Source organism: Aotus nancymaae, unplaced genomic scaffold (genome assembly GCF_030222135.1).
Source record: "Aotus nancymaae isolate 86718 unplaced genomic scaffold, 86718_ANA_hifiasm-v0.15.2.pri h1tg000029l, whole genome shotgun sequence".
NCBI lineage: Eukaryota > Metazoa > Chordata > Mammalia > Primates > Aotidae > Aotus > Aotus nancymaae.
Window position 1 is genome coordinate 41,206,824 of NW_026988442.1, and position 135,737 is coordinate 41,342,560.

The following is a 135,737-nucleotide window of genomic DNA, read 5'->3' on the forward strand; positions in this document are numbered from 1 at the left end:
TTGCTGGCTGGAGGGTCAGGGCTACAACTCTGCCCAATAAGCAGTCTGGTGCAGGGGACACAAATGTCAGACCCAGCAGGGCCCAGCTCTTGGAGAAGTGCCATGTGCCACCCTGATGGCCTCTGGGCACCCCACTGTCCACGTGTCAGCATGGAGGTGTCCATCTGGGGCATTGGCCTGGGACACCAGGGACCTGCCACAGCTTGCCAGGCACATCTGAGCACAAGGTCAGGAGGTTAAAACAGGACAAGAGAAACGCCTAGAGGCCTCCTCACAAGGCGACCTGCTCTTTGGGGAAAATTTCTCCCCAGCAGAAATGGGGATTTACAGGGTTATTCAAGTCCTTGTCATTTCCCTGACGGAAAACAAAGCGAAGAGGGTGATGAGTTCTGACGAGCTTCCCATTGTGCTGGGCAACCCTGAATTCACAGGGTGCAGGGGAAGGGGTGCAGTGGGACCCAGAGGAGAGTTCAGTCCGTCCGCAGGAAGTCCTGACGGTCAGTTTTCTCTGATGGCCACATCTGGACTTGCCTGAGTGTAAAGTGGGCACAAAAGACAAGGACCCTACTGTGGCCGAGAACGTGACTGTGGCTCCTGCTGCTGGCCCGGCAGCATGGGAGCTGGGTCTCCCTTGGGACCCCTCAAATGATGGTTCCTCACCGTTTTCTACAGACTAATGGAAGATTTCTGCGAGGCAAAAGCCACGTTTGCCGTCTCTGGGTACAAAGTTCACTTTACAGCCGGCCCTTCACTGGGTGGGCTTTGGGAGCAAGGCTGCCGTGGCCAGATGTTTTGGAGAGCAATGGCGGCTCTGCAGAGGGCGATGGTGCGCAGCCGGGCGTTCCTGCCACCCACGCCTCGAAGGCCCTCAGTCCCCATTGTGCCTGTGCCCACCTGCTCCTCCAGTGCCGTTCATCCCACTGGGCAGCGTGGACATGGCAGTCGAGAAAAGATGCCAGCAGAGCGCACTTATTTTATCATATTTAATAACTGTCAGTGCCAGTCTGTGTTAACACAGTCGTCAGATTTTTTGGAGGACTGTGTATATGTCTGTGAAAACGTCAGCCTCCAAGTTCTGGATGCAGATACTGAGCATGGGCGGTATGTGACATTTGTTTTACATTGCGCAGTTTTTCACCGTCTCAGCCATTCTGGCCATTTTGAAAAGGGCCACAGATCGGCTATGAATGAGTCCTCATGCCCAGTTACCAGAGGTTGACTGTGTGTTCTTGAGGACTGGCCAAGCAAATGGCTTGTTTCCAAAAACTGCCCTGTGGAGAGGGGACTGGGGGACACTTGTGACACTTCTCCCAGGTTCTCCAAGCAGCAGGAGGCTCTGATGGACCCCCTCTCCCCTGGCAGCTACTGCTATAGAAGCAGTGAAGTACCCAGTGTGTGGGGGTCAGAGCGTGGGGTCACCACCCCCTGCAGGTTCCGGCTGCCTGCCTCTGCCCTAAGTGGCCCCAGCACCTGGGTGCTTTTCAGGAGGGTGAGCTGGGCAGACGTAGTTGTCCCAGTGGTCGCTGTGACTGGGGCAGAGGGACAGACGGTCCTTGAGACGTCCATGCTCCCGGAATGCTCCAGGTGTGTGGCTGTGGGGTCCACCATCACTGCCTGAGCCTGGAGTTCCAGGAGGCTCAGCCCACTCTGCCTGGTCTGCCCCACAGAGCATCAGCACCATGACAGATGCAGAGAGCAGCTGTCACCAGACAGCCAGGCCTGCTGCCCCATTGACGCTGACTTCCTAACCTGCAGAACTGTAAGAAAGTGAGTTTCTGTCCTTTCTAAACTGCCTGGTCAGGGGAGGTGTCACGGCAGCACAGACAGACCGATGGTGGGCTGTGACAAATGGCGGACTCCGGGTGCTGACCCGGCGTCGGTGCAGGCCACGGAGCACCCGGGGGAACCAGAACTCTGCGTTCCGCTTGGTTGTGACTTGTCTGTTTTTCAAATGTAAAAAAAAAAAAAAAAAAAAAAAAAACGAAAGGCGCGGTGGCTCACGCATGTAATCCCAGCTCTTTGGGAGGTCGAGATGGGTGGATCACTCGAGCTCAGGAGTTCGAGACTAGCCTGGCCAACATGGTGAAACCCCGTCTGTACTAAAAATACAAAAATTAGCCAGGCGTGGTGGCGGGTGCCTGTTATCCCAGCTACTTAAGAGGCTGAGCCAGGTGAACTGCTTGAACCTGCTTGAACCTGGGAGGAGGAGGCTGCAGTGAGCTGAGATCGAGCCACTGCACTCCAGCCTGGGGGACAGAGCGAGACTCTGTCTCAAGAAAAAAAAAGTTAAAAAAAACCCTACCCCTGCCGAACACTTTTCCCAAGTAGCCGTGCCATTGACGTTCCCACCCTGGCGTGACAGCTTCCATCATTTGCTTTCAGCCTGGCAGGTGTATGTAATTTGCATTTCTCTCGTGAATAATGGTGTCAAGCAGCTTGCCACCATGCCTTTGCCACCTGTGATCTCTTTGGTGAAATGTCCAGAGGTGTCTTCCGCCCACGTGGAGGTGCAGCCTGGCTCTGCTGCCCAGCCTTTCACCCGAGGAGCCTGCGGCAGCGTTGACAACGTTGGGTGGTGCTTTCTTCACAGTTCGGGGCTTTTTTTGAGACAGGGTCTTGCTCTTTCACGCAGGCTGGAGTGCAGTGGTGCCATCACAGCCCACTGCAGCCTTGACCTGCACCTCAGCTGCCCAAGTAGCTGAGACTACAGGCATGCAACGCCATGCCTGGCCTTGTTTTAATTTGTATTTTTGTAAAGACGGGGTCTTACTGTATTGGTTAAGCTGGTCTTGAACTCCTGGGCTTCAAGGGATCCTCTCACTTTGGCCTCCCAAAATGTTGGGATTACAGGTGTGAGTCACTGTGCATGGCTGGGGTTTGGGTTTTTTTTGCTAAACAGGATGAATAGAAATCTCCTTTAGAGGATCTGTTCTTTTTTTTTTTTTTTTTTTTTTTTTTGAGACGGAGTTTCGCTCTTGCTACCCAGGCTGGAGTGCAATGGCGCGATCTCAGCTCACCGCAACCTCCGCCTCCTGGGTTCAGGCAATTCTCCTGCTTCAGCCTCCTGAGTAGCTGGGATTACAGGCATGCGCCACCATGCCCAGCTAATTTTTTGTATTTTAATAGAGACGGGGTTTCACCATGTTGACCAGGATGGTCTCGATCTCTTGACCTCGTGATCCACCCACCTCAGCCTCCCAAAGTGCTGGGATTACAGGCTTGAGCCACCGCGCCCGGCCAGAGGATCTCCTCTTAATCCAGATCCGTTAGCCGAATGCACGTGTCCCGGTGAGGCTGCTCTTCCAGACGCTGTGGGCATTTTGCAGGCATCCCACCAACTGCCCTCAGCGACCAATGAGAGGATAGCCATGCTGCGCTGGTCCCACAGCCCCCTGCACCTTGTGTGTGCTTCCTGGGCGCTGGGTGCTCCGGCTGCCACACCCCACACTCGCGCAGAGCCCGGGCACCGGCGGCGGGACGCCCCGCTGGCTGCGGCTTTTTTTTTCTCTGCAGGCGTGCTCACAGGAATGTGGGAATTTCACTTGAAGCCTTGAAGCGTAGGTAGAGTTCTGTTTTTTGAGCTGTCGCCGGCCACAGGGCCCCCAGGAAGGGGAAATACTGAGTCCAGGGTCCTCTTGGCCACTGCCTTGGCTTCTGCACACATGGCCCCGTGGCTGCTTCACTGTCTGTGATGTAAACAAGCGACATTGCCTGCGCCGAGGAGGAAGAGCGATCCCGGACGGCGCCTCTTGGACGACTGTGCCAGGAAAGCTGGATTAAGTTTTCTCATTTCCGCCTTTTCCCTGTTTTACACGCAGGCACGAGGACGGGGCTACAGTACCAGTGACACATGTCACTGGCACCTGTCGCCAGTGGGTCACGGAGCTTTGTGTTAGCCCTCTCAACCCCTTTAGACTCTGGAACCCTCTAGATTCTTAAAATTATACAGGACCCCAAAGAGCTTTTGTTTACATGAGCTTTATTGACATTTACCACAATAGAAATTAAGAGGACATTTAAAATTATTTACATAAAAATACTTAACATAATTTTAAAATGAAAAATAGCTACATTTTCCAAAGCAAAAACCCTGAATCTTTAGATCAACTAAGTGTTTCCAGTGGAAGCATCATGATAGTGAAAATGGCAACTGAACAGGACAAGCCGTGCCCCGGGACAGTGGAGGCCTGCGCGGTAGGCTCCCTTCAGAATGGGAGGGCTGGGGCTGCCAGCGTCCATGCCAACACATCTCCAGCAAGGGTGAGTGAAGGCACACAGCTGAGGACCTCAGACAGCAGGTAAGCACACAACTGTGCACACGCTCGGAGGGTGAGCCACCAAGCACAGGGTGGCACCGGCGAGCGGCCGAGCGGAGTGGAGCCTCCGAAGGAAAGAAGGAAGCAAGCGGTGGGCAGGCAACAACCTGAGGACGCTGGCACGGTCTCAGCTGCAAACATCTAGTCCCGCTTACCTGGGGCGCCGAGGCCACTGCACCTCAGGGTCCTCGAGAAGCGCCTGACCTCTCTATTTTTATTTTTAATACTTTTTTTTTTTTTTTTTTGAGACGGAGTCTCGCTCTTGTTACCCAGGCTGGAGTGCAATGGCGCGATCTCGGCTCACCGCAACCTCCGCCTCCTGGGTTCAGGCAATTCTCCTGCCTCAGCCTCCTGAGTAGCTGGGATTACAGGCACGCGCCACCATGCCCAGCTAATTTTTTGTATTAGTAGAGACGGGGTTTCACCATGTTGACCAGGATGGTCTCGATCTCTTGACCTCGTGATCCACCCGCCTCGGCCTCCCAAAGTGCTGGGATTACAGGCTTGAGCCACCGCGCCCGGCCTATTTTTAATACTTTTTATTTTTAGAGATGGGGTCTCGCTCTGTCTCCCAGGCTGGAGTGCAGTGGCGCAATCTCCACTCACAGGAACTTCCAATTCCCGGGGTTCAGGCCATTCTTATGCCTCAGCCCTCTGAGTAGCTGGGATTACAAGTATGTGCCACCACACCTGGCTAAATTTGGTATTTTTAGTAGAGCTGGTGTTTCACCATGTTGCCCAGGCTGGCTTGAACTCCTGGCCTCAAGTATCTGCTCGCCTCGGCCTCCCAAAGTGCTGGGATTACTGGCGTGAGCCACCGCTCTGGGCCCCTCTAAGCGCCCCCGCCTGGCGTCGCTGTAGACAAATCCCACAGAACGGGTCCCTCTGCAGCAGCCTGCTGGGGCTCCACAAGCTTCTCTGTCGCCTTCGCTTTAGTTTGTGTAAAAGTGACTCAGTTACTCGACACTGGCGGACGACTGCCGCCTTTCTACCCCGTGGCCTTTACCATCCAGGCGTCCAGAGGGTGAGCGGAGGGCAGCCAGGTGGTGACTCCTGACCCCTGCCCTCCCGGACTCACCCCTCTCCTCTCGGACCCTCTCCCCTCCGTGACCCCTCCCCTCCAGCACCTCTCCCCTCCCAGACCCACCCCTCTGAGACCCTTCCCCTTCAAGACCCCACCCCTCCCTGACCCCCTCCCGGACCCCTCCCCTCCCGGGCCCCTCCCCTCCCGGACCTCACCCCTCCCTGACCCCCTCCCGGACCCCTCCTCTCCCGGGCCCCTGCGGTACTACACATTTGCAGCTGAGACCGTGTCACGGTAGTCACTCCTGCCTTCCCCTCCCGGACCCCTGCTCTCCCGGACGCGTGGACTCCAGCTCCTGCCCGGGGTCCCGAAGCGTTGAATCCACGGTCACTTCTGTGCGTAGCCCTGGTCCCGCTGCCCAGAGCCGGACCGTACTCCTCGGCCTCCGCCTATCTCCTGGCTCCGCCCCACGAGTCCTCGGCCCGCCCGGGCTGGCGACGCCGAGGGGTAGGCTCGGCCCCACCGGAGCTGGTCCCCAGCGCCCTGCTGAAATCCGCCTGCGGTCCCTGGCGCGGCCTCTAGGAGCCGCCGCCGCTCCCCTATGACACAGCAACAATAGGGGCCGCTCTGGCCCACGCGCCCCGCGGCCCGTGCTTCCGCCGGAAAAGAGCCGCCGGCGCGGGGGCGGACCGGGGAGGAGCGAGCGCGATGGACGGCCGCGCTCGCCAATCGGTGGCAGCTTAGGGCGGGCCGCGCGGCCGACGGGGTCCAATCGGCGGCGAGAGCGGCAGGCGGGGCGGGCCAAACGCGGGTTTCCGGCGGGGCCCGGCAGGCGCCGAGGAGGAAGAGCGATCCCGGACGGCACCTTTTGGACGACTGTGGGTGCGGGCCAGGTGCGGGGGCCGGCGGGCCGGGGACGGCTAGGGGCAACCGGAGGCGAGGGCAGGGGCTGCTGGACCGGGAGTGGGGCGGGGGCAGCCAGGACGAGAAGGGGGCTGGCGCCGGCGCGGCGGGCGGGGCCTGCGGGGGCCGGGCCGGGCTGGGCGGGGGCTCTGGGGTCTCGGGCGCCTCCCGGGCTCCGCCTGCGGCCCTGAGCGTGGAGTTCGGCGGGGGCTCGGGCGAGTCTGCCCCGCGGAGGGGGTCGCCGGGGCGGCGCGTCGAGGCTGGTGCTCAGCGGAGACGGCGTCACGCCTAGGGCCGGCCTCACTGGTCTCGGCCGCGCCGACTGCGGGCGGGAGGGAAACGCGGAAAGCAGCCCGCCGTGGGCTCCAGCGTTTGGGGCTCTGGCCGGCCCGAAGCGTGTCCGTGTGCCCTGGGCCCGCGAGGCCTTCTGCAGCCCTGGACGCAGGCCCCCCGTTTCCAAACACCCCGGGTGGTGGGGGCTTGCCGGACTGCCGGCCACAGTAACCGCCGCGCCTCGGCGCCGTCTCCGCGCTTTCAGGATGGCGACCTCAGGCGCGCTCTTCCCAAGCCTGGTGCCAGGCTCTCGGGGCGCCTCCAGCAAGTACCTGGTGGAGTTTCGGGCGGGAAAGATGTCCCTGAAGGGGACCACCGTGACCCCGGACAAGCGGAAAGGGCTGGTGTACATCCAGCAGACGGACGACTCGCTCATTCACTTCTGCTGGAAGGACAGGACGTCCGGGAACGTGGAAGACGTGAGTGTCCCCGAGCGGCAGCAGCGGGACAGGCGACTTCTCGGGAGTTCGCGGTGGAGGCTTGGCGGCATCTGGGGACCGCTCGTGGGGCCGTCATCGGCTGCCCTGCTGATGGGTCGTCCTGGTCTTTGCGGTGACAGGGGCGTCTCGGCCCCCGTGTATCCTGAACCTTCCATGTGGGGTGTCTGGGTCGGAGGCCTCGGTCCTGGAGAGCTTGGAGCTCTGCGCAGCCGCTTCACGCAGTCGTCTTTGTTCTTCACACTCTAAATTGTTCTTTGTTACATTTGAGAGCCGCTCAGAACTGACCTTTTAATTCTCTGGGAATGTTGTTCCCCACGCGTCGCCACCTGAAAGGCCCTCCCCCGCTCGCCTTTCATGGGGTGTCTCCCAGCGTGGCTTCTCTGCTGTGTGGAGACCCTGCTAGTGAGGGAGCTGACAGCTTAGCTGCCCCCTTGTGCACCCCGCCCCGTTAGACCCGGGCCCCGCGTGCTCTGCCGTCTGCGCCGCTGACTCTCCTCCTCGGCTTTGCAGGACTTGATCATCTTCCCTGACGACTGTGAGTTCAAGCGGGTGCCGCAGTGCCCCAGCGGGAGGGTCTACGTGCTCAAGTTCAAGGCAGGGTCCAAACGGCTTTTCTTCTGGATGCAGGTATGGGGCAGAGTTGGTTTGCGTTTAGCTCTTCTTGCTGTCTGCGATTCCGTTAGTAGCTTGCTTGCCGTGTGGTGCAACTGGGTTTAACACAAGCGGGCGCCGGCCAGGCAGCCTGAGATGCTCCTAGGGCTGCGGCGCGTGTTACCGGGGCCGAGGTACTCTCCCAGAGTGCAGAGGCCCGAGGCTGGGCTCCGCACACCCGACTGCGGTGTGGAATTTCCAGGCAGGCAGGCATGCTGCCTCTTGTTCAAACGATGCCCGGTGCCTCTGTCCCTTGCCAGAGGGAGGGTTCACTGAGGCAAGTAGAGACAGGGTCAGACAGCATAGAGCCGCGAGCACCCAGAGCTGGGGAGCAGGGCGCCAGGAACCCAGGGACTCCCTGCCCTCATGGCATGTGCATGCACACACCCAGAGCAGAGGCAGGGGGTTCTGTGTGGCTTCCCTGCTGTGGCTTCCAGAAACGCATCCTCCCCATGCCCCTTCCCTTGCAGTGTGTCCTGGAGGCCGTGGGTGTGCCTGGGCTTTCTCCGACCCCCAGCTGCAGAGCGCCCTTCATGTCCAGGCCCCCGCTCATTCTGCCACCTGTCAGTGGCCGTTGGGCTTGTTGTCATTGTTTGTGCGGTTACAGGCAGCGCACAAAGCGTTGCCCGCGACTCAGTGTTTTCCGTCCGAGAGTGTGATCTGTAGGTTGAAACAGGCAGCCGGCCTGTGTGGTCAGAAGGCCTGTGTGTTTGCAGTGCGGAGAGAATGCGGGGCTCTGCCAGAGGTGGGGCTGCCATCCCCCACCCGCAGCACTTTCGAGAGCAAGGTGGACCCTGTGACAGGCCTCTGTGGGGAGCTGGTCTGTTGCCGACGCTCTGCAGGCGGCGTGCAGGTGACCCGGGAGAACGAGCAGGCCTAGCTGAGTGCGCGTTAAACTTTATTTGCAGGCACAGATGGGGCCAGTTTGCCACCTGCTGGTGTAGAACGTGTTTTTCCAGTTTTGCCAAAAAACTGTCCAGCTGTTACTACCCACTCCCTTTTTTTCTTGATGACTTTCTTGCCTTTCCCCGCTTTGCCATGAGGGCAGGGAGTCCCTGTGTCCCTGGTGCCCTGCAGCCTTCAGAGCTGGTGCTCAGGGATGGCATGGCGCTCTGCTCCCCAGCTCTGGGTGCTCACGGGGCGATGCTGTCTGACCTTGCTCCACGCGTGTGGCTGCACACACGCGTGCGCTGGTCCGTGAGGGCCTGCCGTGGCCCTGGGCCGTGGCGTGCTGAGCCAGCCGGTTTGCTGCCTTCCACCAGTTGAAGGAAGGAGGTGCTGTGTAAGGAGCCACACCCCAGAGGACGACAGGGCTTGGCTTGGCGGCAGCTAAGTGCCTTTGGGGCTCTAGACTCCCCATGTGAAATGGGCAGAGGGGACAGGGCGCGGAGCATTGTGCTCGGGAGGCACCACTGCTGTCCCCTCAGCTCCTGGGCCGGGTTGTCTCCTCAGTGCTGTGTGGCCCAGCACACGTGCCTCCGCCTCTCAGGTCCATCACCTGAAAGCCAGGTCAGAGGATGGCTGTGGCGGCCCTCAGAGCTGGCGCCGGCCCCTGCCCCTGCCCTCACACGCCCTGTCTGCAGGAACCCAAGACAGACCAGGACGAGGAGCACTGCCGGAAAGTCAACGAGTACCTAAACAACCCCCCGATGCCCGGGGCACTGGGGGCCAGCGGGAGCGGTGGCCACGAGCTCTCTGCGCTAGGCGGTAACTGTCACGTGTGTCACATGAGCTCAGGGTTTCCTGGGAGGCCAGAGTCTACTGTGGGTGACTGCCCCTCCACACAGGTTGTTTAGAAGTGGAAATAGAAGATGCTAAGTTAGAGGCCCCATTTGTGAACAGGGATGAGGCTCCCTGGGGCAGTCCCCACTCCCACCTCCATGGGGTAAGGTGGGGCTGAGTCCTGCCCATTGCCCCATTTCAAGAGTTCAAGGGCAGCTGAGTGGGGGCTGGGCAGCGCCGTGGGGCCGGCGCGGGTCTGGCCGGGGCAGACCTGCCTGAGCCGAGGTGTTTTCCAGGTGAGGGCGGCCTGCAGAGCCTGCTGGGGAACATGAGCCACAGCCAGCTCATGCAGCTCATCGGACCAGCCGGCCTCGGAGGACTGGGTAACGTGTGCCACCCCGGCTCTCGGGCAGCTTGCGCTGGGAGTGCCGCGAGGCCCGGCTGTGTTTCCCTTAAGCTTCTGCTGGCTCTGTGTGGTGTCAGGAGCCTGTGTCCCCAAGTTGGTTCCCCTTTGGGAAGGTGCTCGCTGGCCTGTGGCTGGAGCTGGGTAGGCATGGGCTTCTGGGCCCCTGGTGAGGACCCCAGCTGGGTACTTTGGAGCATGGCTGGCTAAGCAGCGGGGCTGGAGGACGGGAGCGAGCTGGGGTTCCTGCCCAGGGTCCCCTGGCCCCACATGGCTGCCTGCCCACTGCTGTTGATGAGTGCGAAGCAGTGTGCTTGGCCCTTCAGAAATACTTCCCTTTGGGTAGGACCTGGACTGAGTTTGCTTTGAATCTGAGCACATGAATGGTGTAAACGGGATGGAACAGAAGTCACCTCGCCTCCAGCACACAGCCCCAAATGTCCACCCTGCTGCCCCCCAGGACCGTGGTTCCCCGCTGCCCTGCTTGTTCCTGGCTTTGGTGTTGGAAATTCCTGCTCCTCTGGCCTGGGGAGGGCCAGGCTCTTCCTGGTGAGCTGGAGGATGTCCTGACCTCGCGTTCCCTTGCCCCTCGCAGGTGGGCTGGGGGCCCTGACAGGACCTGGCCTGGCCAGCTTGCTGGGGAGCGGCGGGCCTCCAGGGAGCAGTTCCTCCTCCAGGTGAGCCTCTGCACGCCAGCCCCGCCACACAGGCAGCGCCGTGTTAAGGGAGGGGAAGTAGGGGATCCTGGTCTGGTGCCCCAGACTCTGCTAGTAGGTCCTGCCGTATGGGGTGCATCTGCTCGAGCCCTGCCCTCTCTCCACAGCTCCCGGAGCCAGTCAGCAGCGGTCACCCCGTCATCTACCACCTCTTCCACCCGTGCCACCCCGGCCCCTTCTGCTCCAGCAGCTGCATCAGCAACCAGCCCGAGCCCCGCGCCCAGTTCCGGTAACGGAGCCAGCACAGCAGCCAGCCCGACCCAACCCATCCAGCTGAGCGACCTCCAGAGCATCCTGGCTACCATGAATGTGCCGGCCGGGCCGGCAGGCAGCCAGCAAGGTAAGTGTGCCGTCCCCTGAACTGGGGGCCGCGGGGCCTGCTGCCCCTCACGCACGCTCACCTTCCGAGGTGTCTGCCCAGTGTGCACCTGGGGTGCTCGGGCCATGGGCTGAGCCCCCGCTTGCACACCTTCCACATGGGCACTTAGGCGGGCATCGAGCTAATGGCTCTCTGTCTGTGCCCCAGTGGACCTGGCCAGTGTGCTGACGCCGGAGATCATGGCTCCCATCCTCGCCAACTCGGACGTCCAGGAGCGTCTGCTTCCCTACTTGCCATCTGGGGAGTCACTGCCGCAGACCGCAGATGAGATTCAGAACACCCTGACCTCGCCCCAGTTCCAGCAGGTAGAGGCCGGGCCCAGGAAGTGGGCAGGAGGGAGGAGGAGGTCCTGACCCGCCTTCACCATGGCTGGTGCCTCTTGTGCCTGGCCCACAGAGCTGGCAGCTGAGCGACGCCGCTGTGGGGCACAGCCCAGGGGGACGCTCAGCCCTGTGCCTGGCTCTTCCTTGCAGGCCCTGGGCATGTTCAGTGCGGCCCTGGCCTCAGGGCAGCTGGGCCCCCTCATGTGCCAGTTCGGTCTGCCTGCAGAGGCCGTGGAGGCCGCCAACAAGGGCGGTAAGTGGCTGCACCTCCGGGCCAGAGCCAGAGGGCAGGGTCCGTTCCTCTCTGTCCCCCTGGATTTGCACAAGTGCGGCCGAGGGGGCACAGGTCACAGCCGCTCTGCCCTTGATGATGCCATTGCGTCAATCCCGCTCTCGCGCAAGGGTCAGACGCCACCTTGTCTAATGCGTTCCAGATGTGGAAGCGTTTGCCAAAGCCATGCAGAACAGCGCCAAGCCCGAGCAGAAGGAGGGCGACGCGAAGGACAAGAAGGACGAAGAGGAGGACATGAGCCTGGACTGACCCTCGTGCCGTCCGCCGAGGGACCGCCCGGCCCGTGACGTCGCAGCACTCGCAGCACATGGCACACCCTCGCCTGGCCCACCCACTCGTAATAAAGTCTTTTCTTTTACCTGCCAACGCTCGCTTTCTTTGCCCAAAGGGAGTTTTGGCTGAACAGGTGCTAGTGTGAGGAGCTGCTGTGGGATCCAGAGAAAGTCCTTTGAGTTTGGTGCCTGTGTCTAGGCCGGTTCCATACCTGTCTTGAGACTTTTTCTCCATGTTTTAAGTCAACACTCAGTTACACAGAAATTGCTTTTTAATTTTTAAGGAGGAACCAGTGATTGATTGATTGATTTACATACAAATCAAGTCTCCGACAGTTAAAAATGGGTGGAAGGGCCATAAAAAGTATAAAAACATTTTGCATATTTTATTTTTTCATTTAAAAAGTTGTTGTTATAACTTAAACCATCTCCAGAAACAAGTTCTGTCACCGGTAGAGCCTAGAGTCCCAATAAACAAACACTGAGGAGAGGAGCTTGAGGGCGGCGGAAGCCACCTGCACAGGGCCTGGCTGGGGTCCGAGGTGGGCTGTACCCTAGGTGGCCGGGCAGCCACCGGCCCCCACTGCCCCATGGACCTCTGCAGAGCCAGTCACGGTGACGGGGGACTGGTTCACCACCAGCCGCCTCATGCAGCCACGGTAGGCGGGGGGCCAGGGCCACGCAGCCATGGGCTCTGGAGGCAGGAAGAGGGAAGGAGGCTGGTTGGAGAGCAGCCGGAGTCCACGGGCCCTTCCAAGGCATCAGTTACCCACCCAGCCTCTGCCTAATTCTGCATCAGGAGGATGGGATGGGGGTGGGTCCCGAGGGGCAGCCCCCCCCTGCCCAGGCCAAGGCTGCACTCACCGGGCAGGCCCCCGAGGTACAGAGGGACTGTGGCACTGGCCACAGCCACCAGCAAGGGGCCCTCGGTGTGGTTGCTCCATGCATCCACCTCCAGCCGGAGCATGTTCCCGTCTTTCATCACTGTGGGGGTAGGGGGACTCCTAAAGCCAGGCAGCTCCCAGCACAGCCTCTCCAGCCCCGAAAGAAGCCGCCCCACCCAGAGTCTCGCCTGGCTCCCAAGCTGTAGAAGGGTTGGGGGTGGCAGGGTGCCCCGGCCACAGGAGGGGCCTCACCTGCCAGCCGGTGCCACTGGCCATCACACAGCACTGAAGGGCGGGTCACCGATGTGAAGAACTCCCCTGCTCCATCGTCCGCCCGCAGCAGGACCTGGCAGGGTGGCAGGGGAGGGTCAGGTGCTGCTCCTAAGGTCACCAGAACAAGGAAGCAAACTCCGCCCTGGCGCTGCCACCCCTGCCAGACCTACCTGCTTCTCAGTCACCTCCAGCTGCAAGTAGGGGGGTGCCTGGGCCTGGCCCAGGTGCAAGATCAGGCTGGCGACGGCCAGGGGCCGCACCTCCAGCTCCAGGCTCATGTCAGGCAGTGTAGCTGCTGGGAGGGGTTGTGATGGATGAGGAACGGGGAGTCCCCTGCCCTACCCTGCTGGGGCCCAGGACGGCAGCACCCACAGACCTAGTGTGACAACTCCCCCGCTGCCCAGGAAGAACAGGCCCTCCTCCAGAGGGCCCGAGATGCAGGGTGTGACCCCTGCCAGCCGTGTGGGGGCCCCCAGGGGCCTCCTGTGCAGCCTCAGTCTCTTCACGCAGCCGCTGAACCCGACAGTCACCTATAGGGAGCAGATGGGGCTGGGATCAGGGCACAAAACGGGTGAACGCTGGGTGGAGGGTGGGGAGTGGGGGCTCGGGTGAGATGGTTCTCACCGGGAGTTTGGAGCTGTGGCTGCTGGCCGGAAGGCCCCCCACAAAGAGGGTGTGGGACTGGGAGTGCTCCACCCCCTGGTGCCGCCGATTTGGCCCCTCCTGGCTCCAGGCCCGGGTCCCGTCCACCAGCAGCAGGATCCGGTTCTTCTCCCAACGCACAGAGACCTGGGGGTGGGAGGTGGGGTGGGAAGCGGGGTGGGGCGGGGGGCGGGGCAGGGCTGTGTTGCGGGGCAGGGTCAGGCTGTCCCTGTTCCTCGCCCTTACTGTGTGCCAGTGGCCAAGTCGGGAGAGCTGGCGGCTCTGGACGCGGAGCCGGGGTCCAAGGCCTTCCATCTGAGCGACGAAGTGTCCATTACTCAGGAAAAGCGCCAGAGAGGGGCTACCAGTCTTCACGGGGGCCGCGAAGAGCAGGAGGCCTCGGGGTCTTCGTGGGAGGACGTGCAGTGAGAGGCTGGGCCTAGAAGCCGGGGTGGGTGTCAGCCTGCGCGGCCCCCCTCAGCCCACCCCAGCCAGGCCTGGCCTTACCAGTTCCTGTGTGGGGCCAGGATGCCCACAAACTCCAGGTGACTGGACAGGGAACCCCCAAACTGGTAGGTGTCTCGGGTGGTCCTGAGGTAGGGGGGCAGCATGCAGGCAAGGTCCTGGGAGGGCTGACGGCTTCGGCGGGAGGCCTGGGGGTACGGATGGTGAATGCAGGGGCTGCCCGCATGGGGGCCACCCTTCCAGCCACCCAGCTCTGCCTGCTCACTGCTGGGGCACCCACCTTCCGTCCGCTGGCCTGCAGTCCTCTAGGCCCAAGGCGTGGGGTCTGGACTGGCAGGGCAGGGGCACAGCCTGTGCTCACATTGACGCTGCCCACGTTCTGCTGCAGGTCAAACGCGCGCTGCGGCCCCAGGAGCCTGGGCATGGTGGGCGGGCGGGCGGGCAGTCAGCAGCTGGAGAAGGCCAGCTGGGACCGCGCCCCCCGCCAAAACGCCTGCCAGGCTCACCGCCGCACGAAGACATTGCTGATGCAGCCACTGAAGTTGTGAAAGGTGCCAGACTCAGGCAGGCCTCCCAGGAGGAGCCTCGGGGCCCTCTCAGGCTGCGGCTGGAGCTCAGGGGGCTGCCCCCGGTGGGGCTTCATCTGCTGGAGCTGGTCATCAACATAAAGCCAGACCCTGGGGGGCGGGAGGCCAGAGGCTTGGTTTTTCACCTCGATGCCCACCCCCACCTCAGAGGGAGACAGAGGCAAGTACAGGCAGGCATCTGTCCCAGTGAGGGGCCAGCGGCTGGGCTCACCCTGTGGCGTTGCTGTAGAAGGCGACGTAGTGGGGAGCACCATCGGCGAAGCCCCCCTGAGTTTTCACCTCAGTCCTCAGGAGCCGTAGGGTCACATGGCCCTGCTGCAGGGATACCTGGCATGGCCCATCCTGGGGACAGCAGCCAGGTCAGCCAGCCGGCAAGCCTGGGGGCCCAGACTTACTCCAGCCACTCCAGTCCCGACTGCCCCCACGGCCGCCACAGGGTGGGGAGCGAGCAGGGTCAGTGCTGCACGGGTGCGAGGTCTCACCAATGATGCCCGGTAGTAGAGTAGGGCACTGTCCTGGGTGCTGTGGAAGCCGAAGCCGGAGTAGACGTCACCAGTGAGGGGTGCCACATTCGGGAGCGTCAGCGGAAGGAAACCGTGGCCGTGGAAAGTCATGGCGCGCCCCACCTGCAGGGAGGCAGTCCCTGAGTGCCTGCGGGCACCGTGCATGTCCGCAGATGCCACCCGGCCCAGGGAGGGCTGCTCACCAGCAGGTCAGCGGTGCAGCCAGCGCTCACGCCCGTCGTGTTCAGCCGCTTGAGGTCCACGTACTTGCCCAGGGCCTTGATACCTTTGATGCAGCCTCGGACTGAGCCTCCGGTGGGGAAGAGCTGCCGCAGGCTGCGAGAATGTAGGGATGCGAGGATGCGGGGACGCGGGGACGTGGGTCAGGGTGCCACCTCCCAGCCCAGCCTGCCACCCCGACAGCCTGGCCTCAGTGCCCCAGCCCTCAAGTGCTCACCTTGGGGGCAGCTGGTCGGGCGGTGCGCCCCCCAGGTAGTAGGCATCGGCCTGCTCCAGGGCACTGTCCTGCTCCACGCTGAACACTGTGGCCCGCTCCACGCGCACTAGCACACGCTTGCGGCTGCCCCCCAGCAGGAACACCTGGATCTGCAGGACCGGTGGTGGCTCCAGGGCCAGCTGTGTCCCTATGGCCTGCCCCATCCCCGTCATCCCACCTCCTCTCCCTGCCGCCCTGGTCCCCATCCTGGTCCTACCGCCTTGCTGGCCGCGGTTAGGGGAGGTGGGGTTTGCAGTGGGACAGCTTCCTTCAGGCCAGCGCCGAAGTCGTAAAGCAGCACAAGGCTGCCTTCTCGCACGGCCAGGCATAGGAACTGGCTCTGCAGAGAGGAGCCGGGGTCAGTGTGGGGCGGGGTCAGCGTGGGGCAGGGTCAGCGCAGGAGGGGTCGGTGTGGGGCGGGGTCAGCAAGGGAGGGGTCGGTGTGGGGCGGGGTCAGTGTGGGGTGGTCAGCACGGGCCGGGGTCAGCATGGGGGCGGGGTCAGAGCAGGAGGGGTCGATGTGGGGTGGGGTCAGCACGGGCAGGGTAAGTGTGGGGCGGGTAAGTGTGGGGCAGGGTCGGCGTGGGGCAGGGTCGGCACGGAAGGTGTCGGTGTGGGGCGGGGTCAGCATGGGGCGGGGTCAGCGTGGGGCGGGGGTCAGTGTGGGGTGGTCAGCGCGGGCCGGGGTCAGCATGGGGGCGGGGTCAGAGTGGGAGGGGTCGGTGTGGGGCGGGGTCAGCATGGGAGGGGTCGGTGTGGGGCGGGGTCAGCACGGGGCGGGGTCAGTGTGGGGCGGGGTCAGCGTGGGGCAGGGTCAGGGTGGGTGGCATCAGCGCAAAGTGTGCCACGTGGGGGGTGTGCTGGGTGTACCTGCTGCTTCAGGAAGAAGAGGACCCCGCTGTAGGACACGAGCCTCAGCTCTTGCTCGAAGCGCTTGGTGGTGCTCATCTGACTGTCGAAGGTGATGCGGGCAAAGCCGGTACCATCCAGGTAGGAGCCGTCTGTGAGCCACGGGTCCCCAGTGGACTTGGAGCTGCAGGTCAGAGGTTCTGGGGTCAGCAGAGGGTGGGGTGGGCGGAGGCAGGGAGGGCAGGCCACACGCACCGGGCACAAGGCCTGTCCACAGCCGTGTCCAGCTGGAAGGTCCTCTCAAAGTTGTAGAGGCTGACCACCTCCTCGTTCAGTGTGTCCATCTCGATGCAGCCCTGGTAGCCGGGGAAGTGGAGCAGTGGCGGGGGCTGTGGGCACAGGGCTGGGTCAGGGCATCTGGCCCGAGGCTCCTCCCCTCCAGGATGGACCAAACGGACTTCAGACTACAGCAGGACGGACCAAGGTGGAACCCATGACTCTTCGGGACACAAGAGACTCGGGGCTGCGGAGCGCTGCCCTGGCCAGGCGGGCTCACCGTGAAGTTACTGGGGTACCCCCCAACGTAGAAGACGAAGTCGTCTGGCTGCAGGCTGAGCAGCCCCTCTGCCCCGGGGGCCACCGTGTCACCCTTGGTTTCCTGGATCATCTGTCTCTCCACTGTGACGGACATGTGGCCAAACTGAAGAGTCCTGAGGGCAGAGGCAAGGGTGGTGAGTGGGCAGGGAGCCTTGCAGTTGGAGGCACCCGGCCTCCCTCCTGGGCCTCCCACCTGTCCAAGCTGACAGCTGCGAACTGTTCCCCAACGTCCTCATCGATGCTCAGGACTGCAGCGCCCGTGTCGCCGAGCCGGTACACCCAGTGCACCTTCTTGTCACGCAGAGACACGCCCATGTAGTCCCCAGTGGCCTGCAGCAGTGACAGACACACAGTAGGGACAGGGGCCAGGCATTTCCAAACAGAGGCTGAGCTTGGACCCCATCTACCCAGCCAGCTCGGTACCTGACGGCTGCCCATGTACATCACAAAGTGATCCCCGGCACCCTGCCCAGGCGCAGGCTCCGGGTCCTGCAGGTAGAACTTGAGGGCGGTGTAGGCAGCAAGGTCGGCGAGATCCCGTGGGGTGCGCAGCTGCACCCATGAGCGTCCGTTGAACTTCATGGGGACCTTGACCTGTGGGGCACGGTCCCTCAGCATCCACCACCACACTCCCCAATGTCCACCTCCCCCTTGGACTCTCATCCACCTTGCTGGCGGCACCCCGGGCCTGCGCGATGAGCCCTCGCACGCGGCTGATGCTGGCAGACAGGGCCAGGCTGGCGTTGTGGGCCCTGCGGTTCTCCAGGACGCTCAGCTTGGCCAGCAGCTGGGGCAGCGTCTTCTCCAGGGTGGACACTGCAGAGAGGAAGGGACAGCCCTGGGACCTTTGCCCCTAACCCTGCCTGCCTCCATCAGGGGCACCTCGAGGGCCATGGGCGCACCTGAGCGGCCTGCGTCGAGCACTGCCTGGCCCAGGTCCTGGCCCTGCAGGCCCTCGTACTGGCCCTGCCACCGTTCCACGCTCTCCTGCATGGCCTGCAGCTGGGACTGCACGCGGGCGGCCATGTCCTGGGCTTCAGCGGCCACTGCCTTGGCATGTGCGATCTTCTTGCTTGTGTCGTCTGTGGTGGGCAGAAGGCAGGCTCAGCAGGGGCCGGCAGGGACCATTCTGGCTTCATGTCCCCAAGTCCTTCCGTTGGGCCAGCAACAGGGATACACCCCGCCATGGGTCTTGTGAGACCCTCACACCCTGCAGCTCAGTGCCGTCCAAACCTATCCTAAACGCCCCACCAGACGCCCGTCCATGCCAGGACAGGCACCCAGCCTCTCAGGTGACAGTCGGTCCCTGGACATTGCCCTGTGTCACCTCCCACCACCTGGCCCCCACCATCTCTCCTGGGCTTGCTGGGGACAGTCAGTAGCCACAGGGGTCCCTCAGAAACCGGGTGAGATCACATCATCCTCTGCTCCAAGCCTCTCAGGATGGGAGGCCTGGTCCTCACTGCCCGAGGTCTTGCCAGCTCCTTGGTTCTAGCCATGCTGACCGCTGTGCCCTCCTGCGTGCTCCTCCTGCAGGGTGCGCCCCAATGCCCGCCCCCCCAGGCCAGTGGCAAGGCGCTCCAGCTCCTGGAAGTTGAGTGGACTTAGCAGACACTCATCTTGCTCACAGCCACCTGACCCACAGCCCTCCCAGCTCCACCTCCACTTCTGCCCAAAGCACGTCCAAGCCAGCCGGGCTCCGCGACAGCCCGGCCTGTCATGTGCAGTCTGCAGCCCTGGCTAGTATCCTGTGTCTGGCCTCGGCCACCCACTGTGGGGGTCTCTTTGGCAGCACAGTGAGCGCTCGAGGTCCACCAGCTGTGAGGGCCGGGCTGAGGCTCAGTGTACCTGTGTCCATGGCGAGCATGGCCTGCACCTCCTGGATGTGCGCCTCCAGCTGGTCCTTCCTGGCCCGGACGTCTCGGAGCTGGGTCCCAGCGCCACGGAGGGTGGCCCACACTGCAGGGAGGCAGCTTCAGCTCCCAGGAGCCCCCACCCCCCGGTACACAAGTGCAGCCCACCTCCACGCTTCTCATCCCAGGAAGACCAACACACAGACAGATAGACAGGGACACTCAGACGGGGTCCCCTGGCCCGTGGGGAGGTGTTCAGTGAGCACAGCCTCTGTTCCCTGAAGGTCGCTGGTCCCACCACAGGCATGGCTGTTCCCATTTTACAGATGAAACAATAGAGGCTCCGAAGAGCCGTCCCCCTGGTTCTAGCGGTTCACACCTTTTTCATTGTGCAGCTTGGCATACGTGTGGCCCTTAGGTCAGCAGGGCAGAGACCACGTATCCTCTTGCCCCTGGTGCCTCAGTGGCAGCCGGTGCCTCGCAGGAGGCTGTCCCTCCCTGGGCTGCCCTGCAGGTCTCCCAGGGGCTGACACACAGCAGCAGGGAATACAAAGGGATGCGGTCTCCGAGACTCCTCCACGCAGAACCACGCCGCGGCAACCCGCAAACCCTACATGTGCATGTGCCTGGGGGCTGAGGGTCCCCATCAGAGCCCAGCACTCACCAAGACCCAGCCTCCGCTGCTCCTGGAGCATGGCCTCCTCCAGTGCACTGCTGTTGGCCAGCAGCTGCCGGGCTCGGCCCACCAGGCCCTGCCGCACCACCGTCTGTGGACGCAAGGACACGCCGTGGCTCAGACACACAGGCTAGGGGGCTGGCGCTCTTGCTGGAGCTGCGGGAAAGGTAGGGCCTCACCGCCCACGTGTGGTCTGCCTGCTGCAGGGCCTGGCCAGCGGCGTCCTCGGCAGCCTGCACGGCCTGCAGGATACGGCTGTAGGCGCTGGAGGCCTCGATGGCCCTCTGGGTGAGGCGGTCCTGGTTGATATCCAGGATACTGCTGCAGCGGAAGGCAGGGTGGAAGGAGCAGGTAAGTTCAAGCAGCCAGACACCCTCGGCCTGGCTCCCCGGCCTCCTGCACTCATGGGCAGCTGTGCCAGCCACACTGGCACCTGCCTGCCTGCCAAGTCCTGCCTCCAGGCCTTTGCCCGTGCCTGTTGCCTGCTGGATGCGCTGTTCCTGCCTGCTCCTGTTATTCTAGGCCCCAGCTTGCCATGGAGCTGAGGAAGGCCTGCCTTGAGGACTACAGCCTCAGCCCCTAGGAGCCCTCCTGGACCAGCTGGCCCTCCCCAGGCCCCAGCTGTATCCCCAGGCTGGGCCCAGGGCCCCTCCTCTCCTGGCCACGCACCTGGACAGGCTGAGCGCCAGCTGGTCCAGCTGCTGTGCATGGGCCTCGGCGGCCTCCACCAAATGCAGCTTGCTGCCCGCCGGGGAGAAGGTCTGCATCCTCTGCAGCAGCGGGGTCCGAGCCCCATCCAGGCTGGCAGCGAGGCGCTCCAGCTCCTGAAAGCGGAGTGGGCTTAGCAGACCCTCATCCTGCTCACAGTCCCCTAATCCATGACCAAGGCCGGCACCTGCACACAAAGCTGCCCACAGGCCTGGGAGGGAGCTGAGGGATGGGGTGGTGACGGGGATGGGGGCTGCACTCACCTCCTTGGCCTGGTCCAGACTGTGCAGCAATCTGAACACGCTGGCCAGGGTGTCCCTAGCTGCATTCAGAGTGGCCCTCAGGGTGGCATTGTCCTGGGACAGCTCCTGCTTCCTTTGCTGAAGGCAATGCAGGGGAGTTGGGGACAATGAGGGGTGATGGGGTGGCCAGTGGGGCAGGGAAGGGGGATAAAAAAAGGGTGAATATGGGGGGGGTAGGAGGAGGGAAGATGGAAGATGGAAGAGGAGGGGGAGGAGAAAGGATAAGGGGGGCAGGAGGAGAGGGGGGGAGGGAGGAGGGGGCAGGAAGAGAGGGAGGAGGGGGAAGAGAGGAGAGGAGAAGAGGGGGAGGAGAGGAGGGGGGAGGAGGGGGAGGAGAGGAGAGGAGAGGAGGAGGGGGAGGAGAGGAGAGGGGAGGAGAGGGGAGGGGAGGAGGGGGGAGGAGAGGGGGGGAGAAGAGGAGGGAAGAGGAGAGGAGGGGGAGGAGAGGAGAGGGGAGGAGGGGGGAGGAGAGGAGAAGGAAGGAGGGGGGAGGGGAGGGGGGAAGGGAGGAGGGGAGGCAGGAAGAGGAGCAACAACAGGTCCGCGGTCCTCACCAGGGCTTCCTCCAGGCGCTCCTGGTTGCGACTGTTGAGCTCCTGGGCCTCCCGTGTGGCGTCCACTGCCCGGTTCAAGGCTTCTCTCAGGTCCATGAGGCCAGCCTCGTGCTGGGCCATCCAGTCCCGAGTGCGTGTGGCCAGCGCCTGGTTCTCCTCCCAGAGGCTGCGCAGCTGCTCCTGCACTCGGGCCAGCACTGGTCGGGGTGAGGGTGGTCACTCCAGCAGCCAGGGCCCTTTGTGACCCCTGGTCTGTGTGTGGTGCCCACCAGCTTCATTTGCCCAGTGAAGCCCACCTGGTGCCACTCCACGCCGACCTCCCCTTCGGAGCTCCTCTCCCCGCCCACCTGCCAGGACCAACACCACTCACATCTCTGCGCTGCAGCCAACTCAGCCTCAGCTGCTGACCTCGGGGCCCCCAGGTCCCGGGCCTGCATCTCCTGGAGCAGCCGCTCCACCTCAGCCAGCGTCCGGCGCAGGTGCTCACCTGACGGAGCCGAGGCATTGTCCAGCTCCAGGTGGCCCATCTGGGACGTGAGCTCTGTGGGGCGGGGCTTCGTCAGAGCCTGGGCTGGCTGTAGCAGTGCACCTCTGCCTACTGACTTCCAGGCCCAAGACCCCAGTCCCACCATGCTACACAGGCCGTCGGCCCGGAACCTGAGTGCACCTGGGAGGCCCCCAGGGCCCTGCCCAGCCCCCACCTCCTGCGGTGCCCAGTCTGCTCAGCCAGCTCCCGAGGCCTTCTCATGCTGGTCCTGCCCCTCTCTGCCTGCCCACCCTGCTCCCTGTCCTGCTCTCTGCTGAAATGGCCCTCCTGGAAGACCCTCGGGCTGGGCCAGCAGGTCCTGTTAGGTCGGCCTGGGGAGCCACGTCTGTCCTCAACCCTACATCTCAGTTTGCACTATGGGGTGAGTGTGAACACCTAACAGGCATGTTTCCTGGGGAGGCTGGCGAGGGGTCAGGTGTCTCCTGGGCCACCTGTCTGGCCACAGAGCTATGCTGCCCACCTCCCAGTCCTGTTCTGCTCCAGAGGCGCCATCTCCCACCTAAGCACACAGACCTTGCCTGTTTCTCCAGGCCAAGCTTGGCCAGGACTCCCACCCCTGCCCCAGGTGGCCCTCCTGGCTCTGAGCCCCGCCGGGCTGGCCCCTACCGCTCAGGGTGCTGTCCACAGCCCGGATGGTCGCCAGAAGCATCTTCGCCCGACCCAGTGTGGCCTCGGTGCCAGCCAGCAACCGGCCCGCCTGGTCTCGGGTCCCTGCAGCCTGTGGAGGCAGAGCCCACTAGCCCGAGCTGCTGGTGGGTGAGGGTCGGGGTGGCAAGGGAGGGCCTGGGGTCTGGGACACGCTGAGGGTCCCAGGGAAGAGGCAACAGGGACCTCGTGTCTATTTAACTATCTGATGACTCGCTGTTTATCGCTTGTTACTTAACTAAAATAATTGGTTATTATTTGCCATTTGTTAATTACTGTCAATTTAATAATAGTTACTCATTAAGACATTTGAAGCTGGGGACAGTGGCTCACACCTGTAATCCCAGCACTCTGGGAGGCCGAGGCGGGTGGATCACCTGAGTTTGGGAGATTGAGACCAGCCTGACCAACATGGAGAAATCCTGTTTCTACTAAAAACACAAAACTAGCCGGGCGTAGTGGCGGGCACCACACCTATAACCCCAGCTACGCAAGAGGCTGAGGCAGGAGAATCACTTGAACCCAGGAAGTGGAGGTTGCAGTGAGCTGACATCACACCATTGCACTCCAGCCTGGGCGACAAGAGAGAAACTCCATCTCAAAAAAAAAAGACATTTGAGATTATATGCCATAAACAACTGCATTAGGTAAACAGTAATTCACTGACATGGCCAACCCCTACGACTCTCGAGCTCCTGTCCCCTGCACGGACACCTGTGCGAGGCCTGAGGTAAATGTGCTGAACAAGGACTGAAACGCTGGCGGGGAACCCAGGTGAAAGCCGCCCAGGCCCTGGGGATCTCGGGGCTCCTGCCTGGCCGCCCAGTCGCTGTGCGTCCTGCCTGAGGCTCTCGCTCTGCTGCTCCAGCACCTCCAGCCGCTGTGCCGTCTCATGGCGGGGGCCCAAGGGGCTCCGGAGCTGGCTCTGCAGGGAGTGGAAGGTGAGGGCCTGCGCTGGCCCCGGGTTGGGGAAGGAAGGCCGGGACGCTCGGTACCTGCAGGTTGGCGATGGAAGCGTTCAGCCTGTGCAGACGGGCCCAGGCGGCGGAGCTGGCGTTGATGCCATGCAGCTGCTGGCGGATGGCGGGGAGGAGGGCGCCAGCCTGCTCCAGGTCATCCAGGAGCAGGACCACACAGTGGTCACACACTGCAGGCAGTGTGGAGTCACAGGTCAGTGTCATGGGGTCAGGGCAGGGGAGGATGACCAGCTGGGGTCCCGGGGTAATGAGGTCAGCTTAGGGACACAGGACCCATGGGGAGGTCCTGGGGTTCTGGCAGAGTCATGGGGTCAGGTAGAAGTGAGATGAGGGTGAAGGGCACGGAGTCAGCCAGGGAGACAATGAGGCCAGCACAAGGGGCTGGGGCTGGCACCAGGGTCACGGGGGAAGCCAGAGGAATGGCACCAGGGTGGGGTCATGAGGTCAGCATGGGGCTGGCACAGGAGACTGAGCTAGGATGAAGAGGACAAGGTTAGTGGAGGTCAAAAGCCAGCATGGGGCTCCCAGGACCAACTGAAAGGTCATTACAGGGGTCAGGTCAGCAAAGAACTGAGTGGATACCAGTAATCCAGCACAAGGAAGGGGTGAATATACAGTGGGGCGGGGATGAGGCCATGAAGCCAGTGGAGGGGGCGCGCCTAGCGGAGGAGGTGGGGCCAGCGGGTGAGGTGAAGAGGGGTGGGGCCAGTGGAGGAGGTGGGGCCAGCGGAGGAGGTGGGGCCAGTGGAGGAGGTGGGGCCAGCGGGTGAGGTGAGGAGGGGTGGGGCCAGTGGAGGAGGTGGGGCCAGCGGGTGAGGTGAAGAGGGGTGGGGCCAGTGGAGGAGGTGGGGCCAGTGGAGGAGGTGGGGCCAGCGGGTGAGGTGAAGAGGGGTGGGGCCAGTGGAGGCAGCTGGCCCAGTGAAGATGGTGGGGCCAGCAGAGGTGATGGGGCCAGCAGATCGGGTGGGGTCAGGGCGCACAGGAAGGCTAGGGACAGTAGAGGGATGCAGCCAGCAATGGAGCCACAGCGCTCCTTAGCATGGATGGAGTCGGACAGGCATGGGTCTCCACAGGGAAATGGAGGGCAGCTGGGAACACTCTGGGAGGTCGAAGTTAACACAGGTCACCAGGCAGTGTGGGGCTCAGATCCCACTCCGCCCAGGTTGGGAAAGTGGGGTGTCATGGACGCACCTTCACAGTGGATGCCGTGGCCCGCAGGCCCGCCCGGAACGGGCACCTGGTGCTGCTGGCTGCAGATGTCGCAGCGCTCCCCGCTGAGCCCCGGGGGGCAGGTGCAGCGGCCTGTGTGAGGGTCACAGCGGCCCCCAGGGCACTGGCAGCCTGAGGTGGGAGGCGTGGGTGAGTGTGGCTGGCCTGGGACCTTGGGGCATCCCCTACTCAGAAGCCCCCACCCGCCCTCCTGTGACCCGCCGGCACTTACGCCTGCAGCCCTGCTCGGGGAGCCCCCAGTAGCCAGGGGCACACTCGCGGCACTGGGGTCCCCTGGTCCCTGGTTGGCAGTGGCACTGTCCACTCTGGGGGTGGCACTCGGAGCCCTCAGCGGCTGGTCCACAAGCACACGGGCGGCAGCCCCCACAGCCATCGAAGCCGAAATGTCCTTCCTGTGGCACAGGTTGTGGTCACTGCCCTGCCCAGCCCTCAAGATTGTCCCAGACCAACCTGGAGGCCAGGGGTCCTCACCATCTGGCCCCACCCACAGAGGCTCTGCCCATCAAGCCCCGCCCCTCAGCTCCACCTATCACCCTCTCCCCAGGCCCCGCCTCTAGTCCCGAGGCCCCACCCACCCAGCCCTGCTTCGCGCACAGCCCTACCTGACAGCGGTCACAGCGCTGCCCAGTCACGCCCACCTTGCACAGGCAGCGCCCGCTGTGGGGGTCACAGGCCTCTGTCCCACATGGGGCGCAGTCGCAGCCTGCAGAAGAGGTCCATGACTGCAGCCCTGGGCCCTCTCACCCCCCAGGTCCCCCCAGGCACCCCCTCCAAGCCCTCATTTCACTGCCTCCTGCTCTGTCTGCTCCAGGCTGCCCAGACCACCCAGCTACCCACTCCTATCCCAGACTGGCCCACTCCCCAGCTGCCTCCGCCAGGCCCGAGGGACCTGTGGACTCCCCACAACGGCCTGCCCTGATCTGATAGCCGATGTGCGCTGCAGTGGCGGGGTCTAACCAGGGGGCCTGATTGTCGGGGGAGAGGGAAATGTGATCGTGAAGTGGGGGGCCTGATCATGGGCCAGGAGGGCCTGATCATAGGGGAAAGGGCCTGGTCATGGGTGGGGGAGGGACTGCGATACTGCTATGGGGAGGGTCTAATTGTGGTAGGCAGAAAGGGTGTGATGGAGAAAGACCTGATTGTGAAGCGGCCCGATTGCTCGGGTGGGAGGGCCTGATCATGGTCAGGGACAAAGGGTTGACCATGAGCCCAGAGAGCCAGCTCCACCTTGTCCTGGCTGGGCACCAGCACTGGGCACGCAGCCTACTTCTGGGGTACACCCAGCAGGCCTCCCTCCTCCCTGCGCAGCCCTCCCAGGGCGCGGCTCTCCTTGCTCAATGCCTACGGGTGCAGTTGCCGGGCAGCAGGGCGTTGCCGTAGAAGCCGGGGGCGCAGAGCTCACAGCGGGGCCCGGTGGTGTGGCGCAGGCAGCCACGGCAGGCGCCTGTCAGGGGGTCGCAGTCGCTGAAGAGCAAGTTGGGGTCACCATTGCCACTGCAGTCGCAAGGCTGGCAGGAGCTGCCCAGCACCAGCGGGTTCCCGAAGAAGCCGGGCGCACACCTGGGGGGGTGGGGAGGGGCCGTCAGTAGCCTGTGGCCCCCACCCTGTCGTATTCTGGGGTCAACACTCAGGTCCTGCCTGGCTGCCCCGGCCCCGGCTCACCGCTCACAGGAGGCGCCTGCGTAACCGGGTTTGCAGAGGCACTGGGTGCGGCCGCCTCGCAGGACGCAGCCCTCGGCGAAGCTGCAAAGACCAGCAGTGTCAGTCACTATGACCCTGGTGGCGCCCGGGCCTGGGCAAGCGCACTGTGCTCAGGCTGGGCCACACGCCAGGGATCGGGGGTCCAGGCCTCTGGCGAGGGCAGTGGGGGGAGGGTGGGGCGTCAGGGCTTCGCCCCTCAAGGATGCTGGCTTACTTGTTGGAAGGCACTGAGAGGGGGCAGGGGCAGCTGACACAGGGGGCACTGGGGTCCTCCCCACTGCTCACGAAGCCAGCTTGGCAGTGTTCGCAGTGGGGCCCTTCGGTGTTGTGCTGGCAGCCCTGGGGCAGAGTGGACAGTTGGTGCCATGGTGGATGCCCACATCCTGCCACCGAGTCTGCAGCTCCCACCACCCTGCCTGAGACTCCGTACCCAAGGCCAGACAGTGCCCTCCCTACCTGGGCGGTGCCCTTCCCCACACCTCAGCTGACCTAGAAGTGCAGCTCCCGGGTCTTCCCTGGCACACCCAACTGTGCCTTTAGTGAATGCTGCCCCCTGGCCCCGCTGGCCCCCACTCACCACACAGATGCCAGAGCCAGGAAGGCAGCGGTCTGAGTGTCCGTGGCACTGACACGGGACACATCGGCCCAGGAAGAGACCTTTGACGTCCCGATAGAAGCCGGGGGCACATTCCTGGGGGAGTACGGGGGGGCGGAGGTGGCAGCAGTGATTGAAGAGGAGGGCCCCACCCTTCGTGCTCACAGGTCAAAGCCTCAGGGATCCTCAGGCACGAGGCACTGGGAGCCCCGGGCCCACAGAGTATGGTCACCTCTGGTCAGAGGCTGGTCAGGAACTCCTGGCCCTGGCTGCTGTGTGAGGACACAACTCTCAAAGCCACATGGATGTCCTGGCTTGGGAATGAACCAGGCCTTGGGGCTGGGACCACCCCCCTTCCAATGGGCCGAGACCTTCTCTTTCCACTTTTAGCAGCTCTTTCTAGGAGATGTCCAACCACAAACCTCCCCATATGGAAGGAGCAAAGTTACAGCAGACAGATTAGCAGCTGGACAGGCGCACAGTGGGCGAGGCAATGAGTGAATGACAGGCAGATGTCAGCATGATCGGTGGGGGATGTCTGGGTGACCCAGTGAGCAGGAGCTGGGATGGGTGGGAAGTGGGTATGGAGGATATGTGCATGGAGGGCCAGGCAGAGGGGCAGACGGACAGGCAGCAGGGGACGGGCAGACCCATGAGTCAGCCAGCAGCGTTCGCAGGGCAGGGGAAGGAAGAGAGGTGAGTAGGGTGACAGGAGGTGGAGGCAGCAAGGAAGTGGACACCAGCACGCTGGAGGGAAGGGCACGTGCAGGTGAGCCGCCTCACAGCCTGGTGTTGTCCCGACCTCACCTGGCATGAGTCTCCCCGGTAGCTGGCGGGGCACAGGCACAGCTCCACATTGCTGGCCAAGGCCCCCTGGCCTCCTGGGCTGGCTACCTCCAGTGCCACCCTGCCCAGGGAGATGGCTGAGGAGGTCTGCGAGAAGAGGGCACGAATCTGCAGCTGCTCCAGGCTGGCCAGCACCATCATGAGCTCCTCACGGGACACAGTGTTGTGAGTCTCCGTGTGCCGGAAGTTCCCCTACAGGTCCAAGATGGCACCTCAGTGGAGCCACACCCAATGGGACAGAACAGGGAGCCTACAACAGACCCCCCGAACCCCGTACGGGATGGAGGGGCCCAAAGACCACAGGGAAGGGGGAGGTACGCACAGGTAGAAAAACCAGTTTCCCATGTGGCCAGCCAGCACCTAGATCCCTGCCTCACACCACACACCAAACCAACTCCAGACACCTTAAGAACTGAAATACACAAAGAGAACAGCCAAGCTTCTAGAAGAAAATATAGGTGTGTACTTCCTGATCAAGAAGAGACAAATACTTTCTTAAACAAGATGCAAAAACGCTTGTTGCCAAGGAAAAAAAGGATAAATTCAAGCCCTACCTGACAGTGGTCCAGACCTCTGACAACTGTAAGACCATTCATCAAAGACAGCTCAGGCTGGTCATGGTGGCTCACACCTGTAATCCCAGTGCTTTGGGAGGCTGAGGCGGGAGGATCACCTGAAGTCAGAAGTTCGAGACCAGCCTGGCCAACACAGCTGAAACCCCAACTCTACTAAAAATACAAAACTAGCTGGGCATGGTGGTGGGTGCCTGGAGTCCCAGCTACTCAGGAGGCTGAGGCAGGAGAATCGATTGAACTTGGGAGGCAGAGGCTGCAGTGAGCCGAGATTGCACCACTGCGTTCCATCCAGCCTGAGCAAGAGAGCAAGACTCTGTCTCAAAAAAACCAGCTTAAAGGAAAACCAGATGAGCTGTGAACTGGGAGAAGACAGTTGCTACTCTGAAGTGTGACAGAGGACAGGCACCAAGAATAACAAATGGATGGAGAAAGATCCACAAGTCAAAGAGAAATGGGCGAAAGACGCTAACAGGCAGCACATGGAGGAGGAAGCCAAGGGCCCCTGCACAGCCGCTCACCCCTCAGTGATCAGGGACTCACAAAGCAGCTGGGAAGACAACATGGAACCCCCAGGATGACCAGAGCGGAAGATGTCTGACAATGGGTGTGTGGACTCCCTAGCCCCTGCCCCGCTTCTGCTCCTGAGCTGATTTCCACCATGGAGAATGGACACAGCAGCACTGGGGACCCTTCAGCCTTCCTGGCTGTGCTGAGGTCCAGGAGGGACCTGGGTGCCCAAGCCAGCTCCCCTCACCTCCACCAGCTGCAGGTGCCCGCGGTGAGCGTGGCCAGGCATGGGGTACGCCGGCTCCAGGAACGCAATGCTCATCTGGTTGCCCTGGGGAGGGACATGGGCCAGGTGAGGGTGGGCACAGGCCTGGGCCACACCCACACGTCCGCCCTGCCACATCAGCTCAGTGCCCTGACCTGCAGCACCACGTCTGGCCTGCTCTCCATGGGGACAAAGACATCTCCCCGCTGCCTCTCTGAGTGCAGTTCATAACGGAGGGTCCCTCCGTAGGATGACACCTGGAGGCAGACAGATGGAGGTGACCTGGCCAGACCCTGGCCACAGGCTCAAGCCCAGCAGCATTGGTCTGCGCCCCCGCCAGGACAGGGCCCTGAGCTGGGCCCGGATACCCGTGCTCAGGGCCCCTCACGGAACTCTCCTCCCTGGACAGAGCCCCACTTTCAGCTCCCAGTCCCCCCAGGTGTCCTGGCCATCCTCACGGTGCCTCCCCCAGACCTGATGCCCTGCTTACCTGGTCCCCCAGGTAGGAGGGCGGGGCCTGCCAGTACAGCTCGGGGAAAATCTCGGGCACCTGCCGCAGGTCTGCGTGGAGCACCTCCGTCCCCGGCCGCCGCTCGTGGGGCACCAGCTGCCTGTCAGTGCTCAGCAGCACCCAGCCGTCCATGTCCACGAACTGTGGGCACACACACACGTCACAGGGACCCATCTTGTGTCCAGTCCCACGTGCGCCCTCCCTGGAAGGCACCGCCCCCCACCCCCAACAGGCCCACCTCCTGGCGGGTGTAGGCTGAGCTCCGGCAGCGCTCCGTGGCCCCAAAGCAGAAGCAGCGGGTGCAGCCTTTGGGGTTGGCAGCATCCAGGGAGAAGGTCCCAAGGCTGCACCGGTCACACCTGGGGCCCTGCACGTTCTCCTAGGGATGAGAGGACGGCGAGGGTAGCCGGCAGGTGCCAGGTGCCTGACTCCAGGTTCCCAGCACCCACTTGCCCGTGGGGATGACTCTCCCAAAAGCTTCCAGGAAGCCCGAGCTGCCCAGAAAGGCGCTGTTTCAGCTGAGGAGGCTGGAGGGAGAGGCCAGATCCGGGCCCAGCCCTCGCTCACCTTACAGTAGCACTGGCCAGTGACAGGGTCGCACACACCGGGCGCAGTGCCTGAGTCGTGGCAGTCACAGGGGCGGCAGTTGGGGTAGCCGTGAAAGCCCGGAGAGCAGGTATCACAGCGGCGCCCGCTCACATTGGGTCTGCACCTGCGGCGGGGGCGGAAGCTGAGCCCTCCACCCCAGGTCACTCAGGCCGAAGTGAGATCTTGTAGGCACCCCCCACCCAGGCAGCATCCTCCCAGAAGTGGAGGAGAGGGCTTTGCTGCATCCACGGAGCACGAATCAGGGCAGAGCAGGTACCAGGACCCGCTGTCAAGAGGAAATGTTGACCCTTAGGCCACCGGGGCCGCAGTGACCCGCTCTGGGCCCTCACTTGCACTGCCCGCTGTCCGTGTCACAGGTAGGGTCTGTGAGCTCCTGGACGCCGGGTGCTGAGCAGTTACACTCCTCACACCCGACCAGGGGGTGGCAGCCGAAGGTCTGGGGCTGGCACAGCAGGCAGTCGGGAGGGATGGTGCGTGGCGGACAGATGCACTGGCCCGTGAGCTCGTCGCAGAGGCGGGCGCCGCAGTCACAGGCTGTGGGCGGGCACAGGGATTGCTGACCCTTCTTCCCTGTCCTGCCCCTCTCAGAGGCCCCAAATGTAGCCCTAGGTGATGTGGCAGTGTGGTGAGGGGTAGACAAGAACATGGACCCCTGCCCCAGGCGCTGGGCCTTGGACGGCTCTTGACGTGGGGCAGCTGCTCAGAATCAACGTCGCCATCGGGGACGAGGACCACCTCCTGGTCCCTGAAGCTTGTCCTGGACCCAGGTCCGTGGATGGGGCGGCAGCGCTGCCCTGCCAGCTCCATTCTCCTGACCTCTGTGCCCTGCTTTCTGGTTGCCCTGTCTGCCTTGGGCTCTAGCACCCTCTCCCCACCACTGGGCACCCCGGGACTGGGGTACTCACGCCTGCAGCGGGGGAAGCCCCAGTAGCCGGTGGCGCAGCGGGAGCAGTCACGGCCAATGACGTGGGCACGGCAGGGACACTGGCCCCCGAAGGGCTCACAGGTGGGACCCGTGGCACCCACTTCGTGGCAGCCACACGGACGGGCTCCGTTGTTATAGAAGAGGGAAAGGGAGGCAGCAGCGTTTCGGCAGAACAGGGTTGAGCTGCTGGGGCTGCATGGAGAAGCAGGTGGTGAGACCAGCTCCCGGCCCGCCCCACCCCAGACCCCACCTTGCCAGAGCCGGCCTACCTGACGTGGTAGCCCTGGGCTGCGCAGTGGCTGATGAAGTCATAGGACTTGTCCAGGGGCTCCTCCCGGAGGTAGCCAGAGCTGTAGGCGTTCTCAGGGACCACGAGCACATAATCCTAGGGGTGAGGCCTGGTCACCCTCCCGCGGGGAAAGAGCCTGCAGTGGGGAGGCCCCCAGAGGCTGGCCAGGCAGCTCAGGGTCCTGGTGACAGCAGCACAGCCCAGTCCTGGGCCCTGGCCGCTGGGGGAGGCCACTCCCTAGCCAAACAGCTGAGGTGGCAGCAGCGTGGATGAGGCCTCCTGGCGCCTCCACATCTCTGTCTACTGGCCACGCCTTCCTGCTCCCTCTCTCATAGTCCAGGCCCCACCTCCTCCAGGAAGGCCACCCTGACCAGCAGGGTGCAGGGTACAGGGCCCAGGGCCCCTCTGGAGCCTCACAAGGTGGATGGGAGGTCCCCAGAGGCAGGAGCTGCTTTGCTGGGCACAAGTCTGGGCTTTAGCAGGTCCAGGAAAGGACAGACCTAGCCCAAGTGGTGTGACTGGTATAAGGACAGCTGGTCCCTGAGCAAGACACCAGCTTGGACTCACCAGCCAGAGCCACCGGCCCTCAGGCACACGCACAGTCACAGTGAGCTCGCTGTGGGTCACGTCCAGCAGGAGCTGGCCCTCACACACCACCAGGGTGCGGCAGCCGTAGCCATGTGGGCAAAAGCTGGCATTGGCGTGGCCTGGGTGGGGGACAAAGGCAGGGTCAGGCCCCAGCCCCAACACCCTAGAGACTCCCAGAGGGAGGAAGAAGGCAGTGCCGGGGCAGTCAAGGATTGCCCGCTGGCCGATGGCCACAGGCATGGGGCGTGCCCACAGGGCCTGCCAGTCCAGCCCCTCACGTCGCGGGGGCTGGCCACATATGACAGGGCAGATGTCACGTGGGGCACCTAGAGGTCGACTCTAGGTACGGGACCCCAGGCTTGGCCAAGCCAGGAACCAGAACACGCTCAGGGTCACACATGCTGCCAGCCGGCATCCTGGGGCAACCTCTCAATTTGCCGAGTGCCATGGAGCCCACGGGGCTTCCCAGAGCATGAAGCAGACGTGGGACCCAGGCTGGCAGACCCAGGCTTTTCTGGGAAGGGGGTGGGCAGGCAGGCAGGTGGGTTGGGGCTGCGGCCTGCAAGGGCAGCTGGTTTGAGAACTGACAGCAGGACGGTCACACTGCCCGTCACTCATAGCAGGCAGCACAGGCCACGCTGTGGCGCAGGCATTCCAGCCTCATTGTGTGTGGCAGCCCCTCCAGCCCCCACCCCAGAACTCACCCTGCCACACGCGACCGGCGTTGATGAGGACTTCCACGGGGAAGGTGGGGTGGGCCGGCTGGTAGCCGTGCAGCAGGAAGGCGTAGCGGCCCAGGCTGGGCACATGGGTGGTGAAGACCACAGTGGCCTGTAGGGATAGGCTCCAGTGAGCAGGCTGAGCTGTGAGCCCCTGCTGTCCCCTGGACCGCCTGCCCTGGGTTGGGGCCCAGAGTCCTGCCCCGACGGTCCCATCCCTCAAGAGGGCGTGGCCCTCACCTGGGGCTCACGAAGCAGGGTGGGCTCTGCATCGGGGTCCACGGCGGTGGGGGGCCGAGGCTGGGGTCCGGTTGGGGATGTGGCTGGCGTGAGGTCCTGTGCGTGGGTCAGCGGGAGGCCGGGTGGCAGCGGGAGCACCTGGCAGTCCCTGAGGATGATGGGCTGGGGCGGCTTTGGGAAGCGTGAGGGCAGACAGGCAGTGCTGGTAGGAGCACCGTGAGTGAGTGAGAGCTGGCCCCGTGGCCAGGCCCTCGGCCACTCAGCCCATCCCAGCCCCACTACCTGCTGGGGCCGAAGGCACCATGGCTGCTGATACAGTGCACCCGGGGCTCCACAAACTCAGGGCTGAACTCCTCCATGGGCACCAGAGTGATCCTGTGCTGTAGGCAGAGGGACGACATGCTGCAACGCTGGGGGATGGGGAGGAAGGGGAGGAAGGGGAGGACGGGGAGGATGGGGAGGAAGGGGAGGACGGGGAGGACGAGGAGGACGAGGAGGATGAGGAGGAAGGGGAGGACAGAAAGGATGGGGAGGACGAGTAGGAAGGGGAGGACGGGGAGGACGGGGAGGACGGGGAGGACGAGGAGGAAGGGGAGGAAGGGGAAGACGAGGAGGATGGGGAGGATGGGGAGGACAAGGAGGAAGGGGAGGATGGGGAGGACAAGGAGGAAGGGGAGGAGGAGGAGGAGGAAGGGGAGGACAGGGAAGAAAGGGGAGGACGGGGAGGAAAGGGGAAGATGGGGAGGACAAGGAGGAAGGGGAGGATGGGGAGGACAAGGAGGAAGGGGAGGAGGAGGAGGAGGAAGGGGAGGACAGGGAGGAAAGGGGAGGACGGGGAGGAAAGGGGAAGATGGGGAGGACAAGGAGGATGGGGAGGATGGGGAGGAAAGGGGAAGATGAAGAGGATGGAGAGGAAAGGGAGGACGGAGAGGAAAGGGGAGGACGGGGAGGAAAGGGGAGGATGTGGAGGATGGGGAGGACGAGGAGGAAGGGGAGGACGGGGAGGACAGGGCGGAGGAGGAGGAAGGGGAGGATGGGGAGGAAAGGGGAGGATGGGGAGGACGAGGAGGACAGGGAGGATGGGAAGGAAACGGGAGGAAAGGGGAAGATGGGGAGGATGGGGAGGATGGAGAGGAAAGGGAGGATGAGGAGGATGGGGAGGAAAGGGGAGGATGGGGAGGATGAGGAGGATGGAGAGGAAAGAGAGGATGGGGAGGAAAGGGGAGGATGGGGAGGAAAGGGGAGGATGGGGAGGATGGGGAGGATGGGGAGGAAGAGGAGGACAGGGAAGGACAGGGAAGGACAGGGAAGACGGGGAGGAAGGGGAGGACAGGGAGGAAAGGGGGGGATAGGGAGGAAAGGGGAGGATGGGGAGGACAGGGAGGAAAGGGGAGGATGGGGAGGATGGGGAGGACGAGGAGGACGGGGAGGAAAGAGAGGACGGAGAGGAAAGGGAGGATGGGGAGGAAAGGGGAGGATGGGGAGGAAAGGGAAGGACGGGGAAGACAGGGAAGACGGGGAGGAAGGGGAGGACAGGGAGGAAAGGGGAGGATGGGGAGGACAGGGAGGAAAGGGGAGGATGAGGAGGACGAGGAGGACAGGGAGGAAAGGGGAGGATGGAGAGGACAGGGAGGAAAGGGGAGGATGGGGAGGGAAGGGGAGGATGGGGAAGACGAGGAGGACGGGGATGGAAGGGAAGGACAGGGAGGATGGGGAGGACGGGGAGGAAAGGGGAGGACGAGGAGGACAGGGAGGACGGGGAGGATGGGGAGGACGGGGAGGATGGGGAGGACGGGGAGGATGGGGAGGACAGAGAGGAAGGGGAGGACGGAGAGGACGGGGAGGGAAGGGGAGGACGAGGAGGGAAGGGGAGGAAGAGGAGGGAAGGGGAGGATGGGGAAGGAAGGGGAGGATGAGGAGGACAGGGAGGACGAGGAGAACGGGGAGGATGGAGAGGAAGGGGAGGATGGGGAGGACGGGGAGGGAAGGGGAGGATGAGGAGGACGGGGAGGGAAGGGGAGGATGGGGAGGGAAGGGGAGGACGGGGAGGGAAGGGGAGGATGGGGAGGACAGGGAGGAAAGGGGAGAATGGGGAAGACGGGGAGGAAAGGGGAGGATGAGGAGGATGAGGAGGATGGGGAGGATGGGGAGGAAAGGGAAGGACGGGGAGGATGAGAGGAAGGGGAGGATGGGGAGGACAGGGAGGAAAGGGGAGGATGGGGAGGACGAGGAGGACAGGGAGGAAAGGGGAGGATGGGGAAGACGGGGAAGACGGGGAGGGAAGGGGAGGACAGGGAAGGATGGGGAGGACGGGGAGGAAGGGGAGGACAGGGAAGGACGGGAAGGATGGGGAGGATGAGAGGAAGGGGAGGATGGGGAGGACAGGGAGGAAAGGGGAGGATGGGGAGGACAAGGAGGACAGGGAGGAAAGGGGAGGATGGGGAAGATGGGGAGGACGGGGAGGGAAGGGAAGGATGGGGAGGACGGAAAGGACGGGGAGGACGGGGATACAGCAGTACAGTGGGGAGTGGTCACCCAGCTCAGACCCACGAGGGGGCAGACCAGGTGTCCGACCCAGCCCTGCTCTGTGCAGGCAGCCCCCTGCCCCTGCTCCGGCTGTACAAACCCCAGCCCTGGACCAGTGTGGGCCGGTTCCTGGGCCTGTGCAGCTCCTCCTGTGACCCTCTTCCTCCCCCTCCCCCATCCCGCCTGCCACTGTCCCCCCACCCTCATCTCGAGAGCTGCTTGGTGCCAGCAGGTGGGACAGGCCCAGCTCTCCCAGGACCCGGCACAGGCAGGCACCCAGCAGGCACAGGCCGTGAATGAGCCCTCCCTCCCTCTCCTGTGTGGCCAAGCCAGGCTGGCTTCTTGGAACACAGCAACCCATCCGCAGACACAACGGTGGGAGACTCGGCTGCACAGAACACAATGTGTGGCACTTATAGAAAGTTCCAGACCAGGCACAGTGGCTCCCCAGTCTGTAATCACAGCACTTTGGCAGGCCCAAGCGGCTGGATCACCTGAGGTCAGGAGCTCGAGACCAGCCTGGCCAACATGGTGAAACCCCATCTCTACTAAAAATACAAAACTTAGGCTCACGCCTGTAATCCCAGCACTTTGGGAGGCTGAGGCGGGTGGATCACAAGGTCAAGAGATTGAGACCACCCTGGTCAACATGGTGAAACCCCGTCTCTACTAAAAATACAAAAAAAATTAGCTGGGCATGGTGGTGCGTGCCTGTAATCCCAGCTACTCAGGAGGCTGAGGCAGGAGAATTGCCTGAACCCAGGAGGTGGAGGTTGCGGTGAGCCGAGATAGCGCCATTGCACTCCAGCCTGGGTAACAAGAGCGAAACTCCGTCTTAAAAAAAAAAAAAAATACAAAACTTAGCCAGGCATGGTGGCAGACGCCTATAGCCCCAGGTTCTTGGGAGGCTGAGGCAGGAGAATCACTTGAACCCAGGAGGCAAAGGTTGCAGTGAGCTGAGATCTCGCCACTGCACTCCAGCCTGGGCCACAGAGCGAGACTCCATTTCAAAAACAAACAAAAAAGAAAAAGAAAAAAGATCCAGAACAGAAAACCAGCCAACACTGTCTGTGCCAGAAGGCAGCTGCCCTGGGACCTGGGGGTGTCTGGGGCGGGGCTGGGCTTCAGGAGCTGTGACTGTAGCTTCTTTCCCGAGCACACAGAACGGCTCAAGGGAACGGCAAAAGGGACTGAATCCAGAGTGCTCACAGGAGGAGCTCCAGAAGAAACACGCTGGGCCATAGGTGTAGCCACCATGGGACCTGGGACCCCAGCTGTCCTCTCCCATCCCATGATGTTTCAAATCTTCCAAAAGAAGCTGACCCTTCGGGGTGGGGGCCTGAGGGGTCCTTACCAGGAGGAAGCGCGCCTGCTCGGCTGTGAGCCGCACACTGGCCTCAGAGTCCAGGTGGAAGACAGCCAGGTGGTCCTGGGAATCCCGGGCAGTGCCCCGGCACAGAGTGCTGTCGGGGGGGGGGCGGTGGTGAGCAGGTGGGGCAGCCCCAGGCGCGCCCTCACTCCAGCCCCTCCGGCTCCCACTCACCTGTACAGGCAGGGGTGCAGGGTAAGCAGGCCCTGCTGGGGGCCCTGCTGGGGGGTGTGCACGGCCACGCCCACCTCCTGGTGGGCGTCCTCGTTGGCGTACTCCACCACCAGGGCATAGCGGCCCGGCTGCGGCACTGCCACCTGAAGCTGGACATCCGCCTGCAGGGAAGGCAGGGCGACGGGAAGCCCACCACCCCTTGCCCTTCCCGCCTCCCTCCCCTCCCACTCCAGCAACTCCCTGACCCCAGGGCATGCCCTGCCCGGATGAGTACCCGCCTGCTGCCGGACAGCTCCAGGCACATGGTGGGGGCTGGGCTGTCTGTGGAGGCCACAGCCGACCCCATGTACAGTTAGGCACCAAGGTCACACGCGTGGGAGGTGGGAGGCGGGGTGCCCCTCATGGGTACTGGGCTCCGTTGCCTGAGGCAGCACCCTGCTCCTGTAACCTGCCAGCGCTACAAGACCCTCAGCCCCCGGGGCCAAGGTCCCACAGCACCCACTGCCCTGCAGGGTCCCAGGACACGCACGTCACTGCCTGTGCAGGTGACCATCGGTGGGTGCGACGGGCTGAGCTGCTCTGTGGGGCAGGGCCGGGGCAGGCTGTTGTCCTGGCGACACAGGGCCTCCAGACTGGCGGCCGAGGGGAAGCCATCCAGGGGGAGGTGTGTGTAGAGGAGGCAGCTGGGGGGACAGAGGCTGTGGTCAGCCCCAGGTCCGCTCAAGTCCCCAGAGCCAGCCTAGGTGGGAGAAAGCTAGGCACAGCGGGGGTCCAGGCAGCCCTGCCCCTGTCCCGCCGCCTGCATGGCCCTCACTTGTCCCCAGACTGCTGGGCAGAGGGCCGGTACGTGCAGGCCTCAGTCACCCTCAGCTGCAGGAGCGCTGCCTCGTAGTATGCGCTGGGCAGCAGAACCACGTAGTCCTGCAGGGTGGAGGTGGAGGTGGTGCTGAGTGGACAGATCCCACCTCCCAACCCTGCCCCCCAACCCCCGACCCTGCCCCCAGACCCCCGACCCTGCCCCCAGACCCCCGACCCTGCCCCCACACCCCCCGACCCTGCCCCCACCCCCCCGACCCTGCCCCCAGCCCCCCGACCCTGCCCCCACACCCCCGACCCTGCCCCCACACCCCCCGACCCTACCCCCACACCCCCCGACCCTGCCCCCCACACCCCCCGACCCTGCCCCCCACACCCCCCGACCCTGCCCCCCACACCCCCGACCCTGCCCCCACACCCATGACCCTGCCCCCAGCCCCCCATCCTGCCCCCATGTCCCCCGACCCTGCCCCCACGTCCCCCGACCCTGCCCCCAGCCCCCCGACCCTGCCCCCACACCCCCGACCCTGCCCCCACACCCTCGACCCTGCCCCCAGACCCCCGATCCTGCCCCCACGTCCCCTGACCCTGCCCCCACATCCCCTGACCCTGCCCCCAGCCTCCCAACCCTGCCCCCACACCCCCCGACCCTGCCCCCACAACCCCGACCCTGCCCCCACACCCCCTGACCCTGCCCCCAGCCTGCACTCCGGCCCTTGCCTCACCAGGAGCACCCCTTCAGCCTCCACAATCAGGGCCCAGGTGCCAGGGTTCAGCACAAAGGGGTCTCCAAAGCCCCTCTGGGGCACAGTGATGAAGGCAGGTTCCGTGCTGGGTGGGAAGGCCACGGGCTGGCTCTGCACTGTGCCTGGGGAGGTGGGGTGTGAGACTCCCGAGCCCAGCCCTTTGGGACACCCCCAGGCTGCACACCCTACAGGGTGGGGGATGGGTCGGTCCTACCACCCACATGACCCAGAGGAGGGTGGAGGGGTTTGGGGGTGGGCGGGGCAGGGGTTCAGCCCAGGGACCCCACTCACAGTTGGCGCAGGTGGCCGACCTGCCCTCCTCTTGCACAGAGACCCGCCCACTCACGCTCGTGGGCCCCCGGTTGACATATCGGAAGACGAGCCAGAAAACGTCAGGAGAGGTCAGGTTCAGCCTGGCCACGATCCGGGGCTGCGTGCCCAAGAAGCGTCAGGTCACTCTCCCTGGCCACTGCAGGCCTGAGGCCTGGGCCCTGGAGGCGCCTGCCCACCCCTCCCTGCCAGCCACACCTGGCTTCACCTCCATGCTGAGCCCGGGAGGGGCACACAGCACCCACCTGGACGGGCGCCATCTGTGCGTAGCCCCTCCAGCTGAAGTTCTCGAACTCGAGGGGGTTGAAGGCAAAGCGCACGGCGTGGCCCTCGGGTGTGGCGGCCTCCTCCAGCTCCAGGCGCAGGTGGTGCAGGTCCGGGAGGTAATGGTCCCTTGCAGGCCTGGCCACGGCAGGGGCTGGTCAGGTGCAGCCCGGCCATCCCGCCTGGCCCTGCACAGAGACCCCGGATCCCCAGGGAGGGTGAGGCCTGATGTGAGCCCATAGCGAGAGAGTCCTGGAGGACAAGCTGCCTGCCCTGCTCCCCTCCATCCAGTGGGAAAGGGGACTCACTTGCTGCAGGTGGGGCCCTGGGTGTTGGGGCGGCACAGGCAGGCGCCTGTCCTCGGTTCACAGCTCGGGCCCAGCGCACCGCCAATGTCACACCGGCAGCCTGCGGGGAAGGCGGGAGGTCAGAGGCTGCCTGGTCCCCACCCAGCCTCGGGGGCCCTGCTCACAGGGGCCCTCACAGCCAGGCTGAGATGCCTGCCTGAGGCTCTGGACAGTGGAGTCAGGGCTCGGGTGAGGGCGCTGGGACTTAGTGCCGCCGCCCAGGGGCAGGACGGGGACAGGGAATTGTGCGTCTGGTGGGACCGCGCCTCCTGTCCCGCACCCGGCACGGGCTGGCCAGGCACCGAGGGGCGGCTGGCCAGGCACCGAGGGGCAGCCGTCCAGCACCCGGGCCTCATGCTGCCCAGGCTGCATTTGCCCCTCCAGGCCTCGGTTCCCCAGCGTGAAGTGAGGGGAGGCAGGGCGGAGGTCTGGGCAGAGCGAGTGGACACTCACTGCGGCAGCCGAAGTAGTCAGCCTGATCCAGTCCGAAGAAGCCGTCCTTGCAGGCCGAGCAGGCCTGGCCGCACACGTGGGGCTTGCAGAAGCACTGGCCGCTGCCCTGGGAGCCGAGGGAGAAGATGAGGTGGGGCAGGGGAGGGGCCGGACCCGCTTGCCCCCAAATCCCCCACAACTCAGTCCCCAGACTCACTGGCTGGCACTCAGCAACTCCACCCAGCGTGCCCCTGGGGTCGCAGCTGCAGCCTGGGGAAGGCAGAGTGGGACTCAGATGCTTGACGGGTCAGGAGAGCCCGGCTCCAACGCCCCCGAGGAGCCCCTGCACCCCAACACTTCCTCCAGGGCACACTCACAGACTCCAGCCCCCCGGGAACCCCACACCCCAACACTCCCTCCAGAGCACACTCAGTGTCCAGGCCCCCCCCAGGAACCCCACACCCCAACACTTCCTCCAGAGCACACTCACAGACTCTAGCCCCCCAGGAACCCCACACCCCAGCACCACTCCCAGAGCACACTCAGAGACTCCACCCCCTGAGGAACCCCTGTGCCTCACCACTCCCTCCAGGGCACACTCACGGGTGCAGCCTTTGGGGTTGCTGGGGCTCAGTCCCCAGAACCCAGGTTTGCAGCGGTCACAGCTTGGCCCCTCCACATGAGCCCGGCACATACAGGGAGCCTGTGCCTGAAAGAGGACAAGACTGCCGGTCAGAGTAGACCCCTGCTCTCCCACCCATAAACCTGAGGCATGGAGCCCTGACAAGGGGTAGTGAGGGCAGCTAAGGCCCCTCACCTGCCCCCACCCTGCTCATAGCAGTCACCCGCAGTGAGGACCAGCCCAAGGAGCAGACGGACCCTGGGGTTGTCATGGCAACTGAGCAGCAGGCGTGAAGCCCTAGTCTCACCAGGCTTGGGACTCTGAGCTGGGCCTGGGTCCCTGCCTATCTCCCACCCACAGGCAGACCTGGGCTCACCTCAGGAAGGGCAGGATCCACCGGGGCCAGACCGGCAGGGTGGCAAGAGCCAGCTGTGGAAAGACGAGTGAGCCTCGGTCATTCCCCAGTGACCAACCCTGAAGGCCAAGGGCATCCCAGGCCAGAACCCACGGCCCCACAGGAGCTGAGGGGCAGCACAGGCGCCTCCCATCCACGTGGACGTGGAAACACACTTCTCCGCTTCCTCCAGAGCAAAGCACGTGCCACACCACCACACAGCACCTGCTCTGGACACGTATGCAAACGGCCCTGCACGGGATACCCGTGGACACCGCACACATAGCGGGTGACACGTGAACAAGCATGTGGACACACACGAGCATTCACCCACTACACATGCACCAACACATGCACGTGCCCATGAAGGAACACAAACACACGCGCCAACACTTAGGAGACGCACGACACACGCTCATGAAACACACAACAAACGCAGCCACGCTAACGAAATGCACGACACACCCACTCACAAAACACCACACCCACCCACGCTCACAAAACACAACAAATGCAGCCACACTCATGAAATGCGCGACACACACACCCACGCTCACAAAACACACAACAAATGCAGCCACGCTCACGAAACGCACGACACACACACCCACGCTGACGAAACACGACACACCCACACTCACAAAAACACCACACACACACTTACAGAACATGTAATGCACACCCACACTCACAAAAACACATGACACGCGCACCCACGCTATGGAATGTGATCCACACGTGCACCCACGAAACAGGACAGACACAGATGCACACACAGACACGGGCAGCACACAGACACACCTGCGCAGCGCAAGGATGATGTACGAACACAGAGCATGTGGACGCAGTCGCAGTACACACAGCACATGGCTGCACATGAAGGGTCACGGGAAGGCAGCGTGTGAACAGCACGCAGACCCGCAGACACAAACGTGAACAGGGTCACGGGAAGGCAGCGTGTGAACAGCACGCAGACCCGCAGACACACACGTGAACAGCGTCACGGGAAGGCAGCGTGTGAACAGCACGCAGACCCGCAGACACACACGTGAACAGGGTCACAGGAAGGCAGCGTGTGAACAGCACGCAGACCCGCAGACACACACATGAACAGGGTCACGGGAAGGCAACGTGTGAACAGCACGCAGACCCGCAAACAACACACACATGAACAGGGTCACGGGAAGGCAGCGTGTGAACAGCACGCAGACCCGCAAACAACACACACGTGAACAGGGTCATGGGAAGGCAGCGTGTGAACAGCACGCAGACCCACAGACACACACGTGAACAGGGTCACGGGAGGACAGCATGTGAACAGCACGCAGACCCGCAAACAACACACATGTGAACAGGGTCACGGGAAGGCAGCGTGTGAATAGCACGCAGACCCACAAACAACACACACTTGAACAGGGTCACGAGAAGGCAGTGTGTGAACAGCACGCAGACCTGCAGACACACACACGTGAACAGGGTCACGGGAGGACAGCGTGTGAACAGCACGCAGACCCACAAACAACACACGTGAACAGGGTCACGGGAAGGCAGCGTGTGAATAGCACACAGACCCACAAACAACACACATGTGAACAGGGTCACGGGAAGGCAACGTGTGAACAGCACGCAGACCCGCAGACACACACGTGAACAGGGTCACGGGAAGGCAGTGTGTGAACAGCACGCAGACCCACAGACACACACGTGAACAGGGTCACGGGAGGACAGCGTGTGAACAGCACACAGACCCGCAAACACACACGTGAACAGGGTCACGGGAAGGCAGTGTGTGAACAGCACGCAGACCCACAGACAACACACACGAACAGGGTCATGGGAAGGCAGTGTGTGAACAGCACGCAGACCCGCAGACACACACGTGAACAGGGTCACGGGAAGGCAGCGTGTGAATAGCACGCAGACCCACAAACAACACACACGTGAACAGGGTCATGGGAAGGCAGTGTGTGAACAGCACGCAGACCCACAGACACACACGTGAACAGGGTCACGGGAAGGCAGCGTGTGAACAGCACGTAGACCCACAGACACACACGTGAACAGGGTCACGGGAAGGCAGCGTGTGAACAGCACGCAGACCCACAAACAACACACACGTGAACAGGGTCACAGGAAGGCAGCGTGTGAACAGCACGCAGACCCGCAGACAGGTGTGACACCTGGTGCACACAGCCACCTGCTCACTCACCTTCGCAGTAGGGGAAGTTGTAAGCGCCGGTCACACACGCGTCACACCGCAGCCCTGTCACACGGGGCCGGCAGCTGCACTGCCCACTCCGGGGGTCACAGACCGCGTGCAGGGAGCCTTCGGTGGAGCAGTGGCAAGCTGTGAACAAGGATAGGGTGTGGGCACATGGTGGGGACTGTCCCCGTCACCCCCGCTTCCTCCCTGGGCACTCACGGACACAGCTGGGGAAGCCGTGGAAGCCGGGGCTGCATTCCTGGCAAGCGGTGCCCATGTAGCCGGGGCGGCAGTGGCACACACCACCTACCCCACAGAGCTGGTCTAGGGCTCCCCGGGGGTCGCAGGTGCAGGCTGTGGGGGGACAATGGGGTCAGGCCCTGGTGCCATGTGGGTGGCTGGGCCCTTTCCTGCCCTGGTCCTCTGCCCACCTTGGCAGTTGGGGAAACCATGGTAGCCAGGGTGGCAGCGGTCACAGTGAGGTCCAGCAAACCCAGGCCGGCATGAGCAGCGGCCGGTCTCGTCACAGCCCTCAGGCAGGGTTCCCGTGGGGCTGCAGCTGCACACTGCAAAGAGGGCGTCACGGCAGGCCAGGCCTGCAGGCCTCCCCACCCATGCCCACATGGAGAGGTGCCACTCACACTGGCAGAGAGGGAAGTGGAAGTAGCCGGGGGCACAGCGATCACACATGGCCCCCTCGAAGCCTGCCCGGCACCTGCACCGGCCTGTGTCGGGGTCACAGCGGTCATCGGCCACTCCGGGGCTGGAACACTGGCAGGCTGCAGGGAAGGGCGGCCAACATGCTTGGTCAGAGGGTCAGAGGCACCAGGCCCCTGGTGTCTGCCTTGAGCGCAGGTTGGGGTGAGCAGGGACCAGGGACTCACGCTGGCAGCCTGGCCCATGGAACCCTGGTGCACAGAGCTCACAATGGGTGCCTTGGAAGTTGGGTTTGCACACGCAGCGTCCCACGCGCGGGTCCTTCCGGCAGGCGTTGCCCTGGGTCCCTGCCGCACTGCAGTCGCAGTCTGGAGGGTGGGGACAGGCAGGGGAGTCTCAGATGCCCTGCAGGCCCCAGCCTGCTGCTTCTGGCAAAGCTTCCCTCTCCACAAACTCATTTTCTTACACTTTTACAGGACACTAACTAGAAACTAAAAGAATAAAAATCCCAACAAGGGAGAGGTGGCCTTTTGGGAAAATGGTGGCGTGCAACCAAGCCAGGCCGACTATGGAAAGCTTCATCAGTTATCTGTAATGTGGATTTCAAGTTAGCTGCAAGCGTCAACACAAAGAGAAAATGCACGAACAAAATCCTAACAAGCTGCAAGGCAAATTCTAGTTTCTCTAGAAACCGTGTCAGTAACTGGGAAGAAGACAGAGAATCCATCCAATGTCTTCACTCACGTCTGAAAGGAGGGCCGTGAACACGCTTCAGCTTATGTGACTGATAGAAAAATAAAGGTTCAATACCTGTCAAAAGTAAGAGGGGCCAGGCAAGGTGGCTCACGCCTGTAATCCCAGCACTTGGGGAGGCCGAGGTTGGCAGATCACCTGAGGTCAGGAGTTCAAGACCAGCCTGGCCAACATGGTAAAACCCCCTCTGTACTAAAAATACAAAAATTAGCTGGGTGTGGTGGCATGTGCCTGTAATCCCAGATACTTGGGAGGCTGAGGCAAGATAATCACTTGAACCTGGGGAGGCAGAGGTTGCAGTGAGCTGAGATCATGCCACTGATGCCAGCCTGGGCAACAGAGCAAGACTCTGTGTCAAAATAAATAAATTAAAAAATAAAAGTGGTCACATTCTAGATTAGAAACAAAGAAAATCTCAAATTCCTAAGACAAAAAGCAGAAACTGTCAGTGGGCCAGTCTAACCATGATGCAGCAAATCCAGAACCGAATGGCCACAGAAAGGACAGGAGGGAAACTTCAGCACCTCACAGTGACAGGCCATAGAAAACCCAAAATGATAGACTATTTTTTAAAAAAAACAGCAATGAGAACACCCCACATCTCAAACTATGAGACACCTAGCCAAAGCTATACTCTGAGGAAAATTCATAGCTTTAAACTTGAGTTTCCCAGCCTCAGCACTGCTGACATTCTGGGCTGGATAACTCTTTGTTGTGTTTCCAGAAGTGGCCCTGTGTTGTAGGATGTTAGCATCCCTAGCCTCTACCCACTGGACGAGTTACATCCATCCATCAGCACAACCAAAAATGTCTCCAGACATCACCAAATGCTTCCTGTAGATCAAAATCACCACTGGCTGAGAACCACTGCTTTAAGTCTTTTTGTTGAGAATGAAGACAGACTGAAAATAGTAACTCAAGAAGCTATAAAAAAGTATTAAATCAAAGAAAGTGGATTAAAGAAGCTGAATATTAGAAAGAAAAATCTCTCCTCCCAACTAAATAAAGAAAAACCTCAGCAGGCTTTATCAATAGAACATTACCTGTACTTTGAAAAGACCAATAAACTCAACGAACCTCTGTTTAGTCTGATCGACCAAAAAAAAAAAAGGAAAGAAAATTAAAAAATAGGCAAGAACAGAAACAAACAGAAATTTTAACTTTACAGCAGGCCACTGTGCATAACTTTGTCAATACATTTGAAAATCCAAACAAAATACACAATTTGCTAATACAAATAATCAAACCTGACTTAAGATAAGGTAGAAATCTGGCTGGGCTCAGTGGCTCACGCCTGTAATCCAGCACTCTGGGAGGCTGAGGCAGGTGGATCACTTGTGGTCAGGAGTTCAAGACCACCCTGGCCAACATGGTGAAACCCCGACTCTACTAAAAATACAAAAAATTAGCCAAGCATGGTGGCATGTGTCTGTAACTCCAGCTACTCGGGAGGCTGAGGCAGGAGAGTTGCTTGAACCAGGGAGGCAAATGTTGCAGTGAGCTGAGATCCCACCACTGCACCCCAGCCTGGGTGACAGAGTGAAACTCCATCTCAAAAAAAAAAAAAAAAAAATGAGGTAGAAGACGGAATACAATAGCCACAGAAGAAATTAAAACCTTAATCTAAGATCTCTGTTTAAAAACGGGTATTGGGACCAGAGGGTTTCATAAGTTTGACCAGACTTTTAACATGTAGATAATTTCTGTGATTTTTTTTTTTTTTTTTTTTTTTTTTTAATTTTTGAGATAGAGTCTTGCTCTGTCACCAGGCTGGAGCGCAGTGGCCAATCTCGGCTCACTGCAACATCTGCCTCCTGGGTTCAAGTGATTCTCCTGCCTTAGCCTCCCGAGTAGCTGGGACTACAGGTGCCCACCACCACACCCCGCTAATTTTTTGTATTTTTAGTAGAGACAGGGTTTCACCACATTAGCCAGGATGGTCTTAATCTCCTGACCTCATGATCCACCCACCTCGGCCTCCCAAAGTGCTGGGTTTATAGGCGTGAGCCACTGTGCCTGGCCAATTTCTGTGATTTTTAAACTGATTGGGAGCATAAAAAAAGTATGGATCGGCCGGGTGTGGGGGCTCACGCCTGTAATCCCAGCACTTTGGGAGGCCGAGGTGGGTGGATCACAAGGTCAAGAGATCAAGACCGTACTGGTCAACATGGTGAAACCCCGTCTCTACTAAAAATACAAAAATTAGCTGGGCATGGTGGCGCGCGCCTGTAATCCCAGTGACTCGGGAGGCTGAGGCAGGAGAATTGCTTGAACCGAGGAGGCAGAGGTTGCGGTGAGCCGAGATCACGCCATTGCACTCCAGCCTGGGCAATAAGAGAGAAACTCCGTCTCAAAAAAAAAAAAAAGTATGGATCATTTCCCAAGTATTTTACAAAACCAAACCAATCTCACTTGTGAATTCAGACAAAATAAAATATTTGTGTTCAACACTGTGCCTCCGTTACAAACGACATTAATATAATTCGTGGTAATGAACACATTGAAAGCAAATAGCACAGCCATCGGCAGTTACTGAGTGCTCACCATGGGCCGGGAGAAATCAGCAAACTATAGTCTATGGACTCCTCGCTTATTTTTATAAATAAAGTTTTATTGGAACACCGCCAACCCCACTCATGAAGCTACAGCTGGCAATGGTAGTGCTGAGTTTCCCCACGGGGACCACACAGCCCTGAGTCTACCACATTTACCGTCTGGACCTTTTCAGACGGTTTGCTGACCCCTGGTTTACATTATTGATGAAAAACTAAACATTTCCACGTAAAAAAGAAACCACCACAGAACCAGCAGACAAGCAAATTCCTGGGTGAGGGAGCAGCATCAAATCCAACCCAGGCAGAGCTTCAGTAGAACAACACGGGCAGATTCACTAAAAATTTAAAAACTGAGGACGCAGAAAAAACGCCCTCTAAAAATAAGGGGCAAATGAGCCATCAGGAGAAAAACACACAGCTTGTAAGAAATAAGTGGGGGCCGAGGTGGTCGGATCACTTGAGGTCAGAAGTTTGAGACCAGTCTGACCAACATGGTGAAACCCCGTCTCCACTGAAAATTCAAACATTGGTTGGGCGTGGTGGTGGGTGCCTGTGATCCCAGCTACTCAGGAGGCTGAGGCAGGAGAATTGCTTGAACCCGGCAGGCAGAGGTTGCAGTGAGCCGAGATCACGCCACTGCACTCCAGCCTGGGCGACAGAGCAAGACTCCATTCCCCCCACCTCCTGAAGAAAGAAAAGAAATAGGTGATACAGAACATACAGGAAGAACCCATACCAATGAGTAAGTACAAAGCCAAACACCAGCAGAAAAGCAAAGACCACGGGTGGGCGATGTGTCTACAAAAGCAATCCAAAGTCAAGATTCAAGCTTACAGAGCAGTCGAGGAACTGCGGCTAAAAGCACGCAGTATTAAATCCAATCTAAGACCCCGCTCCCCGGGAAAGACACCTTGCTTTCCTGTCCTTCCCGAAAGGGAAAACCCCACCAACTAGACGGTGACATTCCAGAAATGCTAAAAAGCAAGGGGACGCGGGTCTGACTTGAGAATACTTTTTGCCAATCAAGCTGACTACACTAGACTTTGCTACGTGGTAAAGGCAGGGATTTGGGCATGCTGCACTGTGGTTGTGACTGACTGTGTGCCGCTAGAACATATATATGCATTTTTTTTTTTTGAAATGGAGTCTTGTACTGCTGCCTGGGCTGGAGTGCAGTGGCGTGATCTCGGCTCACCGCAACCTCTGCCTCCCGGGTTTAAGTGAGTCTCCCGCCTCAGCCTCCTGTGTCGCTGAGATTACAGGTGCCCACCACCACGCCCAGCTAATTTTTGTATTTTTAGTAGAGATGGGGCTTCACCACGTTGGCCAGGCTGGTCTCAAACTCCTGACCTTGTGATCCACCCACCTTGGCCTCCCAAAGTGCTGGGATTACAGGCGTGAGCCACCGCACCTGGCCCTTTCCTTTCCTTTAGAGACAGGGTCTTGCTCTGTTGCCCAGGCTGAAGTACAGTGGTACAATCATGGCTCACTACAGCCTCCAACTCCAGGACTCATGCAATCCTCCTACCTCAGTCTCCCGAGTAGCTAGGACTACAGGAACATACCATCATGCCCAGACAATTTTAAAGCTTTTTTTGTAATATATATAAGATGTGGGGTTTCACTATGTTGCCCAGGCTGGTCTTGGAACTTTTGGCCTCCAAAAATGCTGGAATTTTAGGTGTGAGCCACGGCACCCGGCCTGGTAAGACTTTTAAGCGAGCAATCTGGCAAACTAGGGCCAAAAATGGCCCCAAACACACACGTCTAGTGACCTAGAACCTTCTAGGGAAGGGCCCGCAGAAACAAGACTTCCTACAGTTTTAGCTGTAAGGACGTTTATCACAGCATCATTTACAAAACAGCAAAGGAAAAAACCGAAACTTCCACCCACGGGGGCTGCAGTCCCTATGACACGGACACCAGACAAGGTGCTTACAGGATCGTGGCTGGGACGTACTCACAGGACGGTGCAGAGCGCACACTGATGCCTGGAAACGGAGGTGCTTGCGTACACAGTGCATTCAGGCATTGTGCAGAGGTGGTGAAATTCTGGCTTTTTTTTTTTTGAGATGGAGTCTCGCTCTGTTGCTCAGGTGGGAGTGCAGTGGCATGATCTCAACTCACTGCAAGCTCGGCCTTCCGTGTTCGAGCAATTCTCCAGTCTCAGCCGCCTGAATAGCTGGGACTACAGGCACCCACCACCACATCCAGCTAATTTTTGTATTTTCAGTAGACATGGGGTTTCACCACGGTGGCCAGGCTGGTCTTGAACTCCTGACCTCGGGTGATCTATCCCACCTTGGCCTCCCAAAGTGCTGGGATTACAGGCATGAGCCACTGCGCCCAACCACCTTTTTTTTTTTTTTTTTTTGAGATGAGGCCTCACTCTGTTGCCCAGGCCGGAGTGCTGTGCTGTGATCACGGCTCGCTGCAGCCTCAACCTCCCAGGCTCAAGCAACCCTTCCACCTTAGCGTCCGGAGTAGCTTGAACGACAGGCGTGCACCACATGCCTGGCTAACATCTGTGTTTTCTGTAGAGATGGGCTCACCATGCTGCCCAGTGTGAATATGTATAATTTGCATAAAAAGAAATAAACCAAACATGAAGTGACCCAAATGAGAACCCTCCCTTCCTCCAGGAACTTCTTGTGTAGCTGTCCCATGGGCCCGGAGCAGGCCAGGGACCTGGGGCCTCAAGGACACTTACTCACAATCTGGCCGGCTGGCAGCACCTGCTCCCCGGTGTCATTGGAGGACGAGGGCACCGCTGAGGGGAAGGGACATGCATGTCGGCCAGCTCTGCTCAGAACCCCAGCACAGCCCACCCTGCCACCCTGAGTCTCTCAGTGCAATCAGAGATGCAGGCAAGACAACAGGGGCCCCCCAGGAACACCCCCCACACCCCGCAAGGGCTCCTGGAGTCCCGCAGACAGCGATGTCTATTCGGATGCCCCAGCAGGTGCTCACGGTAGCAGCTAGGGAAGCCGGTAAAGCCCTTGGCACACGAGTCACACCGCTCCCCAGAGAATTGGGGCCGGCAGTAGCAGCGGCCTGTCAGGTCCTCACAGGTGCCGTCCGTGAAGTCAGACTCACAGCTGCAGCCTGGGCAGGTGCAGGAGCCGGGTCAGCCTGCAGCTACCAGGTCCCAAGGGGTGGGCTCCAAGATGGGGTAGACTCTGCCTTCCCAGCCAGGGCCAGAGGACGAAGGCTACAGCCAGGCCACCTGGGGGACGTGAGGCCTGGGCACCCACCCTGTGGCCTGGGAGGCTTCTTCCTGAGCTGGCCTGGAAGCTCAGGACACCCCCTCCAAAGCAGCCCCAAAGGCCCTGGGACACCTCTTTCTGGGCAGAACCTGAGACCCAGGACGCCCGCCCAGCCAAGCCCACTCACGGCGGCAGACGTGGGGCGAGTCGAGAGGGTGGTCGGGGGAGCGGTAGAAACCGGGCTGGCAGCGCTCGCAGTTGATGCCAGTGGTGTGGTGCTGGGGGTGCAGGGGCTGATGAGTCCAGGGAGGTCCCTTCCCCACGCGGGGCCAGCCCATCCGCAGCCCTGGAGCCCAGCCCACCTGGCAGTCGATACAGACACCCCCACCCTGATAGGTGCCATCCATGCTCTGGCTGGCGCGGCGTCGGTCCACCTCAGGGTCGTAGTAACAGTCGGTGGCATGGCCATGGCAGTTACAGGCTGGAGAAGAGGGAGCACAGCTGTCGGCACGCCCTGCACGGGCACTCCCGTGGGTCAGGGTGCGGGCAGCACACGTGTGTGGGAGGCGGCACTCACACTGGCACTCGTTGGCACTGCTGGAGGTCGCAGGCTTCCACGGCTGCTGGTTGAAGCCAGGGCAGCAGCGGTCACACGTGCCCCCGCAGGTGTTGTGCTGGCAGGTGCACTGCAGCCTGTGGGGCACACAGGAGAGGGCTCAGGTCCAGCCGGAGGAAGGTGCCCAGTGCTCAGTCCCTTCCCCGAAGGGGCCTATGATCCCCTCGATGGCTTTGCCTGCCATGGCCCTGGCCCCGGCCCCGGCCCCACGCTGCTCTGCTACCCAGCTGTCGGGCAGCGAGCCCTCACCCAGACCCAGCATCCAGACCCAGCCTCAGGGAGCGGACACAGGGCAAGATGAGGTGCGGGACGGGGTCTCACGGTGGCAGGAACCACGCAGGGCCTTTGTGGAGGCAGGACTGGGGAGCAGGTGTGTGTTGGCTGGGCAGGGCTCCTGAGGAGTCAGCAGAGTCCCCCTTGCCAGCAGGTCAGCCTGGAGCCCTGGGTTCTCCAGGATCGAGCCATGCCCTTCCCACTACAGCCAGGACCATGCACAAGCCCAGGACCTCCCTGAGCCAAAAGGGAAAGGGGTCCATTTGTACCCCACCCAGGCTCAGATTTCGCTTAGCGGGCAGGACCTCTATGCAACCTGATCACCTCCCTAGGAGCAAGTGGCCAAGGACTGCTTCCTTCTTCCAGATGGGGTGGCTACTAGGTCAGAGGGCTGGAATCTTGCCTGCCATCCCATGGGCAGGGCGACAGCTGGTGGGAGACGAGGCCTGAGGTTGGGGGCACCTACTGCTCAGAATTAGCCAGGACACTCAGGCCAAGCCCCTTCCTCTCCAGCACACAGCACAGCCAGGCCGAGGCGGGAATCCTGGCCCTGGTCCAGGCTCTGCCTGAGGCTGTAGGGCCATGCGTTTCCAGAGGAGGACCCCAGGAGTCAGTCCGTGAGGACTAGACCCAGAGCCTCAGCTGCCCAGCTCTAGGCCTGCCCTCCATGGGGCCCACAGGACATCAGGAATCAATACTGCTTTCCCTCAGAATCCAGAAACATCTGGAAGAGCCATACCCTCAATGGGAGAGGAACTGGGAAATAAGCCGCCCGTCAGCACAGGTGATCAACAAAGAAGCCGCTCCATCTTCACCCCAGCTCCAAGCACCTCTAAGCAAGGGCCTGAAGCTGGTGTCCCATTTTTCAAAAATCCACATGGTCAAGAAATTGACAGGAAAAGTGGTGCCAGGCTGGCGATACCCTGGGCTGTTTAGCAGAAGCTCTCCCGAAACCATCCCAATTCCAGGGCGCCCCAGAAGCACAGAGACAAAACACTGCTAGACCTAGCAGAGGAAAAGGCAGCGGGCCAGCAGGTGCAACAGACTGCAGGAAGAGCCCCAAGGCCCTGGTGTCACGGAGGAATCTGGGAGAAGCCGTGTGAGAATGTTAAAAATGATCCTAAATCTAAACCTAAAAAACCTAACGCCATGGAAAACAGGCAGATGTGAAAAGAACCAGTCAGAACTTCTAGAAATGAAAAGTGAAACTATAAAATAAGACTCAACAGAGGCCGGGCGCGGTGGCTCATGCCTGTAATCCCAGCACTTTGGGAGGCCGAGGTGGGTGGATCACGAGGTCAAGAGATCGAGACCATCCCGGTCAACATGGTGAAACCCCGTCTCTACTAAAAATACAAAAATTAGCTGGGCGTGGTGGTGCGTGCCTGTAATCCCAGCTACTCGGGAGGCTGAGGCAGGAGAATTGCTTGAACCCAGGAGGCGGAGATTGCGGTGAGCCGAGATCGCGCCATTGCACTCCAGCCTGGGTAACAAGAGCGAAACTCCGTCTCAAAAAAAAAAAAAAAAAAAAGACTCAACGGATAGGCTGAACAGCAGACCAGGCGCCGCAGAAGAGAAGTTTAGCGAAGGGGAAGGGGAGCTAAAGAAGCTATCCAGAGGACAGCTCAGAATCGAAATGATGAGAAGGAAACCAGGTGTTCCTAACAGGGACTCAAGGGGGGAAGAGGCAGGAGAGGGGGCCAACAGTCAGAGACTTGTGATGGTGGGGGTGACAGTGGGGGTGACGGTGATGGTGGGCGTGATGAAGGTGATGGGGGTGATAGTGACGGTGGGGTGATGGTGGGGGTGACGATGGTGATGGTGGGGTGACAGTGGGCGTGATGGTGACGGTGGGGTGATGGTGATGGTGGGGGTGATGATGGGGTGACAGTGGGAGTGATGATGGTGATGGTGGGGGTGACAATGGTGACGGTGGGGTGAAGATGGTGACCATGAAGGTGACGATGGTGACGGTGACAACGGTGACGGTGGGGGTGATGGTGACAGTGGGGGTGATGATGGTGATGGTGGTGATGGTGGGGGTGACAATGGTGACGGTGGGGGTGAAGATGGTGACCATGAAGGTGACGATGGTGACGGTGGGGGTGACGACGGTGATGGTGGGGGTGACAACGGTGACAGTGGGGGTGATGGTGACAGTGGGGGTGATGATGGTGATGGTGGGGGTGACGGTGGTGACGGTGGGGGTGAAGATGGTGATGGTGGGGGTGACAACGGTGACGGTGGGCGTGAAGGTGATGGGGGTGATGATAGTGACGGTGGGGGTGATGGGGTGATGGTAGGGGTGACGGTGGTGACGGTGGGGGTGAAGATGGTGACGGTGGGGGGTGAAGATGGTGACCATGAAGGTGACGATGGTGACGGTGGGGGTGACGACGGTGATGGTGGGGGTGACAACGGTGACGGTGGGGGTGATGGTGATGGTGGGCGTGAAGGTGATGGGGGTGATAGTGACAGTGGGGGTGATGGTGGTGACGGTGGTGGTGACAGTGGTGATGGTGGGGGTGACAACGGTGACGGTGGGGGTGATGGTGATGGTGGGCGTGAAGGTGATGGGGGTGATAGTGACAGTGGGGGTGATGGTGGTGACGGTGGTGGTGACAGTGGTGATGGTGGGGGTGATGACGGTAGAGGTGTGAGTGGGGTGATGGTGGAGGTAACAAGGCAGAGCAGAGCTGGCTAATGACACAGAGCTCCCTTCCCTGGAGGAGAGGTGGGGTGGCAGGTAAAGGGTACCAGGAAAACAAAGGCAGGCTCATGTTTTGGGACACTGGAGTGTGACCAGGTGCTGGTAACAGGGTCTGTGGTCCTGGGAAAGGTGCCCAGTCACCCCTGCTTGCACCTGCAGGCAGAGCCAAGCTCAGTCCACACCCAGGTGTGGTGAGTCAGGGGACAGCAATGTGTTCCCCGCAGGCCAGGACAAGCCCAGCTCCTGGCCCTTCCTCTCCCCTTGAGGCCCACTGGCTGCCTGGTGGGTTCCACTCCCAGCTGTCACGAGCTGTGCCCAGACCTTGGCACTTAATTTCCCAGGACAATTTAGCTCTTCTGGGGCTCAGCAGCCTGAAACTGTGCTGGCAGCGACTGGTGCCCAGGGTGGGTCCCCAGTGCTCACGGCTCCTGGCAAACAGCCCGGCTCAGGTGACCGCGTCACTCCCCGACTCAGACCTATCGGCCGCAACCAAAGGGGTCGGGGGTTCCCGCCTCCACTCGGCACGGGCTGTGAGAATGGGGTTGAGCCTCTGTCCTACCTGGGCTCCACCGCCTCCCCACCTCCCCTGCAAACTGAAGCGTGGACAGAGCAGTAAGACCCAGCAGAAGGCAGGGGCAGGTCCTAAATCCAAGTGCATGAGGTTGGGCTACCGGGTTTTGAGCACGGGATGAGCCCTGGCGGCTCTCTACTGGGGGATCCAGAGGCCTTGTCACTCGCTCGGCCTTGGCTGCGCCACTCTGGGCAGCTTCAGTCCAGCCCCAGCCGGCCCAGTCACCCTCAGGTGTTACCCTCTGGGCACCACCACGCTGGGCACTGGTTCACACATTTCCCAGCTGCCTCCCTCAGAACAAGTGCTCCTGAGGCTGGCTGGGGTCCCAGCCTGTGTTCCCAGTCCCAGGAAAAGGGCCTGGCGTGTGCTAGGCGCTCAACACGCAGCTGCTGGCTGAAGGAACAAACAGGGAGGGAGGGAAGGACGGACATGCCCCGGGGCTGCTGCCCGGCCCTGCCTGCCTGACTGAGGACTCTGGGCGGGGCTGAGGAATGTACAGGTGCCAGCACCAGGGCTGCTGCCCTCTCCGTGAGGGGCTCCTGGGAGGGGGAAGCCGTGCGGTGCCCTCGGCCGCTCCCGAAGGCAGCACACTGGGCACGGCAGATGGGGGATGTTGGCTGCCCTAACCCTGCCGTCCCTGTCCTGGGCCATGGTCCCTGCTCGGCTGAAGGGAAGGTCAGGGCTGGGGGCAGCAAAGAAGTTGTCTGTTGTGTCCTGAAGGGTCGGGAGAGCTGGGGGCACCCAACATGAGTGAAGGTTGTCTCGGCAGGCATTCTGGGGGAGCATCCCCGCCACTGACTCCCCCCAGGGCCCCGGGGGTCTGCTACGGTGGAAAGGCAGCTGGCCTGGGGATCTGGAGAGCCTCAGCTATGCTGGCAGCAGGGTAAGGCCCCCCAAACCAAGACGGGGCACCCTGGGGAGGCTGCACACGGCCCTGGCCTCCACATCACCGCACAGACAAGAAAACCGAGGCCCATGGGGCGGCGGTTGGTTCAGGTCACATAGAGAGCAGGGTCATCGTGGGCCACGGAACCAGGTCACCCACCCTCAGGTTAGGTAGGAGTGACGAGGACAGGCAAGATGCTGAGGACCGCAGCTGAACGGGGCCTCACCTGAACGGGTCTGTGGGGTCTTTGGCGTCGCAGACATCCGCGTGGCCATGGCAGACACAGCGGCCCCCGATGCTGATGTCCTTGATGCTGTAGTAATACTGCACCCGCAGGCCCTGTGAGCGCCGGACGGCCGGGCCCCACCCACCCCAAGTCCCGGGTCTCCCCAGCCAGTACCCCCGCCCCGCCTGGGCCACGGGTGGCTCACCCGGCGGGTGACCGTGGGGTCCCGCAGCGCCTTGCCCATGAGGTGGCCCAGCAGCGTGTTGGTGCGCAGGAAGCGCAGGCGGATGTTGGTGGCCTTGGTGAAGTCACGCAGCAGTGGCGAGTAGGAGAAGTTCATGGCGCCAGGGCGCCCGTTCACCAGGGACACCACGATCTGTGGGCAGCACATGGTGGGGCTGTGGGTCCAGCCCCTGAGCCCCCAGCCCCGGCCCCCACTGTGCTGCCCCTGCCGGGCCCACCTCTGCTCTCCAGCCCCATACTGCACTGCTGCGCCCAGCCCAACTCTCCGTTCTCCAGCCCCGCACTGCACTCCCGCGCCCAGCCCAGCCCAACTCTCCGTTCTCCAGCCCCGCACTGCACTGCCCCGCCCAGCCCACCTCTCCGTTCTCCAGGGGCACGATTCTCGAGTACTCAGTGGTGCAAATGGCTGCATCGTCCCGCGTGATGCGCTCCAGCGTCTGTGGCCCGAACCGCTCCAGGCAGTCCCTCTTGGAGGCTTCAGGGAATGGCGGGAGGGGAGGGTGCTGGGTCCCCAGGAAAGCCTGGGCCCCCACAGTACCCCTTGACAACTCCAGGCCTCACCCCTGAGCCTCCCATGAACCAAGAGCCCGTGTGGCAGAGACCACAGCTCGCTGGCTGAGGGGGGCCTGGCCTGTTGGACGGCACTACCCCCACCATTCTCCCCTGAATGCTTTGAGAACGAGTGACCCACCTCATGACCATCCTCACCCCCTTCCTTGGGGACAGACCCCTGCTGCCCATTGCTGACCTGCCCTCCCCCATTCTCAGGCCAGGGAATTTTGGGGGACATGTGACCAGGCCTGGCCTATCGGGGAGGAGCACCCACTCCCGCTAGCATGACTGGTCAGGGTGGCACAGGGCCAAGGACGGCCAGCGTGCGGGTGCTAGGACTCCAGCGCCCCTGACACGGGGCTCAGCTGGCAGGAGGAGAGCGAGGCGGGAGCATGAAGACATCCAGAGGAAGCTGAGAGATGGCACCAGAGATTCCTGGCGCCACAGCCCCTGGACCCAGCTGTGCCCGACGTCAGGGACGGGAGACAATAAATTCCCCTAGCCTTCAGGTCCTCGGCTGACGGTCCTGATCGCAGCAGCCGGGAGCCAGGGCAGGGCTGGGCGTTTGGAGACCTTGAGAAGCCTGGTCATGGAGGCCTGTCCAGGGACCGCCAGCACAGCCCGCCCCAGCCCCCCTTGGCAGCAGAGACTCACAGGCGAAGAACTGCCAGGCTTGGTAGGTGCGGCCGAAGTCCATGGACCGCTCCAGCACCCAGAGGTCCGGCCGGGGCGAGTTGGCGAACTTGATGAGGACGTAGGCCACGTGGAAGACCTGCAGGGCCGAGGGTGTCAGGGCGCCTGCCACCCCCACACTCCCAGGGGCCTGGCTCGTTTTCTACCCCTCAGGTGAGGCCACAGCAAGGGATGTGGCATCCTCGCCACACCTCCAGGAACCAGCCCTCAAGGAAGGGCTCCCCGCCTCCTCCCCTCCCTGCCCAGGAGCTTAGGGCCCCTCTGGTCCTTCAAGCTCTGTGGTTCCACAGGCAGGGGGACTGGCCAGGGTGGGGACAGGAACACACCCCAGTGTCCCCACAGCCCTCATGCCCAGGCAGGCCCAGCACCACCAAGCAAGTCCAACCCCTAGTGCCTCTGACAGGTCAGCTGCTCCTGGGACGGGGCCCCTGCCCGCACCTCACGCAGGGCGCCCCTGCCCACGGGAGAGGGAAGCTGCTCCTCCCCAGTCCCCCAAAACCCCAAGCCCCAGCCCCAGCTCGGCCCTGGCTCTGCCCATTTTCTCCCCGCTGCGTCAGCCCGACTTCCACCCAGGGATGGCCCAGGTGTCTGTGCCCCAGGGTTGAGGGGAAGCCTGGCTCAGCCTTCACAGGGCGCTTTGTACATGTCTTCAGAGAAGCGTTCCCTGACCCCAGTTCCTCCCCACAACCCTCAGCGGGACATGTCCCCAGGCCTGCTGGCTTCCCTCAGGCCTCTGCTCAGGTTGGGTTACCCTCCCTCTCCAGCCCAGCCCCACAACCCCCACCCCTGCCCTGCCCTAAGGACCCCAGGCCGGAGCCTCCCCTGACCCCAGCAGTCAGTGGTACCCAGCCTCATCTCTGCGTCCACCCAGCATGACCATGGCCTTCCCTCCGTGCCTACATCTGGGGTGTACACATGCCCGCCGCCCCAAAGGGGAGACACCGTGGGGTGGCTCTTCCATGAACGCAGGCCACAGGCCCCCTCTGAAAATGTCTCTGGTCCCTATAAACAGCCCATGGCCTCAATGGCAAGAGACTGCACCCCAGAGCAGAGGGGTCCAGAGGTGCACAGGAGGGGTGGTGCCCAGGAAGGACCCCACCTTCAAGCCCCTGCAAGCCAGGGCTCAGGGCTCAGCCTCTGCCGCACCAAGTGCTCCCACCTCTACGTCCTCTGCGGGGCCCTAGGCTCCCCTACAAGGGGGCAAGGGAGGGAAGCTGTGTCCAGGACGTCACAAGCCTGGAGGCTCCAAGGGAGGGCCCCTCTCTCCACCAGCCCCCCACAAACCAAGGGGAAAGGGCTTTTTTCAGGCAGAGGCTCTACAGGGGCCATCAGGGAGGTGGGGAGAATATGAGCCTCCCCTGCCCGTCTGCACAGGGAGCCTGGATGCTGGGGAGAGAGGCCGCTCACGGACCCACGGCACGGGTGGCCTGCCTGCCCCACCTGGCGCCTGGGACACCTCCCCCAATAGGCCTGCAGGGTCTGAGATGGAGTCCTGGGGACCACAGTACTCAGCCAGCTCCTCTCAGGCAGCAGTGGGGACCAGCCCCTCCTCTGCTCACAGGCGGGCCCCCAGGTGGACCCTGAAAAGGCCAACAGGCCTCTGAGGCTCACGCCACATGCCAGGGTCACCCACTGAACCTCCTCGGGGCCTGACTCGCCAGTGCCAGCTCTTCCAGAGGGCTTCTGGGTGCGGTCAGCCGGCAGGTCTGGGAGCCTAGGGCCCCATGGGGGAGAGAGGGGTCCCCAGAGCTGCACGAGACCTACAGTCGCCCCACGGGACTGAGCTGGACTGAGACTGCTGTGGGGTCCCCCATGGAAAGACCACAGACCCTCAGCTTCAGCCTCGGGGCACCAGCTGCCCAGACTCCAGCAACGGGGCAGGGTCCCAGGACTCCAGACACGCTGGGTCTGAGTCCCGCCTTCTTGGAGGGCTTGGCATCGCAGGGACTGTGGGGGCCAAGCGCAGCCTTCCCGGGATGGGGGCGGGTCCCGGGCCTATTCACCAGCTGCCAGGCTGTGAGGTCATCGTCCACTTCCCTGTCACGGTGGAGAGCACGGAGACCTGCCCTGTCCAGCGCAGACCCTAACCCAGCCCCACACCTGGGCCTCACAAGCCCCCATGGGCCTGAACACAAGCGTCTCAGAGAGCCCCGGGGGCGGGGGAGTGGCCCCGGTGCCTGGACAGGGAAGGGACCGATCAAGGTGGACAGGGACACGGACACAGGCTGCTCTCGGGGAGCTGGGAGCACAGCCCCTCCCATCAAAGGCTCCTGAGACTAAAGGTTCTGAGCCCCGTGGAGCCGCCCCCGCTGTTCCCTGAGCGCCCGGAGGCTGCCCCCTCCTTGCCCGGACCCGTCCTCCCCCTCCCTTCAGCAGGCCGGTCACATTTTTCCCAGCTGAGAGCACTTGCACAAATATTGACTCGAAGACACTGATTGGCAGGACGAGGGAGACACAAGCTCCACCCCCCCACCCTGGGGCTCACGGGAAGACCCTGGCCTCCTGTCTGTCCCCTGACCCAAGCATCTGTCTGTCAGGGGCCCCGGACAGCTGTCCTCGAGGGCCTGGTGGCTGCACAGATGCTCAGGAAGGGAAGCCGGCACTGAAGGGCTCCCATCTGTCTCCACCCTGGCTGCGGCTCCCAGGGCCACACCGGCCGCCCTCGGCATGACCCGGAGCGGGTGCAGACCCCGGCCTGCGGGACCAGCCCTTCCCCCTCCACGCCCCACTCAGCTCGGCAGCCAGAGCTGACCTTTCCGCTGCTACATAGTTCTATGCAGAAGGAAAAAAAAATTCTTTTAAAGCAAAAGCCAAACAAAGCTGCCTGAGTTATTTTTAAAGATCTGGCTATTTTGGGGCAGGCACGTCTCCAGGACAGCAGCCGGGCCCGCCTCTCAGCCAGGCACCCCCTGGTCCCCCCGTACCCAGCCTGACCTGGGAGGGCCATGGCTCCCAGAGGAGGCCTCTGCCCTGTGACCGTGGCCTCACAGGGGGTCGGCGCAAGCCCCAGGAGCACGGGGCCTGGGCAGCGGGGCCTGGGTGGGCTCCAGGCTTCAGGGGCTCTGTGGCCCTGGAGTGGACGCTTCCCCTTGCTGGGCACAGGGCAGGGGGAAGAGGTGCAGAGGGGGCATCAGAATCAAATGCCTTTCATGAGGTTGTGAAGTTTCCAGCGCCCCGGAAGGGAGGACGCCAGCTGCTCCTAGAGGGCAGGCAGCTGCCACCCAGCAGAGACACTCTGAAGGCCAAGCTGGGGAGGGGACTGAGTAGGGGCTGGGGTCTGGGCAGCATGGTGAGGACTGGTGGAGCCTCCGGGGGTCCTGGTGAGGCCTGTTGGGGTGGCGTGGGGCTGTTGGCCAGCAGCCTCCTGGGCTGAGGCGCCCACCTCACCATGGGGTGGGCTGTGGCTGGTGGGCTCTGCCCTGGTCCGTCTTGGGCTGGGGAGACCAGGGCCAGGCCCAGGTGCCTGCTGTGAGGCCACTGCTGGGGGGTGAGGGCCAGTCCAGCCTTCCCCAGCAGCCTGGATCATAGCGGTCTGTGACTCAGGCCTAGTCCTGCAGGAAGAAGGGCCCTGTGCCAATTCCTGGGGCAGGAAGCCCCTCCTAGCCCCAGGCGTCCGGGCCAGCACCGTGACCTCGCTGCTCAGATAGGGCACCGGGGTACCCAGCCCCCTCGATCGGCGCCCGGAGTCCTGGGCCAGCCCAGCCCTTGCCCGCTCCCACCACCTGCCTCCCCTCGCAGAGACCCCATCTGGAAATGTGGATAAGCCCCACAGCAGGGGCAGGGCGGGTGGCAGCGTCTCCAACCAGCCCCAGCTGGGGGCATAAGCATGGCATCCACACTGTCTATCTGGCGGGTCACATGCCCTGAGGACACCACTCCCAGACGGATGCAGACTGGAAAAGCCGGGGCTTCCCACAGCAAGGCCACCACCGGAGAAGGACAATAAAAACATGCCGGGCGCGGTGGCTCACGCCTGTAATCCCAGCACTTTGGGAGGCCGAGGCGGGTGGATCACGAGGTCAAGAGATCGAGACCATCCTGGTCAACATGGTGAAACCCCGTCTCTACTAATACAAAAAAAAAAATTAGCTGGGCACGGTGGCGCGTGCCTGTAATCCCAGCTACTCAGGAGGCTGAGGCAGGAGAATTGCCTGAACCCAGGAGGCGGAGGTTGCGGTGAGCCGAGATCGCGCCATTGCACTCCAGCCTGGGTAACAAGAGCGAAACTCCGTCTCAAAAAAAAAACAACAACAAAAAAAAACAAACAAACAAAAAAAAAAAAACAGGCAGAGCTCCAAGGCCAGAACCCCCGACTCGGGCTGGACGCCGCCATGCCCAACTACGGGCGACTTGAGCAGCACAGGGCAACTGCGGGGATGCGCGGGGACAGGAGCCCCCAGCTGGAGGTGGGGACTGGAGGTGGGGGTGGGTGGGGGACAGAAGCCCCCAGCTGGAGCAAGTCCCTGAGGTCCCAGCCAAGGGGCTGCTCCGCACCTCAACAAAGCTAGGCCTGGGTGGATTCAGTGACCCCAACCACTGCAGCCCGACCCAGGTCAGGCCTGATGGTCAGCTGCAGACAGGAAGTGGCAATGATCCCAATGAGACCCCTCAGCCCGAAACCCAAACAGTTTAGTCTCCTCTGAGCTGTATTGGTCAGAGGCCGATGTGGTGGATCTTGTTTAGAAACAGACAGAAAACAGGAAGCCTTTCGGGGCTGCCAGAGCCAGGGGGGTCCAGACGGTGCCGGGGCATCTCTGTGCCCAAGTGCCAGGTCTGGCAGTGCAGCCACCAAGCACCAGCATAGCAGCAGGGGTGCAGGGAGAGGAGCAGCTCCAGCCCCACCTGGCACGGCAGCCCCTCGGACCACATCCTCCTTCCAGGACAGGTAGGAGGAGGGTCTCACATCTATCCTGTGCCAGGGGAGGGGAGTGGTGCCTCCCTGGACCCCCCACTGTCCCCCCGGGAGTCCTGCTCCAGCAGCTGTCTGGCCCAGCTCATGCACCTGTCCTGGACGCCGAGCCCTGTAACCAGAGCCTGGCCGAGGCTGCACTTCCTGTCCTTCCCTGGACAACTCGCTGACCGTCCTGGGGCACTGAGCACATGGCTGAGTGCCCAGCCAGGCCCCGGGAGCCAGGCCAGTGGCACCCTGGACCAGGAGGCCTGCCCAGGGACCAAGCCGGCCAGCCAGAGGGCAGGCAGGCCTGAAGGGCAAGGCGGCCAGGGGGTGCTGGGCCTCCAGCAGGTGTGCTCAGCCATTGACAGAGGAGGAACCAGCCTGGGAACCAGACTCCAGACAGCACGGCCGACCCCCAAGTCCTCCAGACCCCAGCACTGGGACCTTGGGCCCTCTATACTGTCCCTGACCCTCTCATGACCCCTGCCTCAGTTTCCCCAAGTGCCTAGGGAAACTCACACTGCAGCAGCCATAACTTCAGCAGAACTCTGCCTCCCCACTCCCCCACCCAGAGGGGGCAGCTGACTGCCTCCCCTCCGCACCCCCACCCCCGTCCACTGTGGCCTCACACGGCTCCCCAGCATCCCCAGGGCACAGGTCCTCACCTGGCATCCTTGCCCCCCACCAATACTTCTGGCCTCATGCCTGACGACCCCCCTACATCCTGCTGGCCCCAGTTCCCCGCACCTTGCCCCGCAGCTCTGGGCCTGGGGCTGGGACAAAGCGTTGCCCCAGCTGTGGCACCTGCACTCCGGCCTACTGCAGAGAACAAAGCGGGTCCTCCCTGGAGGAAGGGGTGATGGGAGGCATGCCATCCGCTGCCGGGGAGAGCCCTGCCCCCACACTCAGGCCACCCAGGAGCCTTCTGGAGAGGGAGGGGCACAGGCCAGAGCCAGCCCCACTCACTCCTGCCCAGCTTCTTACACCCTGGGCCCCAGGGGCTGGCGTGCTGGTGTGGCTGCTGTAGCGGGCAAGAGGCTGGACCCTGCGGCAGAGCCAGGGGGTGGGGGCACCCAAGCCAGGACCCACTGGCCCTGTGCCTGGGCCTGGGAGATCGCGAACGTGCTCACCCTTCCCTGGGCCTGGGGCCTGGGGCCTGGGTGTGGTTCTGGGAACGGGGAGCCTGAGGCCAGTGACGTCACCGCTCAGCTCCAGAAGCTTCCGGAGGACACAAGGAGATACGCATGAACCCCCTCAGAAGTACCCCCCGGGCAGGTCACGTCTGGAACTCGGAAACTGCCCCCTGAGTCACCAGTGACCAGTGCTGGAGCCTCTTCCTGAGGCCCCACCCTTGGAGAGAAAACCCTCCACAGCTGGGTGCAGCTGGACTCAGGCCAGGAGCCCGGCTGGCACTCCCGGGGGGCCCGGGCTCAGCTGCTTCTGGTGGATAGCACAGGAACAGCCTCCCCCTCCCCCTCCGCTACGCCAGCCCCTGCCCCACCACACACCAGGGGCGTGAGACCCGAACCAGGATGCAGCCCACCCCACCCTCCTCAGCCTTCCAGGAGCAGGAAGGCTTCCCGATGCCCAGGGTCAGCCACCCCCACCCCCTCCCGGGGCATCCGCTCCAGATCCCATAACAAAGGCTGCTGGCAGCCCGCTGCAGGGGGAGTGCCCAGACCCACCCACCGCTCAGCCTGGCTTCCTGATGGAAGCCCCAGCTCTGCCCCAGGATCGGTCCCGAAGCCCAGGAAACATCACCAACCAGGGACGTCTCCCCACCCAGTTCCAGGGACTCCCGGCCCCCACCCCGACCAAGGCAGGCAGCCTCTCGAGACAGGCCCTGGTGGATACATCCACAGGGTCAGGAAAGCAGGTGAGAGGAAGGAAGGAAGATGGTACAGGTGTGGAGGGAGGAATGAGATAGTCGGATGGATGGAAGCAAGGAAGAAGAGTGGGGTGCTGGACAGGTGGGGGGGTGAGGGGCAGGTGGGGGTTGAGGGGGAGGTGGGGGTGAGGGGTAGGTGCGGGGTGGGTGGATAGGTGGGTGGGGGGGTGAGGGGTAGGTGAGGGGTGGGTGGATAGGTGGGTGGGGGGGTGAGGGGTAGGTGGGGGGTGAGGGGTAGTAGGTGTGGGGTGGGTGGATAGGTGGGTGGGTGGGTGGATAGGTGGGGGGTGAATGGGTGGGCAGAGGGATGGGTAGGTGGATATAGGGAGGTGGGTGGGTGTGTAGAGGGATAGGTGGGTGGTAGGTGGGTGGGTAGGTTGATTGGTGGAGAAACTACTTCCCAGGTGGAGTGGAAGGGTTCCTTTTCCCTCCATATCATTTTCCAGTTGGTGAAACTGAGGCTGGGAGAGGCAAGATGCTCACACCGTGGAACCTGATTTCTGGCCCAGAACAATCTAAAAGCAAATTGGCTTCAGCCCTGAAGTCTCCGGCCCAGGTTACAAACGTGCACCGAGGCTCAGAGAGGCCCCAGAGCAGGAGGTGTGGAGGCCGCACGTGTGGGTCTGAGCCTCAGTCCCATCCTCCTTGGCCCCACCCAGGCACATCAGGCATCGTGCCCACCAGCTCTGCAGTCACCCTGGGGTTGCAGTGGAGACTGGGCCTTCTCCTCTCCCCTAGCCCAGCCAGGCTAGTTCCTGGAAGGAGGAGGGGTGGGAAGAACCCGCCAGTACCCCGCTTCCGCCCCCAGCAGCTGTGCACTGATGCCAAGGTGGGGCCTCCGCTGCTGTGCCAGAGAGATGAGGGACCCCCAGGCTCCAGGGCACAGGGGAGCCAGAGACATGGAAACCCAGGGAGATAAAGATAAACAGGCGAAGCCACACCCAGACCCAGGCCAGGGCGGGGCCGGCACGGGGAGCCCAGGACCGGCATCCCCTCTCCCACTCCCCTCGCTGCTTTCCACACGGCCTTACGGTGGGTCCGGGACCCCCTGGAAATTCCTGGCCAGTTGTTGGGGCTTGAGCTCTCCCCTCACTGCCTGCCAACCCCCAGGCCAGGCCTGCAGGCCACCAAGCCTGTCAAAGCTGCCTGCCCCTGGGGGCCAGCCCTCCAGCCAGACTCCAGGAGACCTCCTCGATCTCAACTATTTATTTATTTATTTATTTTCAGACGGAGTCTCGCTTTGTCGCCAGGCTGGAGTGCAGTGGCGCGGTCTCATCTCACTGCAACCTCCACGTCCCAGGTTCAATCGATTCTCCTGCCTCAGTCTCCTGAGTAGCTGAGACTACAGGCACACGCTACCATGCCTGGCTAATTTTTGTATTTTTAGTAAAGATGGGGTTTCGCCATGTTGGCCAGGTTGGTCTGGAACTCCTGACCTCACGATCCGACCGCCTCGGCCTCCCAAAGTGCTGGGATTACAGGCGTGAGCCCCCGCGCCTGGCGACCTCCTCTATCTCTAACACCTCCAGGACCGTGGCTCAGAGAGGAGTGAAGACCCTGCAGCCACACAGTGGGACACAGGCCTCTGGGTCAGCCCTGGAGGCCCCGCCCCAGGTGCTGGCTGCTCTCAGGCCCAGCTTCATCACGTGCCCCCTCGCACTGTCCCTGACGGAAGCAGCACTAGGATTATTGGCCCATTTTACAGGCCAGGACCTCAAGGCCGGGTACCCAGGCCAAGTTGCCCCCTGTCTGGGGGTGCTCAGGGCTGGCAACAGGCAGGTCCACTTTGGGGGCCCACTCTTCGCTTGGAGGCACCCAGTTTCAGCCTCTTGCTGTACAGGGGCCTCCAAGGCCAAAGAGAGCCGGAAGCTGGGACCGGAGAGCAGGCACCGACCCCACCTAACCCCTCGGGCTGCCGCCAACAGGTATCCCAGGAATGTCCACTTCCGCGGCCTCCTCTGCATTCCTGCGGCCCCTCCCCTACCCGACAGGAATTCCTTGGAGTAAACATCTGCTCACAGCACCTCCGCCCTCCCGGCCCCAAGCTGTCCACTCAGCACCCCTACACAAACCCTGTGGCCTCTGGAAGCACCCCAACTGCACCCCCTTTCCCTGCGTTGTGCAGATGCTGAAGGCACAGGCAAAAGGAGCCGACTGCCACGACTTTGTCCCTATGGGGGCTGCCCTCCGCTGCCAAGGCCTTCCCGTCCAGCCTCTCAGGGCCCAGATCTGGCTCAGAGTGGAGACCTCGCCTTCCGGTCCTGTGGCCCAAGGTGGGCCCGACGGCCACAGAGGCAGAGGTGGGGGATGCGGCAGGCAAGGAAAGGACCGTACCTGGCCCAGGTCCAGGGTGACGTTGACCTCGCTGTACTCCAGGCCGCGGGACAGTGGCGGGCTCTGCCACCAGCGCTCCGTGCCATCGATGGCATTGCTGGCGGGGTGCGCCTTGTTGCTGTTGGCTGCTGTGCAGATGTCACAGTACTGGCCCTGCAGGGGAACGGAGGGTCAGGAGGCTGAGAGGGCCGGAGACCCCCTTCCTTCTCCAGTCACCCTCCTGCCCCGAGACGAGTCCTGGCACCACCAAGCGGGTTCCACGCCCATGGCCTCTGCGCCACTCATCCACTCGCTCAGCGAAGCTCGCTGAGCACCTGCTGCTCCCTGATTCTGGGGATGCAGCTCATATGAGCGCTGCTCACGGCGCTCAGGAGGAAAGAGGAAGACGGAGGAAGAGGGCACCTGCCTCGGGTGGGGAAATCTCGGTGGGCCTCTCTGGGGTGGCATCTGAACCCTCCGTGGTAAGGGGAAAGTGCTCTAGGCAGAGGGGATGCCAGTGCACGGGGCCCTGGGGCAGGAGGAGTCTGAGAGCCAAGGGGGCAAAGGGGGCAGGAGCAGGGCAAGGCGCAGCCACCCCTCCCTGCTGGCCCTGCCAGAGGCTCCTAAGGGCTTGGACAAAGCACAGCAAGGCAGGGGACGAAGGGGGAGGAAGGTGGAGCTTTGGACAGAGGGACCATCAGCTTGAGGACCCAGGCAGCCAGACCCCGCCCCACTTGCAGATCCTGCCACAGCCGTCCGGATTTGGGTCTCCAAGAGACAGAATTAAACTGTCCCGGCGGCCAGCGGGGCAGGCCCCAGAGTGGAGGTGGGCCTGGGCCTCCTGGCTGCCACTTCCGAGTCCTGGGAAGGCACCAAGTCACAGCAACCGCTGAGTCTTAATGTCCCAATCCGAAGAGTGGGGATAAGCCTGCACCTGCCTGGGGCCACTGTGAGGACTGGTGGCTCATACACAGGGCCGACACCTGCTGGGGCCTGTCCTGTGTGGGTGGGTGGGGAACAGGGGAGGCTCCTCGCAGGGTCCTGGCCTGCATCCTGGCAGGGGAGGGGTGGTGCTGGGATCCCGGGGTGAGGACAAGGAGGGGGGCAGAGCTGGGCCCTGGCTGCCAGCCCAGCGAGCTGCCCCCCAGGAAACCAGACCTGCTGTCCCTCTGCACAAAGGCGCCCTCCCAGACTTGGCATTGATTGAGGCCCCAGAGCCGGAGTGTGAGAAAGGCAGCAGCCCCACCCCGCCCAGCCTCCCAGAGGGCCAGACCTCACCCTAGGAGGAGGAGGTAGAGCGTGGGAGATCCCCTGCCCCCACCCCCAGGCCCAGCACCTACAGAGGGCCCAACTCCCCTGCCTCCACTGAACACAAGAGCAGCACCCGGCACCCGTCCCACAGGCTCCAAGACCCCACCCTGGTGTCTGGGTTACCCCACCTCAGACTTTGCCCTGGACCACCCAAGATGTGGCTCCAGAGCCCCCAGGGTGGCCACTGCTCTATTTCCTTTCCTGCATGTATGAGACCTGGAATTATCGGGGTGCTTCCCCGGCACCCCCCAGAGCTCTGACCTGGGATTATTGGGGTGCTTCCCCGGCACCCCCCAGAGCTCTGACCTGGAATTATTGGGGTGTTTCCCCCGCGCCCCGCAGTGGCAGGGTCCACACCTGCCTTGTTGCCACTGTCCCCAGTCCACCACCCAGGCAGCCTTGTGGATGGGGCTAGAGCAACCGAAGACACCCAGTTAAGTGCCACGACCCCAACCTGCACACCACACCCCCAAGCTTAGATGGTGACCCCCAAACTCAAGAGTCCACTGACAGTACCGCACACACAGGCAGGGTGGGGCAGGGGCTCCTGGAGAAGGCGGGTGTGGGCGGAGCCCTCTGGCTGGGGCAGCCGGGCCTTCCAGGGAAGGCTGCCTGCTGGTCAAGACCCTCCCGGACAGGTGAGCAGCAGAGGGAGCGGGGTGGAAGGCTGCGGGTCTAGGGTCAGCCTCTACTTTCCAGGTTAGGGAAGCAACTGCTCAGTCCCTGCCTGGGCCAGAGTTGGTCCAGAGTCATTGGGAGGCGATTCGAGTCCCCAGTGGGCCACTCAGTGAGCTGTAGGGGACAGGGCTGGGAAAACCAGGCTCCCATCGCCTCCACTGCAAGGGTCCCGAGAGAAAAGAGCTAGGAAGCAGTAGAGGGCTGATAAGGACTTCCCTTCCCATGAGTCACCTCGCTGGCCTGGCCGCCCAGCCCCCGCCTTCCGCCGCTGGGTCGGCCGGGGGTCCCCTGATGTCCACCTGAGGCTGCGAGGGCTGCCACCTCCCCTTGCCCTCTGCCTGCTCCAGCTGCCCAGCAAGGCTCACCCCGACCCCCATCTGGGATGCCCAGCTAATGCCCAGCTCCTGCAGAGGGTCCCTGAGAGCCCCTGGCCTACTGCCTGGCCCCAGGCCCCATAACCTTAGTGAGACCCCCGGATAGAGCTGTGGCTTCATCTCCCGGGCACCTCCTGTGTCTGCCCGCCTTGCCCTGACCGAGGCTGCACTCCGCTCACATGCCCAATCTGCGGCCAGAGCAGTCAGCAGACCTGCAGCTCTCAGAGGAAGGTGTCGTCCAAGGTCAGGGGCCGTCCGGCTTGTGTCTACCAGCCTGGCAGTCTCAGAACAGGGACACACTGCTCAGAGCTGGAGGCTTCTGAAGGGAAGGGCTTGCCTCTGTTGCTAGACACGAGTGAGGCCAGGCCGGGCTGGTTTCTCACCCAGGCTGGCTCCAGGGCATGGAGCGCCATGGGCCATAGCTGCCACAGAAACTGGCCGCTCCCCAGGCCAAGCTCACAGCCTCAGGTGAGGTGGGCCAGTGCGCTGTGCCCAGACAGGGAGCTTGAGGCTGACAGAGGGAAGCCACACAGCTAAGGAGAGGCAGAGGAGGGGGCGCTGACTCCAAGTTGGGCCTTTACACACTGGCTAATAAGCCCCCATGGAGGAGTAACCCCAAGGGGGGGCCTGTGACCCCCAGCCAGGCAGGCAGGGGCAGGCGGTGCAGGGAGTGGTCTGAGGTTCAGAGGGCGCCTGGAGCCTCCCCTGCCGGAAAAGCAAAATCCCAGCTGAGCAAGAAGGAGGGCCCAGACGCTCAGCCAGGCCCTCCCTCCTGAGACCCGGCCCCTCTCAATCCACCAGCTTGGGAGGCAGCAGGGGGCGCCCAGGTTCCCACAGCTAACCCGGCTGGACCCTGTTCTGGCTGGGGGCTCCAAGCAGGTGTCAGCATCTCTCCAGGGCTCGGTTGCCCTATCTGAAGTGTGGGCTTGAGACCTCCGATATCAGAGGACTGTGCCGGGCTTGAGAGAACGGCGAGCCCGGGGAGGCTCCCTCCCAGGATGGGCCATCTCAGCTCCTCCTGCCTCCCCCAGGGCCAAGGGGGCAGGCAGGGAGGGCGGGCCCAGCTCGGGCTCCACTGTTCATGCCCCTGTGTGTGGCTCCTGGGCCCTCGGCCCCCACTTGGCAAATCTACTCTCCTACCAGGAAAGCGGAGGTCCCAGGGAGGAGACAGCTCAGGTTACACAGGCCCTCAGGGCTCCTCCACTCTCCCGAGGTGGGGCCGAGGTGGGGAATGGGCCTAGAGTGGGCCTTTGCTGCCCCTCACCAAGGCTGACCCCAGGCCCACCCTAAGTCTAGAGGTCCCCCAAAGCCTTGGTTTCCTGGTTAGGTGCCCATGCATGAGCCCCCAACAGAACCCGCCTACAGGTTAAAGGCTTGGGGGGCAAGGGACACGCACCCCCGGGGGTCTTCAGGGCCTGAAACCACATCGCCCAGAAGACTGAGGCCCCATCCTACCACCTGCAGAGACGCTGCCCCTCCTGGGAACCACGTGTTCCCAGCCCCAGTTAAAACTTCGCAGCTGGGCCCCCTTACTTTGGAAGTCTCGCCGAGGCACTAGACTCCTCTGGGAGAGGGCGGGGGAGCCTCAGGTGGTTGGCCCCTCCCACCCTCATCCAGAGGCCAGCAGGTTCCAGCCTGTCCCGGGTTGGGCGGAACTGCGCCCCCTCCCCACGGGCAGTCGGCGGTGGAGGCCAAGTCCCGCCCATCCCGGGATCCCGGACTCGGGGCCACCAGGGACTGGGCAGGGCCCCCCCCACCACGCCCCGGTCACCGCAGCCGAACTGGACGGGCGTCCGGCCGCCCCCGAGTCCACGCCGGGGACTTTAATTCCGCCTTCCCGGAGGGACGCGAAGTTTCCCGGCCGAGACGCAGCGGCCGGGTCGGGGTGGCTCTTGGACCCCCAAAATGCGGAGCCGGAGCGTCCGGAAGGGAGGGTCCGCACCTGGGCTGGCCCCGGGCCACGGCGCTGCCGCTGGAGTCGGGCCGGCGTTCCGGGTCCCAGGCCCCGGGAGGATGCCCCGCACCGCGCCCGCGCTCACCTGGATGGTCTGGTTGGGGTCGCCGCCGGCCACGGGGCCCCCCACCAGCTTGCAGTAGAGGTCCTCGGTGGGGCGCGGGGAGCCACGCGCCGGGGCCTCCTCGCCGCAGGTCGCGGACGCGGCGATGCGGGCGCCCTCGGCCAGGTTGAAGTAGGGCGGGTGCAGGCTGAAGCCGCCGCTCGCCGCCTCCCGCGCCCGCGCCGCGCCCAGCAGCGCCAGCCCGACCAGCAGCAGCCGCGCGGGGCCCCGGGGGCCGCGGACGCACCGTGCGCTCCCAGGGCAGAGCGGCGCGCCGCGCTTCGCCATCTTCCCGGCTCCGGGCCGCGTCCCCGCGCTCCAGGGACAGCGCGCGCGGCGGGAGCCCGGCGGGTCTGAAGCCAGGCGGCCGGCCCAGCTCGCTCCGCCCGCGGACGTCAGGCCCCGCCCCGGCCCGCCTGGGCGCCCGAGCCCCGCGCCCCCGGGAGGGGTCCGAGGGGGAGGAGAGGGCAGGGGGAGGGGCGGCCCGGCGGCCTTAACCCTTCGGACCCCGGCCTGGCAGCCTCCCGGAAGGGGCACCTGCTGGCCCCTGGCCAGGCCGTGGGACGACGGCGCCGCCACGCCGCGACCCCAGGTCGTAGCTCCGGGTTCCGGGTGCAACCCCCGCGCTCCCCACGGCGCCCCGGCACCCCAGTGCGCCCGCCCGCTCCTCCAAGCCCAGCGGCTCCACTCTCTGTTCCCCTAACTTGGGGCACCTCTCGGCTGCCCCCGTGCCTCGCCCCACAGCGCCCATCCTGCTGGCGTGCGGGTAGGTGTCCTCGGCAGCCGCCAATGACCATCTACGGAGGGACAGGGGGAGCCCAGGTGGGACCCCCTACTTCCTGGAGCGGCCAGGTCAGGTTCACCTCGGCCTGGCTCCCATCTGCCCCAGCTGGACTTAAACATACTCTCCCATAAAGAAATGGGGCAGAAGAGTTGGCCCTGCAGCCACAGCCCCCTTTAGAGGACCGGGGCTGCTCCTGGCCCCACAGCCGCCAGATTGGCTCCTAACGAGGTCGAGGTCGGGGGCTGGGGTCGCAGCTGCTGAGCACCTGCTGAGTGCCTGGAAGCACCTGTGCCCCTGGCCCCGTGGACTCCACCAGCTCTGTCTGCCCGGCCTCTACCCCACTGCACAGCTGCGCACACGCTCCTGCCATGGTCGGCGGCTCCAGGACGCTGGGCAAAGGCAACGGACCTGGAGGCTGAGATCGGGGCTTCGTCCTGCGTCTGCCTTTGGGTATCTGTGGCCCTGGGTCTCCTCCTCCCCTTGGGCTCCCGGGCCAAATCTGCCTCCAGGGAAGCCCTGAGGGGGTGGCGGTGGGTGGGGCTGCAGCTGCTGAACTGGCAGCAAGCCCCCATCTCTGAGCCAGGCCAGCTGGACCAACCATGGTCCCAGATGGGCTGTGGGGCTCCTGTCTCGCTGGGTTCCCTGGACAGTCCTGGGGGGCTGGGTGGGCTTGTGGGGCACTGGCCAGTCAATTCTGGTAGGGTCCTGAGCTAGCAACGGTCCCTGGAGGGTGCACCTCGGTCGGTGCACACCCTCCTGGCGCCCTGGCCGCCTACACATGTCAAATCCCAAGAGAGTGTGGGGCCCTTTCTCTTCGGAGTCCAGAGGGCGATGTGACCCTCTCTCCCTCCTTCCCTCCTCCCACCTTCCTGCCGTGCAATTATTCGGTAACTTCACAGTTAGTTCTCCCACCTGGGGGAGGGGGAAGGTGGCAGCTCCCCAGGGCAAGAGAAGCTCCGAGTAGGGGAGGGGCTGGCGCAGAGTCCGGCTCTGAGCTGATTTACGATCCCGTGTGAGGCAGAGAGTGGCCTCTGGGCAGTAGCGGGTCCCCAGATGGGGGCTTGGCCCCAGGCAGTGTGCTCGGGCTCAGTGAGCTCGGGCTCCCCTTGACAGCTTCGACTCTGACAGCCTGGAGGACTGGAAGCCGAGACTCCTGAGACCCTGAGTGCTTCTCGGGATCCCAGGAGGGTTGGGCGGATGGGGGAGAGGGGGAAGAGCACTTTCAGTCCCCTAGCGGCCAGGCCAGGTCAAGCCGCCAGGCCTCTGCCATCCCTGGGCACTGGCCAGGATGGGAGCCGGGCAGGCCCTGAGAATGCGCTGTGTCAGCCGGGGCTGCCAGCACCTGCAGGGTTAATCACCCGGCTCGCTGCTTCCCGGCAGACAGCTGCCCCGGAGCAACTGGCAGGCAGGCGGGAGTGCCGTGGATGAGAGAATGTGGCCCAGGGGCTGGGTAAAGAGCCCACCCTGTGCCCGCTGGTGCGAGGACTGGACGGGGAGGGGCAGCTGGGGCAGGAGCTGAGCCTTTGGAGGGTGGAAGGGCTGTCCCAGCCCCGCTACTCACAGGGGGTTGGGGAGGCGGGCAGGGGCAGGGGCAGCTCATCTCTGCCCACCCCCACACCCTACTGTCTTTGTCAAGGGTCCAGTGAGTCATCACCAAATGGACCAGCCAGGATCCCGCCTTGTCTTTCTGAGTCCTGCGCAGCCCTTGTCTATGTAATTTACAAATGGGGGAACCGAGGGCAAAAGGGCCAGGAGGAGTCAATCAAGCGCGGGTTAGTCAAGTGAGGGGAAGGTTGTCAGTCATTCATCTCTCTTTTTTCTTTTGAGATGGAGTCTCCTGGCTGGGCGCGCTGGCTCACGTCTATAATCCCAGCACTTTGGGAGGCCGAGGCGGGTAGATCACGAGGTCAAGAGATCGAGACCATCCTGGTCAACATGGTGAAACCCCGTCTCTACTAAAAATACAAAAATTAGCTGGGCATGGTGGCACGCACCTGTAGTCCCAGCTATTCGGGAGGCTGAGGCAGGAGAATTGCCTGAACCCAGGAGGTGGAGATTGCGGTGAGCTGAGATCGCACCATTGCACTCCAGCCTGGGCAACAAGAGTGAAACTCCATCTCAAAAAAAAAAAAAGAGATGATGGAGTCTTGCTCTTCTGCCCAGGCTGGAGTGCAGTGGTTCGATCTCAGCCCACCGCAACCTCTGCCTCCCGGGTTCAAGCGATTCTCCTGCCTCAGCCTCCCGAGTAGCAGGGACTGCAGGCGCGTGGCACCACTCCCAGCTGATTTTGTATTTTTAGTAGAGAAGGGGTTCCCCATATTGGTCAAACTGGTCTTGAACTTCTAACCTCAGGTGATCCGCCTGCCTCTGCCTCCCGAAGTGTGGGGTTACAGGCGTGAGCAACCGCGCCCGGCTGTCATTAATTCCTTATCCTACATTTACTGGGCATCTTTCGGCCACTAGCCCCTGACTAGTCCTCCCCACAGCAGGTCAGACAGAACCCCGCCTCCCCACACACACGTTCTATCCTGAATCCACAGAGGGAGTTACCCACTGTGGGAGCGGAGGAGAGGGTCAAAGGAGGTGGCCTGCCAGGAGCGGGGCGAGGAGGAGCTGTGTCCCGTGTCCCACCAGGCTCTGGCTGCCCTCCGGGAACAATCTGAGACCCAGAGCCCCTGCCCAGCTCCAGGGGGACAGAGCCCCAGAGGAGGTGGGTTTTGGGGAGGGATCAGTGCAGCCAAGAGAAGTAGGGGCACTCCTGGCCCTGGAGAAGGGGTCTCGGATCCTCCCCCAGCCCTTGGACAAGGCCGGCTGAGAAGCCCTGGGGGCAGCCCCTCACCTGAGCCCCCAGCACTACTGCAGTGGGGTTCCTGCAAGTGCCTGCACCCTACTCGGCCACACCTGCAGGCAGTTGTGGGGGACCCTGAGGGCCAGGCCACAGGCACATGTGACTCAGCCGTGAACTCCTGACCTCGGGAGTCTCCTGGGGACACAACTGCGCTGAGGACATGGGGCGCCCCGCACCCACTCTCAGCTGCGTCACGGGCGGCCGCAGTCCGGTGACAGATGACTCTGCAGATCCTCCCATACCAGAGCTCAGCGTTTCTGCTGGCCCCACCCCAGGGTCCAAGTGGGTGCTGCACCCTGGGGAGAAGCCCCCAGGAGGAAGCCGGGCTGCACAGGCCTTCGAGGGAAGGCAGGCTGGAGGACAGCCTGCTCGGGCCCGGCCTGCGGCGAGGCCTGTGGCTCACACGCCAGCACTGGGAATGTTGTCTGAGCGGGATCAGCGTTTGGAGGAACGCCAGCGCTGTGGTTTGGGGTGTCGGAGGCCGTGGTCGCTTTCTCAGGACTGCTCGGATGCCCTTCCAGGGAGCCAGCCGGGAAGAACCTCCTTCCCTGTCCATGAGATAAAGAAGTGGGAACTGAACTGCTGGTCCGGCTCAGGCCCCGGGAGCAGGACACACCCAGCAGGTGCTGGCAGGACCGGGTCTCATTGGGACTGCATAAAGCCAGCGGGGCTGGGAGAGCTTCTGGGCCTCTTGGCCATTGCTTGGTCCAGGAGGCCCCCCCACTGTGGGGACAGTCTGCTGTGAGAGCCAGCCCAGACCTGCTGGGGGCCAGCCTCAAAGGAATGGAGGCAAGCCCCAGGAGGCCCTGAGCCACAGCCTGGCCCCGCCCCGAGGCCTGGAGCCTGCATTCCCTGAAGGGCTGCCGTTGTCTCCAGTCCCCGGGATCCACAGGCTCCTGCTGCCAGAAGGACCCGGCTAAGGGAGACTTGTGCATTTCTGGCCCAGGGAGAGTCTGGAAACAGCCCGTTTGAAAGAAGCGCTGCCTTTTCCTCCCTGGCTGTGGCCCCAGCTGGGCCCCTGATGGGTTCTGGGGCACGTGGTTGGAACGCACAGAGGCCAGGCTGTGGGTTGGCACTAACCAGGAGTGGAGGATTCTGACCCCCAGCCACCCAGCCAAGGCCCCTCTGCCACTTCCGGTGTGTGCCCAGCTCATGGGCCACACAGCCCTAGGCACCACTCACAGGGCAGCCCCTCCAGAGACTTGGGGCTCTTCAGAGCCTTCCAGGCCGGGAGTGTGGCCACCATCTTAGGGCTCCCGGGGACAAAGCCCCTGTGCAGGCCGTATGCTCGCCCACTCCCTGTGGCCCCTGCAGGCCCGACCCACGGGCCACCACTGGGTTCCCACATGGCGGGTGTGAGGTGGGCCCCCACGCGAGAGGGGGTCAGGCAGGCTTAGGGGGTGCCCAGGTGTGCGGGACCTGGAGAGGGTCAGCATCCCGGGTCCTGGGCTCTCCACAGATGGTCCCCAAGGCTCCTCTCGACCACCCATCTCCTTTCCTTCCCAAGTGGCAGGGAGAAGCACTTGGGCTGGTGGCCTGTGCAGACAGACCTGGCCCCATGACAAGCACACAAACCTGGGGTGCTCAGAAATGGGGGGGCGTCTCATGGAGCTCTGTGGGGTGGTCTGCTTGACCGAGAGTCCAGAGCCCAGGACCACACCCAGGTGCCCCTGCCCCAGCTTTGGCGTGTGTAGCTGCGTGTAGAGGAGCCTCCACCCTGCCAAGCTCAAGAAGGAAAGGGGTGGGGGCCCTGGGAACTCTCAGGGAGGGGGCCTGGACCTCCCTGGGGCCTAATCACCTACAGCTTGGCAGGGAAGGGGCCGGTCCGGTAACAAGGCTGCTCCTAGGACCCTAGCCCGCCCCCTCCCTCAAGTGGGGCCCCCGTCAGGGCACCTCGCAGCACCTTGCTGGGGTATGAGGCGGAGACCAGGACTCCTGCCCCCAAATCTGTGGGGAGCCCCAGAAAAGGCATCACTCAGGGTAAACGTGCAGTGGCACAGGGCTGCGGCGTCCATCCCCACACCGGGCACCTATGTTTCCAGGTGTCATCTTAATCTTATTTACCCGTGGGCCCCACCCTTTCCCCTGACCCCTGTTCTTACTACTCGCCTGCCTTGGGCTTAGACTGGGCAGCCCTAGGGAGCCCAGGGGGCCCAGACCCCCAGAGAGACAGGTGGAACGGGGGTGCCCCAGCATGCTGGGTGGGGTGGCTAGGTACCCTGAGCCCCAGCCCCTGAGTCCTGGCCTGCCTGTGCCCCCTCCCCTCCCCCGCAGGACCTTGGCTCCAGCGGGCCCTCCCCAGCCTCTGTCCTTGCCTGGCGGAACTCTGCTTCTCATACAGGGTGGGGCGGGTGGGGGGGTGAGGGCTCTGAGCTTCTCCAGGAGGTGCCCACAGACAGCCTTATATGGCCAGAAGGCCTCAAAGCCCAGGAGGAATCTGACTTCCCAGGAGGGCCCAGTGGGCAGAGCCAGAGGCCAGGCAGGGACCTAGGACTGCGCCCTAGGTGGGGCCAGGGCCCCCAGGAGCCCACTCTCAGCTGTGTCCCATGACCTTGGCCTCCTGGGCTGAGAGCCCCTCCCCCACTTTGGGACATCTGGCAGTGGGATGGGGGAGTCCCAAGTAGAAGGGAACCTCCAGCTTGCAAAGGCCCCTCCTCAGGGCAAAGGGCTCCCCTCGTCCCCCCAGGCCCCACAGTTAGCTGCCTCCAGCCACACGAATGCCCACAGGGCTTCATCCCCTCCACCTGCGCCCTGATGGTGCCCAGCGGCCCCTGCTGTGTGCCTTGGCCAGCCAGGGCCACTGGGGCAGAGGGAGAAGCTCCCTCCCACTCCTCCCTCTCCTGACGCCTCCCTTGGGCTTCTCGTTCTCCAGCGCTCTCTCTGTCTCTGTCTCTGTGTCTCTCTGTCTCTGTCTCTGTGTCTCTCCTTTGTCTGTTTCTCCTTGTTTCTTCTTGTCTCCATCTCTCTGTCTCTGTCTCTATCTGTATCTCTCTGTCTTGATCTCTGTCTCTTCATCTCTGTTTCTCTCTCTGTGTCTGTGTATCTCTCTGTGTGTGTCCTTCTATCTCTCTTTGTCTCTGTCTCTCTCGCTCTCTCTGCGAGACTCCTGCTACTGCCCTAGACCTGCCAGGCTCAGCCGAAGGTCTTAGGAATTACAGGTGTGAGCCTCGGTAACTTAATTTGATTGGATGGAGTGTGACGCTGGGCCCAGTCTAGGGACTGGTGCCATAGCAGGGACACAGCAGGCCACGGTTCCTGCCCAGGAGCTGGTTCAGATTCTGTGGTTAACCAGGATCCTGGGTGCTGCAGCTTGGGCTGAGCACCTCCACACTGAAAGTGCTGTCCGCAGCGCGGCAGGCCCCTCTGTCCTTGTGCCCTCCTCCCAGGAGGCACATTGGTGCCCCCAGCTCACAGAGGACAGTGCAGAATGGCCTTAGGCGTCCAGGATGAGCGGCAGGCCCCTCTGTCCTTGTGCCCTCCTCCCAGGAGGCACATTGGTGCCCCCAGCTCACAGAGGACAGTGCAGAATGGCCTTAGGCGTCCAGGATGAGATGTCCTGGCCCACATCAGGCCCCCACACGCAGCCCACAAGGCAGGGACGGCTCCGTGTGCTCACTGCGGCGCCTGAGCCCAGCACTGGGCTGCTGGACGATGGTGGCTGAACGCCCGATCGCCCTCTGCTGTCACCTTCCCACTGCCCTCCGACCCACGTCCGCCCACACCAGGCATGGCAGGCGAGGGCCCAGTGCCCAGACTCCAGCCTCCTTTTGTGCCCGCCTGAGGTCCACACTGTGGTCCTCACTCTGTAGCCACCGACAGCATCAGGAAGTCAGACAATCACAACTGTGGGCTGGACCCTGAGGGGACCAGGACCCCCGTGCAAGAGCTGCCGGGACACCGGCTGGTGGTGCCTCGAACGATGGAACAGACTTGCACTCGGCCCAGCAGCTCCACACCTGGTGGCTGCAGAGAGAAGCGTAAATACGTGCCCGCACACTTGTGGGTTAACATTCATGGCAGTGCCCAGGCACGAGAGCCGTCGGGCAGAAACAGCCCCAACGGCCATCCAGGGTCAACTGGGGACAGAAACGTGGTCCAGCCACACAGTGGACATCAGCCATGAACAGTAACGGTGCTCCGCACAGGTGGGCCCTTGGAGGGGCTGCCTAGGGACCGGAGGCCTGGCATGTGCATGGCCAGCCCCTCACCAGTGTGGGGAGGGAGAGGGAGGCTCCGCTGGTCTAAGACCAACAGCCAGGGAGGGCGTGGGTGCTGAGCGGGCCTGCGGAGGCCGGTTCGGGTGGGCAGGTGCCTGGGGGTCTTCAGGTGGAGGTCAGTAGAGATGGGTTACTTCTCGGTGCCTGTGGGCCACAGCCTGCCAACGCCAGCTGGACCTGTGCCCATGTACAGAGAGGCATGGGCCTGTGTTCAGGGCCGTCAGAAACCCAGGACACCCAGCCCTAAATACTGACAGCCTGGAGCGGGAGACATGGAGGGGCTCTGAGGAGAAGTCACGGCCGCCGCTGCCTGTCTTCGGCCTGGTCTGCCAGGAGCCTCAGTTACTTTGCAGGTCCAGGGCCTGACCCCATCTCCTAGGATCTCCAGTGATTCACACCACCAGGCCACGCCTCAGCCACCTCCACCTACTGTCGCCCCAGTTTCACAAAAGGATTGCCAAAAGGTGTGAGGATGGCAGTGCCACCAAATGCCCTGGGATGGCTGCACAGGCTCCGCCAGGAAGATGCCCCAGCTGGGCCCCCACGTGCCTGCTCAGCGCCTACCCCCTGCCAGGATGGGGAGGGGGTGGGCCAGGTGAGGAGGTAACTCCAGAATCCCACTGGGCCCCCCATGCGCGGAAGGGCAAGGTGGTGGGTGGGCCAGCTCCATGCCTCTGTTTGTCACAAGGTCCAACATTAAGAAAATATTTGCAGCTTTTCTGGGGAACTATTTCCTGGGGGAATGTAAACACATGGAGACTTGGAAGGCTCCGCTGACCACAGATGGTGCTGGGGTCCACTGGGAGCCCAGGCTCCTTCTTGCAAGGGACCTGGACGACCCCGGGCAGCCAGGTCGGGGGTCTGTGCATGGCCTTCCACGGGGCTTCCTCTCAGAACCCAGGGAGTGGCAGTGGGGATGGCGGGTGAGAAAGCTGCTAGCCTCCAGCCAGCAGCTGTCTAGCTGCTAGCCTCCTAGCCAGCCCGGTTGCCCACTGCCCGCTCCTGGCTCCACCAAGGGCTCGCTGTGCAGCCTCAGGTCAGAGGCGCAGCCCCCGCCTCCAGACCCCTGAACACGTGGGGTTGTTTTCCTGACTTGGGCCCCCTGTGCCTCCCTTCCATCTCTGTGCAGGAAACCCAGGTGGCCCTTGGAGCTGCCTTCAGGTCAGGCGCTGGGCCGGCTCTCATTTCCCGAGAGGGACCTGCTCTTGGATTTTTTTTTTGAGACAGAGTTTTGCTCTGGTCGCCCAAGCCGGAGTGCAGTGGTGCGATCTCGGCTCACTGTAACCTCCGCCTCCTGTGTTGGAGCAGTTCTCCTGCCTCAGCCTCCTGAGTAGCTGGGACTACAGGTGCATCACCACGCCTGGCTAATTTTCTTATTTTTAGTAGAGACAAGGTTTTACCATGTTGGCCAGCCTGGTCTGGAATTCCTGACCTCAAGTGATCCGCCTGCCTCGGCCCTTCAAAGTGCTGGGATTACAGGCGTGAGCCCCGACCTGACCCCCTTATTATCTGCATTTTACAGATGGGGAGGCTCGGGTTGGAGGTGGCTGGGTCCCGCCCGCCCCGGGGCTGGTGAATCCCTGCCTCATCTGCAAGTGGCTCCTCCCCATGCTGAAAGGCAAAGGCGACCTTCCTCTCTCGCTCCAGCAGAGGCCGACTGGAGCGACCGTGGCAGGGCTCTGGCTCCGCTCCAGTAGCCGAGAGCTCAGCAGAGCCTGGATAGGGCTTCCTGGCCCCTATCCCCAGCAGGAATGCACTGAGCCCCCGCACGCCTGCCCACCCAGGTGGAGGAATGCGGCTGGGCCGCTGGGATCTGGGAGCCTGGAGAGCTTTTGAGGCCTCCGCCTCCTGGAATTCCCCAGGCCTGGCACCCGGCGGGCGCGGCTGCTCCCTTGGGCACTGCCTGCCTCTGCCTGCCCCCAGGCGGCAGCGCTCGCAGAGTCTCCTCTCCCCAGGCCTTGGGGACCTGCGGAGGGACAAGGCTATGTCAGTTCCGCTCACTCTGTGGAAGTCACTTATGCAGAGAGGCCTTCCCTGGCCACCCGCCCCTGAAGCCTCTTCACCTGGGCCATGGCCCTTCAGAGTCTGGGACAGGCGCCGGGCGGACAGGCTGGCTGGACACTGCCCGAGTCTGAGCAGCAGCTGGGCCCCAACTTTGCAGAGGCCAGAGACACCTGCCCCCCAGCCGGGACAACCAATAACATCTTCTGAGGGGCCGCATGTCCTGGGGGGGCCTCTCCTGGTGAGACCCTGCCCTAGACCCTCCTGGGATGCCAGTCGTCTCCCACTCCAGGCTGCGAGTCCCCGGGGACAGGGCTGTGTGTTCCGTGCACTAAGGGGCCCCTGCACCCACCATGGGCTTGGACACGGTGGGTGCTCTGTGCTCGGTGGTCCCCGACTTCTGATTTGCAATTGTTGGGCAGAAACCGCACTTCGAGTGCCCAGCACAGCCAATCTGCTTTCTCTTTCGCATGGCGTTGGAGCAGTTCACTGCATTGCTATAAAGGAGACTCGTGTGGGGTGATTTCGCCCGCTGTAGGCTAATGCGAGTGCGCTGAGTGTGCGCGAGGCAGGCGGGGCTCAGCTGCAGCTCCGTGGGTTAAGTGTATGTGTCGTTTCAGCTGTGGGTGTTTCTAACTGACCATGGGTTTATGAGGACGTGGCTTCCCTGGGAGTCGAGAAGCACTTGTGTTTGCGGAGTGAATGAATCAATGGCTGGTGCTCCTGTAGCCTCGTCATGAAGACTTGGAGCTCAGAGAGGGTTCCTGGCTCCCAGTGCAGGCTCCCTGAAGCTAGGGACAGCGTCCTGGCCAGAAGGACAGTGGGGGAGCCGGCGGGCCTGGCCCATTCTTTGCCCAATCTCGGCTCAGTGGGTCCCTGGCTGGGAGCCTGGGAGAGTCTTAGGGCTTTGAGTGTCGAGTGGGGACAATGGTCCCTCCCTGCTGGGTGGCTGCGAGGCCCCCCGAGGGGAGTGGGCAAAGCGCCCCCTGAGGCAGAGGCCCCAAGTACTGAGAGGTGGTGTCGGAGGGAGGTGGGGGCTGAGGCTCCACCTGCCTCCCAGGCCGGGTGCCAGGTTCTTGGCAGGAACCCTCCAGGGCCCTGCTGACTGCTGGGTGCCTCCCACCAGCATGGCAGGTTGAGAGGTCTGCGTGGCACACAGTGGCCGGGCGGGAGGTGCAACCCCATCTCCTCTCTGGAGTCTCCTCACAGGGCTGCCTCAGGCTCCATCCACCGTGGCCCAGAGCCCAGGGCAACCTCTGACCCTGCGGTGCCACCTGCGGAAGTCCCAGCAGATGGGGGCCTCCTGGCTGCCCCTTGGGGGCGTGTTGGGTCCCGCAGGTCGTTCCAGGGCCTGGGAGCTCCAGCCGGGCCCAGAGCTGGGCCGGGCTGGAGCCTTGAGGAGCTGGGAGGGCCAGGCTGAGCAGGACAAGCCTGGGCGACTCACCTGGGGCAGGAATGTGGATTCTGTCACTTTCCGCGGAGGCTTTCAAGGTGTAACAAAGCCTCTCCTCTGGGCCGCTTCCTGCAGCGCTGGCACGCAGGGTCGATCTAGGGCTCAGTAGGGCTGCGCTGCGCTCAGGGAGGTGGGGGCGGAGCAGGGGTCCCAGGCTCCTGGCTGGGCGCCACCAAGGCTGGAGAAATGAGGGCCCCACACTGCTGTCCCTGAACGTGCTGTGCCTGAAATCCCGCCATTCCCACTGGGTACGCCTGGCCCTCCAGTCCTCACTCTCCGGGGAAGCGACTCCATCCCCCTTGGCCTCAGTCCCTGCTCTGTCAATGGGCTGATAACTGCCCTTCCCACAGGGCTGCCATGGGGTCTCCGCGGGGCCCCACAGGTGCCTGGCTGCTGGTCAGGAACCCCGTGGGCCTCCCGGGCGGTGACTCCTCTCAGGCCACAGTCACAGGTGGAAGGACGGAGCCCTGCGGTCTAGCCCTGGTGTTGGAGACCCTGCTCCGTGGAGCCCTGTGTCTGGCCGCCACTCCCTTCCTATGCCTGCTTGCTGGCTTAGACATTCTGGATGGTTCTCCGAGGGTAGGAGGAGCTAGACCCTGGAAAGCCAGTCCTAGGCCCCTGACTGGAAGACAGGCAGACAGAGGAGGCCCATTTCCTTTTTCTTTTTCTTTTTTTTGAGACAGAGTCTCACTCTGTTGCCCAGGCTGGAGTACAGTGGCGTGATCTTGGCTCACTGCAACCTCCACCTCCCGGGATCAAGTGATTCTCCTGGCTTGGCCTCCTGAGTAGCTGGGATTTCAGGTGTGCACCACCATGCCTGGCTAATTTTTATATTTTTAGTAGAGATGGGGTTTCACCTTGTTGGTCAGGCTGGTCTTGAACTCCTGACCTCGTGATCTGCCCTCCTCAGCCTCCCAAAGTGCTGGGATTACAGGCGTGAGCCACCACACAGGCGAGGGGGCCCATTTTCATTGGGAAAACAGCAACAAAAGTGAACGCAGTCACATTAGTGTATCTCTGTGTCTATTCACAGCCCCCGTGTGGACATGACCCTGCCTCTGTCTGCATGGTGCCTCCCTCACGGGGTCCCTGGCAGCCCCTTTCCTGATGAATCCTCACCTCCACCCAGGGGTAAGGAGAAAAGATTCTGCCTCCAGATGGGGCTCAGAGAGGAGGCCGGTGTGTGTGGAGGTGGCACCAGAAACAGGCCTGTCTTGTTCCCAGGTCTCTGCCTTAATTACGGTGCTGCCCCGGCTCCGGAATGCTGGGGTCTGGGGTCTGGAATGCTGGGGCCTGGGGTCTGGAATGCTGGGGTCGGGGGTGGGAATTTGGCCTGGAGCCTAGGCTGGGGCTCGGCCTATGCTGGGGTCAGAGGTCAGCTTGGGCCCAGGTCAGGACACAGGCCCATGGGTGCCAGGTGGGGACGGACACCAGCCTCTGCCCAAGGCGGGCCTGGTGGTGGTGGTGATGGTGATGATGGTGGTGGTGGTGGTGGTGGTGATGGTGATGGTGGTGATGGTGATGATGGTGGTGGTGGTGATGGTGATGGTGGTGTGGTGATGGTGATGGTGGTGGTGGTGGTGATAGTGATGGTGGTGTGGTGATGGTGATGGTGGTGATAGTGATGATGGTGATGGTGGTGATGGTGGTGGTGGTGATGGTGATGGTGGTGGTGGTGATGGTGATGATGGTGGTGGTGATTGTGATGGTGTGGTGATGGTGATGGTGGTGGTGGTGATTGTGATGGTGGTGTGATGGTGATGGGTGATGGTGGTGGTGGTGATGTGTAGTGGTGATGGTGATGGTGATGATGGTGATGGTGATGGTGATGGTGGTGGTGGTGATGGTGGTGGTGATGGTGATGATGGTGGTGGTGGTGGTGATGGTGATGGGTGGTGGTGGTGGTGATGGTGGTGTGGTGATGGTGATGGTGGTGGTGATGGTGATGGTGGTGGTGATGGTGATGGTGGTGGTGGTAGTGGTGATGGTGGTGTGGTGATGGTAGTGGTGGTGGTGATTGTGATGGTGGTGTGATGGTGATGGGTGATGGTGGTGGTGATGGTGATGGTGGTGGTGGTGATGGTGATGGGTGGTGGTGGTGATGGTGATGGGTGGTGGTGGTGGTGATGGTGGTGGTGGTAGTGGTGATGGTGATGTGGTGATGGTGGTGGTGGTGATTGTGATGGTGGTGTGATGGTGATGGGTGATGGTGGTGGTGGTGGTGATGGTGGTGGTGGTGATGGTGATGGTAGTGGTGGTGGTGATGGGTGGTGGTGGTGGTGATGGTGATGATGGTGGTGGTGGTGATGGTGATGGGTGGTGGTGGTGGTGATGGTGATGGGTGGTGGTGGTGGTGATGGTGGTGGTGGTGGTGGTGATGGTGGTGGTGGTGATGGTGGTGATGGTGATGATGGTGATGGTGGTGGTGGTGATGTGTAGTGGTGATGGTGATGGTGATGGGCAGTGGTGATGGTGATGATGGTGATGGTGATGATGGTGATGGTGATGGTGGTGGTGATGGTGGTGGTGGTGATGGTGATGGTGGTGGTGGTGATGGGTGGTGGTGGTGGTGATGGTGGTGTGGTGATGGTGGTGGTGGTGGTGATGGTGGTGGTGGTAGTGGTGATGGTGGTGTGGTGGTGGTGGTGGTGATTGTGATGGTGGTGTGATGGTGATGGGTGATGGTGGTGGTGGTGGTGATGGTGGTGGTGGTGATGGTGATGGTGGTGGTGGTGGTGATGGGTGGTGGTGGTGGTGATGGTGATGATGGTGGTGGTGGTGATGGTGATGGGTGGTGGTGGTGATGATGGTGGTGGTGGTGATGGTGGTGTGGTGATGGTGATGGTGGTGGTGGTGATGGTGATGGTGATGGTGGTGGTGGTGGTAGTGGTGAAGGTGATGGTGGTGTGGTGATGGTGATGGTGGTGATGGTGATGATGGTGCTGGTGGTGTTGGTGATGATGGTGGTGGTGGTGATGGTGATGGTGGTGGTGGTGGTGATAGTGATGGTGGTGTGGTGATGGTGATGGTGGTGGTGGTGATGGTGATGGTGGTGGTGGTGATGGTGATGGTGGTGGTGTGGTGATGGTGATGGTGGTGGTGGTGATGGTGGTGTGGTGATGGTGATGGTGGTGGTGGTGATGGTGATGGTGGTGGTGGTGATGGTGATGATGGTGGTGGTGGTGATGGTGATGGTGGTGGTGGTGATGGTGATGGTGGTGGTGGTGATTGTGATGGAGGTGTGGTGATGGTGATGGTGGTGGTGGTGATTGTGATGGTGGTGTGATGGTGATGGGTGATGGTGGTGGTGGTGATGTGTAGTGGTGATGGTGATGGTGATGGGCAGTGGTGATGGTGATGATGGTGATGGTGATGGTGGTGGTGGTGGTGGTGATGGTGGTGGTGGTGATGGTGATGATGGTGGTGGTGGTGATGGTGGTGTGGTGATGGTGATGGTGGTGGTGATGGTGATGGTGGTGGTGGTAGTGGTGATGGTGGTGTGGTGATGGTGGTGGTGGTGGTGATTGTGATGGTGGTGTGATGGTGATGATGGTGGTGGTGGTAATTGTGATGGTGGTGTGATGGTGATGGGTGATGGTGGTGGTGGTGATGGTGGCGGTGGTGGTGATGGGTGGTGGTGGTGGTAATGGTGATGATGGTGGTGGTGGTGATGGTGGTGTGGTGATGGTGATGGTGGTGGTGGTGATGGTGGTGATGGTGATGATAGTGGTGGTGGTAGTGGTGAAGGTGATGGTGGTGTGGTGATGGTGATGGTGGTGGTGGTGATTGTGATGGTGGTGTGATGGTGATGATGGTGGTGGTGGTGATTGTGATGGTGGTGTGATGGTGATGGGTGATGGTGGTGGTGGTGATGGTGATGGTGATGTGGTGATGGTGATGATGTAATGATGATGGTGGTGATGATGGCTAGTGCTAGTATACTGAGTGACTCCTGGGTGCCACACCTTTTTCTGAGCACAGGATAGGTGTTGATTTGTTGAAAGCAGCTAACTCCAGCACGGCTGGGTGGCTTCATGACAATTGCTCCACTTTATGGCTGGAGGGAGAGGCAGCTAAGAAATTTGTGCCAGGTCACACTGTTAAAGAGGCATAAACCTAGGTGATACTGGCAGTCAAAGTTATATACAGCAATTGCGGGGCATAATGGGGACAGGAGCAGGTGTGAGCGTGCTCTGGGGTAGGCGCAGGGGCACTGAGAGACCCCGCCTGGGATCACCCAGCTCAGAGCAGCTGCTGGGGCTGCTCTAGGATTCTGCAAAAAAGGCTCAGCCTGACAGTGTCTTCCAGTGTTGGGTCCTCCTGCTCCTGAGTCCCTCCTTCACACCTGCTCTCCGGCCCTTTCCCGCGTGAGATGCACTGGAGGCTCAGCAAACAGCTTACTGTAGAGAGAGAGGGGGTGAAGGGACCAAGGGCAGGGGCTCAGCTTCCTTCAGGCAGCAGGGAGCCCACAGGCCAGCCCCTCCCTGCTCCAGCACTGTTCTCGGACACCACCTAGTGGCTTCTGGGGACAGTGCTGGTGGCCCCAAGGCTCCTGATAGCTAAGCAGTGCCACCTCCTCTACAGGTCCCTGGAGGCTCTCCTGATGGAGAGACCCAGATGGCTTCCCTTGGGAGGACACTCCCCTCTCTGCAATTTTGTACAGAGGTTTTCTTAAAGAAGTGCTCATCCAGATTTCATGCACTCAGGAGATGTACGTTGCAGGGTTTCCTCTGAAGAACTCAGCCTTGGAGACACCGTGCCCAGAGAGTGGCCTTCAGTGCTTTGTGTGAGTGGTCTTTGAAAAAATTTTGAGCTAATCGATGCAACATAAAATCTACCTTTTCTTTTCTTTTTTTTTTTTTTTGAGACGGAGTCTTGCTCTGTTGCCCAGGCTGGAGTGCAGTGCTGCAATCTGGCTCACTGCAACCTCTGCCTCCCGTGCCTCAGCCTCCCAAGTAGCTGGGACTACAAGCGTGCACCACCACGCCCAGCTAATTTTTGTATTTTTAGTAGAGAAGGGGTTTCACCATGTTGGCCAGGCTGATTTGGAACTCCTGACCTCGTGATCCGCCCACCTTGGCCTCCCTAAGTGCTGGGGTTACAGGAATGAGCAACCAGGCCTGGCTTCCCTTAACATTTAAGCATGCCACGTGTGTATGTATGTATTTATACATTCCTGTCTCTCCTTTATTAGCAGCTTAGCTTTTTTCTTATGAGATGAATTCTCACTCTGTCGCCCGGGCTGGAGTGCAGTGATATGATCCTGGCTCACTGCAACCTCTGCTTCCTGGGTTCAAGCGATTCTCCCACCTCAGTCTCCCAAGTGGCTGGGATTACAGGCGTACGCCCCCACACCTGGCTAAGCACGTCATTTATAATTCTGCTCTAGCTTTCATTCCTGCTTGCACTGAACGTACAGGTGGCCAGTGGTCTTCTCACATCTTCTCTGAGCATGCATCCTGTCCTGGACATGCATGTATGTAGCTTTGTCAAATTCCCTAGTATACAGAAGTGGTTTTTTTCAAAATGGAGTCTCGCTCTGTCACCCAGGCTGGAGTGTGATGGCGTAATCTCAGTTAACTGTAACCTCTGCCTTCTGGGTTTAATTGATTCTCCTGCCTCAGCCTCTCAGGTAGCTGGGATTACTGGCATGTGCCACCACACCTGGCTAGTTTTTGTATTTTTAGTAGAGATGGGGTTTCAACATGTTGGCCAAGCTAGTTTCGAACTCCTGACCTCAGGTGACCTCCCCGCCTCAGCCTCCCGAAGTGCTGGGATGACAGGCGTGAGCCACCGTGCCTGGTCCTGGATCTTTCTTATATCGTCACATCTCTGCTAAAATGTTTTCAATATACAGAGGGTGTTACATAAAAACTGTTATAGGCCTGGCGCAGTGGCTCACGCCTGTAATGCCAGCACTTTGGGAGGCTGAGGCGGGCAGATCACGAGGTCAAGAGATCAAGATCATCCTGGCCAACACAGTAAAACCCTGATCTCTACTAAAAATACAAAAATTAGCTGGGTGTGGTGGCTCCTGCCTGTAGTCCTAGCTACCTGGGAGGCTGAGGCGGGAGAATTGCTTGAACCCGGGAGCGGGAGGTTTCGGTGAGCTGATACCGTGCCACCGCACTCCAGCCTGGGCGACAGAGCAAGACTTGGTTTCAAAAAAACAAACAAAAAAACTGTTATAATGGCCTTGTTTGCTAATTCTAACATCTGTGTTAGGTCTGTAACAATTTCCATTAATCGGTTTTTTTTTTTCATTACACGCTTTTCCTGCTTCTTTAAATGTCTGGTAATCTTTGACTGGATGCCACACAATGTGAATTTCACCCTACTGGGCACTTGATATAACATATTCCTGTAAAAATTCTTAAGCTTTTTTTCTGGGATGCAATTAAATTACTTGGGAGCAGTTTGATCCTTTCAGGTCTTGCCTGTATTAATTTCTTAGGTGGGACCCGGGAATATTCAGGGCACGGATACCTACTCCCCGTTACTGAAGCACTCCATCCAATGTCCTGTGTACTCCATCCAATGTCTTGACTGTGAGCTTTTCTAGTCTAGGTGACGAAAGCAAGTACTATTTCCAGGCCTGTGTGAGCCCCCGAGTAATCTTCCGAAGGGCTCTTTCTCCAGCCTTTAGGAAATGCGCCAACGGCACTCTCCAGACCACACATGGAAGACCCTCTGCAGACCTCGAGTTCTTTCTGCTACTCTGTCCTTTCTGGTCCCCTGGCTGCCTCTGTCTCTGGCTTTCCAGCTGGAGAGAATCTCTTAACTCCCCAGGCCTCGCTGGGCAACTCACACACAGACTTAGACGGGAAGGTCAGCTGTGCAGATCTCCAACTGCAAACAGCGAGTCACCTCCGCACATGTGCTGAGGGTCTGAAAAGAGCACACATCTCAGGGCCCGCATGAACAGAACTTCCTGAAAGACAGTGGCCTCAGTGACTTCATTTCTGATGCTGGTTGCTGGAGTCCAGTGGAAGCAACCACAGGCGTGCTGCCCACACGAACACGTGGCTTCCAAGCCCAGCGGAACTTGCGGCCTCAGTTCCAACCAGGTCCAGATGTTAATGGGTCGGCCTGATTCGGACGGTGCTGTGTCAGGGACCCTTAGTGCCTTCTCTCAATCCTGTGTCCAGCGTGCAGCCCCACAGATGAGCAGCTCCAGCTGCAGCCCCAGGGAACTCCCAGGCACTGGGAAGATGCCTCAGGCAAACAGTTCCACAAATCAGAGGCTAATGACAAGTGAATTGGCATGAGAAAAGTAGGTTCTCTGAGAGCCCTTAACAGTATAAGCTGACATGGGCTTGGGTCTGTGGGGCACGTTGGGAGCCCGATGTAGGGCTGAGTGCCCACAGGGTCATGGGTGAGCCTTATGCTGTGCTGAGGTGCAGGATCTGAGAAATAAAGAGACAGGACACAGAAGTACAAGAAAAATGCAGCTGGGCTCGGGGGGCCACGCCACCTATAAGCTGAGTCAGGCGAGGCCCCAAATGTCCAGAAGCATGAGTATTTATTGTGTGTAGGTTGGGGGCAGGGCAGTGAGTGAAATCATCTTTAAGGATAGTGATAGGGTCGTGAGCAACAAAACATGGGGTCCACCCCCATTAGGTCACCTAGGCCAGGAGGTGGACACTGCGCAGCAAGGGGCCCTTTCCCATGAAGGCAAGGGCCGTGTGCAGTAAGGGGTCCATCCTCATTAGGTCACCTAGGCCAGGAGGTGGACAGTGCACAGCAAGGGCCCTTTCCCATGAAGGCAAGGGCCGTGTGCAGTAAGGGGTCCACCCCCATTAGGTCACCGAGGCTTGAAGGTGGGCCGTGCGCAGTGAAGAGGGTGCAGTGTGCAATACTTCTATGGGCAAACTACTTCTAAGAAGATTTACAGGAGGATGCTTTAAGTCACACAGCAGTGACAGAGCTTTCAAGGTTACCGCCACCTTCTGGCAGCTTCCAGTGGGTTCTATGGGAAGATGCTTGTCAAGCAGCACAGTAGCAAGAGCTGATAAAGTTCACAGTCACCAAGGTGGATTGCCGGTCTGAGGGCAGCCTTCCACAAGAACTGGAGCAAGGTCCTATAACTCCTTTATTAGGAGGAGAGGCTCTTCCCCCAAGCCTGCCATACAGCGGGTATCTTTACGATACTGAACTCTGCCGCCTGGACCATGGATTCTTGTCCTGGTATAACTATTTTTCCCTTAAATCATGCTCTGCACTGTTTGCTCTAGGTATTCCTCCGATTATAAGCTGCTTATTGTACTGTGTCCACTCTAGGCATTCCTCCGATTATGAACTAAGATATAATTATAGGTATATATGTAGGGAAATATTCTTTAGGCACTCATACTATCAACTAATATATGATTATATAGAGAGGATTATATAAAGGGATTATTCAAGTTCTATTTCTATAAACTAATATATGATCGTATAAAGGATTATATAATAGGAAATAGCTGAGTAACACTATAAAGTGAGATATTCCTCAAGCCCTAACTGTGCCAGGGTTCTGCTTAGCTCTCAATCCTCGGTGCCTATATGGGGGGTTACCCACAGGGTCAGGGAAAGAAAGTGAGAGCTGAGACCTGGAGCTCAGCGTGGAGTAAGGCTGTCCTGGCAAAGGGGCAGCGCAAGCACCAGCTGTTTCTAGAAGCTTCTGCGGCTTAGCCTGTGGTGCCCCTATGGGAGAGGCGGGATGTTCATGGTCCTGAGCCTGTCCTCTTGGGGTCTTGTCTCATCTGGAAGACACAGTCCCAACCAGACATTTTAATTGAGGGACCGCCATGCACACTACCACAGATGTGGGGTGAGGGCGACTCTGGGATATTTGTTTTTTCCATGAATGGACCCTTGGCACCAGCAATGGGTATGGCATCAGCAATGCTCAGTCCACACTGCTCTGTGGAGGAATGGGATGGGGGAAATTGGGAGGCGTTGGGGCAGGGAGAGGGCTGTGGGGTTCGGCCCGCGTTCTGCCACTAGGCTCGGACAAGCCCCTTCCCTGCTTGGGCCTTGGTTTTCTGAGGCTAGCTCTACATCCTGGGATTATGTCCCCCAACAGAGAAGACCCCAACGCAGGCCCCGCTGTCCTTTCCATCTATCTTGGCGCTTCCTCCTGGCAACAGGGTTTAGGCTGCTAGACCCCACCCATCATCAATGATCACACTTCGTGGGTCCATCTTTGTGTCATCTTTACTTCCTCGGAGCATATTCCCAGGAGTGGGTTTGCGGGGTCAAAGGAAGGGTATGCAAATTCGGTCAAAATGCTTCAGGGGAACAGTGCCCCAGTTTGCATTCTTTTTTTTTTTTTTTTTGAGACGGAGTCTTGCTCTGTCGCCCACGCTGGAGTGCAATGGCCACATCTCAGCTCACTGCAACCTCCGACTCCCGGCTTCAAGCGATTCTCCTGCCTCAGCTTGCCGAGTAGCTGGGATTACAGGCACACGCCACCACGCCCGGCTAATTTTTGTATTTTTAGTAGAGACGGGGATTCACCATGTTGGTCAGGCTGGTCTCGAACTCCTGACCACATGATCCACCCGCCTCGTCCTCTCAAAGTGCTGGGATTACAGGCGTGAGCCACCGCGCCCGGCCCCAGTTTGCATTCTTAGGCACATTTACATCCACAACTGCTACCAGTGCTGCGGACGCAACACCAGGCCGGGTTTTGTTTGCTTCCGCCGCCCTGCCCTGGGGGTCTGCGTGGTGAAAAATGGGATCCCAGGGTGGTCGGATGCTTCTGCCTCCGCGGTGGGCCGGTGTCTTTCCCTACCCTCAGCAACTGTCTGAATTTCTCCTCTGTCGAGTCCCTGCGGCCGTCCTTCGCCCACGAGCCCGCGGGAGTGTGACCAACAGGCACCAGGGGAGCAGGCCTCCGCCCGCAGCGGCTCCGTCCACGGGCAGGGGAACCTCCCCACGCCCCAGGTGGCCGCAGGGTCAGGGGACCGGCGGGCTGGGGGCGCGCTGCGGGGGCACGTCCGTATCCCCGGCCTGGCTGGCAGCGGGCAGCTAGGCTCAGCCCCTGCCCCTTCTCCGAGCTGCTCATTCGCGGCTTCCGAGGGGCTCGCAAGCGTCGACTGCGTCCGTGCGGCACAGCCCAGGGGCTAAGACAAGACGCCGCGCCAGGGGACGACCCCCTAAGACAGCCCGCACCCCACGACCCACCGGGTAGGTCCGGGACATCCCCCTCCACCGACGGAAGCGGAAGTGCGTCAGGGCGGCGGCCGGCAAAAACGCACCGCGCAGCCTCGCTGTGGCGGTGTGACCCGGAAGCACTCGCTGAGGCCCCGCCTTGCCCGCCGATTTCTCTGCCGGGTGACACGCCGCTTCCTTTCTCTACTCGCGCGCGGTGTGGAGGCAGCAGGTATGGCGCGCGGCGCGGACTGCGGGCTCAGGGCTGGGCCTGGGTGGGAGCGGGGGCTTGGACACGGGGAACGGGGTGTGGGTTGCGGCTGGGGCCGAGACCCTAGGGGCGGGTTTGCGCCGGGAGCCGGGGCACGGTTCCGGCCATCCTCATGGAGCCGCGCGGTGCCTCCGTAGGCGCGGCCTCGAGATGCAGAACGACGCCGGCGAGTTCGTGGACCTGTACGTGCCGCGGAAATGGTGAGCGCCCTCCCCACGCCCCGCTGACTGCACCCCTACATGCCCCTGCCCCTCCACATCGCACGCGTGCCTTGGCCTGCTCTTATCCCCCCGCATCCCTCCCGTCCTTAAGCCGCCACGTCCCTTCGCGTGTTCTTACTTTCCCCGAGTTCCTTTTCCATCCACACTCCCTCAATACCCCTCCACGTCCCGCCTCCCTCTGCTCACTGCGCCGTCTTCCTCTGCAGCTCCGCCAGCAACCGCATCATCGGTGCCAAGGACCACGCATCCATCCAGATGAACGTGGCCGAGGTGAGCTGGGAGCCCGGGAGGAGAAGGTGGGATGTTTGTGCCGGGAAATGGGGAAGATACAGGCAGAGGCTGGCTTTGAGGATTGGTTTCCCAAACTTGGGAGAGTGGTTTGTGACCCTTCTTCTCTTTCTAGGTTGACAAGGTCACAGGCAGGTTTAATGGCCAGTTTAAAACTTACGCTATCTGCGGGGCCATACGCAGGATGGTGAGTGTTTCCTGGGCAGTGCTCATCACCTCGGGACATGTTGTACTTTTCCCTGCGCATTTGACCTGTGATGGTGCCTGAGTAGATTTGCTGACAGTAGTTAGAGCCAGCTGGACCGTGCTGCCTGCCTGCCTGCCTCCCTCTTCCTGGGGTTGGAAGAGGGTTGCTGTGAGAAAACACTCAGGCAGTAGACCCTGCCTCTCACTAGGAGGCACCTCCCCACCTCGCACCCCATAGTCTGGCTGGAGGCTGCCCCCCTCCTCCCGGGAGAGTCGGCTGCCCGCCCTGTGCCTGTCTCCATTTGCTTAGTGGGGTGGGGGACGTGGGCTGGTCGCACAGCTGACCTTCTGCCATCTCAGGCAGCTGGAGTGGAAATCATTTTAGTGTGCTTTTTTCTTAAGGGTGAGTCAGATGATTCCATCCTCCGATTGGCCAAGGCTGATGGCATCGTCTCAAAGTAAGCTTGGGGGCTCCCATTTGGGCAGTGAGTGGACTAGGGCTGCTCGGGATGTGGTCCTAACCTTGTCCTTTTCTCCTGGTTCTAGGAACTTTTGACTGGAGAGAATCGCAGATGTGGAGTATTTGTCATAAATAAATAGTGAAAACCTACTCATGCAGGTTCATTCTCTGCTGTGGGCCCAGGGCTGAGGTTTTGCTGTCAGTGGGCGATGGGGATGGGTGGGTACCCAGTTAGTTGAAAGGAGGCAAGCTGTGACGTGTCGCAAAACCAGGGTTTAAAGTACAAATACGTTAACCATTTAAAACACCTGACAACATAACTCAAACGTTCCGAGGTCAGACACCCTCTTTGCACGTTTATATCCACAGCTGCCACCGGTGCTGTGGAAGCAACACCAGGCCTGGTTTTGTTGAGTCACAGCTCAGACACCTGGACTCGTGCTAGAGAATGACAGGTTCAGACTGTAGTTTGGTTTAACTACTGGCTTTGTTGCAATAATCCTCAAATACCACACAGTGGCTGTTCTTGGCATTATTAAAATGGACATACTGAAGGGAAGGCTTCACGTAGACCGGCTTGGCTAATGACTGAATCTCACTACATAAATACACAAACTGAAATTCCTGTGCTGATCCATTTCTTGCTTTCATGTGTAGAAAGAATATGGAGCTGTGTGTCCCTGGAGGGCAGGTTGTAAACTGCAGCCATTACTAGAAGCCCGTCCCTTACATGCTGGTAACAAGGACAAGCTCTTGAGATGGGATCTGGGTGGCAAGAGGGTACTTTTCAGAGTGAAGTTACCTGGGGCCCAGTGAGGTGTAGCAGCTTGGAAGATGAGTCCTCTAGGTGCATGCTGGGTGTGAGGGGATCATCCTTGGCCTGAGGGCAGGCTGCTTGATAGAAGGGGATGTTCGGCAGTAAATAGGAACAAAGCCTTTGGTTTGTCCTCATCCTGGAGCCTCTCCCACACCTGCCATCTCTGGGTCTCGGCTCCAGCGAGTGGGCCTGGAAAAGGAGGGGGGCCGGGTGTGCGCAGGCAGCTGCCTTGCACCACTGCTGGGATCGGGTGGAGTTCTGTGATAGCGGAATTGGCATCTCCTTTCTGCGGAGGCACCCGTCCACACAAGTAGCATAGAGTGTATTAATGGGCTAGAGACAAGTTGCCCCAGAGCCCCTCCAGGGCCTGGCAGGTTTGTAAGGTAGTGAGAGGAAAAAGCTTGGTGGCTGGGCCAGTGGCCAGATTTGAGACCAGCTGACCTAGGAAGAAAAACAACATTCCACGGTTATTCAGTGTTTTTGATGAGGCCGCTAGCTGGAGAACTGGACCATGCAAAACTCACTGCAGGAACCTTGGACAGATGTGGGAAAGCTGGAGATGGGCCCTGCTGGCCTGCACAGAAGGGACAACGACCACTTGGGGTCCTTTTAGCAGCACGGTGGGCTGCCCTGGCCAGGGTGGCCGAGACAGTACCTGTTGCCTGCAGAAGAGGAGGCGCTGATGCATGGACCTTTGGCAGCCTTTGCCATCGTGTAGGGTGCGGTCAGTGCCTGCCTGCGTGAGGGTCAAGTGTGGTTTCTAGTCGACTTAAGCAGACCTCATCTAACCATTTTTTGTTCCCTTTTTAAAAAGACCCAAAAAACCGAATCCCAAATCATAATAAATATGTAATTTTTCTCCGTCACAATATTGCTTAGAACATTAAGAGCTGGCCAGCAGCAGTGGTCCTGCAGGCCCAGAGTGTCTGTCGGTGAGAGGCGGGGGCCTGGCATGGGGCGGCAGCTGTGTTGTGCCCTGTCAGTCTGTAGGACACAGGGCATCAGGATTTCACAGTGACACAATGCTTGAAGAACAGGTCCAAGAATGAGGTCAGGGTGAGTTTGGAGACTGCTCCTGCTGGCTGAACCGGACGCCAGAAGCCCCCCTCGTGGCGCTGCGAGGCAGGCAGAGAAAGCTCTGGAGGAGCTTGGCTTCAGGCGGCAGGGGCCGGCGGCGCAGTCAGTGTCGGGAGACGCTGCTGGGGAACCCACACCCGAAAAAACAATCTCCAGTGCGAATGCCTAAAGTTAGACTTGGCAATCTGAGTGTGTTCGGTGAGGTCTGGAAACCCAGCTCTCCACCCCGACGCTGTGGTGGCCGCGGTGGCATGCAGGAGGCGAGGCCAGGGAGAGACGCTGCAGTCAGCTTGCTGCTATATGCTGTGAACCAAAGGCCCTGGTGCCAGGCTGGTCTTGGGCACATGAAAATACCAATAACAAAACCGACAGTTTACGTAAAAATTCAGAATTCTCAAGTACCCTTGGAGGTACGGTGCACCTGGGGTGACAGTGACGTCCCTTTCCAAGGAAACAGCGTAAAAAGGCAAAAGGAAGAGCCGCGCCAGCCAGAGGCCAGGTGCCTCCTGCAGTGGGTGCTGGGGACACCTCCCAGGCCGGCAAGTGCGCCTGGTGCCCTGAGCCTTCGTGGGGCGTCTGCTAGAACTGCTGGGTGAGGCGCCTGTAATGAGGTAACACTTGGTTCTCGGGAAGATACAGGGCCAGCTCCAAAGCCACGAGCACCGTGAACTCAAACCCGATCAGGTCGCGCCTGTTGAATCGAAACCTCTCTTCTAACTTCTGCAGGGAAGAGAGAGAAAGGTTAGCCGGGAGCCACCCTGCCAGCCCTGCCCCGTGGCAGCCCTGGCGGGACGTCCCACACGCACGTCGATGAGCTGCTTCACGCCGCTCTTGCGCAGGTCACTGCTGATCTTGGCGGCCAGCAGCACGCAGGCACCGGCACACAGCTTGCGGTTCTGTTTGCTCAGCTTGCCCTGCAGGACCAGCTTCTCGAAGTACACGTAGGCCATGGCCACCGTCACGGGCTCCAGGCTGCACTCCTCCGACAGGCTCCGCATCTCCCGCTTTAAGCTGTGGGTTGAGACAGAAGCCATGTCCCCAGGAGCAGAGGCTGGGGCTGAGGGGGCAGCCCCTCACCGCCAGCAACTGAGCTCAAGCGATGTGGCTTTGGGCCGTGAGAAACACCACCGCGTTCTCCAGGGGATGGTACCCTCCATCGTACCATGTACAACGCCCAGGGCAGGGCGGGCATGTGGGCAGGTACGGGCGGGCTGGGTCTTGGCTTCCCCCATCCCTTGGTTGGGCACCCAGGGCAGCTCCCACCTGTGCCTGGTGGGTGGAGCCACGGAGAACAGGCCCTGCTTCTGGTGGGGGGGCAGTGGCTTCTGATGAAGGGCAGTTTTAGGAAGAGCCTTGAAGGGAGGCGCTGGGGTGTGGGGTGAGCTGCCCTCTGGAACACTGGGGCAGAGGCCAGGCGGGGCAGGCCCCCAGTACAGGACTGTGGCCAGAAGCCTGACTTGAGCCCAGCAGCTCTGCCACCTTCGGCTTGCTTTCCTCCAGTCACAGGGGTCCTTGGCATGGCACCATGTGAGGGCAGAGGCACGCCTGGACGGCCTTGGCGAGCACACAGCATGCCTGGACGGGGGCGCTTTGTGGGCCAGGGGAAGGGCCACGGAATCTACTCAGCAAAATGGCACACACCGGGAGGGGCCAGGCACAAGAGGCCTCGTCCCACTCAAGTTTTTCTTTTATTTTTTGAGACAGTTTTGCTGTCGCCCTGGCAGGAGTGCAGTGGCATGATCTCAGCTCACTGAAACCTCCGCCTCCCAGGTTCAAGCGATTCTCCTGCCTTAGCCTCCCGAGTAGCTGGGATTATAGGCACGTGCCATCATGCCCGGTATTTTTAGTAGAGAAGGGGTTTCACCATATTGGTCAGGCTGGTCTTGAACTCCTGACCTTGTGATCCGCCCGCCTCGACCTTCCAGAGTGCTAGGATTACAGGCATGAGCCAGCACGCCTGGCCCTGCTCACGTTTTAAGAAGATCCTGGGTTGTGGTGAGGGTCGGGCTGCGAGGCCCCGTGGCGTGTAGGGGATGCCGTGTGCCGGGGCTGCGGGAGGCCTGGCTGGGCCAGTGGTGGGGGTGGGGGAGCTGCTGCCGGGGGCCTGGTCAGATGGTGGGGGGGGGCTGGGGATGGGCAGTGGCTGGACTTGTCAAGCTGGAGAATCTACCGGAAACTGGAGGAGAGGCTGGCACTTCCCAGGACGACGAGATGGCCTGAGGGGATGTCCTCACCTCCTGATTTTGCTCAGCGTCAGTTTGACCTGTGGGAACTTCTCCCTGAAGGTCTCGTTCATGTCTTTCTTGAGGTCCGAGGGCTTCACGTATTCTATCACTGTGGTCTGCAACAGATAGTGGGCAGGGTTGGGCCGGCCCCGCGCAGTCCCTGGGGCCCGCCTGCTGGGTGCCGCGAGGACGGATTTCTCACCGTCCTGGGTTTGCAAACATGCACATGGTGTGGCTTGGGAGGCCCCGAATCTCTGTGGGAACAAAATGGCTCCAGGGAGAGGGCCCCAGAGCCCATGCGTACTCGGTGTGGAGGGAGCCAGGCTGCCAGGTGCTGGGAACCGAAGGACAAGGGCCAACCCAGCCGGAGGGGCCAGCACTGCTCCCGGCCCGCCCTGCACGTCGCCATCGTCTGTGGTGCTGTGACCGGGATGGGGGCACGTCACGGCCCTGGGGCGGCTTGCCCACAGCCTGCCCTGCACACCCCGGCCAGGACAGCTGTGTGGCTGCTGCGCCCAGGCCCCGGAGAGGGTGCTCACCATGTACGATGCAAAGATGAGGACACGCTTGTGCTTGCCACAGGGCCACTGCGGGTCATCCAGGAGGTTGGGGTTGTACTCCAGGGCATCCCCCATGTCGCTCCCTGTAAGAGAGGCAGCCCCTGACCCACCAGGAGTCTTGAGCAGAACCCATCTAGCCCCAAGGTCTGGCAGACTGGCGCCACGGTGGGACAAGGCCAAGCGGGAGGGGCTCCAGGCCCTGGTTCTCTCTTCGGAAGGGCTCAGGGCTTAGGGCAAGAAAGGGATGTCCTGAGAGGAGGGGCCCTCCCTGGAGTCATTAGTGGACGAAGCTCCTCTCCACTGCCCGGCTCAGGCCAAGCCCGGTCTGCAATGTGGTGTGGAGCCGTTCCTTCCTGAGCAGCCGTCACCTGACCCTGCTCCCAGGCTCCATGTGCACCAGGGGCTACAGCCTGAAAGGGGCTTGCTGGTGCTGCTGCCGTCCCTGGGCCGTGGTGAAGGCACGTGGCCACCCTGTCCGAGGCCGTGGTGAAGGCACGTGGCCACCCTGTCCGGGGCCGTGGTGAAGGCACGTGGCCACCCTCTCCGGGGCCGTGGTGAAGGCACGTGGCCACCCTGTCCGGGGCTGTGGTGAAGGCATGCGGACTACCTAGTTCTGTGCTGGCTGGTGCTGACTTGGTGGAGGCAGGTTTGTGTTTTGATCCTGGCAGAGCCCGGGGGATGCTGGGCCGAGGCGTGGGCAGCAGACCATGGCTGTCACTCTTGTGTGTGACCAGGGCATTGGTGGGGTACAGGAACTTCGCGTAAGAAACGACCTGGAAGAGCAAACATATCTGGGCTCAGCTCTGCTTCCCGGGACCAGAGGGCAAAGTGAGCTCCATCTGCTTCCACTGCAGGAAACCCAGATACACGTGCTGGGCGCCCTGTGTGGAAAATGAAGGGAAAACTCAGATCAAGATGTCGAGGCTGCTCTTCACATAGCTAGAACATTTGTGAACACCACCGTTTCCCCGCGTTTTCTGGGTTCTGTAGGCTATAACGTTCTCCCTGCCTCTGAAGACGGCTGACCACCAGCACAGAGGCCGGATGGTGGGTGAGCCCCAGGCTACACGGGGAGGTGCCCAGGAGCCCTGGCGGTGACGCCACAGCGCAGACTTCAGGCGTGGCCAGGCTGCTGGGCTGGGGGGTGTCTGACAGGCTCTGGGCTGTGTTCTTGGGGCTGCATGGGCCATACCCACTCCACCCTGCCACTTTATGGCGAGTGAAGCGCGGCTCCATGTCTGCCTTGTGGGCACTGCAGTAGGACTGCTCCCACCCGCCTGCCCGGCCCTGATGGCGCTGGGTGTCTGCCAGCAAAGAGGCTCTTACCTTTCCATCTGCTCCCAGCTCCACGCCTTCCAGCTCAAAGACCATCTCGGAAGACACAGAGACGCCGCCAGAAGGGTGCCTCTGCTTCTGGCTGTCCACCCTCAGGTCACTGCAATGCATGGGAGAGGTGAGGGCTGTGGTCTGCGCTGAAAGTGGGCTCTGGCTGCCCAGCCCACCTGTCTGCTGGCCTGAGGCGCCCTCAGGAATGGTGTCTACACAGCCCCTTGGGGAAGACAGGCATCACTGGAGTGACCAGGAAGGCGCACGGCAGGAGTGCTTTCACGGAAGCACTTTGAGCTCTGGGCTCTTTGAGCTCCGATTCCCAGTACAGACACCAGCTGGTAGAGTCCCCGGGGTGGCGCCACCTTCATGAGCCCACTAGGTGCCCGTGCCCACACCGGTCAGCTTTTTCCACCACTATTTTTAAGCCAGGGCCACCCATAATCCCCACCCCACAGCTGTTTCCTCCTCCTCTGAATGACACACGGACTGGACTGATGGCCACGGGGCCCTGCAGCTCTGTCCACAGGAGGTGGGACGGCAGGCCAGTACATCAACGGCGCCCCCCAACCCCTCGAGAACCAGGATGCAAAACTGCCCCGGGTTCCTCAGGAGCACTGGTGGAGGTTGACGTGCTGCGCCTGGCATGAGCCTGGGGGCAGCCTCATGGGGACGAAGCCTCACCTGGGGGCGCTGTGCTCCCTGATGCCTCCTGGGCCTGGTTGGGGACCAAGCCTTGTCTTCTGCTCAGAGCGCACCAGGGGCTGTGAGGCGGGGGCTGAGCACTCACCTGATCCGCAGACCTTCACCATAGGGCAGGACTGAGAAGGCTGCACACAGGGACCGCTTGGCACAGATGAGCACGATCCTGCAGGGGTACAGGGTCAGGAGGGCAGGGGTCGGGGGCAGGGGTCAGGGTGCTGCTGCTTCCGGAGCTGCAGACATTTCCATGGAAAATTCCTTCTGCCTAAATTCAGGTGCTGGGAGATTGCCCACGCTGCCCAAGGGGACTCCGGCCCAGGAGGCCGGTGGCCAGCGTCACTAAGTCTGGACCCCCCAAGCTCTCGGTGTGGATTCCCTTGAGGAGCTGCACACGGGCAGGCATGGCAGTGACATCCCGAAGGCTCCTCCCTGACCCAGTGCAGGCAGGCTGAAGGCCTCATGTTGGGATCTCAGCTCATTCAGAGATGACAGGCAGTCAGAGGGGACGGCATGGTGAGGCCAAGGGCTGCCTCAAGCCAGCCCTCAGAGGTCCTGGGTGGAGCAGGGCTGCACGCCACCAGAAGGGGCCTGCTCCAGGTCCACAGAGAGGCTAGCCTGGAGACTCCCTCCCAAGGTACTTGAGCAGCCAGGCCCTGGGTCCGGGGAGCACGGGCAGAAGCCACTGCTGCTCCTCCCTACGCTGGCTCGGCCCTGCCCAGGGGCTCACCAAGGGGACAACAGTGGGAGAACCTCTCCCCTTCTCTGGCACTCATGTCTGCTGGGAGCTGTGTAGGACTGATGGGGAGGGAGGGTCCGACCAGACCCGAGGTCACCATAGGGAGGGTGCCCAGCAGGGGAGCTCCGGAAGGAAGGGAGCACTCTGGACCTCAGGACCCCTCAGAACCTGCAGTGTGGAGAGCACAAGGCCACAGGAACACCCCTGGCTCCTCCACCCAGCTTTGGGCAGCCAGGGGTTTGTTTTATTCAGCCTCTATGCTCCCAACAAAACCCAGCTCCTCCCCAGGCATCTCACAGCCACGCGTGTTTCTGTGTCTCCCGTTTTCCTTCATGTCAGCACTGTGGCTGGAGGCTGGCGTCTACGCCTGGCCTTTCACCTGGGAGCCCAGAGAGGGTGGCCTCGCCATGGTGATACCAGGGACCTGCGGGTGCTCGGCTGATGTGGAGCACGGAGTATGGTGGGGAGGAGGGTCCCCCTCTAGGAGTGTGCGATGTGGGGTGGGCGGGAGCCTTGGCAGTGGAAGGAGGATTGCTTGGCTGGCACAGGCAGGACCCCGGGGACCCCGCGGACCCCAGCCACCTTCCCGCTCCCGCCGGCCGCACACCTGCTGTTCCTGGTGTCATACTGCCTCATGTTCTTGATGAAGTGCGTCTTCTTCAGACCTTTGTGTCTTGGCGACCCAGATGTGTGCTTGTTTCTGCCGGGCAAAGACACAGGTCCCTCTTTTCCTCCGAGGCCCCTCTGGCCCCGCAGGGTCAGGGGCAGCCCAGGTGGAGGTGCGGAGCTCGGGGAGGGCAGAGGCGCGTACCTCTGTGCCGGAGCACATCCCACGGCATCTTCCAGAAACTCCAGGGAGCAGCGCTGGGATGTGACTCGCCTCCTGCAAGGTGACACTGGGGCCTCAGAACAGGCATGGGGTCACCAGCCCAGGCACCACCTTTGTGGCCAGAAACCGAGTGCCGCCTGCTGCACAGGGAAGGGCTGCTCTCCAGTCTTCCACAGCCCGTGCAGAACCAGGCGGGGAGGAGGGGCACCTCCTCCTTGAGAGGGTCCTGTTTCGGAGGCACTGAGCTCCTCTCTGGGGACCAGCAGCCCTTGGGAGCAGGTTCCTCAGGCACAGCATGGCACAGCACAGCACGCCAACCTTCCCCGCCCACCGAGCAACACCCTGCCGGGGCACTGCCCGCTCTGACAGGCCCATCCCACCTAGTGCTGCCTGAGTCTGGTGCTGCCCGCCCCACCCTGAAGCACAGCTCGGCCTCGGGGCACCAAGGGGTGGGAGGCGCGGTGGGTACCAGGCAGCCCTTGCTCTCAGGCCACCTTCCCGTGGACTGCAGCTCCCTGCACCAGCCACACCCTCCCACCCCAGCGCCATCACAGGGGCTGTTCCTCAGTCTGGAATGTTCTGTTCCTGTTCTTCTGGTGGCCACTTCTTTCTGGACTTTTCAGCTCATACGTGGCCCCAGGGGAGGCTGCCCGGACCCCGCTATCCTGTTACTGTCACCTGCTAACCGCTGGTCACCATGGGAAGGAGGCGCCCCTGCCTCACCACCCACTTGCTGCCTGCCTCCCTCTCCAGAGCACCAGCCCCACGAGTGCGGCAGGTGTGTCACAGCTCACTGCTGCCCTCGGTGCCTGCCCTCCCGCCTGGACTGCAGGGTCTTGCAGGCACTTCCCATGAGCCAAACGTACAGGCACATATCTGTCGGCGGAAGGACTGCACAACACACTTCCCTGAAGAGCCCCGCAGGGCACAATGCCCACCGCTCCTCAGATGCCCGGGACAAAGCGAGGCCATCCTGACGCGGAGCCACGACGTGGTTCAGTAACTCTCGGGGTCATGAGACTCTGAGTGCAGAGCTGGCCCTCAAACCCAGGTCTGTAGGGGACTCCGAAGCTTACTCTCTCCCTTACGCTGGGAGCCGTGAATGTGTGTGCCTGGGCACTCAAGGCATTCCCCAAACGCAGCTTATGAGATCAGGTCCAATGCCAGTTTACGCAGCATGCAGCACTGGATTGCAATGTGATGGGCGACGTGGTGTGGTGTGTCTTAGGAGCCTGCCCTGCAGGGATGCTGGTTCCCAGAGGGGGGCGGTTGGTGGTGGAGGTGGTGACGGTGGTGACGGTGGGGCCCTCCGTGGGGTGCTGTGTGGTTTATTAAATGGAGCAACTTGGCCCCTGGGCCTGGTGTGGAGTGCTCTCAGCATGTCAACAGTAGCCTTATCACGCGTGAGCCAATCTGGACTCCTGGGCAAGGGCAAGCGTGCTGCTGGGGGTCACTCCTGGGAACCCTCCAGGCGCCAGGCCAGCGCCGTCCTCAGGGTCCCACGGGCCTTCCCCCAGCAGGGCCCCGGCTTACACCTCAGGTCTGGTGCGTGGAACTGGCCTGCAGTCCAGGTCCTCACGCTATGCCCTCACTAGGAACCTCCCACTGAGAGCCAGTGTTTGTGCCAAGGAGCCAGGGTTGGCCACAGCCACAGTCCCACGCTGGGTGCTGCCAGTGCCAGCAAGGGTGCCATAGCCACCACCTCACCAAGATTCAATGGCTCACGGTGGGGGCAGTGACAACCATGCCTACTTGGCAAGTGGCACAGAGAGGCCTGGCACTTGCCCAGGTCACACAGCCAGTGCAGTCCTGGCTGGTATCAAGGTTGTCACCCTGACACCAACATTGAAGCTGTTATTTTTTTTTTTTAACAGATGCTCCAATGATGACGGAGTCAGGTATTTTTCTTTTTTTTTGAGACAGAGTTTGCTCTTGTCGCCCAGGCTGGAGTGCAATGGCGCAATCTCAGCTCACCGCAACCTCTGCCTCCAGGTTTCAAGCAATTCTCCTGCCTCAGCCTCCCAAGTAGCTGGGATTACAGGCACGCACCACCATGCCCGGCTAATAAATTTTTCGTTATGTTTAGTAGAAACAGGGTTCCTCCATGTTGGTTATGCTGGTTTCGAACTGCTGACCTCAGGTGATCTGCCTGCCTTGGCCTCCCAAAGTGCTGGGATTACAGGTGTGAGCCACCGAGACTGGCCAGGTCTTTTTTTTTTTTTTTTTTGAGATGAAGTCTGTGTCACCCAGGCTGGAGTGCAATGGCGCAATCCTGGCTCACTGCAACCTCTGCCTCCTGGGTTCAAGTGATTTTCCTGCCTTAGCTTCCCAAGTAGCTGAGACTACAGGCGCCTCTCACCACACCCGGCTAATTTTTGTATTTTTGGTAGAGATGGGGTTTCACCATGCTGGCCAGGCTGGTCTTGAACTCCTGATCTCAAGTGATCCACCTGCCTCGGCCTCTCAAAGTGCTGGGATTACAGGCCTCGTGAGCTACCACGCCCAGCCAGGGTCAGGTCTTGACAAAACCATCCTAAGTAGAAAATAGAGAGTCGCAAGTGAACTTAATACATTTACCTACCGATACCACAGCTCAGCCCAAACAAACTCAATGCACTCAGAACACTTACGTTCGCTTGCAGCTGGGCAGTCCTCTCGCATAAAGCCTAACTTGTTTTTTGTTTTTTTTTTTTGAGATGGAGCCTCACTGTTGCCCAGGCTGGAGTGCAGTGGCTTGATCCCGGCTCACTGCAAACTCTACCTCCCAGGCTCAAGTGATCCTCCTCAGCCTCCCAAGTAGCTGGGATAACAGGCATCTGCCACCAAGCCCCACTAATTTTTGTATTTTTAGCAGAGACAGGGTTTGACCATGTTGGCCAAGCTATTCTCAAACTGCTGACCTCAAAAAATCCACCCGCCTTGGCTTCCCAAAGTGTTGGGATTACAGGCGTGAGCCGCCCAACGGGCTGCTTCCACTGCGTCAGCAGAACGGCGGCTGCTCTCCGCTGTTTCTCAGGTGCTCGCTTCCTGAACCTGGTCCCTTCCAGGCCATATTTTTTGGTTTGAGTCCAGAAGACTCTGACGATGCTGATGGAGGTGGCTACGCCTGGGTGCAGAGCAGGTGGCTGACTAGGGAGGACGCCGCTGTGGGCTTCCCTTCCCCTCCGCCTCCATGGGAGCTGGCGTTGAGGGAGAATGAGGGAGGCACTTCCCTTCCAGAACCAGGGCAGTCACCACTCATCACCGCAGCAGGACAGGCGCCGGCAAGCGCAGATGGGACCGAGGCCAGCGTCCACTGCTTGGCCACTCTGGAGGCTGGGCTGGGAAGCCAGGAGCTGGACCCCTGCTTGCCCTGGGCTCCACAGAGAGGAGGTGTCTGTCTGTCCGGCAGACATGGAGAGGATCACGCATGTGCAGATACACCACCTGGCCAAGCCCAGCTGGGAGCAGCACGCATGCCAGTCAGCAGGAGGTTGGACATGCATGATCACGGGACCGCACGCACAGCACGGCTGCACAGGTGCACGGACACCATGGGGGCAGAGAGGCCCGACGTGTAGGGGCACAGGTCGCTGTCTCTGCGTGGGGGAGGGTCTGAGGAGGGGCACCAGGGAGCTGGGGGGCTGGCCTGTGTTTCAGCAGGGGAGTGCCACTCATCCTGCGGGCACCAGACCCTCACCAAAACATGCCAGGAGCAAGCCAGCAAAGCAGAAAGAACGAGGCCCTTGGTGAGGCCCAAGCCCCATGCCCCACACACCCCATGCCCCATATACCCCACACCCCAGGCACCCCATGCCCCACACACCCCACACCCCAGGCACTCCATGCCCCATACGCCCCGTGCCCCATATGCCCTACATGCCCTACACCCCACGCGCCCCACGCGCCCCACGCACTGGGGCAAATGCAAGTCCTGCTGAGTCCTGCGAGGGCCCGCCTCTGCTCAGCCACAGTAGATACTCCGGCGGCACCTACCTGTGGCTCCCCCCACACCGCAGTGGCAGGGACCAGCTGGAAGCTGTCTGCATCTGACTTTTGGGAAGAAGGGGTTGGGGCGGCTGGGAGGCTGCCCCCTATCTGCGGGCACACCTCACTCTCAGCACTAAGCGGTGGGCCACCACGCCTCCACCCAAAGTCATGCTCACAGACAGGAAGCGAAATCTGCTCCTGATTAAACACTGCTTCCAGTGTTCCCTACACTTCCTTTCCCTTGTAATGGAATAAATGCGCAGAAGAGGGAGGCCTGACAGCCCCATCCCCATTAGAAACCCAAAGCTGTGTGGAGGAGCCTCTGTGGCTCAGAGGGAACTCAGCAGGCCTGGCCGGGCGATGGGGTGTGGAAATGCCCTTGACAGTAGGTCTGACAGCGGAGAACAACTGGGACTCTCCACCAAGCGGCCGCTCCTGCCCCATGGCGCGCCTGCTGCAGCACCGAGACCGGAACTCTCACTCGCCAGGAAAGCTCGGGCAGTGGTGCTGTGCGGCCACCCCCAGCTCTGAGAGTGGGCAGTGGTCTTGTCCGGCCACCCCTAGCCCCATCCGCTGGCCGGGGCACCTGGCAGGCCACCGACCCTGAATGCATGGCTGGTCTCGGGTGCCCCGTCTCATCCAGTCTAGCACTCCCTCAGGGGCCCGCAGCCTCACCCGGCGAAAGTATTGATGTGGGGTCACAGGGTTGGGCAGAGTTGGGGGTATCGAGTGGCCTCTGGGCTGCCACAAGAGGTGTGCCCCCAGGCTCTGGCCTCAGCTGACCACTGCCAGCTGCTTGCCAGCTGGAGAGCAAGAAACCCCCAAATCAGGCTTGTAAACAAGCGCCAGATGCCAGATTGAAATTGGTTTAACTTGGACAGCAGCTTGGCGACACTGAGTGGCTCCTGGCCCAGACAGCAGCCTGTCCCACAGCTGCCGCCCCAGGCCTTTCCCCAGAAGCGTCTGGGCACACACCCTCAGAACTGGGGGCTCTGCTCCCAGCTAACAGAGTAGGCCCTCTTGCTGATGGCTGCACCCTGGCTCCTGGCTGGGCCACATGTGGCTGCAACTTGGGGCAAGTTGTTTGCTCGGGAAGCGGGGAAGGGAGCACCTCCGCCCCGTCATGAGTGCTGTGGACACTGACTGGGGCCGCTGTGGGTGGAACCGTATCGCCCCCAAAAGGCAGGTGGATGTCCTAACCCCAGTGTCTGTAAATGGGGCCTCAGTTGGAAAGAGGGTCTTGGCAGATGTCATTGAGTTAAGATGTCACAGGATTAGTCCTAATCCAATGACTGGAACCCCTGTGAGGAAATCGCCACATGGAGACTCAGACGTGTGGGAACAGGACGGCGCTCAGGCAGAGGCTGGAGCCGCGTGGCCACAAGCCCAGAGCTCTGGAGCCATCAGAGGTGGGAATAGGCAGGGAGGATCCCCCCCGGAGCCTGAGAGGGAGCGGGGTCCTGTCCACACCTTGACGCTGCGCCTTGCAGTGCTGTGAGCCGCCGGGTTTGGGAGGAGGAGGGGGTGGCGGGAAGGAGGCTGCAGGTGGAGAACTCCGCACCTGCTCCAACCCGGCTGGCAAAGGCAATGTTAAAAGTGAAAATAAACCTGCTTGGAAGTTCCACGAGGAAAACAAGGGTCGCGACGACTCACTGACACAACAGAAAGCGCCGCACAGGCTGAGTCTCCCTGGGAAAGAATAGCTCTCCTGGGGACCGAGCGACGAGAGGCTGGTCTGCCTGGTGCGGTGGCTCCCATCTGAAATCTCAGCACTTGGGTGGGAGAGACAGATCACTTGAGCCAGAGTTTAAGACCAGCCTGGACAATATAGTGAGACCCCATCTCTCCTAAAATAAAACGTAGCCACTGCACTCCTGCTTGGGAGACAGGGAGAGATCCTGCCTCAAAAAAAGAAACTAAGAGGCTCTCCTTGCCCCACACCAACTCCTGCCACACACCTCGCCCAGCCCTGGGCCCGCATCTGACCTCTGACCTCAGGGAGGCCACGCCTGGTGCAGCGTGAACCCGCTTCTCAGAGGAGCCTGAGGCTCAGAGGCCATGCCATCTGCTCACGCAGAGCTACTGAACAGTGTGCTGGGATTCCAAGCCAGGTCTGTTCCCAGAGCCCAGGTCAAGACCCCACGCTCACGACACTGATGTCAGGGCCACCGTCGGGACTTCCAGAATTCCCTCCGCTCCCTAAAACCAGCTCATCCGAGAACTCAAGCCAGGAGCCAGCACCCCTTTGCTGGGGCAGCTGCCCTTCCCTCGCTCAGCAGCCAGGCCCAGGGAACGCAGGGAGAAATGGACGTCCTCACACTGGGGGCTACCTTTCAGGAGAGGGGCCACACCCCTCAGACACAGGTTGGCACCATGAACGCAGCAGCAGAGCCCCAGCAGGGACAGCCCCAGCAGCAGAGCCCTCCTGTCCAGGAACAGCTCGGGGTTCAGGAAAGGCCCGAGCAGGGAGGTGGAGGCCGGGGAGGAGACAGCCCTGGGCGAGGCAAGGGGTGGGGGGCGCACAGGACCATGGTGGGTACTGCAGGAGGACCACGGGCACCCAGCCCATGCCACGTCCCATCCTGTGCCAGGGATGCTGGCCACAGCGCACCCTCTCGGAACCTCACAGGGCAGGGCCGTGCCGTGCGTGCCGTGCTCAGGACTGTTGGCACGGAGGCCCCTGCAGGAGATGCCTCCTCAGTTATGGGCCCTTCCCCTCAGCGTCGCCGCACCCTGCCTCCTGAGAGTGGGCTCCACTCCACGCCAGGCCTGGTGCACACAGGGCTGCGTGAACTCTGTGGAAGGAGGGCCTGCGACAGCACCCGGCCTGCCCGGCATCACCACCGGTTCTGAGCACTCAACGCAGGACTAAAGGACAAACCTGTTTCCATGGCAAACAGCAGGGCCCAAGGTTAGGGAAAAGCCCCCCACGCCTGCGGAGCTGGGCCGCTGGGGTGAGCCCGCTTCCCCTGAAGCCCACACCCCGGGGCCTGCTGCTCCACCCTGGAGGGTGCCATCTGGTTCCATCTCTCCTGCTTTCCCCAAAGGAGCTGGCCAAGTGCACGTGCCCATCCATCCCTCCGCCCTAGTCATCCCTCCGACCCTCCTGGGAGCGGCAGCCAGGCATGTCCTTGGGGGGACATCTTGTGGACAGGCCTGGGTCTGCAGGCGCCCTCAGCCTGGCTGCGGCCAAGAGCACTTCCAAGGTCGAGTGCTCTGCGACCTGCATGACGCAAACTGCATGTGACGTCACAGTCTTTAAGGACACAGTGCTGTGTTCTGGGCCCAACCTTCCTCAACCAAAGACCTTAAAGGAACCCAACGCCTCGACCTGCCTGAAGGCCAGGGGTGTGGCATGACTCTGATGACCTGCAGGTAACCACGGAGCCCGTGACAGCCTTGACCCAAGAGCTGTGGCAGCCCCTTCACTGCACACCTGCAGGGGCTGCTCCAGGCACAGCCGTCCAGCAGGAGCGGGGGCCTGTGGACAGTGGCTCCCTCTGAGAAGGAACCACAAGCAGCCAGTCCTGGGCCCAGGGCCCACAGTCACTCCTGGGGGTGAGGGCTGTGGGAGGGGATAGCCCCAGGGCCCAGGAGGCAGGGTCACCCAGGGCCTGTACTCTCTGGGAGAAGGACACAGAGCGTCTGGCAGCCAGGGGTCACCTGGGCAGGGGGCACACACTGGACAGGCAGGGCTCATGGTTGGCGTTGCCCTCGGATGGGCTGATGGGGTTCACAGAAGAGCAATCAGGACAGGGGGAGCAACAGCAGACCCAGGGTGTAACAGGTCCAACGATACCGAGCTGAGAGTGATGCGGGGTAGGCGGGGGTCAGCAGGGAGGTGACAGGGAGGGGAGGGGTGCCAGAGACCAGCTGCTGTGGGATGGGAGGTCTGGCTGTGTAGGGGGCTCTGGGAACAGGTGTCAGTGACAGTGCTGGGAGGATCCCAGCCCACATGCTGGTTCTGAGGAGGTGGGCACGGAGGGCGTGACCTGGCTCAGAGAACTCGAGGAGACGCACAGGGGTTGTCTGTGTACAACCCTGGTACGAGTGCAGGGGGTGGGGCATGTCCAGAGCCCACAGGGCTGCGGGTCTCAGAAGTCATTAGGGCTGCATGAACCCTGAAAGCCATGTTCAGAGGATTGACAACGTGCAGACCCCGACCCCATATCCAGGGGCTGACAGAATTCAGGGGACATGGCCCTACGTGTGGGGGCTGACAGGGCCTGAGGAAACCCTCGGCAGAGCCCTGGAATCCCCAGTTCTGTATCAGGACTGACAAGGTCCCGGTGAACTCAACCTGTGTCCTGGGCTGATGAGGGCCTGGCTCACCTGACCCCCTTGTCCTGGGCTGCTGGGTCCCCAGGCAACCTTCACCCCTATTTCCTGGCCTCATGAGACCCTAAGTGACCCTGACCCCTGTGTCCTGGGCTGATGAGGACCTAGGTCACCTGAACCCCCGTGTCCAGGGCTGACAAGGCCCCAGGTCACCTGACCCCCTTGTTCTGGGCTGAGGAGACCCCAGGTGACCCTGACCCCTGGTCCTGAGCTGCTGACCCGGCCCCCATCCCTGTCCCTGTCCCCGGCGTCCTGAGCTGACCTGGCCCGGCCCCCACTTACCTCTGGCGCTGCCCGTCCAGGCCGAGGCCGGCGGGCGCCTGCGTGGGGCTGAGCAGGCCTTGAGGCGCGGGGGTCCTGGCGGGCAGCCCGGGCAGGCCGGAGGGGGGCTCTGGCGGCGGCGGCGCTGGCGGCTCGCGGGTCTCGGCGGGCGGCGGCGGGGGCTTCTCTCCGCCAGGGCCCAGGCTCGGGGGCCGCCCGTCCAGGGAGATGTTGTTAAGGAAGAAGAGCGCGGCCTGGCGGCGCCGCGAATCCCCGCGCCTCCGCAGCGCTTGCGGCGGGGCCCGAGCGGCCGACGGCGGCGCGGCGGGATGCGGGGGCCCGGCGGTGCCGGGGGTTGGGCCCGGGGCTCCACCCGCCGCGGCCGCGGCCATCCTCGGACTGCGCCCGCCGCCGCGAAGCGCCCCGCCCCCTGCCCGCGCGCCCGCGCGCCCGCCGCCCATTGGCCGCGGCGCGCCCACATGCAAATATATCGCCGTCGCGCCCGCCCATTGGCCAGCGCGGTGCCGCGCTCGGGGCGCTCCCCTCGGTCCTAGAGGCCGTCAGGCGCGGCCGTTGGGAGTCGAAAGATGCTCCCTGCGCCGCCAGTTCGAGTCCCCATTTCTGGAGCCGCGGCCGTGGGGCTCCGGCCTTCTGTTTCCTTTGCTGGACGGCGGCCTTCGTGGTCAGCCTCCATCAAGCACGCATTTTAAGGCTCCGGACTCAGGGCGGCGTGGGCGAAACCCAGCACACTTCCCTGTCCCGAGGTGTGTCTGGGCGGTGCTTCAGCGAACGCAGGGCGGCCCCTCAGGAGCCCCACCGCTTCCTGGCATGGCCGGCCTGCGACCTGGCCTCCTCCATTGATGGAAGGGACCAAGGGTCTGCGTGAAGAAGGCACTTGATTGGGATAGAAGCCCCGGGCGGGCAGAATTTTGCACTTCCTGCAGTAGCAAAGTGACCTTGAGCCTGCTTTCTGCCCAGGCCTATTTCCTCTCTGTCCCCAGGTGCCCTTGACTTCAGAACCCACGAGCTGGCGGCGCCGAGACACTCAGGAGCTGCCTCGGGGGCCTGGGAGCCTGTCTGCATTTTGGAAGGGAACCCACTGTGTCTTTGCGGAGGGACTCGGGGCCTGGCATTCGCCTCTGTGCCCCCTGCCTGCTCAGTACAGCTTTCTTTTGTGGGTTTATGTATCTTTAATAAGGGGACGATGATTTCAGCCTAACGGTATTGTCAGGATGAAACTGGCTCAGTGAGGGGGTGGGCTGTGGCTGGAGGGCAGGCGCGTGCCGGGGTCAGCCCGCAAATGCACTGTAGTACCGGGCACCTGCCCCATATGCCCAGTCTCTGCTGTGCTGGTGCTGGGGACTGGGTGGGGCCGACAGGCACAGCACTGGCCCCAGGAGTTCCTGGCGTGTGGGGAGGCAGCATGATGGCCAACACAGCAGTGAGCAAACGGGCGAGACAGGGTCTTCATCACCACCCCCAGCTTGGGCCCCTGCCCTTCAGGCCCCTCGCCACCTCCCACCTGCCCTGCTCCCTCCTGTGGGCCTTCATGGGCCACCACCGGGGCTCATGCAGCACTCAGTCCCTCTGCTTCCTTTCCGTTTGCCCTTCTAAGTTGGCCTCCAAGGCGTCTGCCAGGCCTAGGGGACGGTGGGCAGCTGTCCTGTACAGGAGAATTTGGGGCTGGGCCCAGGTATGGGGTGGGGAGCAGGTGTGTCTCAGCAGGCACTCCTGGGAGTGGGTTCCTAAGAAATCGAAGGACTGCACATTGATAGCCCCTCTGGGGGAGTCACTGTGCTGGCTGGCATGGCAGATGGGCGGCTGCGGATTGTGGATCCACAGAACAGGGTGCTGCCTGTGTGTGTCTGGGGGCTCCCCTGAGCGGGGACTTCGACCAGCGCTGTAAGGTGCTTAGGCTGGCGCAGGCACATGGCAGGCCCTCCATCCCTCCCTCCCCGCTGGCTGTGAGCAGGAGGAGGGCCTGACAGGGTTGGGTGGGCCATACACCTGTGGCTTGCAGAGAGTCTGGTGCCAGGTGAGAACAGAAAGGGGCAAGTGAGGGTGGAGGGCAGGAGGCAGGCGTCAGTTAGTGTGCCAGCACCAGGTCCTGGCGGTCGGCTGTGCAGGAGGGAGGGCCTAGCAGATTCTCCTTTGCTGCCACTAAGCTCGACTTTGAGGGACTGGGAGAGATGCTGAGGGAGGAATGGGGTTCTCTTCTGGGGCCTGGGGAACCCCCTTGCTAGGCTCCTGCTGCCGGCTTCTCCCCTCCCCAGGGTGTCGATGGGAGGCCCGCAGGTGGCGTGTAGGGAACACACAGCTTTTGTTTCATGTGATTCTGGAGAACTCAAAGGAACCTTTAACACACCTGGACTGCCCTCTCGGGAATTCAGTCCCTCCTGCCTCTCAGGCCACAGGCTGCAGGTGGGAGGTGGGAGGCAGTGCCCCAGAGCCAGGCCCACACCGCCAGTGTGGTCCCGGCCTCACCCAGCCCCATCGTGGGCCCATGTCCTGCCATCCCTATGGTGTGTGAGTTTTAAACGCCCGGCTCACCTTGGTGCTTGGCTGCAGAGGGGCCTCCTCATCAGAATTTCAGTGTGTCCTGCCGTCCCCGTGACAAGTGAGTTTTAAATGCCAGCACACCTTGGTGCTGTGGCCTCAGCGGGCCCTGCTTGTGAATGTTGCTCCTGATTTTCTTTGGCTCACACCATGAGCTCTGAGCAGGTGTCAAGCGCAGGGCTCTGCCTGGATGCCCCTGACTGCAGGCCTGGCCCTCATGCTGACTTCCTAGTTTCCCCCTTGGCCTGGCACCCCTCCGTAGCCCCCACCTTTCCTTTCTACCCGATCCTCATCCACTACTCTGCACACTCCTGTCCATCCCTCAGCACCCAAATTCGCTTGCAGGTGCCACCTGCCTTGACCTCCCAGGGACATCTGCTCTCCTCCCCGTTCCCCAGCACTGGCCATGACCTGGTGCCGCGGCTCCTTTGCCCACCGCTCCCTGAAGGGGCAGTTGTCAAACTTCACGTTTCGGAGAGCTACCCCTGGGAGCGCCTTAAAACAGACTCCAGGCCCACCTCCAAGGTCCTGGTTCAGTGGTTCTGGGGTTGGGCCCAGGAATCTGTTTCTTAAGCTCCTCCCACGGAGCTGGGAGGCACCAAGACCCGTCCTCCCCAGAGGAGCAGACAGCCCTGAGTGCTCCCGGTGAAGTGCTGGTGAGCTGCGCTGTGGCTGCCAGGCAGGGTCTAGTGAGGAGGGACAGGTGCACATGCCCACCACCATTGCCAGGTGCTTCCCCGAGGGCTCCCTGGTCCCTTCCCGCTGCAGACGCCACAGAGGAGCTGGTTTCATTCTGCCCTCCTGCAAGGGGGTGACCTCTTGGTCCCTGGTGTAGTCAGGCACCTTCTGGGGCACAGGTGGGAGGAGGCCCAGCTGACCCCAGCCCTGCCAAACACACGCTGTTCTTCACGGGTTTATTCTCTGGCACTCAGGGGCCCCTGTCTTCGGGGGCGTCCAAGACTGTGCTCAGAGCTTGGCGGGCAGGGGTAGGGGTCCAGGTGGTCCATTGCCTCCCAGAGCGTGGGCACTGCCTGGGAAGGGCTATAGTGCACAGTGGGGGCGGGGCCTGGTGATCCCGCCTCCTGGTCCGGCGCCCTCAGGGAGCAGGTGCTGGGCTGGGGGAGGGGCCGCAGAGCATTTCCCAGGAGGGTGGAGGGGGTGAATCGCCAGCCTGAGACCCCTTTTGGTCCTCCAGCCTGTCTCCTGGCCTGCTGGTTGGGTGGTGTGGCCGCTCCAGGCCGTGGTGGGCAGGCGGAGGGCCACCTCAGGGTCAGTGGGGCCGGTGCGGGCTGGCTGGGTCCCCGTCGGCTGGTCGGGTGGTGTGGCCTCTCCAGGCCGTGGTGGGCTTGCTGTGGGGCTGGTGCGGGCTGGCTGGGTCCCCTCCCAGGGGCTGTCTGCTGGTTGGGTGGTGTGGCCTCTCCAGGCCCTGCTGGGCAGGTGGAGGCCACCCCAGCTCGCTGTGGACCGCAGTGTGGGCTGGCTAGGTCTCCTCCCAGGGGCTGCTGCCGGGGGAGGGACTGTGGTCCTCGTTGTCCCTCGGGCTCACGGGCCCCTCGGCAGCTGTCAGTTTCCTTCTCCCTCTGGACGGCTTTTTCGAGGCTACGGGAAGTGGCTGCAGGTCAGGCCGGAGGCCAGTAGGGGGCCCAGGGCGGCCCTGTGTGTCTTTCTTTGAAGCGACACTGGCTCTCACCTAGGGCCTCCTGGGCATCCTCTGGGCACAGGGAGCTGGGTGCTCCAGGGCCGGCCCTGGGGTTTCACTGGCCACCCTTGTTCCTACAGAAACCAGTGCCCCAGAGCAGAAGTAGCCCGATCTGATGGTGAGCCCTGAGAATTGGGTCACAACGCTCTCCCCATTGTGTGACCCCAAAGACAGGCGCTGACCCCAGAGGCCCCCTTGCTGCCTCGCAGGGAGCCAGGCCATACTGGCTGGCCAGATACTGGCTGTGGCATCAGCGGGCCTGGCACCGGGGCTAGGGCCACAGGGGAGGGGCGCCTGGTCCCTGCGATGGTCCGGGGATGGGGATCCTGCCAAGATGCTGGGCCCAAGCCATTTTGGAGGCACAGGGAGCTCAGGCTCTGAGCTGAATGGGTAAGGTTTGAATCCTGACCCAGATTCCAGCCCTGTGACCTCGGGCAAGTGACCTCTCCCCTCTCAGCCTCGATCTCTGCACCGGCCAAACAGTGATGATCCTGCCTGCTGGGCAGGATCTGAGGCCACAGGCAGCAACAGCTGCACCCATTCTCCCGGGGCGATAGGCACAAGGGTGCTGGTTCTGGCCCTGAGCTGTGCCCATGCTGGGCAGGGCCCTGCTCTCACTGAGCGCCACAGCGGTGTCTCAGGAGCCCCTACCAGCATCCCTGGCCTCGGCTCAGGTAGGAGCTCACAGCGGTGGCGGGGGTTGGCTCACAGGTTGCACCCCTGGGGCCATTTCCAGGTTTCCACCCACTCAGCAGGAAGTGCCTCCAATAAGGCCATGCTGGCCTCCACCGCCTCTCCTGGCAGACGTGGGCCACACCGTCTGCAGCAACAATGGCACAGGGTTATCAATGTGCAGTCCTTCGATTTCTTAGGAACCCACTCCCAGGAGTGCCTGCTGAGACACACCTGCTCCCCACCCCATACCTGGGCCCAGCCTCAAATTCTCCTGCACAGGACAGCTGCCCACCATCCCCTAGGCCTGGCAGAGGCCCACAGCCCGCCCGCTGCCTGTGGGCCCTGCCCGACCAACGCCAGGGCCACACGATTAGGTGTTCACAGGCACTCATGGGCGCTCATGAGCTGGAGCTGCCACTCTGCCCAGAGCAGGAAGTGAAAAGTCATCCTGATACCCTCGGACCAGGGCTGAGGCTCCTGCCCACCTTATCAGAAGGAGCCGGGCCCAAGGACACCGCCCTTGGCAAACACTGGAGCCGTCCCCAGTTCCCTGGGGGAGCAAACATGCCCTCTGCGCTGCCCCTGTCTGCAGGTGCACAAGGGGCCTTGGGGGTCTGCCCCTCGTGGCAGGGGCTTGTCCTGTGCACCAGGACGCCCTTCCTCCCAGGACAACAGTGGGGGCAATGACCATCCCCTGCCCCCTTCTCACTGAAATCTCCTATGAGCCCTAATGTCAGCTCCGTACAGGCGAGGAGACTGAGGCTTGGATTGGAGGGACCCGACACCGGGCCACAGTCACCCGCTGCACAGGCAGGACTCCCCTGGCCAACGCCCCTCCTCTTCAGGGTTCGGTTCGGGAGGTTCGAGGTTCATTTTTGGCTCCATCATTCTGAGGCTGCCATTCTCCAGGTGGCCAGGAGGGGGTGGCACTGGGGAGAGGTGGGTGGCACTGGGGAGAGGTGGGTGCTGCGGCTCCCCTCGCCCCGTCCCTGCACCTGTCCCGTGCCGTCTGTACCTTTGTCCTCGGGCTCCGAGGCCCGCTTCCTCTTCCGAGGCAGACCGTGCTTGTGCTCCTGGGCGCAGACGCACCCGGGCCCCTCCCCGGGTATGCACGTAGTGGCCTCAGCCTGGGAGCTCAGGCCCGCCTGGGGAGAAGGGGGTGTGGTCAGGGGGAGGAGCGCCTCCTGGCCCTGCCGAGGGTGTGGCCGGGGAGAAGCGGGTGTGGTCAGGGGGAGGAACGCCTCCCAGTCCTGCGGAGTGTATGGCCCGGTACCCACCTCGCTGCCTGGTGTGTCTGCCTCATCTAGTTCGTCGGACTCTGGCCTAGGCACTTCAACCTTGCTGGGTCCTGAAGGGTGCAGGGTGTGGGTCAGGCCAGGCTGGTGGCCCCTGGGAGTCTCCTGAGCCTGCCAGACTAGGATGGGTGGAGCCAACTCTGCATATGGGGAAACTGAGGCACAGAGGGCCAAGTGACCTGCCCTAGGGCGCCCGATGACTGGAGGCAGACTGGGGTTTGGGCCCAGGCCCAGAGTCCTCGTCAGCTGGGGTGCCTGTCCCCAGCTTGGATGCCGCCTGAGGGGCTCACCGCCCGCCTGCCCTGATTGCTGAGGGGCTCACCGCCCTCCTGCCCTGATTGCTGAGGGGCTCACCGCCCACCTGCCCTGATTGCTGAGGGGCTCACCGCCCGCCTGCCCTGATTGCTGAGGGGCTCACCGCCCTCCTGCCCTGATTGCTGAGGGGCTCACCGCCCTCCTGCCCTGATTGCTGAGGGGCTCACCGCCCGCCTGCCCTGATTGCTGAGGGGCTCACCGCCCTCCTGCCCTGATTGCTGAGGGGCTCACCGCCCGCCTGCCCTGATTGCTGAGGGGCTCACCGCCCGCCTGCCCTGATTGCTGAGGGGCTCACCGCCCTCCTGCCCTGATTGCTGAGGGACTCACCGCCCTCCTGCCCTGATTGCTGAGGGGCTCACCGCCCGCCTGCCCTGATTGCTGAGGGGCTCACCGCCCGCCTGCCCTGATTGCTGAGGGGCTCCCTGCCTGCCAGCCCTCATTGCTAGGGCACTTTTCCCCTCACTGAGTGTGGTTCCAGAAGCTTCTGCGGGGCCCTCAGCTTCCTCCTATGTCTGCGGGTGGAAGAGCCAAGCCCAGGAGCCTGGGGTTCCCTGTCTGGTCGGCAGGGCAGAGCTGGGCCTGCAGACACCCCTCCCGGTGGGCACTGACCACCACCCGCTCTCCCCTCGGGGAAAATACTTCCCAGCTGGACTCTGACCCTAGGTGCTCACTGTACCTGAGTGGCCGTCCGGGTCAGGTGGCTGTAGGTGCAGAGGTGGCTGAGGCCTCCCTGTGTCTTCATCCCCTGTCCTGCCTGGAGAGGACAGGCCGAGCTGGGGCCCTGAAAGTGGGCATGAGGGGTCCTTCGGGGAGGCAAGTAGGTGGCTTGAGTTTATTTGGGATACTTCCTTGCCCCCAACTCAGCCCTGGACAGCCTATGGGACCCCACCTGGGGCTGCAGCTGGGCGGGGCCAGCCTTTCCCTTTCTAGTGCGGATGAGGCAGGCTCGCTTTCTCCCCGGGAACCATTGGTGGGCAGAGGGCAGAGAGCAGCCCAGGGTCTGGCTAGAGGGTGGCCAGGGGTGGGGGCGGGGGGTGTGGAGGCTAAGGACAGGGTCTGAGCCGGGGCTGGGTTCCTTACCGTGGGAGTGCCGGCCTCGTCCTGCTCTGGCGCTCTGGTCCCCTTGGTGCCATTGCTGAGTGGCTGAGGGCTGCAAGTCAGGGGTCTGGACTGGGTGGGTGGCTCGGGGCTAGGAGTGTGGGCAGTGGCAGGGCTGAATGACCCAGGCTGGCCGGCTGGCTTGGGGGCATCCCGGCCCCGGCCCCTATCTGAGAGGTCCAGGGGCTTGTCTGGGGCACAGTCCTGTGTGGCTATAGCCTCTGTCCTCTGGGCGTGGCCCGGACTGGCGGGCTGTGTGTGTCGCCCTCCAGGCAGGACTGCTGTGGCTGGAGTGACTCTGGTCCCCTCGCTCTCAGGGCCCTCTGAGTCCAAGCCGACCGATGGGGAGGGCGGCGTCTCCCTGGGTGTGGGCTGGTCCCTTGGCTTGGTACTGCCCACCCTGGCCCGAGCCCGCAGCTGCTGCTGAGCTAGGAGCAGGTGCAGTGCCCCCTCCAGGCGAAGGTCTTGCATGCCCGCCAGGGCGCCTGGCAGCCCCAGCAGGTCTGTGGGCTCCTCCCAGGCCTCTGCTTCTCTGGCCTTCGGGTCCTGGAGCCGGGGGTCTCGGGGGGCTGCAGCAGGGGCCAGGGGGCTGCTGCGGGGGCTCCCAAGGTGCAGAGACAGGGGGCGGTTGAGGAGGCAGAGCCGGTCCACCTTTGGGGAGCACTTGAGGGCCTCGTGGGTCATGGTGGAGGGCCGGGAGGCCCACAGGAAGCTGTGAGGGAGGAGAAGCCGTGATCATGGCTGCGGTGAGCCGTGACCGTCTGAGTGAGCCCTGAGGGGGAGAGACGACAGGCACCCCACTCCACAGATGAGGAAACTGAGGCCTACAGGGGTGGAGCAAGCTCAGGGTCCCATGGCCGGTAGTGGAGGAGGGGGAGGCTCAGCCCCGCTCTGGAGGCCATGCTGTGCAGAGGTGGCCTGTGGTCTGGGCTCTAAGGCGGGGCCAGGTGCTGAGGCCTCCACGTCTTCTTGGCAGGGACATCAGCCCCCTGCTCCTCACCTGGAGGGTCCTGGCCACCTGCCCAGCCTCCACACCCCACTTGTCCTCTCACAACGTCCCCATCCCCTGTCCCCACACCCAGGCCTGGCCACTCCGGAGGTGTCCACGTGGGAACTTTGCTCCAGGCTGGGTGCCCAGAAAAAGCCAAGCCAGAGAAGGTCGGATGCTCTGAGGGATAATTGGAGGGACTGCCCTGGGACCAGGGGCTGAGAGAAGAGCTGGTCTGAGGCTGCTCTGGGTGGGGGTGGGGCGGGTAGGCACCTGTCCAGAGGGAGGCTGCGCTCGTACGCTGGGCTGGGTGGGTCGCTTCTGGTGAGTGCTGGTGGGGGCGTCCCATTGGCGGGGCCACGGTTGGCAGGGCAGGCCTGGGACCCAGGGCGCACCACAGCGATGGTCCCGTGCAGCTGGTTGGAGATGCGCTGGGGGCTCTGTGAGGATGGGCGGGTCAGCCTGGGCAGGGGCCGGCATGGTCTCTGCTGGGTGGGTCAGCCTGAGTGGGGGTGGCGTGGCCTCTGCCGTGGCTTCTGCCACCTGCCCTGGGCTGCTCCCAGTCTGCCCCTGCTCACTGCTGGACCCACCCTCTAAGAGCTGCACCCCTACCCACACCAGATGGAGCGCGGTGGCTCCTGCCCAGGACGAAGGAGGGGCACATCCGGGGTGAGGCGCATGAGAGGCTGGCATGCTGTGGGTGCAGCCTTCTCCAGCCTCCTGCCTGCACTGGCCCAGCCGTGTTGGTGGGCTTCAGGTTCCCGCCCTTACCATGTCTGGGGCCCGCGGCTCAGGCAGGGTGGCACCTGGGGAGATTTTGGCCGCCGGAGATGCCCTGTGCCCCGCTGGCTTTTCTGTGGGAGGAGAGGCCAGGGTTGACAGCTTGGGAGGTGCTCAGAGGGACAGCGGTCCAGCCCCAGGCAGAGGATCCCTGGTCCTTCTGGGGCCCAGTCCCTCAGCCCCAGCCAGTTCCCACAGCACCTTCTCCCCGTGGACCCACGCCCTGGTGGTCTTCCTCAGCCTCCTCGTGGCCTCCCGGTGGCTTCTCTGTGATGGCCTTCCAGCCACCAGGGGAGGGGAGCAGCAGGGGTGAGGGGGGATCTGAGGTGCTCTCCTTGGCCGGGGGCTTGGGCCTATCTCTGGAGGGGAGGTAAAGACAGTGAGGGTGAGGGAGAGCACCGTCCCCAGATGATCAGAAAAGCCAGGCCCCCTCCTGGGTGGCCTCAGGGGACGCAGCTCCCCCAGCGCCCTTTCCCACTCACCCCAGCCCCCGAAGCCGCTTCACCTCCTCCTTCAAGGTCTCATTCTCCTCCTTCAGCGCGTTCGTCTCGTTGGCTGCAAAAGGCACTGATTAGCAAAGCAGCCAGGGGTGGGAGGGACAGGGGCAGGGGCAGAGTCATCACAGCACCAGGGAAGCCCCTCAGCAGTGGCCCCAGCACGTGGCCCAGGCCCTGGCAGGCAGCAGGTGCGCCGTGGATGCTGGCTGTGTGAGTGGCTGGTGGATGCTATTGAATGGGCAGCGCCGGCCTTGAGGGAAGGGGGCTTGCCCTTGGTCATCAGGAGGGCCCCTGGGGCCTCAGGACTGCAGGACCTTCCTCGTCACGGGGAGGATGTCATGCCCTGTGAGGGCAGGGATGTCACTAGCCCCGGCGAGGGAGGCTGTGTTGAGGGAGGGCCATGCCAGAGCCAGCTGGGGGCTGTGCACGTTTGTCTGTAAATTGGGTTGTGAGGTCCCCCTAGTGGTGTGGGGCGGATGGCCCTGCCTCCTTTCCCCACTCCCCTACATGGGCTGAACAGGCCCTGGGGTCGCCTGGCCCTGAGGGAGAGGACCCTGGTGGCCGGGCAGGCGGGCGGGGCTCACTGAGGATGAAGATTCGCTGTAGGCTGTGCAGGTGGGCGCTCTCAAACTCCTGCTGCCGCTTCCTGGCCAGCTCCTGGGTGACCATGCAGCGGTCACACAGGCCCGCCCGCAGCCTGCAGGGTGGGGAGGCGGGGAGTCAGGGATGGCACAGAGGACACAGAGGGCCTGGGACACTCACCGCCCCACTGCCGGGGACTGCACCTGCCCTTCCCAACCTTTTCTGTGGAGCCCCAGGCCTCTTCCCATCCCATGTCCCATGTTCCACTGAGTTTGGGGAGAAGTCTTGAAAATGCAATTGACTTAAGGCTCTGAGAAGTCCTGCAATGGAGAAGCCTTCCTGGTTCAGTGTATCCTGGAGTTTCCCGAACATTCTTCAAGGAGCCCCCTGTCCTGGCCATGCTGTGAGGCACCCTCCCAGGCCCACCTGTTCTCCAGCACCCGCAGGTTCTCCTTCAGCGTCTTCTGCTGCTCCCGGAGCTGGTGGTTCTTGGCGAAGAGCTCCTCAATCCTCTGGGCATCCCTGTGGCGGGAAACAGCCGGAAGTGGGGGGATCTCGCTCCGCCCGGGAAGCCATGCTCCATCCCCACCGTCCAGCCTGGGGCCAGCGCCCTCTGGCACCTGCAGCCTTGGTCTGGGTCTGGACCTTGTGGGGACTTGCGATTGAAGCAGGCCCTGCAGGGGCAACGCCTAACTTGGAGCCCCATCCCCAGTCATCTGCCTGCCCCTCTGTGATGTCTGTCTTTTCTTTGAGACAGAGTCTTGCTTTGTCACCAGGCACCAGGCTAGAGTGCAGTGGCGCGATCTCGGCTCACTGCAACCTCCGCCTCCCGGTTCAAGCAATTTTCCTGCCTCAGCCTCCCGAGTAGCTGGGACTACAGGCACGCACCACCACGCCCAGCTAATTTTTGTATTTTTAGTAGAGACGGGGTTTCATCATGTTGGCCAGGATGGTCTCGATCTCTGGACCTCGTGATCCGCCCGCCTCGGCCTCCCAAAGTGCTGGGATAACAGGCGTGAGCCACCGCACCAGGCCTGTGACGTCTGTCTTGTCCATGCACCACTTTAGCGCCATGGTGCAGGCAAAGCCACAGCTGGGTCTATGAGCTCAGAACATGGGGAGCCCGAAACACGGGGAGCCCGGAACACAGGGAGCCCGCCTGCCCACCAGTGTATGGCCAGACATGACCTCAGCTCATCACCAACGTACTGTTGATATATATATATATATATTTTTTTTTTTTTGAGACGGAGTTTCGCTCTTGTTACCCAGGCTGGAGTGCAATGGCGTGATCTCGGCTCACCGCAACCTTCACCTCCTGGATTCAAGCAATTCTCCTGCCTCAGCCTCCCGAGTAGCTGGGACTACAGGCACGCGCCACCATGCCCAGCTAATTTTTTTTGTATTTTTAGTAGAGACGGGGTTTCACCATGTTGACCAGGATGGTCTCGATCTCTTGACCTCGTGATCCACCCGCCTCAGCCTCCCAAAGTGCTGGGATTACAGGCGTGAGCCACCGCGCCCGGCCCGTACTGTTGATATTCTGATCATGACCCTGGGGTGGGAGAGGCCCGAGTAGGGGGCTTGCCCCACCCTTGGGAGGCCGATGCACCCAGGTTCAAGTCCTGGCTTCCCTGCCTGCTCGCCGTGTGACCTTGGACAAGTGACTCCCCCTTGCCCTCATGCTGAGCCTCAGTTTCCCCTCTGCACCATAGGATGGTGGCACTACTGGCACAACCGCGCCTCAGGGGGATGAAATGGCCAGTGCGGCCCCCTCGGGGAGGGCCCCTGCTTGGCCTGACTCACCGGCACCTCTCTGAGTTCAGTTCCAGAAGCTTGTTCTGCAGGCCTAGGGGAGCAAACAGAGTGGCAAGGGGTCAGGCCCAGCTGCTGCCTCCCCTGAAGCCTCCCACCAAGGGGTCTGGGCAGAGCCGCAATGTGTCAGTCCCGTCCCCTGCACCCCGGGGGAGCCCTGCCTGACTCCCCAAGGCTGCCCTGCCAGGTGGCCCGTCTGTGCCCAGGCCCGGGGCTGCCTGAGGCTCCGTGGTCTTGGTCCAGCATCTGTTGCTTCCCCTGGGGTCTCTGGCTCTGGCATGTATCTGGGAGTAGGCAGGGGCCCCGGTGCCATGAGTGACTAGCCACTTGTGAAAGGCAGAGGGACTGAGAGGGACCATTGTGTCTATGTGTGTGTGTGTCACAGTGTTGAAATAGATAAGCTTTTGGGGCAGACCTCACCAGACCCCATCCTTGGGGATCCAGCCCGGGCCGGGCTAGCCTGGGACTGGGGCGGGCGTTGGGGAGGCTCGGCCCCTCGGCCCCACCTCTCTTGGTTGCCTAGGAAGCAGCCAGGTCCCTGGACTTCCAGGTCGGCGCGGGTGCTCAGTGGAAACACCGCGGGGAGGTGGCGGCCCTGGGACTGGACTGGGGGGCTGGGGGTTGCAGGCCTGTCCCTGGTGGGGGAGGTGGACAGGGGTGGGGCCCGGGGCGTGTCCTAGAGGGAAGAGAAGAGTTGCAGCTCAGTGCCTTGACGTGCTCTGGGTGGGTCCTGAGAGCCATAAGCTCCTGTTTCTGGAAGTGGTGGTGCCTGCCCTGGTGAGCTCAGCAGGCAGCCAGGGTGGACATTTCTTTCTGCCACGCTGGAGGCTGGCCCAGGGAGAACACAGCATGTGCAGTGTGGGGCCTGCGGGTGGCAGGTGGCTGTGAGGTGTTGGTGGCAACCCTTGAGAGTGCCCCTGCCCTCGGGCCACACTCTGGGAGTGGTGCGAGGACATTGGGCGTGAGGGCAGCACTTGTGGGGCCTGGGGGGCGTCTGGCCACTTCGTAGCTCTGGGCCTTCGGTCAGGACTCCCCTGTCTGGGCCAAACAGATGGGGCCCATCCCCTGGCTTGTTGGGGATTGGAGGCGACTCATGGGCGCACCCTGGCCTGTCCAGCCCCTAAGTGAGGGCTGTTGAGACTCCTCCCCGGCCCGGCGTCTGCCCTGGCCCCTCACCCAGGACTTCCTTCTCGTGGGTCTCCTTCAGCCTGTTCAGCGACTCCGTGAAGCTCTCCATGGCTCCCTGTGGCCCTGGCCCAGGCCCCTCTGCGCTGGGGGTGTGGGATGCCTGCAGCCTCTACTGTCCCTCTGCGCCCATCCTGAAGAGGAGGAAGAGGGGACAGCGATCCGCTCAGGAAGGGCCCATGGGCTGTGGAGTCCAGGAGAGGATTGGGGTTCCCTGTGTCTGTGTGGAGCAGGACCCCGCCATACTGGAGGGGCTGTCCCCGGGAGGTGGGCTGGAGGGCCCTGAGCCCCATGGTAGGTGCAGAGACAGTATCCCCTGCTGTGGACACGGGCAGAGGGCAGGGTGCTGGCTGCCGTGTGGGAGGGGCTGCAGGGGCCACGGGGCATCTGGGGTGAGTGCCGGCTCCTCTGAGCCACCCAGTCCTCCCCACGTACCCGGCCCATGAGTGCCTGAACTGTTCCCACCTAAGCTAGCGCGCATGTGCGCAACCTGCTGCAGAACCGCTGGTGTATCACCTGAACAACTGTGTGGGCCTCCTCCCTGCCTGGCCTCCCCCTCAGCCTCCCCTGAACCCCTGCCTACCCCCACCCCCTCCAGGACCACTCTCCAGGGTGGCCGTCCCTGGGAAGCTCTGGTCTGTTCAGATGCACACTGCTCTGCTCAAAACCCAACTTTGGGCTTGCAGCTGGAGGCCACACCCAAGGCCTTGCCACCGCCAGCCCAGCCCAAGCCAGTCACAGAGGGGAGCAGTCGCGGCTGCATCTGGGTTCTCAAAGGTCAGCCTGAAGACGCCACACAAGGGTCCTGTCTGCAGCAACACTCTACACAGCCGTCCCAAATGGGCCCCCAAACCCCTGCCCATAATGGGTGGAATGACAGTCACCCAGCCCACGCCCATCCCAGCGTGGCCAAGCCACCCAAGCCACATGTAAGAGGACATCGAACACAGAAAGAGGCACTTGCCCTGGGCCCCTGGAGGTTGGGGTGGTGGGTGCCTCTGTGGGTGGGGCTGGGGTACCTCTGACTCAGGGAGGCAGGTCTTGGACCCAGAGAGAAGCCGAGGGGCCTGGGGAGGGGATGGTGACTGGAGACTCTCCTGACTCCCGCTGAGCCCATGTGCTGTGGTCAAATGCGTTAGTGCCGGGTCTGGCGGGGCAGTGAGGGGTGTGGGACAGAGTGTGGCCTGCGTTTGGAGGTGGCCGCAGCACCCCTGGGGGCCCCTGACAGGACTGGTGGGCTGCGTCGGGGGCGAGGAGCCAGGATGCTGGGCTCCAGCTGGGCTTTGGGACCTCCAGCCACCCTCGGAGGGGGTGGGGGTGACAGTTGGCCGCTCTGTGTCGGGCGGGTGAGGGATCCTGGGATGAGGAAGACCTGGAGCTTCCCTGGTGGGAGGCCGGTGCCGGAGCTCCCTGGGAGGGGTATCTTTGCCGGAGAAGGGGACCAATAGGACACTGAGCAACAGAGGCTGGGGACACCGTGGATTCCGTGGGGTGCCGGTCACGTGGCCAGCATCAGGGGTTTTGGCCTCGTTTCCCGAACTCCATACACACTGAGACCTTCATGACAGCCATGGAATCTCGACCACACCATGAAGCCCCCTCTCCAGATGGGAAAACGGAGGCGCAAACACATCAGGCCCCCTGTCTGGGTCACACAGTGGGAAGTGGGATCTGGGTGGTGCCCGGGTCCTGGGGTTGTGGGTCCTGTGTGCTCCTCCTGTGTGGACTGGGACGTCTTCCCCATGGCTCTGGCTTTTCCTGGCCAAGGGCCCCCTGGGAGGAAGACGCCGGAGCCAGGGCCTCCCTAGGCTCGAGTAGCCAACGAGGGCCAGGAGGGGGCTGAACTGCAGCTCCTGAAATTCCACCCAGACCCGCCCAACAGGCCGCTCTTCCCTGGCCCCTAGCACCTGCCATGTGGGCTGGGCCGACGCCCATAAAGGAGCCGCCCAAGGGAGCCCATGGTGCCTGCGGGCCCTGGAGAGGCCTTGGGGGTCCAGGCAAGAGGTGGGCTTCCTTCCCAGTGATGTCATCGTGGTGCAGAGCCTCCTACTCACAGGCTCCTTCCTGTGCCCCACCGCTCCACCTGTATGCCCTGCCCGCCTGCTACTCTCAAGGTCCCCAAAGGACAGCAGGAAGAGTCCCCATCACACTGGGCAGGGGACAGCGCAGACGGGCACCCGAAGGCAGGGCGGTAGGGGCACCCTGCTGGGGACCCTCATTCCCCAGAGGCCCAGAGTGGGAGTGGGCCTGGGCAAGGCCACTGGGCCGACTGACAGTGCCTAGGGCTGGGGGAACTCCCCTCAGGTCCAGCGGGTGACAGAGATGCAAGGTGGCCAGGATCAGTCTCCCGGTTTCCAGCCGCCTCTGGGGCAGCCCTAGTCCTAGCTTCTACCCTCCCGGAGTGCTGGGCAGCTCTGGGAAGGGAGGGGAGGGAGGGAGGTTGCCAGCCTGGTGATTTTGGGGAGGAGTTGGCAGCTGTGAGCAAAATGAACCGGGCTTGTAGAAATTCACCCAGACAAGCGCCCGCAGCCTCATGCCAGAGGTCAGCAGGGGGTCAGTGGGGCTGGCTTTTTCTTCCCACATCTGCCTTCTCTGGGTTTGTCGGGCTTGCTGAGGGCAGCTAAGAGAATGAGCTAGGGGAACTGGGAAGGAGGGTCTCGCTCAGGCCTGGGTGGGGGCTGCAATGGGGCTGTGAAGGGGAACAAGGCTGCCAGGGTGGGGAGGGGGAGGGGCAGGGAGGGGGAGGGGAGGGGCTGCGGCTCATGGGGGCTTCACAGGGCTGGGTGAGATACCTGAGCTCTGGTCCAGGGTCACCCTCAGCCACTCCTCCCACCCCAGCCCTCCTACTCTGGAAGTCCAGGCTGGAGGCTCTCTGCGGGTGATGAGGCCCCCTGGAAGGAGCAGGACAAGGGGAAGGCAGGCTGGTCAGCTGTGGTCCCAACCGCGGCTCGCAGCTGGGCCGTGGGAGGGGCAGATGTGAGGGGCACGTGGCTGCCCCCCGTCTACACCACCCTCAGCCCACCATGCCTCGCCCTCTGCTCCATTTTGCCACTGGTAACACAACCCAGAGGTGGGGTCTGGTTCATGGTCAAAGCTAGCGAGAGCGGGGCTGGGCTTCGGCTCGCCCAGGCCCACACTCGCCTCCTGCATAAGGTGCTACTGTTACCAGCGCCTGCGCCTTCTGGGGACTCCTGCGCCTTCCAGGGACTGCTCCTAAAACCAAGGGGCAGCATGCTGCTCTCACCAGGATGGAACAGAGTGAATCCAATAAACCAGTGCCTCTTATCCCCCAACAGGGCCCACGAGCGCCCTCCACGGGAGCCTGAGGCTGACAGACCACCTTCCACCTCGAGTCCTCACCCAGGGAACAAGCATCCATTGTGGGCTCTGCCTGTCCCCCAGGACGCCCGCCTCCCTCCACCTGCCCTCCTAGTCTCCGCCCACCCTCCTGGGCCTCCAGAGTGGCCACTCAGAGGGGTAGGGGTTTGCTATTGTTGATCCCACCCGATGGGTTCTCGGAGCCGCAGCAGAGAGGTGCACCCCCCATGCGGAGCTGGCTGGGGTGGGAGAGGGTCGCGCTCCTGAAGGGTGCTGGCTGGAGAGGCCGTCTGTGCAGAGGGCTAATGGTGTGAGCTTCCCAGTTTACAGCCCTGGGGAGGCTCTGGGACCCATCTGCTCTCTCTGCCACCTTGGGCAAGTTGCTTTACCTCTCTGAGCCTGTGTCCTCATTTGGGGGTGACAGCTCACCCCGCCCCTGTGTCAGGCTGCCGTGAAGCTCCTAGCAGGTGATGCCTGCTTGGCCAGGAGCTCCGGAGACGGGAGTCTCAGTGAGCAGCAGAGGGAGACCCTGACTTCACCTGCGCCCCCCTCATGTGGGTCCTCAGGGCTCCAGCAGTGCTCATGGCAGGACCCTCCGCGCTTGGACAAGGTCAAGTCCCATTGCCACAAAGACTCTGTGCAGGGGGACGTGGCCCTCCCCACCCTCAGGGCAGAGGTCCAGCTTCCGCCAGTGATGACACTCATCCTTGGACGACCGCTCACTACGGACTCCACCAGGCTCACGGCATCTCTGCGGCTGTGCCCAGGGGAGGTGCCTCCCACACACAGTCCAGGGAACCACAGGCCCATCCATGGCCCTGGTGGGACTGGGCATCGTCTGGCCGAGTGGCCAAGCCCACAGTGCTGCCTGCTCTTGCCCTGCCCTCTGGGAGACTGGGCCCCTGGGCTTCTCTGCTGTCTCAGCAGGTGGCATCAGGGCATCACTGGGCTCCCCACCCTCCCAGGGCACTCAACCGGAGGAGCTGCCTGGGCACCAGGACTCAAGGACATCTGCCAGGCTGGCTGCTCTTCACCCCAGCCACTGCTCCCCAGCAGGCCCTTTGGGACAGGAGTGCTGAGCTGGACCCTGGTACCCTCTGTCTCTGAGACCTAGGCTTGTCTGCATGTCCATCTGAGTGACTGCCCACCTATCCAAGAGCAATGGTGACACTGCAGCAGTGGCAGTGGGCAGTAGCAGTGGCAGCAGTAGTGGCAGTAGCAGTGGCAGTAACAGCGGCAGTGGCAATAGCAGTAGTAGTGGCAGTGGCAGTCACAGTGACAGTGGCAGTGGCAGTAGCAGTAGTGGTGGTAGTGGCAGTAGCAGTGGCAGTGGTAGTGGCAGTAGTGGTGGCAGTGGCAGTGGTACTGGCAGTGGCAGTGGTAGTGGCAGTGGTGGGGGTGGTGGCAGTGATAGTGGCAATAGCAGCGGCAGTGGTAGTGGCAGTACTGCAGTGGCAGTGGTAGTGGCAGTAGTGGCAGTGGTAGTGGCAGTAGTGGCAGTGGTAGTAGCAGTGGCAGCAGTAGTGGCAGTAGCAGTGGAGTAACAGTGGCAGTGACAGCAGTAGTGGCAGTGGCAATCACAGTGACAATGGCAGTGGCAGTAGCAGTGATAGTGATAGTGGTAGTGGTAGTGGCAGTAGTGGCAGTAGCAGTGGCAGCGGTAGTGGCAGTAGCAGTGGCAATAACAGTGGCAGTAACAGTGGCAGTGGCAGTAGCAGTACCGGTGGCAGTGGCAATCATAGTGACAGTGTCAGTGTCAGTAGCTGTTATTCCTCACATGCTGCTCTGTGCTGAGCACCACACCCAGGCTTTTTTCTACTTGCATGGGCACTGAAACCATCCTGCAGTTTTGCTGAGGAAACCAAGCTCAGAGCGGTGCCCTCTGCACCTCGACCTGTCCCTGTCCCCGTCCACCTCCTGCCTGGCCCCATGGAGCACCCGTTGCATAGCCAGGCTGGACACACACATGTGGTTGGGGCCCACCTGGCCTTGGAGGAAGTGCTGATTGTCTCATTCTACAGGTTTGGAGAATGAATCAGATCAGAGATGAGCAGGCAGGACAAGATTTGGGCCTGGACACGGCCTCCGAGTCTCCTCCCATCCTCTGCGGTAATGGACAAAGCCTCTCCCATGGAGACTTCGGCCAGGTCGCTTGTCTGGCCATGCCTCAGTTTCCCCGACTGTAGCACAGACGGCGGTGGTGAGTTCTGACCCAGGCTCCTGGGGGCTGACAGGGGACCTGGCACCTGGTGGGTGCCCCAATGCCAGATCAGAGCCAGGCAGCCAGGGACAGCCTGGGAGTGGAGCTGCTTCACACCTGCCCCTGGTGTGGCCAAGGCAACCCTCACTTTGTAGAGGAAGAAGCTGAGGCTCAGAGGTGTCACCTGTCCACTGTCCCCAGCGTGCAAGGACACAGCCAGAACACAGCCGGGGCCTCCTTGTGACCTCCCAGGCCAGTTCAGGCGGGGGGATGTGGGGGGGATGTCCAGAGAGATGTCTCTGCCAGGGCAGTTTCTGACGTCCTCCAGACACAGAGACCCACGACAGACATGTGCACACGAGTGACACCCACACCCACACGCACGGACAGCGGCATCCTAACTTGGAGAGCACACACTGGTCCAACAAGCAGACGCCCAGCACCGCCACCACGCGCATTCCGTGTGTGCACATGCACGTGTGTATCCCACAGACGTGTGCCCCCCCCATGCACTTGCGTGCACACATGCACAGAGGAGCAGGTGTCCCTGCCGCTCAGGTAACAGCAGCCTTGCAACCTGACTCCCTCCCGGAGGTGGGCCGGGCTCCTCTCCTGCCCGCCGGCTGCCTCCCTGAGGCCTGGCCAGTGGGGGAGGGGGTGGAGCAAGGCCCGCCTTTGTGGCTGCCTCCCCACAGACACAGTGGCAGAGGAGTCCCCCTGCTCAGCACCCAGCTGTAGGCTCTGCACCCTGGCACCTCCCTCACCCCCGTGGCTGCACCCACGTATCGTCTTGGGAACCTGGATGGTGGGGCAGGGCAGGTCCAGGGTGGAGGGTGAGGCCATCAGCCCATCCCCGATTCCCCAAGCCCCTCAATAGACTAGGGACACTTCCTGGGTCATGGTGCCAGACCAGGCCTGGCCTCTTTGCCCCCAGCTCCTGCCTGGGAAGCCCACTGAGCTCTCCCTGTCGCTAGGTCCCTGGAGCAGGAGCAGCCTTGTGCCATCCCATAGGGAAGGCGTCCCATCCCACCCACCCCCACGGCCCTCCTCTCAAGAGCCTCAGCTGGGCCTCCAGCCTCCCTGCTGAGTGCCCCAGCCAGGGATCCCAGTCCACCCGCTGCTTGAGCTGCCTGGCACTGGGGTCCTGGGTACTCACATGGCCCCTGGCCCCGCCTCGACCTCCGTGGACCTCTGTGCCGAGCCCCCACGCTGTCCACCGAGAGAGAGAGCAGTGAGCGGTGAGAGAGCCTGCACAGGCAGCAAGACATGATTTTGGCCAAACCCGCCTGGCAGGTTTGCGATTCTCCCAGCCAGGAGTGGAAAGGAGGCAGAGCCTGCCCGAGCCGCCAGGCAGGTCCTGCCAGCTCTCAGAAAGTGGCCAGACAGGTCGGGTCTGCAGGCACAAGGGACAGGATTGTTTCCTCATAATTGCAGGAGGCTGCCGTGTTGCGGCTGGAGCCAAGCTGTCAGCACCGAGAGTCCAGGCTGCGGCCCGGACGCGAAGGGCCTGGGCCTGGGAGGGGGCAGGCTTGCAGGGGTGCCCAGGTTGGAGGCTGTGTGTGGGAGTGAGCAGGCGTGCTGACTCAGCAGCTTGGGACAGGTGGTAGGGCCTCTGACCCGGGTGGTCCCTCCTGCTGTTCATAACTCAACTCCCGTGGGCGGTCCCCTTTCTGGCCTTGGTTTCTCTGTCTATAAATTGGGGATAGTCAGCTCAAGACCTGTCCCCGCCAAGCCCAGTGGACGGAAATCCAGCAGCTGCTATTGGAAGCGACCTGCCCAGCATATCCCGCCCTGCCCGGGACAGCGGGCCTCCTGCTTGTGGGGGACTGGGTGGGTGCTGGCTTCTGGTCTGCCCATCTGCTCGGCGTCTGCGTGTGCTCAGTGAGTGGGCTTCTCTGGTCTCCAGGTAGGCTGGTGTCCCCGGCCAGGTGGAGCCCAAGGGGGCAGATGGGCTGGGGGCTGGCCCAGGTGCTGGAGCAGCCTCACACTGTGGTCTCGCATGTGTGTTCCCTGGACAGCGACGCTGTGGCTGCACTCTTGGGGAAGAGCGTGGCCCTGCCCCGCCGTGCCCTACCCCCGTGTCCTACCCACGACCCCTCCCCACTCCCTCCTCCCGCCTCCCTCATTCTCAGCCTGTCTGAGCTCCACACAGAAGCACAGCGGCGGTTCCTGAGTCCTTAGGGCCACGATCCCCAGGGCACCTGAGTGGACCCAGGAATGCACAGGGCTCAGAGGAGGAAGCCCAGGGCCCTGGACTGCAGCCCCGCCTCGAGGGGAGGACGGACTTCCTGCTCCCCCGCAGAGCCCCTGCTGGTGGCTGGTGGCCCAGCTCTGGGCTTGGGATGAGGGCTGGGTCATCTCTGGCCCCACGATCCCCTCCCACTCAGGGCTGGGATCTGGGGAGGGGGTTGTGGTCAGCAGGGGGCCACTCCAGCTCTGGCCGGCCTCGGAGCTTTGTGGAGGCCCCTCCTCAGGCTGCCTCCCTGCTCCTGGCTGGGCCCTTTGTGAATGGGGTCTGCTTGCTGCTGGCGTGTGTTTGGTGCGTACCTGTGTGGGGACTGTGCACATGTGTGAGCATGTGTGTGTACATGCCTTATGCATATGTGCCTGTGTGTGTGCATGAGTTACACATGTGTGCATGTGTTGCACATGTGTGCCTGTTTGTATGTGCACACGTGTGCATGTGAGCATGTGTGTGCATGTGTTGCAAATGTTTGTGTATGTTGTGTGTGTGTGCACCTATGCTGCACCTGTGTGTTGTACATGTGTGTGCCTGTGTTGTGTGTGTGCATCTGTGTGCATGTGAGCATGTGTGTGTGCATGTGTTGCAAATGTTTCTGTATGCTGTGTGCATGTGTGCGCCTATGCTGCACCTGTGTGTTGTATGTGTGTGCCTGTTGTGTGTGTGCATCTGTGTGCATGTGAGCATGTGTGTGCATGTGTTGCGAATGTTTGTGTATGTTGTGTGCGTGTGTGCACCTATGCTGCACCTGTGTGTTGTACATGTGTGTGTGCCTGTGTTGTGTGTGTGCATCTGTGTGCATGTGAGCATGTGTATGTGCATGTGTTGTGAATGTTTGTGTATGTTGTGTGCATGTGTGTGCCTATGCTACACCTGTGTGTTGTACGTGTGTGTGCCTGTTGTGTGTGCATCTGTGTGCATGTGAGCATGTGTGTGTGCATGTGTAGCGATGTTTGTGTATGTTGTGTGTGCGTGTGTGTGCCTATGCTGCACCTGTGTGTTTCATGTGTGTGTGCCTGTGTTGTGTGTGCCTGTGTTTCATGTGTATGCCTGTGTTGCACCTGTGTGTTGTACGTGTGTGTGCCTGTGTTGCGTGTGTGTGCATCTGTGCGTGCACACGTATAACTGCTTTGTGCCATGGTCTGGATGTTCTCTGATTCTCGTTGAAATCCCAACCCTCAAGGCAATGACGTTAGGAGGCGGGGCCTGTTAGGGATGACGAGGTCATGAGGCTGCTTCTCTCCTGAGTGGGGTCAGTGTCCTTCCTCAAGAGGCTCCAGGGAGGTCCCTTGCCCCTTCCACCACGTGAGGACCCGAGATGGTGCTGTCTATAAACCAGGAAGTGAGTGCTCTCTGAACGCGGCCGAGCTGGTGCCTTGACCCTGAACTTGCAGTCTCCAGAGTGCATGCGCGTGCAGCTGCTGCTCTGGGCTCACTGCCTGTGGGGAGACCTGCCTCACAATGAGGGGCCCCTCTGCTGCTGTGCACGGCCGCTTCAATAAAAGCTGCTGTCCAACACCACTGGCTCGCCCTTGAGTTCCTCCCTGGGCGAGGCCAAGCGCCCTCCTGCCCTGAGCCCAGTGCTTGTGCCTGCCTGTCCTCCCTGATCGGCCAGGGACCCCGCCCCGCCGTGTGCAGTTCTTGGTGATACAAGACAGAGGCGCCCTTGTGGCTGGGTCCCTAGGGGGAAGGCGGCACCCCTGGGCCCTCAGCCTCCTACCCTGAACTCCAGGCCACATTGTGGGCCCCCTGGCACTGCACCTGTACCTCGGGCAGAGACGGAGGGAAGGCTGGGAGAGGAGGAGGAGGGCGGATGTCCCTGGAGGTCAGCGTCCCTCTACAGCTGTTCATTTGTGTGCTCCTTTGTTCATTCGTGGAACCACCCAAGACCCATTTCCTGGCCGTCCACCAGGCCCTGTCCAGGCACGTGGATGGCCATGAATGTGACCCACACATTTAGGGGTCTTGTGGCTGTGAGAGTCAGCACATAGAGGCCACTGAGCCTCTGTGTCCTCGTCCTCTGCAGGCTGATGAGGATGAAGAGGGTCTCCGCCTGGCGCTACTCCCCTGTTCATTCAGCGGTTTGCGGAATCCTGATCAGCCAGGAGCAGGGGGGTGTGATGGACACCCAGGCGCCAGGGTCGGGGTTCACAGAAAGCATCGCAGAACAAGACAGCAGGCCCTCAACACACTGCTGGCAAACCACAGCCAGGATTCAGAGTTCAGGGGCTGCGCCATTGCCACATTCTACAGCTGAGGCATGAGGCCCCCAGGGGGTGCGTGGCCAGCCACCCCACCTGCACCTGAGGGGCTGGGGCTGCTGAGCCTGGGGAGGGGGATCAGGAGGGCTTCCCATGGCCCTCCACGCCTGTTTCCTGCACCAGATGGGGGCACCATGCCCCGCCCCAGGGGTGAGGCTGCTCTGGAGCCTTTTATCCCTGAGCTGGGATGGGTGGGAGATAAGCTTCAAAGGCATTTCGCTGTAAACGCACCTTGAAAAGCCGGCAAGCCAGCGCTGCTGCCCTGGCCTCCAGATAAACGGGTCACCTATTAGCATGGCCCTGGGGCAGGGGACTTGCCTTCTGTGATGACCTAGGCCTGTCCCCGCCTTCCCTGCAGACAAGCCCTTGCTGGCCTGGCTGGGGGGCATCCTGATGGTGGGTGCTGTGTGCCCCAGGGCCAGGCTGCACTGGGTAGGAGGGGCGCAGATGTGGGCCCTGCCTGGGCACCTGGGAGGTGGAGGGCCTGAGGCTTTCTTGGTGGGAGGAAGGACAAAGCCCCCATCTTGCCTCCACATGGTCTCAATTCTACTCACCCTATTTTATGTTATCATACTTTTTTTTTTAGACAGAGTCTTGCCATCACCTAGGCTGGAGTGCAGTGGCCCAATCTTGGCTCACTGCAACCTCTGCCTCCCTGGTTCAGGGGATTCTTCCGTCTCAGCCTCCTGATAGCTGGGATTATAGGTGTGTGCCAGCTTGCCTGGCTAATTTTTGCATTTTAGTACATATGGGGTTTCACCATGTTGGCCAGGCTGGTCTTGAACTCCAGACCTTGTGATCCGCCCACCTTGGCCTCCCAAAGTGCTGGGATTACAGGCGTGAGCCCCTGCTCCCGGCCCATGATTTGTTTGTATGGATTCCTGGGGTCTAGATACAGTTGTGTGCACAGAGACGTTGCCTTGTGGCGAGGGCAGGGCCTCCGGTGTGTCCGTCGAGGTGCAATGCATGCGGCATCCCTGAGCAGCCACCCGCCCTCCCTGCCTCCACCCTGCAGGCCTCGACTGTCCGTCCGTCCGTCCGCACTCCCACGAGCACATGTGACTCAGCTCCAACTTATGCGTGAGAACCTGCAGTATTTGTCTTTCTGTGTCTGAGCTGTTTCACTGAAGATAACGTAGGCACCCTCTTTTAAAAATGACTTTTCGATAACACAGGAACTGCACGGAGGCCCCCACCCGCCCGCGAAGCACTAAACACGGCAAATAAGACCAAAGTCTCCTTTTATTGCCACGCCTCGTCCCCTCCCCGGGAGCCTCGCTTGGGGTGCGTGTGAGCACCTGCCCGCGCTGCGGCCGTCTGAAGGCGAATGCTCAGTGCCATTTCGTACCTTCGCAAGTCTGTGCCGCCATCGCTGTGATCTGATTCCAACGCATTTCATCACCTCAGGGAAAACCCGTACCTGTCAGCAGTCACTGCACGAGCGCCTCTGCCTCTGTGGATGTGCCTATGCTGACATTTCATGAAAATAGAACCCTACAATACTGGCCCCTTCATGTCTGAGCTCTTTCTCTGAGCACCGTGTTCTTAAGGCTCAGCCGGGCCTCACTCTTGTTCCCGGCTGAATAATATTCCAGGGCATAGCTGGACCACATTTGGCAGCTGAGGGACGCTTGCTGGTCTCACTTTCTGCTGGTGGGAATGAGCATGGTGTGAAGATTTTGGTTGAACACTTGCCCTTAGTCCTCTTGGGTGGAATTGATAGGGCTTATGGTAACCTTAAGTTTAAGTTTTTTTTTTTTTTTTGAGACAGAATTTTGCTCTTGTCATCCAGGCTGGAGTGCAGTGTCACGATCTGGGCTCACTACAACCTCCGCCTCCTGGATTCAAGCGATTCTCCTGTCTCAGCCTCTCGAGTAGCTGGGACTACAGGCATGCGCTACCATACCTGGCTAA

At 61.9% G+C, this 135,737-nt stretch overlaps 5 protein-coding genes across 5 annotated transcripts; 2 read left to right on the forward strand and 3 right to left on the reverse strand.

Moving 5' to 3' along the window:
* Positions 1-6,149: 6,149 nt before the first annotated feature.
* Positions 6,150-11,868, forward strand: ADRM1 (ADRM1 26S proteasome ubiquitin receptor). The gene is made up of 10 exons (XM_012440602.2): positions 6,150-6,233; positions 6,782-6,995; positions 7,527-7,643; positions 9,251-9,374; positions 9,686-9,772; positions 10,388-10,469; positions 10,616-10,848; positions 11,035-11,192; positions 11,361-11,463; positions 11,645-11,868. Exons 2-10 carry the CDS (start codon positions 6,783-6,785, stop codon positions 11,749-11,751), a joined length of 1,224 nt encoding a protein of 407 aa, XP_012296025.2. The 5' UTR covers positions 6,150-6,233; position 6,782; the 3' UTR covers positions 11,752-11,868.
* Positions 11,869-12,158: 290 nt separating this feature from the next.
* LAMA5 (laminin subunit alpha 5) lies at positions 12,159-70,899 on the reverse strand. The gene is given in 79 exon segments (XM_064382580.1): positions 12,159-12,468; positions 12,639-12,758; positions 12,911-13,004; positions 13,102-13,461; positions 13,556-13,720; positions 13,820-14,012; positions 14,081-14,226; positions 14,319-14,454; positions 14,545-14,715; positions 14,837-14,967; positions 15,108-15,251; positions 15,332-15,464; positions 15,586-15,734; positions 15,842-15,964; positions 16,495-16,657; positions 16,729-16,862; positions 17,030-17,183; positions 17,264-17,400; positions 17,494-17,664; positions 17,738-17,886; positions 17,973-18,152; positions 18,919-19,029; positions 19,588-19,690; positions 19,779-19,920; positions 20,269-20,423; positions 20,571-20,687; positions 21,164-21,360; positions 21,534-21,704; positions 22,317-22,428; positions 23,170-23,280; positions 23,351-23,502; positions 24,524-24,673; positions 24,774-24,954; positions 25,165-25,265; positions 25,908-26,122; positions 26,225-26,305; positions 26,478-26,602; positions 26,841-26,954; positions 27,666-27,896; positions 29,034-29,117; positions 29,207-29,308; positions 29,542-29,703; positions 29,801-29,941; positions 30,130-30,274; positions 30,501-30,705; positions 31,077-31,288; positions 31,366-31,481; positions 31,953-32,092; positions 32,678-32,804; positions 32,933-33,134; positions 33,215-33,312; positions 36,813-36,921; positions 37,002-37,162; positions 37,531-37,684; positions 37,816-37,922; positions 38,543-38,685; positions 38,855-38,993; positions 39,139-39,295; positions 39,466-39,565; positions 39,958-40,063; positions 40,154-40,206; positions 40,540-40,645; positions 40,935-40,987; positions 43,162-43,299; positions 43,375-43,509; positions 43,587-43,721; positions 43,797-43,934; positions 44,040-44,180; positions 49,831-49,890; positions 50,091-50,225; positions 50,514-50,604; positions 50,689-50,807; positions 50,904-51,019; positions 55,609-55,706; positions 55,814-55,984; positions 56,208-56,326; positions 57,058-57,175; positions 66,213-66,365; positions 70,594-70,899. Coding segments are annotated over 79 exon segments (11,157 nt in total). The 3' UTR covers positions 12,159-12,328.
* A 21,329-nt stretch (positions 70,900-92,228) lies between these two features.
* On the forward strand, positions 92,229-93,627 carry RPS21 (ribosomal protein S21). The gene is made up of 6 exons (XM_012440616.2): positions 92,229-92,283; positions 92,460-92,522; positions 92,750-92,813; positions 92,947-93,018; positions 93,420-93,475; positions 93,564-93,627. Exons 2-6 carry the CDS (start codon positions 92,473-92,475, stop codon positions 93,571-93,573), a joined length of 252 nt encoding a protein of 83 aa, XP_012296039.1. The 5' UTR covers positions 92,229-92,283; positions 92,460-92,472; the 3' UTR covers positions 93,574-93,627.
* A 1,498-nt stretch (positions 93,628-95,125) lies between these two features.
* On the reverse strand, positions 95,126-110,709 carry CABLES2 (Cdk5 and Abl enzyme substrate 2). The gene is made up of 10 exons (XM_012440615.3): positions 110,339-110,709; positions 101,732-101,803; positions 101,528-101,620; positions 100,273-100,350; positions 99,483-99,591; positions 98,764-98,929; positions 98,136-98,239; positions 97,606-97,712; positions 96,178-96,382; positions 95,126-96,091 (listed from the first exon to the last, which is right to left on the reverse strand). The coding sequence occupies exons 1-10, from the start codon at positions 110,707-110,709 to the stop codon at positions 95,951-95,953; spliced, it is 1,446 nt and encodes a 481-aa protein (XP_012296038.3). The 3' UTR covers positions 95,126-95,950.
* Positions 110,710-114,300: 3,591 nt separating this feature from the next.
* RBBP8NL (RBBP8 N-terminal like) lies at positions 114,301-130,590 on the reverse strand. Its single transcript, XM_012440519.2, has 14 exons — positions 130,477-130,590; positions 123,794-123,936; positions 122,609-122,651; positions 121,229-121,324; positions 120,805-120,917; positions 120,206-120,278; positions 119,925-120,082; positions 119,715-119,797; positions 119,217-119,383; positions 117,938-118,667; positions 117,534-117,660; positions 116,525-116,595; positions 116,263-116,392; positions 114,301-114,472 (listed from the first exon to the last, which is right to left on the reverse strand). Exons 2-14 carry the CDS (start codon positions 123,852-123,854, stop codon positions 114,354-114,356), a joined length of 1,971 nt encoding a protein of 656 aa, XP_012295942.1. The 5' UTR covers positions 123,855-123,936; positions 130,477-130,590; the 3' UTR covers positions 114,301-114,353.
* Between the last annotated feature and the right edge of the window lie 5,147 nt (positions 130,591-135,737).

Excerpts from the sequence above, each read along its gene's own strand:
- RBBP8NL (XM_012440519.2), bottom strand. The coding sequence starts at position 123,854 with ATGGAGAGCTTCACGGAGTCGCTGAACAGGCTGAAGGAGACCCACGAG. Across the intron at positions 117,661-117,937 it reads ACGAGGCCGGCACTCCCACG|GACCCCTCATGCCCACTTTC; the intron begins GTAAGGAACCCA and ends GCCTCCCCGAAG. Across the intron at positions 116,393-116,524 it reads CAGACACACCAGGCAGCGAG|GCGGGCCTGAGCTCCCAGGC; the intron begins GTGGGTACCGGG and ends CCTTCTCCCCAG.
- ADRM1 (XM_012440602.2), top strand. The coding sequence starts at position 6,783 with ATGGCGACCTCAGGCGCGCTCTTCCCAAGCCTGGTGCCAGGCTCTCGG. Across the intron at positions 10,470-10,615 it reads GGGAGCAGTTCCTCCTCCAG|CTCCCGGAGCCAGTCAGCAG; the intron begins GTGAGCCTCTGC and ends CTCTCTCCACAG. Across the intron at positions 11,464-11,644 it reads GGAGGCCGCCAACAAGGGCG|ATGTGGAAGCGTTTGCCAAA; the intron begins GTAAGTGGCTGC and ends AATGCGTTCCAG.
- RPS21 (XM_012440616.2), top strand. The coding sequence starts at position 92,473 with ATGCAGAACGACGCCGGCGAGTTCGTGGACCTGTACGTGCCGCGGAAA. Across the intron at positions 92,523-92,749 it reads CTGTACGTGCCGCGGAAATG|CTCCGCCAGCAACCGCATCA; the intron begins GTGAGCGCCCTC and ends CTTCCTCTGCAG. Across the intron at positions 93,019-93,419 it reads GCGGGGCCATACGCAGGATG|GGTGAGTCAGATGATTCCAT; the intron begins GTGAGTGTTTCC and ends TTTTTTCTTAAG.
- CABLES2 (XM_012440615.3), bottom strand. The coding sequence starts at position 110,709 with ATGGCCGCGGCCGCGGCGGGTGGAGCCCCGGGCCCAACCCCCGGCACC. Across the intron at positions 101,621-101,731 it reads GGATGTGCTCCGGCACAGAG|AAACAAGCACACATCTGGGT; the intron begins GTACGCGCCTCT and ends TTTGCCCGGCAG. Across the intron at positions 99,592-100,272 it reads GGTGAAGGTCTGCGGATCAG|TGACCTGAGGGTGGACAGCC; the intron begins GTGAGTGCTCAG and ends CATGCATTGCAG.